Source organism: Trachypithecus francoisi, unplaced genomic scaffold (genome assembly GCF_009764315.1).
Source record: "Trachypithecus francoisi isolate TF-2019V2 unplaced genomic scaffold, Tfra_2.0 Lachesis_group8, whole genome shotgun sequence".
NCBI lineage: Eukaryota > Metazoa > Chordata > Mammalia > Primates > Cercopithecidae > Trachypithecus > Trachypithecus francoisi.
Genome location: NW_022681473.1, coordinates 77,911,391 through 78,055,569, shown reverse-complemented (window position 1 = coordinate 78,055,569; position 144,179 = coordinate 77,911,391). Strand labels below are relative to the sequence as shown.

The window sequence follows — 144,179 nt, the reverse complement described above, 5'->3', positions numbered from 1 at the left end:
TTTCAAGCCATAGTGTTATTTCATTCCTTGTGGCTATTTTAAATCCAGTTAATGACAAAATTGTGAGCAAGATTTAAGGGCATAAACACTTGCAGAAGGAAGCTTCCAATGAAGAATTCTGTAAACCATTTAGGTAGCATACAACTTTTTTTCTCTTTTCTTACTTTTGGTGGTGGTTCTGTATTATGTGTTTTAGACAAAATATTTATTCTCCTATGTATCAGAATAAATTTAACTAGCATATCAAACCTGTGATTTTATGGAGTATATTGCTAAACAGCATCTAACTTTAATCATTCAAAAAAGTAAGTCTGAATAATACTTAGTATTAACAATGATTATGGCTGTGATACATGAATATTTGGAAGCAATTACTGATCTCAAATTTCAAGAATAGGACTGACTCTTCCTGGATTTCTTAAGTTAATTCTAGTTAATTTTCTGTGAAGAGTTAAAGTTTATCATTTTATATTATTTTTAACCTCAGCCAATTGGGAAGAGTCTTTACCACTAGAATTTGGGTTTGTGCAGTCCTTGGACACTCCTCTCTATTCAGGACTCCACTCTACAAAGTACCTACTATGTATGTACAAGGAGCTTATATATACTGTAACATTAGATTATAATATTATAATATTTAGTTTTTATATTGGACCATTAAGAAATATACTAATATTCCTGTTTTGGAGATAAGGAAATTAAGGAGCAAAAATGTTGTATAAACTTCCAAAATCATGTAGCTAATAAATAATGAAGCCAAGATTTATATGAAAATCTAAATCAAATGTCCATATTCTTAGCACAGTATACTCTGCCTCCTCACCAACAAATCCTATGGAATTAACAGGTTTTAGAAATGAGCATGTTATAGCTGACATGAAAAAAAAAAAAATTCACCTGAGGATAAAATCAGGACTGGATACATAAGAAGAGAAACAACATTTAGTGATCACTCTTAAATTTGCATCACACTTTATTGTTCGCAAGCCTGTCATGTATCGCACCTTCATAATACCTCACATGGGGTGGACATATGGGCATGGGTTACTATTCCCATTTTAGATGAAGAAACAGAATTTTCTTAGGAAAATTACAGCAACTTGGCCAAGGTCACAGCCTAATTTAAGGCAGATTGAGAAGCAGAATCCAGGATCTGATGTTGTGAGGTCTTTCTATGCATAGAGCAACTTCTAACAGGCTTGTACTTTAGTAGCGCTGGAGACGCTGTTGGAGTAGCCACCCCAGACAGATTTCATAGTCAAGAAGATAAGACAGAGGATTTGCACACAAATTATACCAGGCCTCATAGTCGGGTTTTTGTTGGGGGAATTTCAAACATCTCACCTACTGCTTATGTATATCTTTTCATTTATTGATCTGTTTCATTGTTGATCCATTAATCTATCCATCCATCCATCCATTCTTCGTCATCGTTGTCATCATCATCATTGACATTATTATTACTACTATTGAATAGCTACTTTATGGAGGTACTATCCTAGGATATGAAGTTATAAAGTCAAACAAGACCAGATCTCTGCTTTTAAGGATCTCATAGACCAAGGGAATGGATAAATATGAACAAATATTTGTATTATAAAAAGGCAAATTTAAACGAAGGGCTGGAAGAGAGTACAGAGACTTAAGGATGGAATAAGCAACCCCTGGGGAGGGAGAGTGTAATGTAGGGAAGGCGCCAGGGTGCAGGACATACCCGAAAGGTAAATAGTTGGAGGTAACTACGTGGAAATGATTTTTCTGAGGCAAAGCTTGTACTATGGCAGAGAGCTACAGCAAATTTCGATTTGTTTTAAAAAATGCATGTGTTCCTTAATTACTGGTGTGACAAGAGTAAGAAAAGGAGGGTAGGTAGTAAGCAGGCAGGGATAGTCCAGAGCCAGAGCAAATCTCACAGCAGGAGGGACTCCGGGAACCAGGAGAACCAATTCCAGAGGTGCAAAGCTCAGTTTGAATGGGTATTATCAAAGAGAAAGTAGGAAATGTGGCAGTGTGTGTGTGTGTGTGTGTGTGTGTGTGTGTGTGTATGATGTCAGGGCTCTAGATACTGAGAATGGATAGGGAGGAGGAAACAGGTGTCAAAGGATGTCATCTCAGACTTATCAAGAGGTAGAAAGAAAAGTTGCTGGCTTTTTCAGAATTCTTAAATATTTTTATCTTAACTTCTCTCCAGTCTCTTTAATACTCTTCTTTAAGTTTTAAAGTAACGTCACTACATACAGAAAACAAGAGAAAGAAGGATATATACACACAGGTCTCCTATCATTTTGTTCTACAACGATCACTGTTTTAGCAACAATATTGTGTATTTTTCTGCTGTCTTGTTTTTGTATCTGTTGTTAGAAAATTAAAGGTAAAAGAAAATAGTTCTACATAATACATTACAATGATAAATTTTTGCCAGTTATTTCTTTAAAAGTAAAAAAGAGGTAGGATACAGGCCTAACAGTGATCCTAAGTGTGTAGTAGTTCAAATGACAGGCTTTGGAGCCAAAAAGATCAAATACAGAATTCCAGCTCTAACAATTATCCATTACACAATTTATTTTTTGTTGTTCTTAACTTTTTTTTCTGAAACATTGTAATAATATTACCCAACTCACAGATTTGGTTGCAATACATAGTAAGTTCTTTCTTATATCCTTTTCTGTAAATGTTGTAAGACTTTTTTTTCCTTTTTTTTTCCCTGAAACTGAGTTATTTTTTTACTTTGAATTTACAAATTTAGCAATGAAAATTCTAGAAGTCTAATTAATCTTTATATATGGAGCACCTCTAATTCTAGCTACTCTACCTTTTACATAAATATATTAACTGACACAAAAGCTTTCTATCAGAAGACCCGATTTTTTCAGCTGCGAGGATAAAGTCTCATTTAGTGTTCTTCTAAATGTAAATCTAGCTGGGAGGAATGAGATAGCATAGAAAAGGCGAATTTTTTAAACAATTTTTGGACAGCATTATTTTCAACAATACGACCACCCTTATTTGTTGTATTACTTCTATTTTTGAGATTGTTGTATGCAATTGTGATATTCCCTTCTAGGACAGTGGCATGGTAGCAGGTTGTCATTGTGTAAAGGGATTATGATAGAACTGAAGGGGCAGCAAAGCTATCAATGATAGTCTGTCATAATCAGGTTTTTGTTACAATCATCTCATCTCAAGACCCCATAACTCCACGCTCTGATTATGCCCATTAGGCACAGCAGATGGTACCATTTTACTCCGTGGAAGCAGTGGGCAGAAAACTTGCCTCCGACCACAAAATTTGTGAGTGGAAAAACTAGACACTGTTTTCCCCTCAGTATGCCCAAGCCGTGGCATTTAGGTGCAGTAGGCAAGTGATGTAAAAACCATTTGATGATCTATAAGAGGAAACCTAGATACTTTTATTGTAACGCACACTGTTGTGAGCCCTAACTATGAAGCACACTTCCTCTGGCTGAGAATGTGTGTTCACAAGCTAATTCATGTTTTCCAGCCCTGCTTTGTCTTGCCATAGAAAAGATGGATCAGATATTTCTCCTGATTTTATGTAAGCTGTACATCTTTTCTGTTTATAACCATGGAAGAAAAACAGTAAGTGTGGCAAATGCAAAGACCTATGGCAATACACATTCTGGGTGCTGATCTGGGGCATATTACTAAATCAATGTGTGACCTAGGCTATTCTCTTCCTTAGCTAGTTCTCAGATTTCTCCTCTGTGAGAATGAAGGGGTAGCATCACTGATTTCCTTCATCCTTTCCAGCATCAGCATCCAATGGACTAAAGTGATTAATACTGGGCCTGTGGCAAGCACAGATTTTATGGGGTTCCACCTAGTGACTTTGTTCCATATTACTGTTATAAGCGAGTATGGCATGGTTGTACAGAATACAGGCTTTTGAGGCTACAGACCTTGCTCTAAGTCCTGACTTTGTGCTCAATATCCAGGTAAACTTGGACAACTTCTTAGCTCTTTGTGATTTGTTTGCTTTTCTATAAAAATGGAAAATAATACCTATTATATATGGTGGTTATGAAGATTAAATGTTAGCACAAAACACAGGAATGAAAGTGAGGGCAGCATTATTAGATTCTAGGGAAATTAAAGTGATAGTTAAAAATAGTGAAAACTGGCTGGTAGATGCAGACCTGCTGTGGGTGCATGTCCATGAAACTCACTGTCTGTGCATCATATAAAGATGGCTAGCTAGACATAGGTAATATGTGCCTCCTCCTAGGAGAGAAACAAGGATAGTAAGTAGATATCAGAATAGTTGGTAGATACTCACATTTTAAACAGATCATATAGGAGACAATGCTAGGATTCCCCAGAGCAGTGACAAGAAGCACCCAAAGTAGGTAAAGAGAGAGGAAGACAGCTTGACCAGCAAGGAACCAGCTAAAATTCAGGAGAGCCTCCTGGACATGGGGAAATAGTAAGCGAGAAACCCCCAGGCTCCAAAATCAGATTTTACTATCTTGGCCACCAAAGAAACCCTTGACTCATTAGGGCCTTGGACTTGACATACAGAGCTGGCTAAAGATTGCACAGAGATGTTTTTCCAGAAAGAGAACCCGTACAAAATTTCACAGGTACCTGAGCTTGGAGTAGCCTCAGCTTGGAGCCATCTTGAGAGCCTAGATACTGGAGATCTACAAACATGGCTGCTGCTACTGCAGTACTCCAACAAGAGAAAGAAGAGACCGGGCACTCCCCTGCACTCCTAGGAGGGTGCCTGTTGCCCTGCTGTGAGACTGAGATGTAAGTGGACTACATTCCCCATAGCTTCTTGCCCATATTGCTAGACTGGAAGGTACTCTGCCCTCTCTGGTCCCAGGCCCAGGGCGGGTGTCATTTTGAGAGCTTAATGCTGAGCCATACCTCACCCTAGGCCTGAGTTCAGGCTGATGTGGTTGTAGCTGCCACCTGGACAAGGAGGAACAAGAAGACAAAGGTATCCTATGCATATCTAAGACAATATTTACTTCCCTGCAATAGGCTGCTGTGAGACTGAGACGCAACTGGACTATATTCACCACAGCTTCTTGCCAACACTGCCTGCATGGGAGGAGACCACCCTCCCTGACTAGAGACTCAAGGTGCCATTTTGAGAGTTTAATGCTTGGTTATGCCCTGCCCTTGAGCTGAGTTTGACTTGACATGGCTGCAGCTAATGCCCAGTTAAGGAGGTACAGGAAAACCAGGCTTCCCAATGCACATCTAGGTCAATACCCAGTGCCCTACTATGGGCTGCTGTAAGACCAAGACTCAAGTAAACTGCTCTCCCCATAGCTTTTTGCCCATGCTTCTTGCCTGAGGGAACCCTACACTCCCTGGTCACAGGCCCAGAGTGCCATTCTGAGAGCCTAACACTGGGCTGTGCCCTGACCTTGGGCCAAGTTTGAGGTGACATAGTTGCAGCTACCATCCAGCTGGGAGAGGGACAAGTGAGACAAAGCTCTCTTAAACATAGTTAGGACAATACTCACTGCCCTGCTACAGATGGCTGTGGGACTGGAGACTAGCCCACCTAACCCATCACAGCTTCCAGCAACAACATCATGCACTGGTTGGGTCCCAGTGGGTTGCGCCATCACTGCTGCTACCATCACCCGTACCACATTAGCTACCAAGGGGCCTGAGAACTCACCCACATACTGGGACCACTGCTCTTACTATTAATTTCTAAGCAAGCCACCTGAAGGCTCAAGAATCAGCCCTCCCAGACTCACAAACACTAAAGCCAGTGTAAGTTGCTGCTCTGGGGCCTGAAAGGACCCCACTGTTACCACCACCAGGACCTGAAGACTGACTTAGTTGGTGTCCAGGTCACTAGCTTAACTCCACTATAACCTCAACTTTTAGCTGTGCCCTAAGTCACTCAAGAAATCACAAAGACTACTGCCCTGTGTACTGCCAAAATATTCATACAAAGATCACACTACCATGAGTACCCGAAAGCAAAGCCACAGTATCTTAACTGAATCAACAACATATACATATCCTTAGGAAAAACATTCTCCCCTATGAAAGCAATTTCAAAAACTTGGAAAAAATGACTGCTATACAAGATGCATCAAAATCAATGGAGGGACACAGGAAACATGAAAAATCAGGGAAATATGACACCATCAAAGGACCAAAATTGTCCAATAACAGATCCCAATCAAAAAGAATTCCTCAAAAGTTCAGATAAAGAATTCAAAATACTGATTTTAAAGAATCTCAATGAAATGCAAGGTAAACCTGAAAATCAATACAAAGAAATCAGAAAATCAATCCAGGATATTAAGGAGAAATTTACCAAGGACATGAACATCTTAAAGACAAATAGAATAGAAATTCTGGAATTAAAAAATTCATTGAAAGAAATAAAAAATACATTCAAAAGTTTTAATAACAGACTAGACCAAGAAGAAGCATCTCAGAACTTGAAGACAAGACTTTCAAAATAATCCTGTCAGACAAAAATAAGAGAAACAGAATAAAAAATGAATGAACAAAGCTTTCAGCCATCTGGGACTAAAGTGACCAAACAGTGATCATTAATATTTGGTCTGTAAATGTCATTCTACCTAACAACTAGAGAATATGCGTTATTTCATCATCACATAGAATATTCTCTAAGACAGACCAAATATTAGGTGAAAAATAAGTATTAACAGATTTTTAAAAATCAAAATTGTATCAAGTACTTACTCAGACCACAGTGGAATAAAGTCAGAAATCAATGCCAAGGCAAAGTCTGGTAAATATACACATACATGGAAATTAAACAGCATGCCTTAATGATCACTGTGTCAATGAAGAGGTATAGCTGGAAATTGAAAAACTTTTTGAAATGAATGAAAATGGAAACACAACATACCAAAACCTGTGGGATACAGCAAAAGCAGTGCTAACAGGAAAGTTTATAGCTTTAAAAGCCTACATCAAAAAAGTAGAAAGATCACAAGTTAATAACTTAAAATTGCACCTCAAGAAACTAAAAAAGGAACAAATCAAACCCAAAGTTAGCAGAATAAAAGAAGTAACAAAGATCAGAGCAGAATTAAATGAAATAGAGATTTAAAAAATACAAAGAATCAATGAAATGAGCAGTTGAGTCTTTGAAAAGATAAAAAAGTTAATAAACTACCAGCTAAACTAACCAAGGAGAGAAGAGCCAAATAAATACAACCAGAAATGAAGAAGCAGACATTACAGCTGATATCACAAAAATACAAATGATCATCAGATACTATATGAACAACTATAGTCTCACAAACAACAAAACTTAGAGGAAATGGATAAATTCCTGGAAACACATAACTGCCTGAGATTGAACTAGGAAGAAATAGAACTCCTGAGTAAACCAGTAATACGTGATGAGTTGAACATCTCCCAACCAAAATAAAGCCCAATACCAGACGGATTTACTGCCAAATTCTACCAGACATACAATGAGTATCAGTCCTCCTGAAACTATTCTAAAAAATCAAGGAAAGTGAAATTCTCTCTCACTCATTGTACAACTCCAGTATCACCCAGATACCCAAACCAGACAAGGACACAACAAAGAAACAATACTACAGACAAATATCCCTAGTGAACATAGATACAAAAACCTTCAATAAAATACTAGCAGGTAAAATCCAACAGCACATCAAACAGATAATACATCATGATCAGGTGAGATTTATCCCAAGGATGCAAGGATGGTTCAACCATCCTTCAATAAATAAATCATCCATTCAATCAATAAATGTGATGCATCACATAGAATTAAGGACAAAAAACTTAGGATCATCTCAATAGAAATAGAAATAAGCTTTTAATATAATTCAGCATCCTTTCATGATAAAAATTCTCAACAACTTAGGCATACATGGAACATATCTCAGCATAATAAAGGTTGTTTAGGACAGACCAATGGCCACATCATACTTACAGGGAAAAGTTGAAAGCATTCCAAAAAGTGGAAAAAGACAAGGATGTCCAATTTCACCACGGTTATACAATACAGTACTGGAAGTCCTTGCTAGAGCAATAAAGAAAGAGAAAAAGATAAAAAGCATCCAGTTTGGAACAAAGCTAAATTATCTATTCTCATTGATGATATGATCTTGTGTCTAGAAAAGTCTAAAGACTCAACCAAAAAACTCAAAAAATTAAGAAATAAATTAAGTAAAGTTTCAGGATATAAAAATGTGCAGAAATTAGTAGCATTTCAATACAACAAATAATGATATAGCCAGGAGTCAAATCAAGAGGTTAACCCATTTACAATAGCTACAAAAAATACCTAAGAATATATTTAACCAAGGCAGTGAAAGGTTTGTATAAGGAGAGCTACAAAGCACTGATGAAAGTAATATCGCATTATGCAAACAAATGCAAAAACATTCCATGCTCATGGACTGGAAGAGGGAATAGTGTTATAATGACCATACTGCCTGAAGCAATCTACAGATTCAATGCAGTTCCTATCAAATTACCAAGGTCATTTCTCACAGAATCAGTAAGAACAATAGTAAAATTCATATGGAAATTTTTAAAAAGTCTAATAACCAAAACAATCTTAAGCAAAAAGAACGAAATTTGAGGCATCATATTACCTGACTTCAAATTATACTACAAGGATATTGTAAACAAAAAATCATGGTCCTGGTATAAAAATAGACACATACACAAATGGAACCATATAGAGAATGCAGAAATAAAGCCACATACCTACAGCACACTGATCTTCTACAAAGTCAACAAAAATATACACTGGGGAAAGGATGCCCTATTCAATAAGTGATGCTGGGAAAACTGGAAGCCATGTGCAGAAAATGAACTGGAGCCATATTTCTCACAATATACAAGAGTTAAGCCAAGATGGATTAAAGAGTTAAACGTATAACTTGAAAATATAAAATTATAGAAGAAAATCTAGGAAAAACACTTCTTGACATTGGCTTAGGAAAAGAATTTACGACTAAGTCCTCAAAAGCAAACACAACAAAACAAAAATAAACAAATGGGATTTAATTAAACAAAAACTTTCTCCAAAACAAAAAGAAAAAAAAAAAAGAATTAACAGAGTAAACAGACAAATGGGAAAGATATTTCCAAACTACGCATCTGACAAAGGGCTAATATCCAGAATCTGCGAGGATCTCAAACAATTCAACAAGAGATAAACAAAAAAACTCTATTAAAAAGTAAGCAAAAGACGTGAACATTTTTCAAAAGAAGACATATAAGCTGCCAAAAAACATACTGACAAATGCTTAACGTCACTAATCATCAGAGACCACAATGAGATACCATCTTATACTAGTCAGAAATGTTATTATTAAAAAGTCTAAAAACAAAAGATTTTGGCAAGGATGTGGAGAAAAGGGAACACTTATACACTACTGGTGGGAATGCAAATTAGTGCAACCTTTATGGAAAACAGTATGGAGATTTTTCAGATAATGAAAAAATAGAACTACCATTTGATCTAGCAATTTAACTTCTAGGTATATACCCAAAGAGACATAAATAATTATATTGAAAAGATACCTGCACCTTGTTTATCACAGCACTATTTATGATAGCAAAGCTATGGAATCAACTTAGGTGTCTATCAACAGAGGATTGGATAAAGAAAATGTGATGTGTGTATATATATAATGTATATATGTATATATATAATAAAGTGATATATACATGTGACCTAAATATATATGATATACACACACCATGGAATACTACTCAGCCATACAGAAGAATGAAATCATACTTTTAGCAGCAACATGGATGGGGAACTGGAGGTCATCATCCTCAGTGAAATAATTCAGAAAGTCAAATGTTCTCCCCTACAAGTGGGAGCAAAGCACTGGGTACACATGAACATACAGAGTGGATAATAGACATTGGAAACTACAAAAGGTGGGAGAGTGGGATGGGATGAGGATTGGAAAACTATCTGTTGGGGTGATGGGTACAATAAAAGCATACTTCACCACTACACAATGTATACATGTAAGATTCCTGCATTTGTATCCCTTAAACCCTGTGACAGTTACATCTTCAGTATGAAATGTTAAATATACTGTTCCTCAAAAAAAAAAAAAAGATATATTCTACTAATCAGATCATTGTAACTAAGCATTAATCTTTACTTAGAAAGGTGTTGAAATTCTGGTAAAATTTTCTAAACTGTCTATATAAGCAACACCAAACCTCTACACTTTGGAACACTGATTTTCATTCTTAGGAATCCATGCTTCCCATGTGGAACCATCTCAGCCTTTCCGCTTGGAATGAACTTTCTTTAGAAACTAGAAAATAATAAAAATGAAAGAAAAAAATGATGCCATTAAATTATAGATGTTAGACCCAGCATAGTGGCTTATATGTGTAATCCCAAAGCTCTGGAAGTCCCAGATAGGTGGGTCACTTAAGGCCAGGAATTTGAGACCAGCATGAGCATCACAGTGACACCCTATATCTGGAAAAAAATATAAATAAATAGATAAATTGTAAAATTTTGATAAAACAGGAAAGTTACTTTAAAATTAAATTTATAAACACATACACAAGAAGCATTATACAAATTGAATAGTCCTATGTCTAGTGAAGAAATATGCCTGAAAATGAAAACTTCTCCACATAGGAAATTCCAGGGGCAGATGAGTTTAGTAATAAATTATTCCAAACATTTAAGATAAAAATAACACCAACCTCACTTAAGATCTGTTGGATAATGGAAAAAAAGACATATTTTAAAATTTCCTAGGTAGTACAATCTTGACAACAAAATCTGACTAGGATGTTAGAAGAAACAAATATTACAGGTTAATACCTCTCATAAGTATAGATGCAAAAAATCCTAAATTATATTAGCTGATTACTGAATCAAGTTAGATAACAGTAATTCTATTTCAGGTTGTTTCAAAATTCAGAAATCAATATAATCCAGTATATTAAGGAAAGAAAGGAGAAATTATATAATTATCTCAACAGCTGCAGGAAAAAAAGCATTTGGCACCACTCAACATCCATTCACATTAAAGTGTTAGCATAGTAAAAATAGAAATAAACATATTTAATTTATTAAAGAACATCTACAAAACTCTCATTGTACACTTCCTGATTAATGGTGATATATTTGATATTTACACCATAAAATCAGGTGAAATACAGGATGCTCACTGTCATCCCTTCTATTTAACATTGTACTGAAGAGTCTAGCCAGCAAGAAATGGCCCAAGTTTTGGAAAGGAAGAAATAACTCATTATTTGTCATGGATAACATGATTATAGATGTGAAAAATCCAAAAGAATCTATTGATAAACTGTAAGAATTAGCAAATGAATTCAGAAAATTTAGCATTCAAATAACAATTTGCATTAAATTTAGCATATAAATATCAATTTGCATGTTGCACACCAGCAAAAAGCAACTGAAAAAAAAGTAAATCTCTGTCTAAGGACTGATATACAACATTTTTGAACATAGAGCACTACACAACATTTTTGAGAGATTGTAAACATATTCAGAAAGAATCCAGATCCAAAGCAAACATATTCAGGCATACTGATAAATGTTAGCAGTAATTATACAGAAGGCACAACCTATCAACTGCTCATCATAGGAGAGCTGTCAGGAAGTGTCTATAAAAACTTTTATTGACTTCAAAGCTTTGATTATGTTTGGCAGAAAAGGTCGTGGTGTGTCTTGTGAATGTTTAGGACATCAGAGTAGCTGAAGACAATACTAGTGGTCTTCAAACTACAGATGAGGGAGGTCAGGAAAATAGTGAGAAATAAATTAACTTACATACGTAAAGCTACCATGGGAATCCAAACAGAAGGTCAACTGACTTAGTCAGCTATAACCAAGGCAGTGTATTAATAATTTCTGTCTTTTGATTCAATGCCAATATGTCCCCAATGCTAGATTTTTGCATATGAAAAGTCATCCGTAGTCAGCTTTCTGACTAATTGAATTTGTTGGGGAAACTAGGGCCAGGTAGTGATAAACATCAGGACAATATTATTCAAAGCATGGATAAAATTTCCTTGCTACTTTTAGGTTTTGAATTTATTGAGGACGCTATTAAGTGTTATGTACTATACAAGAGGTTTTAGATTCATAGTGTTTGTTAGATATTATTGTCCCTCATTTAAAGATAAGAAGAGACTGAAAGAGGATATGCAACTTATTCAAGATACCCAGATAGTTAAGAGTCAAGTTTTGAATTCAAACTTTCATTACTATAAACATCAGATCTTTTTATTATATGAGGATGCCTACAAGTTTGAAGTATGAGATAAGCTGTTTAGCTCAATATCTTATACATCATTACTACTCAGTAAATTTCATTAGTATTATTTAAATATAACTGAATTAGGCCATTCTTGCACTGCTATAAAGAAATACCCAATGCTGGATAATTTACCAAGAAATGAGGTTTAATTGTCCAACAGTTCTTTAGGCTTTCCAGAAAGCATAGTGCCCACATCTGCTTCTGGTGAGAACTGAGGGAGCTTTTACTCATGGTGGAAGGTGAAGCTGGAACAGATGTGTCACATAATGTGGTGAGAGCAGGAGCCAAAGAGGAGGGAGGTGCCACACACTTCCCAACAGCCAGATCTTGTGAGAATTCAGGCAATGAGAGATCTACCCTCCATGATTTAAACACCCAAACACTTCTCATGAGGCCCACCTCCAACAATGGGGAGTACATTTCCTTTTTATTTTGTTCTATTTATTTATTTTTTTGAGATGGGGGTCTCACTCTGTCACCCAGGTTCGTGTGCAGTGGTGTTCACTGCAATCTCTCCCTCCCAGGCTCAAGTCTCAAGTGCTGCTCCCACCTCAGCCTCCTGAACAGCTGGAACCACAGGTGTGTGCCGCCACACCCAGCTAATCTTTTTCTGTTTTTGGTAGAGATGGGGTTTTGCCATGTTGCCCAGGTTGGTCTCAAACTCCTTAACTCAGGCGATCCACCTACCTTAGCCTCCCAAAGTATTGTGATTACAGGCGTGAGTCATCATGTCTGGCCTGGGATTACATTTCAACATGAAATTTAGAAGGGGCAAATATCTAAACCATGTTAATAATTGTCTCATGGTGAGTTTTTTTTCCTCTCTCTCTCTCTTTCTCTCCCTCTCTCTCTGCCTCATGAAGTAGAGCCTCAATCTCTTATCCAGTAAGAATTGCTTCTTCTTGGCAGCACGTTATAAAAAATTATAAGAATAATGTAAGGCATGGATGAAAATTACTGCTACTCTCAAGTAAGTTATAATAATAAGTTGATATTCCATACTGAAGCTTTTGCTAAAATATAGCAAATTATGCACAGTGAGCTATATCTACTTTCTGTAGTCCCTTGGTAACAAGTGCTAAAAAAAGTCTGTGACACTTTTGGAAGTTTTGCTCTAAAACTCTTTCATTGACTTCAAAGCTTTGATCATGTTTGGCAGAAGAGGTTGTGGTATGCTTTGTGAATATCTAGGACATCAGAAGAGCTGAAGACAACAATGTTGATAGTGACCTTCAGAATGCAGATGAGGGAAGTCAGAAAAATAGGGAGGGTTGAACTGGTTTATTCCTACAGGGTATTAGTCATCCAATAAAACCTTAAATTATTTAATTTATTTAACAGATAATTTTTGTAACAAATCCTGGAAGCATCATAAGTAAACTGCCAGTATATCAATTAGTTCTTTCATCTTATTTAGATTAGATTCATGTGTCAATGGATTTACAATAAAGGGATCCGTTCTGACCTTTTGAGAACGTGACAGATTAGGTTGATCACAAATAATTTATTCCTCATATTTTCATGAACTTTGGAATTTCACCTGAATAGGTATATTTGAAACAGTAGGATGATCATTGAAAATTACAACTAGTTTTAAAAGTTTTGCATAAGCCAGAGTGCTCAGTATGTCTAAATCAAAAATGTTTCAAATCAAAATAAGGAGAAATATAAATTCTACAATATTTGTTAAAGCAATACATCAAAATTATACATTAGCCTTGTGCAAACAAGGAAAATTAAATCTTAAAATTTAATTCATTATAATTACTCAGTTTTTCAGGCAAACATTTTTGCTTTCTCACTTCTCATTTCTACAGTCCAGATTCTAAATATTTTCACTGCTCAACTAAGCATCCTCAGCTCCTTTGAAGACTTTTTTTCACCTGGTATAAATATTAAATCTTGTTTTGTGGTGATTTGTATCCCCACAAAAACCTGGTTTCTGTATAAATACCTTTGTCATCACAGGAATATGTAGGCCTTAAAGACAGTGATAGTTTTAAAATTTATTTTTGTAATCCTCAGGGACTAACACAGTGCCTTCCATCTAGTAGGTGTTAAACTAATGTTGGGTTGTTAAATAGTCAGTAAGACTACTTTGAGAAAAATGCAATAGAAATTAGAAATCAAAAAGACAAGGTAGTCTTTTTCAATATTTTTATTTATTTTTATTTTTCATTTATTTCTAAAGCTTATTGGGGAACAGGTGGTGTTTGGTTACATGAGTAAGTTGTTAAGTGGTGGTGATTTGTGATCTTAAGCTCTCTGTGGGAAAGCATAATTTTCTCTTTATCTTTTCTGAAAAAGAGACACTAATGGATATGAAAAAGGCCATTTGAAATATACATATCCAACAGTATGTATGGAATAACAGGAATTATATCATGATATTTCTAATTTACAAATAATTTTCAGGAGAGGAAGGCAATTTTTAATTTAAAAATACAATTTAAAATAGTATCCACATGTGAATACACACATTGTGGATTGTCTGTGACAAATATATCATCTCTAGCTATCTTTTTTCCATGACATTTCATATTTAGGTAAGTCATAATTCTATTATTCAGCATATTTATTGACATGGCTTGGATCTGTGTCCTCACTCACATTTCATGTTGAATTATAATCCCCAATGTTGGCGGCAGGGCCTGGTAGGATATGATTGGGTCATGGGGGTGGATCTCCCTCTTGGTGCTGTTTTCATGATAGTGAGTTCTTGAGAGATATGGTTGTTTAAAAGTCTGTGGCACCTACCCACCTCTTCCTTCTGCTCCAGCCATGTAAGACATGCCTGCTTCCCCATTGCCTTCCACCATGATTGTAAATTTCCTGAGGCCTCCCCTGAAGCAGAAGTTGGTATACTTCATGTACAGTCTGCAGAACAGTGAGCCAATTAAACCTCTTTTCTTTATAAATTACCCAGTCTCAGGTGGTTCTTTATAGAAATGTGAGAAAAAGCTAATAAGGAAAATTGGTACAGAGGAGTGAGGCATTACTATAAAGATACCTGAAAATGTGAAAGCTGCTTTGGAACTGGGTAATGGTCAGAAGTTGGAAGAGTTTGAAGGGCTCAGAAGACAGGAATATGAGAGAAAATTTGGAACTTCCTAGGGCTTGGTTAAATAGTTGTGACTGAAATGCTTATAGTGATATGGACAATAAAGTCCAAGCTGATGAGGTCTCAGGGGGAGATCAGGAGCCTATTGGGACCCAGAGCAAACGTCACTTTTATTATGCATTAGCGAAGAATCTGGTGGTATTGTGCCACTGCCCTAAGGATCTGTGGAATTTTGAACTTGAGAGTGATGATTTAGAGTATCTGGAAGAAAAAATGTCTAAGCAGCAAAGCATTCAAGATGTTGCTTGGCTGCTTCTAAACAACCAGGTTTATATGTGTGAGCAAAGAAATTATGTACAACTGGAACTTATAATTAAAAGGAAAGCAGAGCATAAAAGTTTGAAAAATTTGCAATCTGACTATAAACAGTAGGCCATATGGTAGAAAAGAAAAGTCCATTTTCTAGGGAGGAATTCAAGCCAGCTGCAGAAATTCACATAAGTAAAGAGGAGCCAGATGCTCATAGCCAAAACAATGGGGAAAAGGCCATGAAGTCATTTCGAAGAACTTCCTGGCAGCCCCTCCTATCACAGACCAAGAAGCCCAGGAGGGAAGAATGGCTTTGTGGGCCACAGCCAGGGCCCTGCTGCACTGCAGAGCCTGGAGATACTGTATCCCAGCTGCGTCCCTCCATCCCAGCTGCTCCAGTTCCAGCTGTGGCTCAAAGAGGTCCAGGTACATCTCAGGAAGCTTCTTCAGAGGGTGCAAGTCATAAGCCCTGGGGTTTCCATATGGTCTTCAGCCTGCGGGTTTGCACAGTGCAAGAGTTGAGGCTTGGAAGCCTCCACCTAGATTTCAAAGGATTTATGGAAAAGCCTGTATGTCCAGGCAGAAGCCTGCTACAGGAGTGGAACCCTCATGGAGAACTTTTACTAGGGCAGTGCAGAGGGTAAATGTGGGGTTGGTGACCCCGTACAGAGTCCCCACTGAAGCATTGACTAATGGAGCTGTGAGAAGAGGCCCATCATCCTCCAGACCCTAGAATGGTAGCTTTACTGGCAGCTTGCACCCTCAGCCTGGAAAAGATGCAGGCACTCAGTGCCAGTCCATGAGAACAGCTTCAGGGGCTGAACCTGCAAAGCCACAGTGGTGGAGCTGCTCAAGGCCTTGGAAGCCCACCCATTGCATGAGTGACTGTGGGATATGGAGTCAAAATAGATCATTTTGGACCTTTAAGACTTAATGTCTGCCCTGCTGGGTTTTGGACTTGCATGAGGCCTGTAACCCCTTTCTTTGGTGCAATTTCTCCTTTTTGGAATGGGAGTATTTACCCAATGCCTGTACCCCCATTGTATCTTTGGAGTAATTAACTTGGTTGTGATTTTACAGGCTCATTAGTGAAAAGGACTATCCTTGTCTCAGATGAGACCCTGGAATTTAGACTTTTGAGTTAATGCTGGAGTGAATTAAGACTTCGGGGGACTGTTGTGAGGGATGATTGTATTTTTCAATGTGAAAACGACATGAGACTGGGAGGGACTGGGGCAGAATGATACAGTTTGGATCTGTGTCCCTGCTCACATTTTATTTCACATTGTAATCCCCAATGTTGGTGATGGGGCCTGGTGGAGGTGATAGGATCATGTGGGTGGATTTTCCCCTTGGTGCTGTTTTCATGATAGTGAGGGAGTTTTTCTGAGATCTGGTCATTTAAAAGTATGCAGCACCAGCCCCTCACCCTCCTCCTGCACCGCCCGTGTAAGATGTGTGTTGTAAGGACAGACTACTACATTTTTCCTAAGGAAATGCAATCTCTTTTTTAATTTAAGGTTAAGAAAACACAGTTATTATTTCTATGATTATTCTTTTCTGGACCCATTTCATTTCCCACAATCTAACAGGCACTAGTGCTATGTTCCCACTTTGTACCTCTTTCTCACAAATCTCGTCTACTTTTAATAATTCAATTAGCACAGTATATAGGTGGCCGCAGTTTCAACATTTATGTTTATCCTAAGCTCCCCCTATATCTGCAACTGTCATCAGCAGTGTCACTTGAATGCTCCACTATCATCACAAAATCAGAATCTGATTAAATAGACGTTAAGCACCAAGTATCTGCTAGGCACTTTCTAGCCATACCCAGTGCTGTAATCTAATTACACAAACAAAACAAAACTTAAACTTTAAACTTTTGATCTTTCCACCCTATAAACCATGTTTTAATGCTATAAGAGCTATGGTATATTGGGCATTGGGCCATCTACCGGGATCTATGTACTGTACCCAGGATCTCTTAAGTATATAAATACATACACACAGATATAAATTTTTAAAATGTAAGTATCATTATCCTCACTAAAATATGATATTTAGACTCAGAAAATTTCATTTGCCTAAGACTTCATATGATAGAGAAAGGATTCAAACCAAGATCCTTATGATTCCAAAGTTTAAGCTCTTTACACTATTCCTCACTTCCTCTAACCTCTACTCTTATTCTTAAATACACGGTAGTAATGAAGACCATTTACTGGAGTCAGACTACTTGAGTCTGAATTTTAGATGTCATAATTACTATGTTAGTAACCTGAGGTCATTTTACTTTATTTCCCTCTGCCTTGTTTTAAAAATCAATTTTAATTAAATTAATCATTATTTTTAATATAACGGGGCTAATAAATACACATACTTCACTAGATTATAAGAATTAAATTAAATATGAAGCATGTGAAATCGCAACTAATACATGATAACTCAATATATTATTCCTGGGAATCATCTAGTAGTCAGAATGTCTTATCAATTCTTTACTAAAATTCTTCGCTATGCATTTCCATCTTTTCAGGTTTAATGTTGATGGTCCAAATGGAGGAGTCTATCATGTCAAATGACTGGTCCATTTTCTATCCTAGGAACCACATTCATCCCTGGATCTGCAACCTGTTTTGTGCTATACTTCACTCCATGAATAGCCTGCCAGTTCTTCTCTATCTAATTTGACCTTTAGGCCAAGCTCAAGATTGCCTTAATCAAGTTCTTCTCTAATTAATCCAATCAGAAGTCATAATTTCCTCTCCCTACTGAGAAACCAGAAGTTGACCCTTGTTTTATGATTAGATAGGGTTTAAATTCTTGGGTAGTCTTATCCATGACTGTGACCTCAGATATATACTACTGTCTGCACAAAACAGCCTTATAACATAGCTCTGTCCCAATGTTCACTAAAGCACAGATTTCTGTGATCTTCAATTCTCCACAGGCCTTAAGGAAAGATCCTTGGATACTTGGAAATTATTCTCTACTTAATGTTATCAGTCAATGCTTCATAACAATCAGTTGTGAGTGTGATGCATATAATTGCTCGTATTTTCAGAATTTTGTTAAAGGAGAGTTAGGCTGTGTATTCATGAGGGCAATTAACTCTAGCTTCTGTGGGAAACAAATTCAAATTGCAGTGGATTAAAATAATAAAGGTTTATTTTTTGCTCATGTTATAATCCGCAGAGGTTCGGGTGATTTGCTATGGATTTTGGGTGTGCTAACTTCCAGATGATTCAAGCATATTGATTTACATTATACAGATCCAGAATCTCAGAATCATTCACTTCTAGCAATAAGGTCAGAACAAAATTAGATAAGGAATAATTGAGGCAGTTTAATAGGCAGGCCTACATAGTGGTACAACACCCTCCACATTTTATTGGCCAGATATCAGTCACATGACCCCAAACCGACTGCAAAAGAAGCTGAGAAATCACTTTTGCTGTCTTGCCCAGAGGGAGAAATGGGATTGATCTGCATCTTGCTAGTCTCTGACAGGGTACCAACGAAACAACCCTCTTTCCCACTGCCATCCATTCTTACAATTATGAAATTGTTTCATCCCTGTTCCTAAAAATTATATCAGATCTTATGACTATCCCATTCCAGGGACTCCCATTCCCATTCCAGATAATCAAACATTAGTTCCAAGAATAGTCTCAGTATAGTAATCAAAATGTCCATTTTGAAAAATAAAACTGTGAAAATCATTTGAAACTAAAGTTTTCCTCTTCTCCAACTTTCACCTAAGGGAAGCTTTAATTTTCCCTTATGCAATCTGTTGTGTAACTTCCAGGCTTTGTGAAGCCCCAGAATTAAAGAACTATCCCACGATGCCTCTTGAGGTCTCTCAAGTTCCCAATTTGTTTTAAACCAGTCTTGTTTGACTGCCACAAGCTTACTGGTTTCTGTTTCCCCAGTGGAGGTTCTAGGCCTGAACCAACTTCAGCTCTTAGGTTGGTCTCAGACTGGGCAAATGCCCTTCGAGGAAAAAATAACATAAGATTATCAGCTCCCTTTCCAAAGGCACTCCTTTCTCTAAAGTTTTAATCTAGTCTTTGTTGTTTTCATAGTCACTTGATGTGTTTAAAATTGGGATTGGTGTAATTTATTTAACTTTTTCAAGGCTTTTTTTTTCCCCCAGTGGGAGCATAGGTGTGATCTCTCCTACTATATTTAAAAGTGGAAATCCTGCTTTATTGATTTTTAAAAGTTAAACTACATTTATTAAATTAAATTTCCCCTAGTTCCATAAGTCATTTATTGAGTTTGGGAATTTCTTGTATTTAGAGATATAACCACGAAAAGCATTTTATCTAAAGACGTTATTCTCATTGTGAAATTAAAGTGATACCTTAAAGAATAGAATAGTGGCTCCTGGAGGCTGGGAAAAGTAAGAGGGAGAGATAGTCAAAGATTGGTTAATGAATACAAAATTTACAGTGAGATAAGATGAATAAGTTCTAGCATTCTTTAGCATTGTAGGGTGACTATAATTAACACAATTAATTATACACTTTCAAATAGCTAGCAGAGCAGATGTTGAATGTTCCCAGCACACACAAAAAAGAAAAATGCTTGAGGTAATGAATATTCCATTTACCCTGATTTGATCATTACATATTGTACCTATGAATTAAAATGTCACACTGTACCCCAAAATATGTACAATTATCATGAGTGAAAAATAGTAAAAGCAAAAAAAGGGTTTCTTTAAAATTAGGTATGTTTATCTGTAAACATGAATTAATATTTGTACAGTTGTAAAAAATAATATACATGAAAGGGCTTTGGATAGTGAAAAATAATATACAAATGTGAAGTTTTTTAAAAAATTACAACATGGAGTTACCTGAACAATCTGAAAAGTGGGATGACTTCCCCTTATACTAATTACTTTTGTAAAATCTATAGAAATATAGTATTTAAAGTAGGGTCATGAACAATTTCCCCTGAACAAAGTCTTCTTAGACATATATTCATTCAGTTCCTAAGATAGAGAAAGCAATGTCATTTATTAAAGATACATTTTAATCAATCTTTTTAGGTAAATTATCTGACTGAATTTTCACAGCGTCAAAGATATCCTCTACGTTATAAAACTAAGACAACTCAGGCTGTAATGGGTTGGTAACTTTACATTACAGTCACACAAGTAGAAGGTTGAAGGGCCAGTCTTTAAACCTCTGAAAGTAAGTATAAACCTAGGCTCTTTGAACTATACCAAAGATTCTTTTTGAAATCATGGTCTTACTGGAAAGAAAAGGAGATTATAACTTGAAGTTTCTCTGTAGTTTCTTCTGTTCCACTTGCAGCATAAAATGCATTTTAAAAGTTGGACAGCATCTCCTATAGTAATTACATGGCCAACAAAGCTCATTTGCCTGCAGGTTGAAGGAAATCATTCTGGAAGTTTCCTTTTGGAGTATTACTTTCTCTCAACTACCAACTATATAGTGAACTCACAATTGTACTGTTATGAGATCCATAGGGGAAGAAGGGTCTTAGCAAAAGTCAGTTTCCAGAAGGTGTAGAGACTGTTCAGAGACAATATTAAGAAAGTAGAGGACTAGACATAGGTTATTGAGGACAGAGTGGAAGGGTTTCAAAAGTTGAGGCCTAGGTGAGAAATGGGATCAGATGAGAGAATACAGCCCTATTAGAAGTTGAGAGTCCAGGAGAGAGCAAATGACCCAGAGGTCCTGAGCTTTGAGAGGTGACTAACAGGAACAGGAACGAAGACACAGTGGAATTCATTCTGAAAAGCTTCAAGGCAGATGGTGCTAAGGTGGCTATGAATGTTGAATGGAGGAAGAAGTGGGTAGTAGATGAGGACTGAAATTAACTAAAAACAGAGTGAGTCCCCTATGGGAAAGCAACCAGTGTTTGATGATACAACGAATCACAGAAGGAGGGGAAGACAGTCCCAATGAGACAGCAAGAAATTCCTGTTGACTCCTCTAAGAAATCTGAATTCAAAACCCCAATTCTTCTGCCACAAACATTTGACTATCACTTATAAGCCTTTACATTTAGCATAATGTTCCCTTTTCAGCTCATTGTTTCAGCTATTAGAGCTAAAGGAATATCACTGTCACCTGATTAATAAAACATAGTACTTCCCAGATATTACTTTTTAGTATGGCTCTCTTTTTCTTTATTAGAGGTCTATCAAAACATATTCATCTCAGTTTCGATATAGACAATTTAAAGCTTTGCTGAGTAATTTCAAGGACATGGTAAAAGATAAAATTATCTGAAAGTTAGCTTAACTGTATTCACTACTTGAATGCTTTAAGATCCATGTCTTTGCTTTACTTGCAGTGAGCCTATTTAACCACCACAATTTTATTGCAGGATATAAGGCAAACTATGATCAAACTCAATCAAGGTAACCAGATGAAGTGTAAAAACTTAATGTTAACTTAATATTAACTCTATAGTTCATATAAGAAGACTTTTTGATATAATTTTTCCTTCTTTGGTTTTAGGAAGATGATTCTAGTTAAATAAGTTTCATACATTAAACTAGGTACATTCAAATACAAATTTGGTCCCAGTAAGCATATTTTACTTTTCTAGGTAGCTTATTCTGTTACAAAATTTACAACCCATACAGTTAGATTTTCTTTTTAATCTGGTTCTTGTTTTCCTAAAGCATGTGCCATCCCTTCTGCCTAGAATAATCTCCCTACCTATTCTGTTAGAAAACTTTTTTCAGCATTTAAAACTGAATCCACTCATTTCCTTTGTAAAGTCTTCTTTGACCCTCCTATCTCCACTGCTACGTCTCTGAAGTTAGTCATTTCCTCCTCTGAACAATTTATAGATATATAAAAATATAACATATATAAATAAGTAAATATATATTTTTATCATATCATTTTACAATTCATATACATGTCTGTCTCTTAGTGATTATTCGTGGGGATAATATTATATTTTTTTCATTAGTATATCCCCAGAATAGTAAGTGTTCTAAGAACATGCTTAATAAATTTTGTTACATTGAACTATGTTTGGGCTTATGGACTAATTTGTCACTTCCTTAATTTTGGCTGATTTTGCAACGGTGTTTACCAAAATTAATATATATGGTTAAATAGAGTGCAAGATAGTGACTAATCAGATATGAAGACTTCCTTAAGGCCATTAGAGTCTAGGACAGAAAAAAAAAAAAAAGCATTACCACATCCGAAGTGTCTCCATTACTGGAGATTTTTATTGACCAAGAAATTTTTATTTGGTATATTTCCATCCTCCTTACCCCATTCTTCTTCTTTCTCCTTCTTCTGGTATTTTTCCCTTCAAAAGTTGGGCATTTCAAAAACTTCAAGGAACCCCTCTTGCCACACACTTAATTAAGAAAAAGATTCTATGTAAAGATTGTTTTTCAAACTTGAGTAAAATATAGACCTTTCTTAAAATGAAAAAAATTTCATCAATTACTAGTGTTGGCTTAACTTACATTTGTTATGTTACTAAGATATGTATAAGAATAACAGTAGGTATACATTCATGTATTATTTTAGAAATAAATTGAAACATATTTCTAAATTAAATACATAAATCTAGGACTTACTTAATTAAAATTAATATATTAATTAAATGTTATATAAATGTCACCGTTTGACATTTAAATGTCAATATTGAATTCAATAGTACAAGCATGCATTTTCTTGTCTTATGTTTTACTTTTTGTGTACTTAGTTTTGTTCCCTTGTACTGCTTAGGCTATTCTGTGTATATTTTCCATTATTACTATCATTTTAATTTCTTTTTTAACAGACACTTTTTTTAACTACGAAAACATTATTTTAGTGGACTAATTAAATTAATGATGCATAATAAAATATCCTAATGGAAAATTTAAAGGGCCATTTAACAAATATTTCTTCATTTTATATTTACTACTCTACATTTTGCCAGTGAGCTTGGACAAGTTTGTAGAAACAAAAAAATGGTTTGCCCAACATATTTGCTTGCAATCTGAACTGACTGTTTTGGCACAAGTCCGTTTGAATTCTGCATTCCTCTGTTAACATGGTGCCCTGATAACTTTTAACCATCATATAGCACCAAACTGATTATAAACCCAAAAGCAAACCAGAGCACACAAATCTGTTGGAAAATTAATTTTTAATTTGGTTCTGCAGATGACTCATTTACTCCTATGTTTTGTCTCTCAGATTTAATGGGACTTTACTGCTGTGTCTTGGAAGTGTCTAGGAAACCTCATTGGGTAGTGTCTCCATCAAGACATCTTCCCACTGTTGGTCATTGCTGTAAATAACACACTGTATGATCAAGAAGTCACTTTATTTCTTTTCTTGAGAAAAGTACAGGTAGCATAGTAGCATTCACCACCCAAGTATTTTCCTCTCGAAACATAAAGATTACTGGAACCCTTTTTTATTATGCCAGCTTTTTCTGTGTTGGCCAAAAGAATTCCCTATCTCTATTTGGTCCTCCAAAACATTTTTGTTTCACACAGTCATCCAATTCTTGCCTCTCTTTATGTTGTATTCCTAATTTGTTACACACATGCAATTAATTATAATTAAAGGTAGGGAGGTGTCAATGCTGTAAGAGTTTTATAACATAAAGTTGTAGAAGTCTTCAGATAAGTGAGAGATTCCTTTCATCCAGGATATCTGAAAGGGCACCTCGAAATACAGTAAATGAGCGACATCCATATCCACAATCATATGTTGTTGCTGTAGGAATTTTCTGGTTCCACTCAGCCCTAGCTTGCACTCAGTTTCCTTCTCTTTTCCAACAAATGTCTATCTGCTTAACCACCAGGATTGGAGCCTAAACAAAGATATATGGCAGCTCCATGCAAACTAGAGGAAGTTTCCCATTCTTTCCAGGTAAATGTAGCTCAGCACCAGATTGCATAGTTTGGTAAGTGGGGCACATGCTGATTTTAAGCCCTCATTTTTCCCCCATGGTTGAGTGCTCCATTTCAAAGCATGACCTACACAATTGCCTATGATGGCATTGACCATGATTAACTCAGACACTGTCACATAAACCAATTTAGATTAATAAAATACAAAAAGAACATTAATGGGGGCTTTGGAAAATTAAAAAAAAAAATTGTTCTATGGAATCCATGAAAAAGGCACTTTGTCCTACTGGACATTAATAAGAAAGCAGATAGTTTTAGTTCCTGCAAGTTGATATCATAGGGCCATAAAGTCTTGGGATTAGCTTTAATAGGAAGCTATATTAGTTAGGCTATAACAAACAAAAATGACTCAAAAACAATATGGTTTATTTCTAATTTAAATAAATTCCAAGTTTTTGATTGCTTTTTTTTTTTACTTTCAGGGATAGAAGAGCCTCACATTTTTAAAAACAGCTTTATGAAATTATAATTGATGTGCAAGAAACTGCATATATTTGAAATAGACAAATTAGAAAACTTTTGACGTATATATTTACATGTGAACATTCTAGTTCATTCTAGATTATTCTTTTTTTTCCAGCCACAGGTTGTCTCCTCACACACATTTGCTGATCAGTACTTTGCTGAACACTAAAGGTGTACCCTCTGCATATCTCCTTAGTTATCTCTCTGTGCAGCACTTTCTATTTGCTGTTTTGTGAACTCCATCTGCCTCGGTCCCTCCCAGACTTATATCTGATGCCTCATTTTAGAAAATGTGCTGGAATCTGCTTGGGTTCCTGCTCCCTGAGCTGCATCTTGCAAATTCTCTCAAGACAGTAAACTGGAAAAGTTGTAGGACCCACTCATTTGCTGTTTTTAAAGGATTACTAACTATCCTTCAATATCTGACTTATATGTCCAATACATAGAAAACCAGTGCTTCAAATATTTTATAAAATTTATTCATTGTTTCAGAAAGGAAGATATATCTAGGCCCTTTCTCTCATTCTAGTTAGAAGCAGAAGTGCCCAGTCTCCTAATATCTTGTGGCTCCTCCATTCTCAACATACAGCTTGCATGATCTCTATGCTCTTTTCTGTCAAGCCACGGAAAGAGAAAGAGCCACATGATTAACATGAAGAATCACATGTGAGTATTTTCTGTGAGTCAAGTCTGAAAGTGGTTGCTAACTTCTGTCACATTTCGCTGGCCAGATCTTAATCACATGGCTGCACCTGACTGAAAGGTCAATGGGAAATAATACTCAAACTGCAATTACAGGAAAAAATAGGAAATGCTTTTTAGTAAATGGCTAGCCAATCTCTAACACATTGTGCCTTTATAGGCATCAAACATATATTTTACTTCTCCTCCCACAAAGTACAAGATACTCATTTCATCTCATGGGAGACAACCTGTAGTCACATACAGTTATTTATGATCTTCCAGTACTATCCTCTTCTCTTCATCAAGTCTGATTATTATCTCTAATAATCCCACAGCATTTGAAGCAAAAATTACTTATTTTCTCCTCTATATCCACTCAATAAATAGTATTGGAGCAGGGATTGGATAATTAAAAAGAAAAAAATAAAGAGTAGGATTTCTACTATAGTCAGTAGTGCACAACAATGATGAAAATCCTGCCAGGCAGGAATTGTGAAGTCCCACTCTCCTAATACATGGAGAAAATTCATTGATTAGACTTTTATTTTGCCTTCTGAAAAGAACTTTTTCACTCTGTTTTCTTCAGGCTGACTTCTCTGTCTGAGTATCTCCTATTAATTTCTCCATCACCTTTCATGTTGACATCTTACATTTACAACAGCCTATTTTAAGCTAATAACAACTTAATAGTTGTGTATATATGTATAGCTTTCTGTGTATCAATTACACTTCAATAAAGTGAGCTTATTTTAAAAAAAAATTAGTATGTTTATAGGCAGATGAAACTATCTGGAAGCAAATAAGTTTACTATATTTTGAGGAAATTGAATTGCTAAAGAAGCCATTAACCAATACAAAAAAAAAAAAAAAAAAAAGAATACCTTGACCAGTCAAGGCTTTAAAATCTGGAAGACTACAAGATAAGAAAAGAGCAAAAGAACTACAAAACGAGACAGAAAACAATGAACAGAATGGTACTGGTAAGTCCTTATCTATCAATAATTACTTTAAATGGAAATGGATTAAACTCCCCAATCAAAAGACATAGAATGGCTTAATAGATAAAACCAGATCCAACTATATGCTCTCTACTAGAGATTCACCTTAGATTTAAGGACACACAGACTGACAGTGAAGGGATGGAAAAAGATATTTCATGTAAATAGTAACCAAAAGAGGACGGGGATGGCTCTTGCCCTCTTAGAGGGCAAAAAATAGATATAAAGTTAAAAACAGTCATAAAAGACAGAGAGGACCATTATATAATAAAAAAGGGTCAATTAATCAAGAAGATATAATAATTATAAATACACGTGGACCCAATATCATAGCACTTAAATATATAAAGCAAATATTTATTTACAGATCTAAAGGGAAAAATAGACAGCAATACAATAATAATAGGAGACTTCACCCCATTTTCAATAATAGATAGAACATCTAGACAGAAAACCAATAAGAAAACAGCAAACTCAACACTATAGACCAAATGGTCATGACAAACGTATACAGAACATTCCGCCAAACATCAGTAGATTATACATTGTTCTCAAGGGTACATGGAACATTCTCCAGAGTAAAGTTTATTTCTAGATATAATTCTAAAGCCTGATTCATTTTTATTTTTGATTTATCATCCCTATATCTACCATTCACAATAATGATAGTTAACTGGAAACCATTTGAAAAAGTTTGTAGCAATAATACACACTATTAAGCCATTGTTGCTGAAATCCTGTTTACAATCTTATCTTTTACTGTTTGAAGCCTAGAATTAATCATCTTTCCCCTTCCCTTTGGATCCTAAATTCCGGAATCTATATATTACCTTTTAATTCTGACTGAAAACTGACTTTTAAATAGGCTAATCTTTTTCTTCAAATGATTTGTCAGCAAAGCAACAAATAGTAGCAACACATACTCAACATTGTATATCTTTTCAACCACTTTTCCTAATGTTACAGGCTCATAGTCTAGCTTCTACATTACTGAAGCGTTTGCTTTATGAAATGTTTTCTTCTACTGTATAACATAGATCACTATTTTTTCAGCATGTTTTCTTTATTATTAAACCAACTACAACTAAACAACTAAAACAATCCTATAAAGTTTAGGTTGTTCTTGAGGCATCATTCCACTTCTGCTATCAATATTTTAATGTAAGTCAGTAAAGTAATGTAATGGCTCAAACAGCATAACAATTTATTTCCCTTTTACATAAAGTCTAAAATGGGTATTCATCATTGGCAGTGGCTTTCCTGCAACTGGCTTGAACCTGGGCTTGCCACATATGGTTTCTAAGATTGTGATGCTTTTCTTCATCAGCTTGTGGAAGGAGATAGCACAAAGAAACACACATAGGCTCAAAATAGAAGTAGACAAAATTTTGCCAACTGTCACCCGGCCAGACTTTAGAGACATGCACAAATTTACCTATAAGGAAGCCTAGGAAATACATACAATCCAGTGGTATCATCAGGAGAAAGAGCTAAAAATTTTAGGGTATAGCTAACCATTTTATACACAGAAGCCAGTACTATGGAAGATAGAGTAGGAAGATAGAAAAACCTGGATCTTTCGTGACTTCTTTGAGCTACTGGATCATGTTTCATCATATTGCTAGACTGAATGTTTGCTAACATTCCTTTTATTGTTGAAGGTGATTTTAGTTGGAATTCTGCTACTTGCTATGCCAAATCTTATGATTAATGCAATTGCCAAATAAATTTCCCATTAATATCAACTGACAAACCAAACACTGCCTGCTGCCTCCCTGCTATCTATTTGTATGATGCACAGTACAACTGTCTGATGCTTCAGTTGCCAATGATTACCTGATAAAATATCAGGTCTGCATCCTGAGAAATTCAACTGGGTCCAAGAGATGAGGCCCATAGCCTCAAAATAATAGTGGTAGACTTCAACACTCCACTGACAGTATTAGACTGCTCATTGAGGCACAAAACAAAGATATTCAGGACCTGAACACAATATTTGACTAAACGGACCTAACAAACATCTCCACCCCAAAACAATAGAATATATATTCTAAATAAAACTATCAACCCAAAAACAATATAATATGTATCCTTCTCATCAGCATATGGCACATAGTGTAATATTGACCACACAATCAATCATAAAGCAATTCTCAGCAAATGCAAAAGCTAAATAACCTCAAAATCATACAGACCACAGTGCAATAAAAATAGAAATCAATATTAAGAAGATGGCTCAAAACCATACAATTACATGGAAATTAAACAACCTGCTCCTGAATTACTTTTGGGTAAACAATAATATTAAGGCAGAAACCAAGAAATTCTTTGAAACTAATGAGGACAAAGATACAACATACCAGGATCTCTGGGACACAGCCAAAACAGCACTAAGGGGAAAGTTTATATCACAACCACCAGCATCAAAAAGTTAAACAGATCTCAAACTGACAACCTAACATCAGAGGAACTAAAGCAAACAAGCAAACCAACCCCAAAGCTAGCAGAAGACAAAAAATAACAAAATCAGAGCTGAACTGAATGACATGGAGATGCAAAAAACCACACAAGATCTCTGAATCTAGGAGTTTATTCTTTAAGAGAATAAATAAGATTGATAGATTATCAGTTAGACAAATAAAAAAAGAGAAGATTGAAATAAACACAATTAGATATGATAATGGAGGCATTAGCACTGACCCCCTAGAAATACAAAACAAAACACCCAGAGACTACAAGGAACACTTCAACACACACAAACTAGAAAACTTAGAAGAAATTGATAATTTCCTGAATACATACAAACTCCTAAATTGAACCAGAAGAAACTGAATCCCTGAATAGATCAATAACAAGTTCCAAAATCGAATCAGTAATAAAAAGTCCACCAATGGGAAAAAGCCAAGGACCAGTTGAAACCACAGGCAATTCTTCCAGATATATAAATAAGAGCTTGTATCATTCTGCTGCAACTATTCTAAAAAAAAAATGGGTGTTTTAGACATGAAGTCCTTGCCCATGCCTATGTCCTGAATGGTACTACCTAGGTTTTCTTCTAGGGTTTTTATGTTATTAGGTCTAACATTTAAGTCTCTAATCCATCTTGAATTAATTTTCGTATAAGGAGTAAGGAAAGGATCCAGTTTCAGCTTTCTACTTATGGCTAGCCAATTTTCCCAGCACCATTTATTAAATAGGGAATCCTTTCCCCATTTCTTGTTTCTCTCAGGTTTGTCAAAGATCAGATGGCTGTAGATGTGTGGTATTATTTCTGAGGACTCTGTTCTGTTCCATTGGTCTATATCTCTGTTTTGGTACCAGTACCATGCTGTTTTGGTTACTGTAGCCAGTTGATGGGTGCAGCACACCAACATGGCACAAGTATACATATGTAACAAACCTGCACATTATGCACATGTACCCTAGAACTTAAGGTATAATAATAATAATAATAATAATAATAATAATAATAAATGGGGTTCAGGGACTGCTCCCCACCTCATTTTATGAGACCAGCATCATTCTGATACCAAAATCTGACTGAGACACTGCAGAAAGAAAACTGCAGGTTGCAGACTGTAGACTGCAGGCTGCAGACTGTAGGCTGCAGGCTGATATCCCTGATGAACAAAGATGCAAAAATCCACAACAAAATACTAGCAAACCAAATCCAGCAGCACATCAAAAAGGTAATCCATCATTATCAAGCAGGCTTTACCCCTGGGTTGCAAGTTTGATAAACACATGTAAACGAATAAATGTGAGTCATTACAGAAACAGAACTAAAAATAAATCCACATGATTATCTCAATAGATGCAGAAAGGCTTTTGATAAAACTCAACATCCTTTCATGTTAAAAACCCTCAAAGATCTAGGCATTGAAGGTACATCTATGACAGAACCTCAGCCAATATCGTACTGAATGGAAAAAAGCTGGAAGCATTCTTCTTGAGAAAGAATGCATTCTCACTACTGCTATTCAATATGATATGGGAAGTTGAACAGCCAGCTTGCTCATAAAAGAGACAGAAATAAAATATTTCCAAGGAGGAAGAAAGGAAGTCAAACCATCTCTGTTTGCAGATGATATGATTCTTCAAATAGAAAACCCCATAGTAAATGCCCAAAAGCTCCTAGATCTGGTAAACAACTTCAGCAAAATTTCAAAATCAATTGCATCTCTATATATCAACAATGTGTAAGCTGAGAACCAAATCGAGAACACAATTCCATTCTTGATAGCCACAAAAGAATAAGATACCTAGTAATACAGCTAACCAGGGAAGCCAAAGATCTCTGTAAGAATTATAAAACACTGCTGAAAGAAATCAGAGAGGGCAAAACAAATGGAAGAACATTCCATGCTCATGGATAGGAAGAATCAATATGGTTAAAATGACCATACTGCCCAAAGCAATGTACAGATTTAATGCTATTCTTATCAAACTAACTATTGACATTCCTCACAGAATTAGAAAAAAAAAAAACTATTTTAAAATTTGTACAACGCCTAAAAAGAGTCTGAATAGCTAAAGTCGTCCTAAGCAAAAAGAACAATGCTGGAAGCATCATGTTAGCTGACGTCAAACTATACTACAAGGCTTCAGTAACCAAAAAAGCATAACACTGGTGCAAACACAGACACATAGATCTGACAGAATAGAGAGCCCAGAAATAAAGCCACACACTTATATCATCTAATCATCTACAAAGTTCACCAAAATAAGCAATGGGGGAAATGAATCTTTGTTCAATAAATGATGCGGGAATAACTGGCTAGTCATATGCAGAAGATTAAAACGGGACCTTTTCCTTACAATATATAAAAAAATCAACTCAAGATGGATTAAAGATACAAATGTAAAACCTAAAAGTATAAAAACCCTGGAAGGTAACCTAGAAAACAGTATTCTGGACACAGGTCTTGGCAAAGATTTCATGCTGAAGATGCCAAAAGCAATTGTAACAAAAACAAAAGTTGACAAATGGGACCTAATTAAACTAAAGAGCTTCTGCACAGCAAAAGAAATTATCAACAGAGCAAACAGACAACCTAGAGAATGGAAGGAAAAATTGGCAAATTATGTATCCCACAAAGGTCTAATAACCAGAATCTATAAGGAACATAAACAAATTAACAAGCAAAACACAAACAATCTCATTAAAACGTTGGTAAAGGACATGAACAGACACATTTCAAAAGACAACATACATATGGACAACAAGCATATGCGAAGATGCTCCACATCACTGATCATTAGAGAAAGGAAAATCAAAACCACAGTGAGATACTAAGTCACACCTGTCAGAATAGCTATTCATCAAAAGTCAAAAAATAACAGATGCTTTTGAGGTTGTGGAGAAAAGGACACACATAACACTGCTGGTGGGAATGTAAATTAGTTTAGCCATTGTGGAAAGAAGTTTGGCAATTTCTCAAATAACTTAAAATAGAACCCTCATTTGACCCAGCAATCCCATTATTTCGTACATACACAAAGGAGTATAAATTGTCCTACCATAAACACACATGCAGGTGTATGCTCATAACAGTACTATTGACAAAAACAAAGACATAGAATAAATCTAAATGCTCATTAACAGAAGAGTGGATAAAGAAGATGTGGTACATATACACCATGGAATACTATGCAGTTATAGAAAATAATAAAATCATGTCTTTTGCAGCAACAGGAATGTAGCTAGAGGCTATAATCCTAAGTGATTTAATGCAGGAACAGAAAACTAAGTAGCGTGTGTTCTCACTTTTAAGTGGGTGATAGACATTGAGTACACAGGGATACAAATAAGGGAACAGTAGACACTGAGGCTTACATGAGGTTTGGGGGAAGGATGAAGATTGGAAAACTACCTATCAGGTACTATGCTTATTACCTGGGTGACAAAATAATCTGCACATCAAACCTTCATGACATACAATGTATCTACATAACAAACTTGCACATGCACTAGAATTAAGTTAGAAACCTAGAATTAGAGTTAGAATTAAGAATTAATTAAGTTAGAAACAAACTGTCTCTCAGACCACAGTGCAATCAAACTAGAATTCAGGATTAAGAAACTCACTCAAAACCACTCAACTACATGGAAACTGAACAATCTGCTCCTGAATGACTACTGGGTACATAACAAAATGAAGGCAGAAGTAAAGATGTTCTTTGAAACCATTAAGAACAAAGACACAACATACCAGAATCTCTGGGACACATTTAAAGCAGTGTGTAGAGGGATATTTATAGCACTAAATGCTCACAAGAGAAAGCACGAAAGTTCTAAAATTGACACCCTAACATCACAATTAAAAGAACTAGAGAAGCAAGAGCAAACACACTCAAAAGCTAGCAGATGGCAAGAAATAACTAAGATCAGAGCAGAACTGCAGGAGAAAGAGACACAAAAAACCCTTCAAAAAATCAATGAATCCAGGAGTGGTTTTTTGAAAAGAACAACAAAATTGACAGACCGCTAGCAAGACTAATAAAGAAGAAAAGAGAGAGGAATCAAATAGACACAATAAAAAATGATAATGGAGATATCACCACTGATCCCACAGAAATACAAACTACCATCAGAGAATACTATAAACACCTCTACACAAATAAACTGGAAAATCTAGAAGAAATGGATAAATTCCTGGACATATACACCTTCCCAAGACTAAACCAGGAAGAAGTTGAAACCCTGAATAGACCAATAACAGGTTCTGAAATTGAGGCAATAATTAATAGCCTACCAACCAAAAAAAGTCCAGGACCAGATGGATTCATAGCCAAATTCTACCAGAGGTACAAAGAGGAGTTGGTACCATTCCTTCTGAAACTATTCCAATCAATAAAAAAGAGGGAATCCTCCCTAATTCATTTTATGAGGCCAACATCATCCTGATACCAAAGCCTGGCAGAGACACAACAAAAAAAGAGAATTTTAGACCAATATCCCTGGTGAACATTGATACAAAAATCCTCAATAAAACTGGTAAACTGAATCCAGCAGCACATCAAAAAGCTTATCCACCATGATCAAGTTGGCTTCATCCCTGGTATGCAAGGCTGGTTCAACATATGAAAATCAATCAACATAATCCATCATATAAACAGAATCAAAGACAAAAACCACATGATTATCTCAATAGATGTAGAAAAGACCTTTGACAAAATTCAACAGTCCTTCCTGCTAAAAACTCTCAATAAACTCGGTATTGATGGGACGTATTTCAAAATAATAAGAGCTATTTATAACAAACCCACAGCCAATATCATAGTGAATGGGCAAAAATTGGAAGCATTCCCTCTGAAAACTGGCACAAGACAGGGATGCCCTCACTCACCACTCCTGTTCAACATAGTGTTGGAAGTTCTGGCCAGGGCAATCAGGCAAGAGAAAGAAATAAAGGGTATTGAATTAGGAAAAGAGGAAGTCAAATTGTCCTGGTTTGCAGATGGTATGAATGTATATTTAGAAAACCCCATCATCTTAGCCCAAAATCTCCTTCAGGTGATGAGCAACATCAGTAAAGTCTCTTGATACAAAATCAATGTGCAAAAATCACAAGCATGCCTATTCACCAATAACAGACAAATAGAGAGCCAAATCATGAGTGAACTCCCATTCACAATTGCTTCAAAAAGAATAAAATACCTAGGAATCCAACTTACAAGGGATGTGAAGGACTTCTTCAAGGAAAACTACAAACCACTGCTCAACGAAATAAAAGAGGACACAAACAACTGGAAGAACATTCCATGCTCATGGATAAGAAGATTCAATATTGTGAAAATGGCCATACTGCCCAAGGTAATTTATAGATTCAATGCCAACCCCATCAAGCTGTCAATGACTTTCTTCATAGAATTAGAAAAAACTACTTTAAAGTTCATATGGAACCAAAAAAGAGCCCATGTTGCCAAAACAATCCTAAGCCAAAAGAACAAAGCTGGAGGCATCACGCTACTGACTTCAAACTATACTACAAGGCTACAGTATCCAAAACAGCTTGGTACTGGTGCCAACATAGAGATATAGACCAATGGAACAGAATAGAGCTCTCAGAAATAATACCACACATCTACAGCATCTGATCTTTGACAAACCTGACAAAAACAAGAAATGGGGAAAGGATTCCCTATTTAATAAACGGTGCTAGGAAAACTGGCTAGTCATAAGTAGAAAGCTGAAATTGGATCCCTTCCTTATACCTTATACAAAAATTAATTCAAGATGGATTAAAGACTTAAATGTTAGACCTAAAACCATAAAAACCCTAGAAGAAAACCTAGGCAATACCATTCAGGCCATAGGCATGAGCAAGGACTTCATGACTAAAACACCAAAAGCAATGGCAACAAAAGCCAAAATTGACAAATGGGATCTAATTAAACTAAAGAGCTTCTGCACAGCAAAAGAAACTGCCATCAGAGTGACCAGGCAACCTACAGAATGGGAGAAAGTTTTTACAATCTACCCATCTAACAAAGGGCTAATATACAGAATCTACAAAGAAGTTAAGCAAATTTACAAGACAAAATCAAACAACCCCATCAAAAAGTGGGCAAAGGATATGAACAGACACTTCTCAAAAGAAGACATTTCTGTGAAACCCCGTCTCTACTAAAAAATACAAAAAACTAGCCGGGCGAGGTGGCGGGTGCCTGTAGTCCCAGCTACTCGGAGGCTGAGGCAGGAGAATGGCGGTAAACCCGGGAGGCGGAGCTTGCAGTGAGCTGAGATCGGCCACTGCACTCCAGCCCGGGCGACAGAGCGAGACTCCGTCTCAAAAAAAAAAAAAAAAAAAAAAAAAAAAAAGAAGACATTTATGCAGCCAACAGTCACATGAAAAAATGCTCATCATCACTGGCCATTGGAAAAATGCAAATCAAAACCACAATGAGATACCATCTCCCATCAGTTAGAATGGCAATCATTAAAACGTCAGGAAACAACAGGTGCTGGAGAGGATGTAGAGAAATGGGAACGTTTTTACACTGTTGTTGGGACTGTAAACTAGTTCAACCATTGTGGAAGACAGTGTGGCGATTCCTCAAGGAGCTAGAACTAGAAATACCATTCGACCTAGCCATCCCATTACTGGGCATATACCCAAAAGATTATAAATCATGCTGCTATAAAGACACATGCACATGCATGTTTATTGTGGCACTATTCCCAATAGCGAAAACTTAGAACCAACCCAAATGTCCATCAATGACAGACTGGATTAAGAAAATGTGGCACATATACACCATGGAATACTATGCAGCCATAGAGAAGGATGAGTTCATGTCCTTTGCAGGGATATAGATGAAGTTGGAAACCATCATTCTGAGCAAACTATCACTAAGGACAGAAAACTAAACACTGCATGTTCTCACTTACAGGTGGGAATTGAACAATGAGAACACTTGGACACAGGTTGGGGAACATCACACACTGAGGCCTGTGGTGGGGTTGAGGGAGAGGGCAGGGATAGCATTAGAAGATATACCTAATGTAAATGACGAGTTGGGTGCAGCACACCAACATGGCACATGTATATGTATGTAACAAACCTGTACATTGTGCACATGTACCCTAGAACTTAAAGTATAATAATAATAAAAATGTTAAATAAATAAATGTCAATGGAACACACACAGAGAATTGAAATAAAAATTGAGTCTATAATTATATATTATCATATGTATTAAGTTGGTGCAACAGTAATTACAGTTTTTTGCCATTACTTTCAATGGCAAAAACAGCAACTACTGTTGCACCAACCTAATAGTATCTTATAAAGAATTTGGCCAGGCACAGTGGCTCATGCCTTTAATCCCAGCACTTTGGGAAGTCGAGGCTGGAGAATTCCTTGAGCTCAGGATTTGGAGGGCAACATAGTGAGACCCTGTACCTACAAAAAGTTAAAAAAATTAGCCGAGTTTTGGCATCCCTATAGTTCCAAGCATGAGATTTTGTTCTTATTTTTTAACACATTACATATGAAATGCATGAGTAGCTGAGGTGGGAGGATTACTTGATCCCGGATCAAGGTTGAGGCTGCAATGAGCAGTGATTGCACCACTGCACTCTAGCCTGGGTAACAGAATGAGATCCTGTTTCAAAAAAAAAAAAAAAGATTTGTGGGGGTAGAATTTTTTTTTTTTTAGACACAGTCTCACTTTCTCCCAGGTTGGAGTGCAGTGGCACGATCTTGGCTCACTGCGAGCTCTGCCTCCCAGGTTCACGCCATTCTTCTGCCTTAACCTCCGGAGTAGCTGGGACTACAGGCACCCGCCACCACGCCCAGCTAATTTTTGCATTTTTAGTAGAGACGGGGTTTCACCATGTTAGCCAGGATGGTCTCCATCTCCTGACCTCGTGATCCACCCGCCTTGGCCTCCCAAAGTGCTGGGATTACAAGCGTCAGCCATGTGCCTGGCCCCTTGTGGGGGTAGAATATTTTGTTGTTGCTGAATATCACCTCAAATTAAATGTTTAATTTAAAAAACCTAAATTTTTATTAAGTTATGTGAATTGCTTTGACACACTCCAGATGAAAAGTGCTAAGTATAATTAGATGCAGATAATTTGCATATGCTAAAAATTATGTTCAAAGACCATGATGGTTTTTTTCTAAAATTTGCACTTTGGAGAAACTCCCAAGATATATAAAACAATGTATACAGCTTAAGAAGATTATTTTTATTACTTTCTATTTCATTTTGGAAAACAGTGAATGTTTTAATATCATTTGAGAAAGGAAATGATATTTTCTTAAAATGCTGTTTCCTGTGATATATCACTTCATATGTAATGTGTTAAAAATAAGAACAAACTCTCATTAAGAAACTAGTGCTGTTATATTTAAAGAGCTCTATTTGGGATCAAAAACAATAATTTGCTGAATTTTATCTTAAACGTACTTTTAAGGGACAATGGACCATGACTGAATTAACTGCATTTCATAATGTTTGAAGCCAAAGAAATCCTCGTTATATAAACAAGTAGAACTAAGAAATCTACCTACATATGTAATATTGTTTTAACTGTACTTACATATCTACATATACATTACAAGAGAAATAAATAATAGAATGAAATGCAAAAAATATTGGCTGCGATTGTGCTGGATGACGAAACTATGAGATCTTTTTTTTCTACTTTTCATATTTGCCAAACTTCTTGAAAATGCATCTGCATGAATAATAAAATGAAAAATATCCCCTATTTTGTCTGAGTGGTAAATGAAAACTCAGAATTTTATATATGCATTGGCAAAAGCACTTATGATTTACTAATAACTCTAAAAATAAGTTATTTTCTTTTTTGTGACTATATCTTACTTCTTCATAAAGTGGACAGTAACATACTCACAGATTGGCGAAGAGAAGTTCAGAAAATTGTTGCTGTTTAGCAATAATAATTCATGTTTGTTAAGCACTTACACTAGTAGTCTATATGTAATAACTCAATACTCAGAACAACCCTATAAGGTAGTACTACTTTTATGTCCATGCTATAGGGGCAGAAGCTGAGGCACAGAGAGGTTAAGAATCATGCTAATGGTCACACAACTAACAAATGGCAAAGCAAGAATGAATCCAGGCACTTAGACTACAGGACCAACTGGCTTATTATGCCTGTGCTTACCAAATGTCTACTATGTGCTTTGCACTTTTGATTACGCATCATTGCTTAATGGAAAGGATGATGACCTCAGATCTAGATGGTTCTGGGTTTAAATTCCAATTCAAATAAGTTCAAGAGATCTATTGTACAATATGGTAACTATGGTGAATAACAATGTATTATATTCTTGATAATTGCTAAAAGAGCAGGTTTTTAAGTGTTCTTATCATAGAAAATGATAAACATGTGAAGTAATGCATATGTTAATTAGCTCAATTTAGCCATTCCACAGTGTAGACATATTTCAAAACAATGTGTTGTACATGATAAATATAATTTTTGTCAATTAAAAATAATACATGCACCATAAAAATCAAATTTCAACTTACGTATTCACATGTTATATGTCTTTAGAAAAGAAACCTAGCCTCTCAACCTGTTTCTTCAAAAATAAACGGCAATAATGGTACTATTTGACAATAAAAAAGAATAGATTTGAATTACATATTAGGTATGTACACACACAAGAAAACTCTGAGGAACATTAAGTAACTTCCCCAAAGATCATACCGGTAGTGAGTAGCAGAGCCACAGTTCAAACTCAGGTCTGCTTAATGCAAGGCAGCATGTGCTACAGAGTTTCAGAGAAGCTGGGGAATCACTTCTAGTTGATAATGTTCACTGATACTTTCATAGAGAAGATTGAGTTATTTTAATCTTTTAATTTTATAGCATGGGTAATAGAGTTCTTTTAGTCTTACAGTGTAAATCTTATGTTTAGGCTTAGAATATTAGCGTCAAGTCTTACTGAAGAGTTTTTAAAATCTTATAGCATGGGAAAAGAGGCATAGTGAGAAATTGTAACTTAACTTTTCTATAGTGATCTTTTCAATGTCCTAACAATTGCTCAGTTACTTATCTGATGTAATTTTCACCACTATGAAGGGTGGATAATATTCATCAAATTTTACGGCTAAAGAGCCTGGAGCTCAGAGAGAACCAATGACTGGTCAAGATCACGCTCCAAATAAGTTGTAGAACTAGTACTAGACCCAATAATTTGTATTTTTCAGTAAGATTTGAAAAGCCGTGAATGCAAAGTTTGCCTCCTAGCATACAGTGTCCCAGGGATCTGCTACAAGTGTTTCCTACTTTCTGCAAATATGACCATCATTTTCTTTGCTGAGACCTATAATTATAGCTTTTTTAGTCATGCTTGTCAGCCCAGTGTTCTAAATCTTGTTTTTTCCTAGTTCTGCTAACTTTTCTGTATAATAAATGCCAGGCAGCACTAGCTAATTAACAAACAGCAGACAATGCATGTTGATAAATAACTCTTACTCTTCCAAGTCCATATTTACTTCCAGTGACTTGTGACCTCACTGTGAACCCACGTGGTAATAAAGCTACCACTGTGATTAGGGTTAGAATAAATGTAATCTGCTTAGCCTTAGTTGAAACTGTGAAAATTTCTTTCATCTTCAATTATTATTTATTTGGCCCATTTCTCTGGGGGGCAAGGGGCTGTCTAATCTCTCAGGGGGAGCCTCAGGAGTCTGTAACAACAGGAAAGAATGCCAGACCTGCATACCAAGAACTGGGAGTCTGGGCCATAAATATAAGAGGCCATGACCCCAATGTGGGTGGAAATAAGGAAGTTTCAGGAGCATGTTTATTTGACAGTTATTCTCCAAAGGAGCTACTTTCAAAATGGATCAAGAAAAGTTCCTAGCATTGTACAATTTTTCTAAGTAGAGGAGAATAAATAAACTGTACTACCTTTAGAAACAATACATAATGTAGAGTAAACCGAGACACTGCAGAGTGACTCAGGAGTGACCCAGCTAATTGATCTATTGCACTCCCAAGGGTTCTCATGTCAGCAAGGCAAAGATGTGCTTCTTGGAGACTCACAGGAATTATTCCAGAACTGCCAAGAGTGTTGAAAATGTGTTTAAGAAGACCATATACCCAGATTAGATTACCTTGGAGGGACTCAGCTTTAAACAGTAAGCAGTAAAGTTTTGGCCAAAGTATCCTTTCCTCAAATGGCGAAAGCATCTGGGCAAGGAGACTCATGCTTACAATCCCAGCTATTTGGGAGGGCAAGGCAGAATGATCAGTTGAGGCCAGGAGTTCAAGACCAGCCTGGGCAATACAGCAGGACCCTGTCTCTACAAAAAAGAAAAAAAAATTGCTGGGCAAGATGGAGCATAACTATAGTCCCACTTATTCAAGAGGCTGGGGTGGGAGGACCAGTTGAACCCAGGAGGTCAGGGCTGCAGTGAGCTATGATTACACCACTGCATTCCAGTCTGGCTGATAGAGTGAAACACTGTTTTCAAAAAATAAAAGGAGAAATCAGCAGCAAACACTAGTTCCATGGGTCTTGGAGTTTGTGACGCCTACAACCCTGATATTCCTGAGGCTTCTAGTACCAAGCAAGTTGGAAGAATTGGTGCCTCTTTTTGGATTTGTCATGGGATTATCAAGCTCAAGCAGCCCAATAGCCATGTCTCAGGGTCCTCAGGTTTTTCTTGTCTCTATTCCCTCTAACATATACCAATTTGTGCAACAATACACCTTACTTGGGAAAGATGATTGATTCTAGCAGTCTTTATCTCTTTTCCAAGGTGAACTGGCAGAATGAGGAGGCACCAATCATCTGTATGGTTTTGCAAAGATCTGGGAAACAAACTCTGATCAACATAAAAACATTGCCAAACACCTTTAACCAGTAGACATGAGTCTAATAGATCAGAACTAAGAGATTTTTCTTTCATAAAAACAAAAACAATCAAACAACAGCAACAACTAAACCTCGCATCTTTTCTCTTTGCCCTCATTTTCTATCTTTGTTTTGAGTTCTTCCTAAAGTTCTAAATATAGGGTGGTTATTAGGTGACTTGGGGGAAAATGGTAGAAACCAGCCAGTTTTCCTTTCCTCCAAGGTTGCCCCTAGTTGAGCTTAGCTCACTGAAAGGATCTTCAATATTAACACAATTTAAGAATTCCTGCTCCCCACAGGTTATCTATTATTTATTTCACTAAATACCTGGTTATTGTTGAGGTTAAGATATGTCAGAGCTTGGAAATCTCATAAAATTTCAGTGCTATTTAAATACTTCTCATATAGGTGGGTGAAGGCCTGTATTCGTGTTTTTACACTACTAACACAGACAAATCTGAGACTGGGCCATTTATAAAAGAAAGAGGTTTATTGAACTCACAGTTCCACATGGCTGAGGAGGCCTCACAATCATGGCAGAAAGTGAAAGGCACATCACACCTTGGTGGCAGATAAGAGAAGGCCTCTGGGCCTGTGATAGAGGGGGCTGCCATGAAGACCTCTGACATGCCCTGGAGACATTTTCCCCACTGTCTTGGGGATTAACATTCATCTCCTCATTACTTATGCAAATTTCTGCAGTCAGCTTGAATTTCTCCTCAGAAAATGGGTTTTTCTTTTCTATCACATTGTTAGGCTGCAAATTTTCCAAACTTTTATGCTCTGCTTCTCTTATAAAACCTAATGCCTTTAACTGCATCTAAGTCACCTCTTCAATGCTTTGCTGCTTAGAAATTTCTTTTGCCAGATATCCTAAATCATCTCTCTCAAGTTCAAAGTTCCACAAATCTCTAGGGAAGGGGCGAGATGCTACTAGTCTCTTTGCTAAAACATAAGAGTCACCTTTACTTCAGTTCCCAGCAAGTTCCTCATCTCCATTTGAGACCACCTGAGCCTGAACCTTATTGTCCATATCACTATCAGGCTTTTGGTTAAAGCCATTCAACTGTCTCTAGGACGCTCTAAACTTTCCCACATTTTCCTGTCTTCTTCTGAGCCCTCCAAACTGTTCCAACCTTTGCCCCTTACTCAGTTCCAAAGTCATCTCCAAATTTTCAGGTATCTTTTCAGCAGCACCCCACTCTACTAGTACCAATTTACTGTGTTAGTCTGTTTTCACACTGCTAATAAAGATATACCTTAGACTGGGCCATTTACAAAAGAAAGTTTACTGGAGTCACAGTTGCATATGGCGGGGGAGGTCTCACAATCACGTTGGAAGGTGAAAAGCACATCTCACATGGCAGCAGACAAGACAAGAGAGCTTGTGTAAGGAAACTTTCCTTTTAATACCATCAGATCTCGTGAGACTAATCGCTATCACAAGAATGGTACAAGAAAGATCTGCTCCCATGATTCAATTACCTCTGACTAGCTCCCTCCAACAACATGGGGGAATTTAAGATGAGATTTGTTTGGGGACACAGCTAAATACATCAGGGCCCTGGGGGCATACATTTTCCAATAGCTTTTTTAAGAAGTTGCTATGGCATTATTATCAAAAACTGATAAAGAAAGGTTAATTGATTAAGCTGTATATTTATATTTTGGGAACCTAGCACTTTTAAAAAACTAGATAAATAGATCTAAGTATCTCTTCAAAATCAAGTTGCTAATTAAAAGTTTTCTTTTTTTTTTTTTTTTTTGAGACGGAGTCTTGCTCTGTTGCCCAGGCTGGAGTGCAATGGCCGGATCTCAGCTCACTGCAAGCTCCGCCTCCCAGGTTCACGCCATTCTCCTGCCTCAGCCTCCCGAGCAGCTGGGATTACAGGCGCCCACCACCATGCCCGGCTATTTTTTTTTTTTTTGCATTTTTTTAGTAGAGACGGGGTTTCACGGTGTTAGCTAGGATGGTCTCGATCTCCTGACCTCGTGATCCGCCCGTCTCGGCCAATGAAAGACTTTGTAAACCAAGTTCAGCAAGTCTTCCAGAAAGTAGAATATAGAGACAAAAAGAATGAAACATTGTTTAAAAAGTCTTAATGGTGTTCTAGAGTTAGATTTTAAAATTTTTGAGAGATTGAGAACAAATAAAAAGAGAGAAAAAATTATCAAAGAAATAATGCAAGAATGCTTTTGATAAACGAAAGCCATCTGTGTCCAGATGAAAGAGACCACTTGGTAACTTAAACCAAGATGTGTTAACTGTAAAATTTCAAAATATCAAGAATAAATAAAAATAAATAATAAATCCTTAAAGATTTTCAAGATAATTACATATTAATTTCATTAATTTTAAAACCAATCCATATATATCCTAGATAACTTAGAAAAGTATAAAGAAGAAAAATGTTTGTTCTAGTTATATGTATAATCATGTACATATATTTATAAAATCTGGATAATTTATGCATGTATGCACATATATATGTAATTTTATATTTTCTTTTCCAAGTAATAGCTTGAATATTCATTCTATTAATATTCTTCATAAACATGATGTTTAATGGCTATAAAATATTAAATTTTATGGATATGACACTGTCTAACCAGTTTCTATTGATAAATATTTAGGTTGCTACTAAAAATAATGCTACATTAAATATCTTGTGCATAAATCTTGGAAAGACTGCCTGATTATTTATTTGGGACAGATTCTTAAAAGAGGAACAACTATTTAAAGGGTACTTACTAGTTGTTGGATAATTATGCCTGTCTTTAAGATCCTTCATGCATATGACCTGGTTGTTTTTGAGAAGGTGCTATCAATTTACAGAAGATACTCAAAGGAGGTTAAAAGGGTGTGTGAAATGAAGGGATCAGGCTGACTCTGAAATTAGTGGCAGAGTCACTAAGGGAATGCAGCCCGGTAACTTCCACGCTAGCAGTCTTTGTGCACTCATCTTCCCATTGCTTTCTATGGATGCCAGTAGCAACATTCGTGCCTCTAAAAATAAAAGAAATAAAACAAAATGCCAGGTATCTTACTGCATTTCAGGCTCAAAATTGTTGGCAATAACATAAGACATGGTCTTGCATGATTCATACTTTTCATTGTCATTAAAAGACTTAAGGAGTGCCTGTACAAGTCAAGACATTAATACAGCCTGGCATAAACAAGTATGGACCATTTCTTGAGCATGCCAGTATCATGGAGCAGGCTGCACCTTGTGCTGGTAGGGTATATTCTTCTGATTTTATGGGGTAGAGTCAAAGAGGAGGGCAACAAAATCTACAAAAAGAATGCTGGGGAGAGGTAGAATGGTGAAATGGCATACATATAAACTGCTATTATACAGGCATGCTAAACAGAGACATGCCTTCTTTTAGACTCAGGGAGATTTATCATTTAAGATTTGGTTTGGCTGCATAAACAGAAAACCCAACTCATCAAAAGGTTAAACAAAACAAGGTATTCTGCTCACACATAAGTTCAGAGGTTATAGTAAGAGGAGTAAGTGTCCTATTGCAGTAGTATCTTTATTTTATTTTACTTTTTAAAGGCAGGGTCTTATTATATTGCCCAGTCTGGACTTTGAACTCCTAAGCTAAAGCGAACCTCCCACTTCAGCCTCCCAGTAGTTGGGACTACAGGCAGATGCCAACATGGCCAGCTTGTAGTAATTTATTTTTGAAGATTGATCTAGGGTTGGTGACAGATAGGACAAAGCAGAGGAAACTGAATCAGGAAGATGTCCTTAGGGAACAACTACTTGATGAGATATTAAGAGGGACTGAAATGATAGCATGAATGAAAGAGATACTGGAGAGAAGAATTTGCAAGTTGGTGTCAAAGTGGAAAAGTAGGGCACAAGCAGGAAAGAAGTGAAGATGATATCAAGGTTTGGATATTGGTGACCCTGGTGGGAATTTCAATCCAAACTGGGGAGAGACAGTCAATTCCCTTTCAGGCACATGGAGCTTGTCCTCATGAGCTAAGCCAGGGCTACCGTGGCAGAGTCACTCCAGGGCAGCATGAGTACCTTGTCTAACTGGTTTTGGAGTGTCAGCCTGATTGTGCCACCCATGAAATAGTGCGTTGGTTCCCTTAGGAGGGCACACCTCTCAGCACTGATAAGATTAGGGTGATCAGAATGAGAAAGGTTGACTAGAAAAATACTAAAACCTAAAACACTGATACCCAGCACTTGGTGGTCAGACAGGAAACTTCATTGTCTCTACACACTGAATGCTGAAACCTGAAACAGGAGTGACTGGAAATCCTCATCCAAGACCTATTCAGTACACATTTGATTTTAACTTTTGTTTTCTTCTTTTGATATCAATTATGTTTCCATAAAAATGAAATATAGAAAAGCAGGAAAATATATAAAAAAGAAGCAATGATTTCACCATCCAGAGACAAACTCTAATATGTGGGTACATAAATTTCTGTACCTTTTTTCCATCAACAATGTGTGTGTTTGTGTAAAAAGGAAATTATGTATTTTATGCTAAATTGGAGACGATAACTTTTTGTGATTTGTTGACCTCCCATTTAAAAATGTTACGAAAAATACTGTGAACATTTTTCAGACTGTAATATTTTCTTTAACATTGTTTATAAAGGCGGTATAATGTGCCTGCACATATGTATACCATTACAATATTTAACCTCATGTGTATTTAGGGAATTCTGGTTTTTTGTTTTTATAAGCAACACTGCAATTAGAATTCTTAAAACAAAATTGTCACATACACCTTTAATGATTTCCTTACCATAAATTCCTAAAAATGGAATTGTTAACAAAGGGCACATGCATTTTAAGGTTTTTGATATATATAACCACATTTCCTTTTAACAACTTTTTATTGTTAGTTCCACCACAGGATCATATGATAATATCCATTTTTTTACATTCTCATCAAAATTGGATATTTTTAGTACTAAAATATATTTGTCCATTTAAAAAGTAAAAAATGGTATTACATTATTGCTTAATTTTCATACTTTTATTACTATCCTAGTGAAAAATGTACTTTTCACATTATTGGCTTTTTGCTTGTCTTATGTGGTCAATTGCTTATTTATATCTTTCTCTATCTGATTTAGTGTCTAAAAAAGTTATTAGAACAATTTAATATAAGGTATATTTCCTTTTGCCTGTCTTAAATGTTGTAAAATTTTTCTCATTCTGCAAGTATCATTTGTCTTGCTTCTGGTGATTGTTAATATCTACACATTTAGGTTTTCTTTCTTTTATTATTTCTGCCTTTCATGTAATATTTAAAGGTCCTTTCTCCACAATAATAATGCATAGATATTCACCTTTTTGTTATAATAGTAATTTTGTGGAGTAGTGGAAATGCCATCAGGAATTCGTTTGAGATGGGTAACAAAGAGAGAGGAATCAAGAGTGACCGAGTTTTTGAGCTTGGTAGACTTTGGTGAGGGAGGAACCACTGACCAAAAACCAGGAATACAGGAAAGGGAACAAGTCTGTTAGGGTAGATAATGAGTTCAGTTTTGCACATGTTGCATTTAAACTGTCTGCCAGAAAGCCTGGTAGAAATGCCCAACAGGCAGTTGGAACAAGGGTATGGAATGCAGGAGTAAGGTTGTGTTTTAAATACAGATATAGAAATCATCAGCAGACATCTGATAGTTTAACAACATGTTCTTTTCAGTGCATATCCTGGGCCAAGCACTATGCTAAGCACTTCACATAATTTTATTTGGTCTTCTCAAAAAAATATGAGGTTAAAATTATTACCCTCATTTTATACCTGAAGGGATGGGTTTGCAGAAGTTAAACTACTTTACAAAGTTCTTACGACTGGGTAGTGGTAGAACTTGAATGTGAAATCAGGTAAGTTCACCTGATTCCAGAGTTCCTAACCCCATTTGCTCTATTGTCACAGGAGTGGATGAGCTCAAGCAGGGAAAGTCAGAGTCTCAAGGATGAAGAATAGCAAACTTTAGTGGATGGGCAGAAAAGAAGGGAAGTTGTGAAGGAGTCTGAGAAGGTTAGAGTGGAAGGCAGAAGGCCATGTGTATACATGCTGCTGCTTTAACCAGAATGGAAGCATTTTGATGGTAGGAGCTTATATCTTATACACTCTTTGAGATAAACATGAGACCTTTCTTCTAACCCTGATCCTCAAAAAAGTCTGTTACAATGCTTTGTACATAAATATTTCTTTGTTTATGCTGTGATGGTCTGTCAGTAATTTTCTTGCTTTAACTTTCTGAGCTAGACCTTACCAGTCCCTTTGTCCTCACGCATTATGGACTAGGGGTTCATTCACGGGAGAGCCTCAGTGCTATCCTATCACCTTCTCTGAAAGCAACAGGAGTAGGCTCCTTGGTATATGCTCTCTATGTGCCCTGGGTCAGGCCTCTTCCCACAAATGCACAGCATGCCACTTTTACTTGTGTTGACTTTTTGCCTGAGTTGGTGAGAGATCATGGAATATATCCTTTTATCTTTGAATCATAGATTTTCCTTTTCTTCCTTTATTGGCTGTTTCCCTGCAATAGTTAGGACTTTATCAAATGGAAAGAGAATCAACCTCTTTTCTTCATAGCCTGAATAGTTAGTAGCATAGCAGAAACAAAGCTATAGTAGAAGCCTGGACCTGAAATTTATCACATACTAAAGGAGTGTGGTATAGCAGAAAAAGCACAGATTTAGGAATTAGGTGTTACGATTCTCATGCTGTCACTCCATATCTGTGACTTTGGAAAAATTATTTAAATGATTTGAGCCCTATTTCCCTCATTATAAAGTGAAGATACTTGCTACCGAGTGATCGTGAAGATCAAATAAACTTACCAAGACAAAGGGCTTAGCTCGTTGTAGGTTCCCAGGATGAGGAAGTTGAAATTCTAGCACATACAGAATCATTTTGCTCCATGTTCTCAGATGCTTGCCTTTTGGCCATTCCATAGCTTATTTCCACTTGGCCATGTTAGGTGTGTTAGTAGAAAAATAAGCCCCAATTCAGCCATGCCTGTCTGGCACAGCTAAGGCACATAATTTTAGTTGATGATAAATACACTGCTGAAAATGGTTTAGGTCATATCTGGTTTTCTTGATTCATACTATTGGTGGGTTAAAAAATGCACTTGCAATCAGTTTCTCATGATAACCCATAAATATCCTATTGTAGTCTTTCCTTCTGGAAAAAAATCTAGACACAAATTTCTCATAGACTGGAGAGAATTTATTTTAAGCACATCCCATACAGAATCCATCTTGGCCTCTCTCCAAATAACCCAAAAGTTGCTTCCTACTTCTAGACACCTGCTGTAATCCTGGATCAATACTAGATGACTCCAACTGCAAGTTAGCACAGGTTTCAGACAAGCCTAGTGGGTAAAGAGAACTTTTTGAAGACAACAAAGAAATAAGCTGCAACTTTAAGTTGGCAGACCTATGTATTAAAATTGTGGTTTAGGAGAATTTTCCAAAGCCCCTATAGCTGTAGATCTCATTTGAAAGCCCCAACTTTTCCCTTTTCTTCAGGAATGAATATTCTTTTTTTTATTATTTATTTATTTTTTGAGACAGAGTCTCACTCTGTCGCCCAGGTTGGAGTGCAGTGGCGCGATCTCGGCTCACTGCAAGTTCCGCCTCCCGGGTTCACACCAGGGAATGAATATTCTTTAGGAAAGCCCTGGCTTCTTCCTGTTGTTTGGTGTAATTATTCATAGTGCCCCCTTTCACTCTCAAGAGTCATAGTTGGAATGATAAAATATATGGTCATTTCTTCCAGGCCTTTTGCAGAGTAAAGTTCATCTGTTTTAAGACATATTTCTTGTATTAATCTAAGAAAAATTAGATTACCTTTTCTATAACAGAGCCCTTGGGACCCCATCTTGCAGTCATTTACATATTTCTTCAGGGTAATAATTAAGAGCTCACATAAGCTAATGAATAACTCCCCATGGCTCTCTTAATGGCAAAAGCAAATAATGTGACTTCACAGGGGCTCACCAAATACAGTATCTCTAGGAGGAAAACAGGAGGGTTTGCCCCTTCAAGTTTACATTTGCAAAGCAATTTGCAATCACTGTAATTAGTTTTTCCATTTCATAAGAATAGGTACCCGTATTGGACAGAAAGGGAATGGAGATTCAGAGAAATCTAATGCTGTGTCTTCTGGGATATCATTCTTGGCTTGAATTCTGAGCACTTTGTGGTCTCACACACCTTTTACAAACATGAGTCATCGGCCTTCCCAACCTTGGTGAGAAGATGTGCTATGGTTTAGCAATTTGAGGGTAGTAAGCTTGTCAAAACATCACCAGAGATGTTTTGAGAATTACTGTGGAGAACAGGTTTCCATGGTGCAGTGTGGCAGCTAGGAGGGGGCCAATGGCACAGCTGTTCTCTCCAGAGGGAGGAAGCACTGGCTCTTTTGTGTCAGAAAAAGCTGAGATCCTCCTGATAATCCTAAACCATCTTGACAGGTATATGTTCAGGTTGGGGAAAGTAGGTTCTCGAGAAGCATTATAATTGCAGGGGACAGGTTGATTGAAAGAAGAGGTAAGAATAGTCTAGCTGCTTGATAATATCCTTTCCATCTATTCACTGTCTGGCTTGATCCAGTTTATAGTTTGTCCCTGACTACCTGACTCCCTGTCTGCAGCCTAGTTCCGAGAGTAGAAAATAAATTCAAAGCAAAGAAGGGGAGTACAGGAAGGTTTGCCCTCCACAAAAAATGTTCTTGGATTGCCTTTGTCTTATGGGAAAATGTACTTCAGCAGAGGAAAGAATAGCACCATGAAACCAGAAGAGAACTATGGTATCATGTTTGCTTTGAGATGGCCTTTCTTCCAAACCTAAAAAGAGGAGAGAAAACATCACCTCTTGGGCAGTGGTGCTCTTGTGGGGTGACTAGAATCAGCTAGGGTGTAAGTCTTACCAGACGATGACTAGAATATCCAGAATTCTGATATTTTAGAGTCCAAAAGACTTTCCAGAGATCTTGCAACCTAACTCCCTCATTTTACCCAGGGGACTTTCAGGTTAAGAGACCTAGGCAACTTTTACAAAGATTTTACTGAACTGCTAGGCCGGGGTGCTTACCAAGCTACTTTAATCTAAAAGTCTTAAAAATATAAACCGAGAGTAATTTCTTCCCACTGTGAAGAATGATCATGAGACCTAAATGAGTACTGCTGGAAACAAACTGCACATACTTCCTGCCTGGCAAAGGAGCTTGCTCACCATGGTTGGCTGCTGTCCCTGAGAGAGGAATCTCCTACCCCCAGAGAGGCAATAAAACTGAAGCTTCAGGATCCCTTTCAAGGCCCTAGACCTAATTATATATTTTTGATTTTGCATTCTTTTGCTTAAAAAGCTCCTTCCTCCAATGTTATCAGCTTCAGGACCCAGAAATCCTGAACTTTGCCCTGTCTGTCCTACCTCATAAATCAAAATGTCTGATGTTCCAATATGCTCTTGCTCAAAAGAGGAGAACAGACAACGGTGAGGATGACTCTGCCTGGACCAGGCTTGGGAAAACAGTCTGGGGCTGGTGAGAAAGTTGGGTTGGGTATAATTCTGAGGTCTGGCCCACAAGATGTCTCAAACTCCTACCTCGTTTCTACCCTAGGAGCTCGTTGGGCAGACAAAGTCTGTCTCTCAGATTTACAGACCCAGGATTTTAGAGCTGGCAAAGGTCTCATTTTGTCATCCTTCCTAATTTTGCAGGCATTTAGAATGGCTTTAGCATCTTGTGCTCCTGAATTCCCCTCTCTGGGAAGTGAGGTGACATGGTTGGCTAATTCTTTAAGCAGGTAGAATATCTATCTCATTTATTAGATATAATCTTCTTGGTGTGTCCCTGCGTGGGTGGAAACCAGTGAATGAGGCCTACCCAGCTAAGCACTTCAATAAAACACAAATGAGTGCAATTCTACACACTGTCACTTAGTGTCCATTCCGAGCAAAGCTTCTGAGTTACTCTTTGAGGAAATATAAAACTGCACAGGACAGTGCCTGCGGACAATATTTAAAGCTTGTCCCTCATTTTATATTAATAGTTACCATTTATTTACCACCTACTGTGGACCCAGCATTTTCTCAACAACTTTATTTCTATTTATTTATTTATTTAATTTATTTTGAGACCGAGTCTTGCTCAGGTCGCCCAGGCTGGAGAGCAAAGGTGCGATCTTGGCTTACTGTATCCTCTGCATCCCGGGTTCAAGTTATTCTCCTGTCTCAGTCTCCCAAGTAGCTGGGATTACAGGCACCCGCCATCATGCCCGGCTAATTTTCGTATTTTTAGTAGAGACAGGTTTCACCATGTTGGCCAGGCTGGTCTTGAACTCCTGACCTCAAATGATTCACCTGCCTCGGCCTCCCAAAGTGCTTGGATTACAGCCATGAACCTGTGGCCACAGGTATTACCATTCTCCTTTTGTTGATGTAGAAACCAAGGCTGAGAGAGGTTATGTGACTTGTCCCAGTTACACATCTAGGGCATCCCTCTGCTTGTTTGGGGCAAGTGGAGGCTAAAGTTTAGGGTGTGTCAGGCCAGAGGAGGAAGGCAGAAAGACAATGGCCTTGCCAAACCTCCTTTCTCCCTTTCACACAGGACTCTGTTTAAGTCCCAGTTCTAAAACATACTAGTTATGTGTGCCTTGAGAAAGTTGCTCTTAATCTTGGTTTCTTTATTTATAAATCGAAGAAAATAACCCACTTCATAAAGCAATTGAGAAGATGAAACTACAGAATGTGAGCAGCGCTCCATTCACAGCACATTCAGGTACAAAATAGCTCATTTTGGTATAAACTGCTCACCCTCTAGACCTGAATGCCCAATTTCTCATTTTCTTTATGTCTTTACTAAATTGTCTGCTTCTTACTGAAAACTTCCCTGGCCACCCTATCTAAGAGGCAAACCCCATATAATCTCCTCACATCCCCTTTCCTGCCTTATTTTATTACCAATTAATATATGACAAATTGTACTTACTTTGTCTTGTTTGTCTCCACCCACAAGAAGGTAAATTTTTTTGAGGCCAGTAGTCATTGTCTGCGTTAGGATTTCTGTATCATCCCAAGTACACAGAACTGTGCATGGTGAATGGTAGTACTCAATGTATATTGGTCAAATGAATGAAAACAAAAAACAACAACAACAACAACAAAAACGTTAGGAACCTCAAGACCTGTGTTTGAATTTGGCTTTTTTCCTTACTCTTTGACTCTGGGTCCATTACTTAAAATGTCTAGTCCTTAGCTTCCTCATTTGTAAAATAGGAAGAAAAATAGTATCTACTATTAAGACAGCTGGGAAGATTAAAAGACATGATTTATAAACCCTCTGGCATATAACGAGTGCTCAATAAATGTTTGCCGTTACTATTATTTGTAATAATCTGACCAATTGTTAAAACTGTCTTTCTGGGCAGCTCAAACTTTTCAGAATATGAGAAGAGGCTAAAAGTCACGAGTGCCCTTGGCATTTTCGGCCCAGTTGTCCTCCTTAACTGATTACCAGTTGAATGGGTGTGAAAGTGCTCAGTGTTCACACTTTCAAGCTGCTGAAAGTCATTTCAGCATTGCCATTCATTGCGAAAAAACAGGCTGGGGGAGCTCAAATGACTTACTTATGGTCCCTCAAAAACCAGGACACGCAGGAACCAAGTCTGGCCAGTCTCCGGCTTCCTAATACTGTACTTTCTCTCTACAGTGTGGGGTGGTTCGTAGCCCTGTGACTTCAGACCTGTGTTCAGCGGAGCCTTTCACGGGCCATCTCCCGCAGAGTACTTGTTCACAATCAGTTTTCTCGCAAGCAAAACGTGGAAAATAAGATCCACACCTCATAAGTTTGTGGCCAGGGTCACAGGCGAAAACAGCTCTTCGGAAACTCTAAAGCGCCGGATAAATAAGCACTGCAACATGCAACCACACGCGAAATCCTTTCAGCTGCCAGTCCCGGGACTAACTCCTGTCTCCTCCCCTCTCCAAGACCGCGGAGTAGGAAGGAGGATTAACCCCTAGGGGAGGAGTTCCGCCCCCGGCCCCCGCCCCGCCGCCCACGCCTCTCCTTTGCACCTACACTTGAGCTCCCCAAGTCTCTCTCCTGCGCAGAGCCCTGGCTGCGCTTCCCTGGTCTGGCACTGCACGGCGGGCCGGCCGCCAGGATGCAGGCGCCGCACAAGGAGCACCTGTACAAATTGCTGGTGATTGGCGACCTGGGCGTGGGGAAGACCAGCATCATCAAGCGCTACGTGCACCAGAACTTCTCCTCGCACTACCGGGCCACAATCGGCGTGGACTTCGCGCTCAAGGTGCTCCACTGGGACCCGGAGACTGTGGTGCGCCTGCAGCTCTGGGATATCGCCGGTGAGGGCCAGGGGAGGGGGTCAGGGGGCTAGAGTGCCTCGCGGCCAGTTTCCAGTCTTGAGGCAGCGGCTTGCGGCCAAGCGTGAGATTAAAATCACTAGGTCGCGAGACAGTTTTTCCTGGTGGGCTGGAAACTTAGTTTCAAAGAAAAGAAAAACGTTTGAAACTTCAAGTGCATTCCCTGGAGCTTTTGGGCTATTGCTTTAGCTCCTTCCCGCACAGTCCCCTGGGATCTCTCTGCCCAGAGCAGGCCTCCCCAGGGAACCAGAGGAAGATTGGCTGCAATTGCATTCTGTTCTCCACTCCAGCTAGTTTTCTGGGCGTGGGTAGTTCTGCACATGACGCAGCCCAGTGTCAGGCACGTCCTTCGGTGCAGGGGCCGACCGAGGGGAAGCCCCTAGGCTGGTTCACAGCGGAAACCGGGATAGTTCCAGGCTAGCTGGAGTTTGCCCATTCCTGTCTTCAGTCGCTCACTTTATGTCAAATTTTGTCACCTTTCTCTCTGCCCTTAAGACAAAGGAGTTTGAGATTTTTTTTTTTTTTTTTTTTTCTTTGAGGAAGCCAAGTACTTTTGTGTGTGTATGTCAGGGGCAAAGTATTCTTTCTCCCTCTCTTTCTATATTTCTATCTCTCTGGCTCTCAGTCTTCTATGAAAAGGAGATTGTGTATATATTTTAAGACCATTTTTATGTAAGGGACTATGATAGCCTTATGATTTCTTGATTTGGCCCTAAAGTTTTCATTGAGAGATCTGGAAAATGAGAGTTTTTTTGTTTGTTTTTGTTTTTTACAATATTGAAAATCAGATTTTGACTCCACAGGTTTGTACCAGAAGTTAGGCCTAGTCAAAGGTAAGGGTGCAAAGTATCTACTCCAAGTATGAATCCTTGGACAAGGCTGTTTGCAACCTGGGCATGACCAACTCCTCATTACAGATTTTAGCCCTGCCACTAACTAACCTGCTCAGTGGCTTTGGACAAGTCTTTTCAGCTTAGTTGCATCATTGTTAAGTGGAAAGGAGTTGGGCAAGGGTCAGGGATCTTCCTGCTCAGAAGTTTTAAGGTCTTCTGGGATTCTCCATGGAAACAACTTCAAACAGTCTAATTTCATGGTCTGTGACACCAGGAACCTTTCTTTATAAGTGCTGGACCCAAACTAGCCACTGCTGTTTCAGAAAATGGGTTCATTTTAGCTGATGCATTTGATTGGAAACACTTTATCATGGCTTGAAGCCAGAACAAATGTGGAAAATTTTTGAAAGGGCATTTGTGATCTGGGGACTTTCATGCCTCTTTAATCATAAACTGCCAGGACTTACTCTTTTAGCATGTGAACAGATGAACAGATTCATGCATTTGGAGTCATCTTCAGCTGCTCTAGTAGCAAGGGGGTTATCAGAGAACGGAAGATGTTATCAGCCACTGTTGGATGGGGCTTTTCATCTAAAAAAATTCTGTGTACTTTATTGCTGAGTGTTGTAATGTCTGAAAACCCTTCTGGCTTCATGAAAGTCCTCAGGATTCAGATTTAGAAATAGCTTACTGTTTAAACGGGGATGTAGCTGTAATTTGGACTTTTATGTACCATCCAGGTAACCGCATGACAGCAGACAAGTTCTATGTCTGTAGATTTCAGTCTCCTCACATAAACAGAGGAGATGGAAGGGTATAGTGATTAATAGCTCAAATTTCAAAGTGGAACTGCCTCCATCTAGATCCTTACTTTACTCTGCATGTAGTAGGCAATCTTAGGTAACTTCTCTAACCTCCTTGTTTTAGTTTTCTTACTTGTAAACAGGGAGAATGCTTTCTCCCAATAAATGACAGGTGAGCCACCAACAGTGCTAGTTGAAGGTGATCATGCCTGTTCTCTAGGAGATCTGCAAGGATTATTATCACACTAGCTAGCATGTTTTGAGCCTGTATAAATGCTAGGGAAGAAGGATATGATATACAAGTGCTTATTAATTCCTAACAAATTGTGATCCCAATATTACATATATATTTTGTCCCCAGGTTATCACCATTTTCAGCTTTGCTATTTTACAACATACTGTCAGGAGCAATTTAACTCCTAAGCTCGAAAGCACTTCGTTAGCCATGTTTGTAGACTGAAGTTGCAGTGGAGGTTATAGTCACAGAAGGCTGTATAAATAAGAAATCTGGAGTCTTGGAAATTTCTTTCTACAGATACTGTGGTGTTGTTTGTTCAGCATCTCAGTAGAGGAGCTCGTTTTTCCCAGAGCTCTAATGCTCAGTGGTAATCTGTCTTCAGCAGCCTCAAGCCCAAAAGCCCTGTTAGCTGAATTAGAGATTGGACAGCAGGCACAGTGAATTGGGTGGAAGCTAGGCCACTGTGGGAAATGGTTGGAGCATGCATGTGCTCCACGTTTCACGGATTAAGCTGTATAGGGGGCCATGTGGGTAATGAGTTCATGTGAAATCCAGCCTCAACCGCCCACCCAGACTCCAGTCAGCCAGGTGTACCTTGTAGTACTTTCAAATCACAGCCTGTCTATCCAAGATAAGAATGCATCTCTCCCTCCCTAGTGTTCAACTCTGGTGTGTGCCTGGAGAGAACAGGTAGTGGAGGTTAGTGGGCCTAGCTTTGAGAAGGTTGTGGGTGGTGAATGAGATAGAGAAGACCTGCACTGTTCTGATAGGATATCATATACACTTGTTATTAAGGGAATCTTGGCTCAGCTAGACTCTTGATATTCACTTGGTTCATTGCCAAATAGGGCCCTTTTTATCTACTAAATTCCCATGATGTATCTCTTGTAGCTGTGTAGATTGGCCAGTTTGATCTTGAAAGACTCCAAAAAGTATCTCTAGGGTCTTGTGAGTAGGCCTTGAAACAAGGTTATAAATCCCACCAAACCCCATAGGGGACAGCAGTTGGCCTCTTCCAGTGATTCCATGCTAGAGGGTCAGCTGGGTCAGCTGTGTGTTGAGAGGCTCTTGATAGAGTCAGAGAAATGAAGTAACTTTGCCTGAGGCCACCCAGCTAGTAGAGGAAGAGCCAGATTTGACCTGGTTCCATTTGACTCGGAGTGAAGCCATGCTGTTTGCACTTGCTGGCCTGTGAGTGCCTGGCACACAGCTGGCCCACAGGGATTATGCCTCCTTCCTTTTTAAAAGTGTTGTTTCATTAGTAGGTGGGTTAACCTTACCTTTTCCTTTCTAATTGGATTTTTGATATTATTAAGTACCCCTGTGCATTCAGTGAAAAGAAATGAATTAAAATCTATTTCTAAAAGTTTTATCTTGATTAGGGTGTGAATTTATAAGGTTTTTTTTTTTTTTTTTTTAATAGATCAGTTAGGGAAAAGGAAAACAAAAAGTTCACACTTGAGACTCCACTTTTTTATTACTCTCCAAATCCAGAGACTATAATTGCTTATTCACACTTTCAAAAAGAACTATACTATTTTGTCTAGAACTCTTGATGTGCTTTGGGACTCTGATGCAGGCATTGGGACATTTATAGGGATAGTAGCTAATATTTCTTGAGCCCTTATTGTTATACATGTCCAGGCATATTTAATCTATAATTTCCCAGTATAATAGCTGGTTAGGCCACTAGAATTTAAAATTGCGTTGAATCTGTTTTCAGAAGATTTGCTCTACTTCCCTTAATTTAAAAACAGAGCACTTCAGACTAGTTTAAATATATTCTAAATTATATATACTCTGAAAATATAATTAGGCAAACTGTGAAACCTTGCTGAACCTCAATTGTCTCATCTATAAAATGATGATTATTTAATTTTCCTGTGATACTTATTTTATCTTTTGCAGTCACTGAAGGTAAAATGTTATATTATCACTGTACTCAGGGTATAGGTAGCACATGGTCATTTATTCCAGCTTCTTTACTTAGTAGCTTTGTGACTTGTGCAAGTTACTTAACCTTTGTGCCTTGGTTTTCTGTCTGTAAAATGGGAATAATAACAATACCTGCATCTTAGAATTTTTATAAGGATTAAATGAGTTACTTCATGCAAAGCTGTGCCTGACACATAATAAATGCTGAATGAGTGTTAGCTATTATTCCTGTTGTCATAATTGTTATTATTACAGACTATTTTCACATGCATGTTCCCACTTGATCCCCCAGCATTGCTGAGGGTGTAGACAAGCAGATGGTCCTAAACCCACTTTTTATTAAAAAAGGTAAAAAATGAGAGAGGTAAGAGACTTGCCTGACATCATAAGTGGCAGAGGAGAACAGGAACAGTCAGTCTGTTTAGCTTCAGCTTACTTGTATGAGTGAGATAACCAAGTCTGTTGGTAATCAGAAAACCGAACTCTAGTTTTATATTGCTATAGTAGAAAATAAATAGGCCGGGCGCGGTGGCTCAAGCCTGTAATCCCAGCACTTTGGGAGGCCGAGACGGGCGGATCACGAGGTCAGGAGATCGAGACCATCCTGGCTAATACGGTGAAACCCTGTCTCTACTTAAAAATACAAAAAAAAAACTAGCCGGGCGACGAGGCGGGCGCCTGTAGTCCCAGCTACTCGGGAGGCTGAGGCAGGAGAATGGCGTAAACCCGGGAGGCGGAGCTTGCAGTGAGCTGAGATCCGGCCACTGCACTCCAGCCTGGGTGGCAGAGCGAGACTCCGTCTCAAATAAATAAATAATAAATAAATAAATAAATAAATAAATAAATTAAGTGGGCAGACAATTTAGAGAGTGTTTCGAGTGTTTCTTTACCATGTAAAAGTTTGACTGCAGAGCTCTGCTAAATAACAAATGCCTCTAAATACTTAAAATAAGATCTACCCTATAAGAAAAATATTTCCACTCAAGGCACATCTGTACCAACTTCCTCCACCTAAGCCATATGACATGACAGCAGAAGAATACATTAACCGTCACGTAGACAAAGTAACAGGATGAAAGCAGCCCGGTCCCAGTGTCAGGAGTCCTTGGACTAACTAACTCTTCACACCAGCAACTCTGACACTTATTTGGGTCACAGTGGTATGTTGTTTTAGGGTTTGTAAAATGCGTTCAGGTTGTGAAATTCAACTAAAGATAGGGTTCAGACTTAACTATCTCTTTAGTATCTATTTCTAAAAGACTATTTCTTTAAGCAGTTTTACAAGATGGGTCTTAAATGTCAAGGTAATAGGTCTAGGAATGTAGAAAGAGCTAAATTTGGCGATGAGTGTGTCAAATAAACCCCCCGCCCAAATTTATACTGAGGCTGAGCCATGCTCCACTGGACAGTTTATTGCCTTGTTTCTAGCCTAGCTAATTACAGATTTTCTAAATACCACGTAAAATAACATGCTATGTGCTTATGGGTAAATAATGTGTACAGTGAGCAAAAATGGTGAACTTTCAAAGTAGGAATGAGGGATATATGGAGAAAGTGCCTCAAGGCAGGACAAGGTGTGTCATCTGGGTTTTAGAAGACCGATTCTGATAGAAAAGCAAGTAGCAGCATGATCAAGGAAAGCTACGGCATTTGAAAGTGGGAGAGGATTGGAAAAAGTAGCTCTATATGTGTGATTGGTTTCTGCAGCAAATATATATACATATATATAAAGTGGCTGGTATGTGAAAGTGCTTAGGTGAGGGGAAAACAAAGAAAGATAATAATTGAGTAAGATTTAATTCTTCATCCCAGCTTCATCAGCATGACACAAAAACAAATCACTGTAACAATAAGTAAAAAGCATTGATAGATGTAACTTCAAAACACTCTCATGGTGCAGAGAGGTTGTCCACACCACATCCTCCTACTCTCGGAGACTAAATCTGAGGAAATTGCACAAAACCTCAGGGCTAGTATGATGTTTCCTGTGCTCTTACCTAGCACCAGTCATTCCCTGTCAGTGTGTCAGGGCTGCACAACTTGAGACAGAATTTCATTGTCTGGCCCTCTAATTTGGTCTCCTTCGCTTGAGGATCTCATGCATTCCCAGGGCTTTAACTCTATGCAGATGACTTTAAAACTATGCCTATATCCTTGACTACTCATGAGCTCAGGCTTACAATTCCATCTTCCTGCTGAACATCTCTACAGTATCTCACCTACACTGCCAGTGAACATGTGCATAACAAAGTTTGCATGAAAACAGGTTTGTTTTTTCTATTAATAAAGTGATATGTGCTCAGTGTAGCAAAGCTGGAAAACAGAAAAGTAAAACAAGAAAGAAATACAAACAATGTATCCACATTTACCCCACTTAATGATAAGTAGTAAATGATGCTATTTGTAAGTCTAAACTAGATATTTGTCTACATTCACTGGACTTTCTAGTTTGTGTTAGCCAAAATACCTTACCCCCAGTCACTTAGACTTGAAACTTCTTCCATCTTTTCTCTTTTGACCCTCATATGTCACCTGTCTCCAAGTCAGATAGTAAATATGCCTCTCTTTTCCCACTTCCATAGACCAGAGACAGCACTTTTTTACATACCTGTTCTGGTATCATAGCCTCTTAGCTAGCTCTAATCTCTGCCTCCTCCAGTTCTCAGGTGTATCAAAGCCAAGTTTATCTTCCCAGAACATCTCTCTTTTGTATTGGCTATAGATTACACACGCTGTGATGAGAACAATGGAGGGGATGAGAATAAAGTATTAAGGGGGCTGATAATTAGAAAATTAGAAATATGATAGATCCAAGTCATAGAGAAATTGAGGAATGGGTTTGTGAAGTCCTTGAATGTAAGAAGTGACTGGAATGCTTGAGGCCTGGTGAAGTCAAAAGGAAACCCAGGAAATCTCTCCTATTGTGATCTTGTGAGGAACACAGAAACTGTCATTAAGGGCTCAAGTGCTACTTATTTTTTTATTTGTTTTAAAATGCAGTTTTAAAACTTGAAGATTTGAGAAATATAAGATCTTGCCTGAGAAAATTTATTAATTCACTTGATAAGCAGAGAGATTCAGGAGTGATTGAAATAGGTTGATCTTTGCTCTTACAGACTTTTAGAGTCTGGTGTGGCATAAAGATATTTATTTCAAAATAATTATTTAGTCACTGATAAGTGATCTGATGGGAAAGTGTCAGGCGCTAAAAGAAAGTCAACCAGGGGACTTATCCTAGCCATGACATGGAGATGAGATGACATCATGCAGGCTTCAGTAATCTGACCTAGCTGAAGATTACAATGTGTGAGGCAGGTGGTGTTAAGAGGGATGTGGCAGACAAAGTAGGAAAGTTCATATATGTCAAATTAAATGTTAAGAGTAGTGAAAGTGAAAATTCCTTGTATTTATCAATTTATCAAAGCGATATTTGCAATTTAAATACCGCAGTAATTCTAACAAGTCCTCTTACTTCCAGTTTCATAGATGAGGAAGCTGGGCCAAGCATAAGTAGAACATGACACTTAGTACATAATTGTTGCTCAGTAAAAGTGGTTTGGTGTTAAGCAGTCACTGAGGTTCATACTGTCATCACTCATCTGGTAAATTTTTGAGAATAGATGTTTTGAGTTATACTTAGAATCCTTTCTCTTCCTCTTCTGATGATTCACTTTGGAGAGTCCTTGAAAGCTTTCAAACCATTGAGAGGCTTTATTTATGTTACTTTCTTAGATTCTGAGATGCATATTTCCAGAAGGATACAGTGGACATATTGCTCCTGGAGTGGGAATCAGGTTTATTCCAGCAAGGGAAGATCCTTATCTTCTAGGATGGTGAACTAGACTGATGTCCTTCAACTTGGCAAGGTCAAGTCTGAGACTTTAGCCTGGGGTTCTGAATAATTGAGTTTTACTCATTTTTTCAGCTGTTCAGGAATTTAACTAAGAAGTTATGTGATCTTAAATTACTCTTTGAAAATAATTTGGGTTTTAACTTCTACCATTCTCTCCTTCCTTTCATTGCCCACTCTTAAGTACGAAATTCTGTCTTTTCTACCTTATAAAATAACTATCTCTTCTGTTTTTTAATAGCCACATCTTCTTCACAACTCCCCGGAACTGTTGCAGCAGTTGCCTCCTGCCCATGCCCTCCTCCAGCTTCCCTGCCCATCAGTTTGTAATCGACAGTGGTGATACCCCTCATCATGGTGTTGTTCTCCAGTTGATATTCTCATTTGGGACCCATCAGTGGAGCCATAGCATTTTTAGAATTAAAGGCTGAACTTTTTAGCATGACAGTCAGGACCATCATAACTGTCAATCATTTGCCATTCATTCCAGTCTTCTCTCTCACATCTATGATTTTTACATTCCAGGTCTTACAGTGGCCTCATTATACCTACCTTCCCCTTTATGCTGTGGCTCACATGGTTGTCTTTGGCTGAAAAAAGCACATTCCTCTTGTTAACATAGATAACTCCTGTGGATCCTTTTCACTCTATCAATGTCACCTCCTCCAGAATGTCTGTTGAAACCATGAGACTCAGGGAAATACTTTCTCTGCTCCCATAAAGTGCCATGATTATTCTAGATAGGAATATTTTACTTTTGCATTGGAATGTCTTTTTCCTCCAAAGTGTATCCCTGGGTCCTAACATAGTATTTGGACATGTGGTAGGGACTCAAGGAGTATTTGTTCAATAAAAAGTTTTTCAGTCAACTATTGCATCAGTGCCTTAATTCTAGACACATCATTGATCTAAACATTTCTTCAATAAAAAATAGACTTCTGTTCATGATTGAAAAACTTCATAACTTCATAAACATTAATATATAAAAGTATAATTTAGAATTGGGAAATATGGCAACCACTTTTTTTTTCAGGTTCTATTTTATTTTATTTTATTGTTTTATTTATTTATTTATTTTTGTTATTATACTTTAAGTTCTAGGGTACATGTGCACAACGTGCAGTTTTGTTACATATATATACTTGTGCCATGTTGGTGTGCTGCACCCATCAACTCGTCAGCACCCATCAACTCGTCATTTACATCAGGTATAACTCCCAATGCCATTCTTCCCCCCTCCCCCTCCCCATAATAGGCCCCGGTGTGTGATGTTCCCCTTCCCAAGTCCAGGTGATCTCATTGTTCAATTCCCACCTATGAGTGAGAACATGCGGTGTTTGGTTTTCTGTTCTTGCGATAGTTTGCTGAGAATGATGGTTTCCAGCTGCATCCATATCCCTACAAAGGACACAAACTCATCCCTTTCTATGGCTGCATAGTATTCCATGGTGTATATGTGCCACATTTTCTTAATCCAGTCTGTCACTAATGGACATTTGGGTTGATTCCAAGTCTTTGCTATTGTGAATAGCGCCGCAATAAACATACGTGTACATGTGTCTTTATAGCAGCATGATTTATAATCCTTTGGGTATATACCCAGTAATAGGATGGCTGAGTCATATGGTATTTCTAGTTCTAGATCCTTGAGGAATCGCCATACTGTTTTCCACAATGGTTGAACTAGTTTACAATCCCACCAACAGTGTAAAAGTGTTCCTATTTCTCCACATCCTCTCCAGCACCTGTTGTTTCCTGACTTTTTAACGATTGCCATTCTAACTGGTGTGAGATGGTATCTCATTGTGGTTTTGATTTGCATTTCTCTGATGGCCAGTGATGATGAGCATTTTTTCATGTGTCTATTGGCTGTATGAATGTCTTCTTTTGAGAAATGTCTGTTCATATCCTTTGCCCACTTTTTGATGGAGTTGTTTGTTTTTTTCTTGTAAATTTGTTTGAGTTCTTTGTAGGTTCTGGGTATTAGCCCTTTGTCAGATGAGTAGATTGCAAAAATTTTCTCCCATTCTGTAGGTTGCCTGTTTACTCTGATGGTAGTTTCTTTTGCTGTGCAGAAGCTCTTTAGTTTAATTAGATCCCATTTGTCAATTTTGGCTTTTGTTGCCATTGCTTTTGGTGTTTTAGTCATGAAGTCCTTGCCCTTGCCTATGTCCTGAATGGTACTACCTAGGTTTTCTTCTAGGGTTTTTATGGTATTAGGTCTAACATTTAATTCTCTCATCCATCTTGAATTAATTTTCGTATAAGGAGTAAGGAAGGGATCCAATTTCAGCTTTCTACTTATGGCTAGCCAATTTTCCCAGCACCATTTATTAAATAGGGAATCTTTTCCCCACTTTTCCCCACTCTTGTTTTTCTCAGGTCTGTCAAAGATTAGAGGGCTGTAGATGTGTGGTATTATTTCTGAGGACTCTGTTCTGTTCCATTGGTTTATATCTCTGTGTTGGTACCAGTACCATGCTGTTTTGGTTGCTGTAGCCCTGTAATATAGTTTGAAGTCAGGTAGCATGATGCCTCCAGCTTTGTTCTTTTGACTTAGGATTGTCTTGGCAATGCAGGCTCTTTTTTGGTTCCATGCAACCACTTTTGTTAAAGAGACATTGTTTTTTTTTGTTTGTTTGTTTGTTTTTCCCAACTGTAAAAACTGGGAAGTGTCCTTAAATACCATTCTTAAAAGCTGTGTTTTTTCATTTAACAGTCTCCATAAATTAAAGTGAAATGTCATTCATTTGGATGTCAAATGGCAAAACTATTTCTTTTTTATGATTTTAGGGTATACTATATAAAGTAATAACTTTTTGAAAGGTAATTTTACAGAGTTAAAACCCTGAGTACTCATGAAAACCATATCAGTCATTTTATGGATGAGCAAGCTTGATCTGGAAGGGAGGCAACATTAGTCTCTCAGGCCCGCAGAGCTTGTTAATGGTAGAATTAGTAACAGAACACAAGATTACCTGGCTGATTACCAAGGAAACTTGAGTAATTAAAAATGTATTTTTTTAACACTAAGTGTTTGGGTGCTGTCTTCAGCATTGAGGTATAATGATAATCAAATTGGGAAGGCACCCAGCCCTGTGGAAGTTTGTGCAGTGGAGGAGAGGAGATAATGGTATAGCACTGGGGACACCGGAAGTCATCCACAGTTTGTCTTTAAATAGCATTTCTAATACCATTTTCTCCCTCCCTCCATGATGAGGTCTAAATTTCAACCATTTGAACTCCTTGCCACTCCTGGTTCATTTTCATGCTTCTTGTCTCTGAGCCTTTGCTCCTGCTTGCCTTGCTGGTTCATGTGTCCTTCCCTTTGGAAGCACATCCAAATCCCACCTGATGTCTAAGACCCATCTGAAAGGGCAACTCCTCTACAGAGACTTTCCTAGTTCTCTCTGTCAGTAGTAACTTCTTCCTCCCTCGAGTCCAATGCGACTTTTATTTCCTTTGTTTGTAGCATTTCTCCAGTTAAGCTTTGTATTACAGTTATTTTCTACCTATCCAGATTTGCTTCATGATTTTTAGTAAATCCTGCCATGAGTTATTTGCTGAATAATTTAATGAAATTTACTGTAGAGTCAGCAAAGAAGTAGAGAAGAAGAAAGCACCAAGAATGAGGAGAACCTAGCAAGGGCAGGTGTTTGGAAGCAAGAGGTAGATAATTTAAGAAAAGGATAATTAATAGTTTCAAATGTTTTATTACTTTTTGCACTGAGTCTCTACTTTTTGTAGTTTGTGTTATTCTGATGTATTATTTAACCTTTGTTCCTTATCACTTTTATTTAAATATAAATTTCAATTAGTTTATCAGCCTTGCATAAAACTGCTCTTTTAAGAAGAGTGATGAAAACTTACTGATTTAAATTATTCTTGATTAGACTGTTTTCCCATAACATGCTATAAATAGCCACTAATTATTAAGTGTCAGGCATAGTTCTGTGCAATCATATGCATTATTTTATTTACAGCTCATAATGAGATTATCTGATGGACACTGTTGTTAACCCTACTATAGAGATGAGAGAACTATAAACAGGCCAGAAAACAGATAAACAAGCTAACAAGCACAGAAAACTTTTCAGAAGTCTTACCAACAGTAAGAGATCATGCTGCGATATGCACCGAGATTTCGTCTAACTACAAATCCTATTTTCTAGCCACGCTATTCTGCTGTTTCCTAATGCATGATAAACAGCATAATAGTTTTCACATCTCATGGTTTGTTATACATTGCATTTAGAAGGTGCTCATTATATATTTTAAAATAGTAATTTATTAATTTTAAGCTGTATACTTTTGGATAGATCTAATAATTGAATGAGTTGAATTTTTTGCATGCATTATTGCTGACACCATATGGTTGGTTTGACTTATTAACAGTCATCTTCATATACTACTTTTAGGCAGGAAAACCACTGTGCCTGAGGGACACAAGTCTCTAGTTTAAAAATTAAAGCTAAGAATAGCTGTGGTGCTTGTTGGTATCAGAATAAAAAGATTTATAGGGTCATACAAGGACCTGTATGCATGTATTGTGTGGTGTGTGTGTCTTAAAAAAAAAATACACTAGACTCTGGAGGCTACAGCACAAGTTCTCAAACTTTCTCAGTTAACCGCATCCAAATCCTTAGTGTTAATTTTTTCATTGTGCCTCTAGGCCAAAAGCACTACCTAACAATCCTGTTCATTAAATAGCAACAAACAACTTAATAAGTGTTATGGTCTAACAACTTAATAGCCATAAGAAAAAAAAGAGAACATATAATTTAAAAGAAAATTATTTTTGTTTCATTTTTAATCACTGCAGTTTACTATAGGCAAGTGTATGACTTTGGCCGTTAAACACCCTCTCAAACCTTTGAGCCGGAGTGGATGCCACTACCATACCACCCTAATTTCCTGTTTCACATTGATTTTCACATGATTTTTGCTTTTCATCACAGCAACTTCCAAACCCCAGTTTCAAACAGATATAATGACATCAAAAGGAATGTATGTAGTGTTAACACTGTGAACTGCCTCAAGCTAGTAGTTCCTGGGGTGTCTAATGAATCTTGAGTACTACTGTATTTGCATTGAAATTTTAAAATATCCTGTTTCACCCATGTGAGTTCACCATGGCACCCCCTAGAGCACCTTGGCATATATTTTGGGAGTTATAACTCTAAAGGAAAATGGAAATTCCTTAAGAATGAAACCTGTAGAGTTCAGGATCTCTTGGAGGTTATTTATAAAAATGTATTTAATGGCTACTGACTGGTATTGTCTCAAATGACAAGTAATTCGAAAATAGGTTTTTAGTGTAATACATTTGAGCTTACAGTTCAGAGGTATTTTAGGTTGTTTATTTATTTAATTATAAACATGAGATGCCGGTCCTTCTGTCTTGATTCATTCTAACCTCTCATCCATGACTTGGTTTCATTCCTTCCCCTGTTTATCCACTGTTGGACCTTACATTGGTAAATGATCTTTTTATCTCCATCCACATGAGTTATTTGCTTAAGCTGGCAGCACTGGACTCCAGTCTAAAATTATTCTGACAAAAAATCTGTTGAGCTACTGTATTAGTACTCATTTTCACATACACACATATATATCACATGCACTGCCTTAAATTTAAATATACATTCACAATTTAATGAGAATACTTTTGAAAATGTATTTTAAAAATAGATCACTATAATCCATCTACCTTTTGTTCTGTAAGGTAATTATGAACAACAATAAAGCCAATATTTACTTCTTCTGCTATCTTATTCTCTTGTTAACTTTAGCTTACTTAATTCAATATCCTTCATCTAGCTTTTATCTTCTTGTTGAGTAGAGACAAATTTTGCCTGTAAGAGATGGTAACTAACAGTAGGGTGAAATGAGAGTCATTGATTATGGGGGAACCAAGGAAATTGCTAAAAGAGTTTGGGTGGTTCTGAATTGTGAACAGATATTTTTTCAGATGGGATCTTAAAAATGACAGAAGTTCAGTAGGCATAAAAGTAAATGAGTTAGATCAAAGATCTTCTTTTATTCAGCCTACTCCTTTTCCTGCTGGGGTTCCCTCTTGCAAATAAGAAATAAATATTGTTATTTCATTGTGTAAAGAGTACTTGTATTACTAGTTCTATTCTATTCTGGAAGTGCATTGTGAGCATAAACTAACAGCCTCTCAGGGTACCTGTGTTATGGAGACACAGAGTATAGTAACTGAGTAATTCTACAGTGGACTCAAGGAGTCTACAGTGTTACTGGGGACAGAGGCTGCACAGGTTTGCAGCACATAAAAAGAAGTACAAGGCAGGGCCTGATGAAATGGTTGAGCGAGTGAGCTAGTTAGTCAGTACTGTGGGAATATGGAAGAGTTAAGAGAATGAGTGTGAGTCCAGGCAGTCATAAAAGTCTCCAAGAAGGTGGGGCTTGGGTACAACCTTAAAGAATGGGTAGAATCTGGTTAGGTGAAGGATGAGGGAGAGAGGGTACCTTTCAGTGGTAGTAGATTTGCCATGGTATGGGATTAAGTGGAAGCAAGAAGCAGGACTTAGCAGAGGCTAGCAAGGCATAAGTTGGGACAAACCTTGACCTCAGTCTGAAAATTAGCCTTTAACTTGTAGATCTAAGAGGGCAACTTTAAAAATGCAACAGGAGGTCAGAGGGTAGAATGGAATCATCATGAAGGCAAGGATTTTTTTTTCTAGTTATTAGAACATAACTAGCTAACCAGCTGTATGTTCTAGTTATATGTTCCTAGTTATAATTCTGGAAAACTATAGGGATTAAATTTTTTTGTTAAATGAATGAATGAGATTAGATGAGAAGAAATTAGACAGTCATAACTAAAGTGATTTCAGTGGGAGTGGAAAGAAAGTGATGAATGCAACAGACCAGACATGAGAGAAAACTCTTAAATACCTAATAAACCTGCAAGTATCCACTGGGAGAGGAGTAAGGAATTAAGAATTATTCCTTCACTCAGCATGGGGACCATACTGAATGCTTACTATATAGAGTGCTGTGCTTGTCACAGGGGCTGCAGAAATTTGGTTCTGTCTATGGGGTGGCTTGTTATTTTGTAGGGGAAGATTGTACCAGGTGAGTTCTAGGATATACACCTAGGTGACTTGGAAAAATGGTGATTAATTTATGTGTTTCTGTCATTGGTTTGATGGGGCAAAGTCACGAAAACAGATGAAAGAGTTTCTGAACCACCACCAGACTGTCAAATAGGCTTTTGTCAAAGACTGGAAATAACCACCATCACTGGGATGTCAGCCTGACTCTGATTTCAGTATGTGGGTTTCCCCTGAGCTTTCAAAAACAGCATAAGCCATTGTGATGTCAGTGTCCTTTAGATCATTGCAGCAATTATAGTTTGATTATTTTTCTTCTAGATTATTGTGCAAGGTCCATATTTCCTGTTGATTATATATTTATGTTTTCCACGCTGTTACTCCCTAGAAATATAGAGAACATCTTGGTGTCACTCTTAGGTCTACTGATTGTTCTATGACCTCAACACATGTATCATTTGGAATAGAGTAAATTGATTCCAAGGTAGTATTTCTTATGATTATGAAAGCATAATAATCCAGGCTGAAACTTGTTACAACAGATATGCACATAACTCTGTTGGAATAATGTTAATTTTCTCCTCCAATAACCATCTATTGATTATTTACTGGAATTTGGAGTTGAGTATAGAGTAAGTTCATCAGTATGCAGCACTAATTCACAAATACACGATAAGGCATTTTAGAGGAAGGAGGAACCTTAATTTGAATTTATTTCCACCATACAATTTTGAGCTCTTATTGTATCCTAAAGGTGGAGAAATAAGCCTTGGGTTTTGCAATATCAAAACGTGGTCAATCTGCTCTCCAAGATTTTCAGTGCCATGGTTAGAGATCCAAGCATGAATGCACAGCATAATAAGTGTCAGCGGTGTAGAATTTTTAAAATTCTGTGGGTTCATAAAGAAGAGATTCAGTGATTCCAGCTGTCAGGACAGGGAAGTATGCACAAATGTGGTGAGATTTAAGGGCACATTTGAAGCATGCATAGGATTTTATTGAACAGAGTGGGAGTAGAGATGAGGAGGGAATTCAGGCTTTGGGCACAAAGATATAAAAAGGCAAGAGAATCTGGAAAGTAATTTAGGATATGTTTTAAAAAGAACAAGTAGTGCAATGGGACTTGGCCGTGGATCACTTTGAAGGAAATGACAAGGGTTTGAAAAAGTGGTCGGAACCAAAAATGTACTACATTAAATGACATATCAATGAAGGTGTATTTTTCTTAGGCATATAAGAGTCACTGAATAGCCAAAACAGCAGAGAGTAATGGTAAGACTTACCTTTTGATAGTGGATTCTAATGGAGATAGAGGTTTTCTTGTCTTTTTTCTAAACTTTTATTATAGATTCAGGGGGATACATATGCAGGTTTGTAACACAGACATGGGTATATTGCATGATGTTGAGCTTTGGGGTACAAATGACCCCCTTATTCAGGTAGTGAACATAGTATCCAATAGTTTTTCAACCCTTGTCCCTTCTTCTCTTCTCACTCTAGTAGTGCCTAGTTTCTGTTGTTATTATCTTTGTGTCCATGATTACCTGATGTATAAGCTCCCACTTAGAAGTGAGGACATGCAGTATTTAGTTTTCTGTTCCTGCATTAATTCACTTAGGATAATGGCCTCCAGCTACATCTATGTTGCTGCAAAGGATATGATTTTACTCTTTTTTTTTTTTGGCTGCATTATATTCCATGATGAATATGTACCATGTTGTCTTTAACAAGTCCACCATTGATGGGCACCTAGGTTGATTCCATGTCTTTGCTATTGTCAGTAGTACTGCAATGAACATGTGAGTGCACATGTCTTTTTGGTAGAATGATTTGCTTTCTTTTGGATATATAGAAAAGAATGGGATTGCTGGGTTGACTAGTAAGTAGTTCCGTTTCTGAACTAATTTTCCTTCCCACCAAAAGTGTATAATGCATTCCCTTTTCTCTGCAGCCTTGCCAATATTTGTTGTTTTTTGACTATTTAGTCAATGGTAAAACCATTCTGATTGGTGTGAGATGGTATCTAATAGTAGTTTTGATTTGCATTTCTCTGGTGTTTAGTGATGTGGGATATTTTTTCACATTTTTTGGCTGCTCATATATCTTCTTTTGAGAACTGTCCATGTTTTTGCCCATTTTTTAATGGGGTTGTTTTCCGCTTGTTCAGTTATTTAAATTGCTTATACAGTCTGGAAAATAGACACTTGTTGGATGTGTATTTGGTGAATATTTTCTCCCATTCTGTAGATTGTCTGTTTGCTCTGTTGATAGTTCCTTTTGCTGTGCAGAAGCTGTCTAGTTTAATTGGTTCCACTTGTCAATTTTTGTTTTTGTTGCAATTGCTTTTGAGGAATTAGTCATAAATTATTTCCCAAGACTGATATCCAGAATGGTGTTTCCTAGGTTTTCTTCTAGGTTTCTTCTAGCTTCAGATCTTACATTTAAATCTTTATTCCATCTTGAGTTAATGTTTCTATATGGTGAAAGGTAGGAGTCCAGTATCATTCTTCTGCATATGGCTAGACAGCTATCCTGGCACCATTTATTGAATAGGGTGTCCTTTCCCTACTGTTCAGTTTTGTCATCTTTGTTAAAGATGAGATGGCTGTACTTGTGAAGCTTTATTTCTGGTTTCTCTATTCTGTTTCATTGGTCTATGTGTCTGTTTTTGTAATAGTACCATGCTGTTTTGGTTACGGTAGCCTTATAGTTTGAAGTTGAGTAATGTGATGCCTCTGGTTTTCTTCTTTTTGCTTAGTATTACTTTGGCTATTGGGCTTTTTCTGATTCCATATGAATTTTAGGATAGTTTTTTTCTAGTTCTGTGAAAAATGATGTTGGTAGATTGATAGGAATGGCATTGAATGTGCAGATTTTTGGGGGGCACTGTGACCATTTTAACAATATTGACTCTTCCAACCTATGAGCCTGGAATTTTTTTTCTTTGTTTGTATCACCTATGGTTGTTTTTAGTAGTGTTTCATAGTTCCCTTGTAGAGATCTTTTACCTTCTTCCTTGGTTAGATGTATTCCTAGGTATTTTATATATATATATATATATATTTTTTTTTTTTTTTTTTTGCTGCTATTGTAAATGGGATTGTTTTCTTGATTTGGCTCTTAGCTTTAATATTATTGGTGGATAGAAATGCTATTGATTTTTATACATTGATTTTTGTATCCCGAAATTTTACTGAAGTCATTTATCAGTTCTAGAAGCCTGAAATTTTACTGAAGTCATTTATAGTTCTCGGAGTCATTAGGGCTTTCTAGGTATAGAGTCATATTGGCCATAAAGAGAGATAGGTTGACTTTTTCTTTTCCTATTTGGATTTTTTTTCTTTCTCTTGCCGGATTGCTCTGGCTAGCACTTCCAGTATTATGTTGAGTAGGCACAATGAGAATGGGCATCCTTGTCTTGTTCCAGTTCTCAAGGAGATTGCTTCTACTTTTTGCCTGTTCGGTATCATGTTGACTGTGGGTTTGTCATAGATCACTCTTACTATGTTGAGGCATGTTCCTTTGATACCTATTTTCTTGAGAGTTTTTATTATGAAGGGATGTTGGATTTTATCAAAAGCTTTTTCTGAATCTATTGAGGTGATCATATGTCTTTTGTTTTTAATTCTGTTTATGTAGTGAATCACATTTATTGATTTATATATGTTGAACCAACCTTGCATCCAGGAATGAAGCCTATTTGATCATAGTGAATTGACTTTTTCATGTGCTGTTGGATTTGGTTTGCTAGTGTTTTGGTGAGGAATTTTGTGTCTATGTTCATCATGGATATTGGCCTGTAGTTTTCTTTTTTCATTGTGTCATTGTCAGATTTTGGTATCAGGGTGATGCTGGCTTTCTAAAATGAGTTAGGGAGGAGACACTTCTTGATTTTTTGAAAATAGTTTTAGTAGGATTGATACCAAGTCTTTTTTATATGTCTGGTAGAATTTAGCTGTGAATCAGTCTGACCTGCGACATTTTTTGGTTGGTAGGCTTTTTATTACTCATTCAATTTTGGAAGTCATTATTGGTCTATTCAGGGTTTTAATTCCTTCCTGATTCAATGTTGGCAGATTGTGTGTTTCCAGGAATTTATTCATTTCCTCTAAATTCTCTAGTTTGTTTGCAAAGAAGAGTTAATAATAGTCTCTGATAATCTTTTTTATTTCCGTGGGATCAGTTGTAATGTCACCTTTGTCATTTCTGATTGGGCTTATTTGGATCTTCTCCCTTTTTTTCTTTGTTAATTTAGCTTGTTGTCTATTGATATTGTTCATCCTTTCAAATAACCAACATTTGCTTTCATTGATACTTTGTATGTATTTTTGGATCTCAATTTCATTCTGTTATGCTCTGATTTTAGTGTTTTTTTTTTTTTCTGATGTTACATTGTCAATTTAAGATCTTTCTAACTTTTTTAAATTAGCCATTTAACACCATAAGCTTTCCTGTTAACACTACCTTTGCTGCATCCCAGAGATTTTAGTATGCTGTGTCCCTTTTTTTAAATTTATTTAAAAGATTTTTTTAGAAAATCTCCTTTATTTTATTGTTTATCCAAAAGTCATTCAAGAGCAAGTTGTTTTCATTTCTATGTAATTGTGTGGTTTTGAGAGATTTTGATACTGATTTCTATTTTTATTCCACTGTGGTTCAAGAGTATGATTGTATGTTTTCAATTTTTTCAAATGTACTGAGACTTGCTTCATGTCTGGGCATGTGTTCAATCTTCATATGTTCTGTGCAAATGAGAAGCATGTTTATTCTGTGGTTGGCGGGTAGAGTATTCCATAGATGTCTGTTAGGTCCAATCGGTAAATGTCAAATTCAAGTTAAGAATTTCTTTGTTAGTTTTCTGCCTTGATCATTTGTCTGATACTGACAGTGGGTTGTCGAAGTCCCCCACTATTATTATGTGGTTGTCTCTGTCTTTTCAGAGGTCTAGAAGTACTTGTTTTATGAATCTGACTACTCCAATGTTGTATGCGTAATATATTTAGGACGTTAAGTCTTATTGTCGAATTCAGCCCATTATTATTATGTATTGCCCTTTTTGGTCCCATTTGACTGTTGCCAGTTTAAAGTGTGATTTATCTGACATAAGCATGACAACCTGGGCTCTTTTCTGTTTTCTGTTTATGTGCTGGATCTTTCTCTAATCCTTTACTTTGAGCCTATGGGTGTCATTACATGTGAGATGGATCTCTTGAAGATAGCATATGAATGGGTTTCGTTTGTTTCTGACTTGCCATTCTGTGTCTTTTAAGTGAGGAGCTTAGACCATTTACATTCAAGGTAATATTTATGTGTGAGGTCTTGAGCTTATCATGAAGTTATTAGCTGGTTTGCTTTGAAATATAAGTTTCTGTTGTGTGGTTGCTTTATAGGGCCTGTGGGTCATGTACTTAAGTGTAGTTTTGTGGTAGCCAGTATAGTTTTTTCATTCCCATATTTAGAACTCCCATAAAGATTTCTTGTAAGGCTGGTCTAGTGATAACAGATGCCCTTAGGACTTACTTGTTTTGAAAGGTTTTTAAAATCTCCTTCACTTACGAGCTTAGTTTGGTGGGATATAAATTTTTTTTTTCCCCCTTGAGACAAAGTCTCGCTCAGTTGCCCAGGCTGGAGTGCAGTGGCACGATCTCGGCTCACTGCAACCTCCACCTCCCAGGTTCAAGCGTTTCTCCTACCTCAACCTCCCAAGTGGCTGGGACTACAGGTGTGTGTCACCACACTCAGCTAATTTTTGTATTTTTATTAGAGACGGGATTTCATTATGTTGGCCAGACTAGTCTTGAACTCCTGACCTCATGATCTGCCTGCCTCAGCCTGCCAAAGTGCTGGGGTTATAGGCATGAGCCACTGTGCCCAGCTGGGATACGACATTTTTGATTGGAATTTATTTTCTTTGAGAATGCTGAAAATAGTCCTTCAATCTCTCTGGCTTGTAAGGTTTCTGCTGAGGGGTCCACTCTTAGCCATAGGGTTCCCTTTTTATGCAATTTGACATTTTTGTTTAGCTGGCTTTAAGATTTTTTTCTTTAGCATTGATCTTGGACAATGTGGTGACTATATGCCTTGGTGATGTTCATTTTGTATAGTATCTGGCAGGTGTTTTCTGGATTTTTTGTATCTAAATGTCTACCTCTCTAGCAAGGTTAGGGAAATTTTCTTGAATTATCTCCCCAAATACATATTCCAGGTTTTTAAATTTTTCTTCTCTCTCAGGAATGCCAATAATTTGTAGGTTTGATCTTTTTACATAATAGCACATTTCTCAAAGACTTTCTTCATTTAAAAAATATTCTCTTTTTTTTATGTATGTGTGTCTGCGTTAGTTCAAAAGACCAGTTCTCAAGCTCTGAAATGGTTTCTTCTGCTTGGTTTAGTCTAGTGATAACGCTTGCAATTGTATTTTGAAGTTCCTTAAGTGAGTTGTCCAATTCTAGAAGCTGTGACTAATTACGTTTTAAGATTCATCTCCTCTTTCATTTTCTGGACTGCTTTAGAAGTTTCTTTTCAATCTTGTGTTGGATCTCATTGAGCTTCCTTGCAATCCATGATTTGAATTCTTTATCTGTCACTTCTGAGTTTCTGTTTTCATTAGGGACCTTTGCTGGAAAGCTAGTGCAATCCTTTAATGGTGTCACTGCATTCATATTTTTCATAGTGTCAGGATTTTTGTGCTTGTTCCTTTTCATTTGGAAATTTTGGCACTTCTAATTTTTATAATTATTTTCACGTTTGTAGGATTTTTTTTCTTTTTCTTTATCTCCCTATCATACCATTGCTATTTTTTTCTTTCTCTTTTCCTTTTCCTTTCTCCCGCTCCATTGGGTCTTTTGGTTTTGCTTCTGTAGCCTTATGTACTTCTTTCTGTAGGTTTTATATTGGGCCGTGCAGTTTGACCTATACGCCAGTAGACAGTGCTTATGCGTCATAGCAGGCTGTGGCCAATGTGACTAGGTATATACTTGATCCTTGTTTACTGGCAGAAGCTCTCTGTTGCCTCAGGCAATGGGCTGATTCTTGGAACGCACAGTTGTCTGAGCTCCCTGCTCAGCCCAGGGGACTGGGGGCCGCAATGGGTGGGGCCAGACCAGGTAGGTTCATCTACAGGTCCCCTAATGACAGGGGCAAGCACCTGTGCTGAGGGAGAATCTGGGGAGCAGCCACCAAGTGCCCAGTTGTGTACCTCAGCATCAAGCTGGGAAATCTCCTTAGCCCCAAGTGCACTGCATGGGAAGGGTAGCAGCCTATAAACCCCTAATCCAAGAGAATAAGTGCTTCAAATGCCTAGAGATCTGCCTGGATGTAGAGCAGAGAGGCTATCCTTGCACCACAATCTCTGCACAGGAGGGGTGGGATGGCTCAGGCTGCCAGTTCCAGTGAGCTGGTGCTCCTAATGGCTGGAGATTTGCCTGGGCATGGAGCACAGAGTGCCTCATTGCCTCATGGTCTATGTTCAGAATAGGTGTGGTGGCTCAGGCTGCTGAGCCAGATGAGCAGGTGCTTTGAATGCCCAGAGATCTGCCCTGGTGTGAAACAGAGTTTGCTTCCCTGCACCAGGATCACTGCACAGGATGAGTGGTGCAGGTCAGACTATTGCTCCAGGTGAACAGGTCGTCTGAATGCCTGGAGATCTGCCTAGCTATGGAGTGGAGAGGGACTTGCTGTACCATGATCTATGTCTGTCGTGGGTGGGGCAACTCAGGCTACTGGTCTAGACAAGTGGGTGCTCTGAATGCCAGGATTTCTGCCTAGGAGTAGAGCAGAGAGGGCCCTGCTGCACCACAATCTCAGGCGAGCAGGCTGGATACCTGCAGATTGGTTCCAGATTGCCAAGCTGGCCCTGCATACAAGTATTACTGCCCAGTAGAAACTGCAGCTTTATCAGCTCTCCTCCTGTCCCAAGGTTGTGACAGAGGAGAACACAATTCCAGCACTTACTACTGAGGGACTTTCCACAGTTCTGGCTGTGGAGACTCCTACGCTGCTCTAGAGTGAGTGCCCTGGTCTCTGGCTAGAGATTAAAATGAATGGCTGCCTTTCTATGCACTTGGATTAAAAATGGCATCCTGATCTTGGTCCTGGGTATGGGAAAATGTCTGCAGCTTTTCCTCAAGTCTTTCCCTCACAATGTCTCCAAGAAACTCTGCAAGTTAGCTCCAGGGCTTGGGAGATACAAAGTGCTTTACCTTATCATGCTTTGCTGGGATCCTCAGTGGAAAGGCAGGTCACAGAAGGAGGCTCTTTGCCTCTCTCATGTACCTGAGCTTCTCTCACTTTTATTAGCTGGATGCCATCAAAGGGGATGTTTGCCCATGTTCTCCTCCCTGGGATTTGGGGTGTCCTTCAATTTGGGTTGTCCTGGTGGATTCCCATTTTCCTTCTTGAAATAAAGCTCACACAGTTGGCCTTTATGCACTATCTTGCTATTTCCACGTGGCTGAGGCATGCTAAAAGGCTCTAATCTACTATCTTGGAAGAAAGAAAAGAAATAGCAGTTTTAAGACTAGGTCACACACTAACATCACCTAGAGATAGCTTAAAAATACAGATTCCTGATCTCTACACAAAAACAACACAATAAAGAATCTCTGAGAAGTGCAACCCAACTAAGGATGGGTATTTCTTAGGCGCCAGAGTGATTTCTTATGCTGCCAGAATGGCAACTGCCTGAAGACTTGTGCTTACATTTATGTTTATATTTGGGGAGAGAGACATTGTTGACAGCCTAGATACTGAGATCCCCATTTAGGGAGCTGCCAGGGGTCCAGGTGAGGAGCAATGAGGGGCTGAGCTGGAGCAGGAGCAGTGCTGGGGGAGAGGATGGGCAGGTACACATTACAGCTGTGATGCTTGTGTGTATTTTTAGCTAAGTCTGTGACACCAAATGGACCATTTCAGGCTGTTGGGACAGAGGGCCAAAGTTTGATTGAATCTAAGGCATGAGGAAGGGGCCATTGAGATCAGCCACACCAAGTTCATTTTATAGATAAGAAAACTGAGTCTCAGTGAGAGAAATATATGTGTGTGAGCCTGTTCTGGTAACCAGTGAGTAAAATTAAGACCACATCTTCTGACTTTTCAAGTTGGTATCTTCTGCTGTGAGATTATGTAAATACTATTGTTCCTGTAGCAATTATATTAACTTTTGTGATTTGGTTGATTGCTCTCCCATTTAACACCCTTCATAGCTGAAAGCTGAATCATGAGCCACATCTACACTGCTATGAAGTGTGTATTTAAGAGCATTGGGGACTTACGTGGTGAAGTGGATTATTTTCAGTGCAGTAATCCAGTGTGACAAAACTTAGTTTAGAAATTCCTCCTGGGCAAAAACTGTATATTTCCAGCACAAAGTATAGAGCTTTAGCCACATTAGCTATTCCATAAGTGTGTGTTGAATAAATGATCTAAAATCAAGGGAAGTTTTTGAATTATAGTCATTTTTTAAACAGTAAATTGAACTATGGTGAATTCATCAGGTCTCTACTTTGCCCAAAAGTAGGCACTCACTCTGAGTCACATGGTTCTCATTTTTTGAATAAGAAACAGCAAAGAGGACTATCAGCTGAAAAAGGAAGGAAACAGTGTGAGTGCTGGGAATGCTCTGATCTAAATGTGACCTCTTGCTGGAATGCCAAAAATATAAACTCTCCAAGTGGGCTGGCTCAGTGACCTCAACATATAAACATCTTTTCTTTCTAGAAACAAGCTGTCTTCTTCTTTCTGATCTAATATACATACATTCACACATACACATGCACACACACACACAAACACACATTTTCCTTTTTGATTCTCTATGAAGGTATATATAGCCTATGTATTGCTTTTTGTATGGTCTTAAAATAACTCTATCATATATTTAAAATGCAAAATCTTTATTCTTCAGGACCGCCTTATTCTACTATGAAAACCTCTGGACAAGCAGATTATTGACTAACCCCTGACTTTGCTCTTCATCTGATTAGATCCTTGAAAGAGATCATAAGACATCCTTTAAAAGCCTAAAGGCCTTGGAAGTTCTGAGTAATCACAGAAGGCTTTTTTACCCTATTTTTCTGAAATGTCATGGCCACCCTGGGCAGTATCAAAGGAGATCACTGTTTGCGCCAGGAATTTAAAAAGAAAAAAAGAAGTTTAAAACTTATTTGGGAAAACTAAAAGTTCATCTGTGAGTTATGTGTCATGTGGAGAATATTTTGCCCCTTTCTTTCATTGACTAGACAACTGTGGGATAAAAAACGCATCTCTGGTATAACAAAATACTGGTATAACAAAAACGCATCTCTGGTATAACAAAAAACGCATCTCTGGCTATGACAAAATACTCTTTTTTCCAGCGGTACTTGCTTGTGCACACAGGCTCACACACTGGGACCAGAGCCCTCAACCTTCATTCATTTTCACTAAGTGCTTAGGGAGCCTTCTCTTACAACTTCAGTGCTACTACCAATGTAAATATAACCATCTACAAAACAGCTTGCTAACTTGAATTAAAACTTACCATCATAAAGTTTTGAGCTCAAAATTAAGGGTAAAGTGTTCTTCTTAGAGATACGTTAACCTGTATTTTCTTAGATACATCCCAGTTTTAGCATTTTACTTTTCCAATAAAAGTTGACTTGTTAAATACACGCTAACTTTGTTTTAATTTATATAACTTTATAAGACTGTTAACATTAATAAATTCCCAAATCAGAATAAAAAGGCTTCGTCTGGTCACATACTTCTATGATTTTGAGTTCAGAAAATACAAGTCTTCATTAGCTCCTGTCTTCAGCAACCATTAGTACACAGAGGTAGAAGTAATAGAATTTTGTTCATTTTTGTTATTCAGCTGAAATATTTATAATTTTTTTTGTCATAAACTCTGATCTGAAACTCTGATTTCAGAACTTGTGCCATATTGTCTTTCATATTTTTTAACATACTGCCAAAAGAGAAGGAAAACTCTAGTATTGACTAGTTTTAAGGTACTATGCTGGGTGCTTTGCATATATTAATTCACTTCATCCACGTGGCAACACTGTGCAGTACATATTATTATTGCCAATTTGCAGATAAGGAAAAATAAACTTAGAATGCTTAAGAAACTTGACAGTATTCAATCAGAAGATTAAGCATCAGAGCAAAATTGATTCCAACTAATTCTAAAACCAATCTTTATCCTAAAAAACAAAACAAAACAAAACAAAAACAAAACTTACTTAGTGTTTTGCTCTAGGAGGGCTTTTCTTATCCAATAGGTTGTAGAGTATTCAAGGGTAGAGACCATCTAGTTCACTGCTGCATTCTGAGCGAGTAGTCCAGAAACTGGCATCAATACAATAGATGTCCAATAAATATCTGTTCAGTCAAATTCAGTGGGATGGTCCTGTATGTGGTCCTGGTATATAAGCCTGCAGAAGAGAGAGTACAAGCCTATACTTTAGTAGTTGAGAGTATTTAATGTTGGTAAAAGACTGTGAGCTCTAGATTCAAACAGCTCAGGTTTGAATTACGATTTCTTAAGCTTACTATCTGTATGATTTGAGAATGTTACTTAGACTAAGTCTCAATTTTCTCACTTTAAAATGGGGGTAATAATTGCACCTTAATGATCACTTATGTAAATCACATTTCTCATGGTTAGTAAACATGAATGAATGGTAGCTAATATATAACCTTTAACTGGACTAGATTGTGGATCCCTTTTAAGCATACTCCATAATTTTGTTATTTATTATGTTTATTGTTTAGAATCTGTCTTGCCATTAAAATGTAATCTCCGTGGTGACAGGAATTTTTATGTTTTAATCAGAGTATCCCAAATATTTTGAACAGTGTTGCCCAATCAAGTGTTCTATACTTATGGAAATGTTTTATTATTGGCATAGTCAATAGGCACTAGCAACATGCAGTTACTGGTCATTTGAAATGTAGCTAGCTAGGGTGACAGAGTACTTGAATTTAAAATTTTGTTTTTTTTTTTTGTTGTTCATTTAATTTAAATCGCCACATGTGGCTACTGGAATACTATATTTGCATAGGTCTAGAATATTACATGGTACACAGAAATTTCTCAGTACGTATTTGTTAAATGAATGAATTCCCTTCTGAAATCAAAAATCAAGAATAAAGCTGCATGATTGCACATTTAGTTCACTCTTTAAAGATAATCAATAAAGATGAAGCATTTTACTGATTGACTTGCTCATCTTGGAGGCTTCATGAAGTTCTAATATGATTCAGTTTGCAATTGTAATACGTTTTTATTTTTATTTCTTTTTGGTGTCAGGTCAAGAAAGATTTGGAAATATGACGAGGGTCTATTACCGAGAAGCTATGGGTGCATTTATTGTCTTCGATGTCACCAGGCCAGCCACATTCGAAGCAGTGGCAAAGTGGAAAAATGATTTGGACTCCAAGTTAACTCTCCCTAATGGCAAACCGGTTTCAGTGGTTTTGTTGGCCAACAAATGTGACCAGGGTAAGGATGTGCTCATGAACAATGGCCTCAAGATGGACCAGTTCTGCAAGGAGCATGGTTTCGTAGGATGGTTTGAAACATCAGCAAAGGTAATATGACTTTAAATAATAAGCTTAATATAAGCAAGGTTCACAAAGAAAATGGCATATAATCATCACTATCTCATAATGATAATCATATGTTTGTTTAGTGATTTGTGATTTCCAGATTGCTCTAAGCTCTTTCTCATGTCAATGCAATGAGTAGGCAAAGCAGGAATTATTGTCTACAATTTATCATTGTGGCAAGAGGAGCAAAGCAACTTATACAAGGTTACAATAGTAATAGTGGATAACTGTGTTTGCTTTTTGAGGTCTTACTATGAGCCAGGCATATTTGGCATGCATTTTCCTATTTAGTCCTCATAACAACTTTATTATGTGAGTATGGTTTTATAGTAAAAGCCTTATTCATGTGTTAGTTAACTTACACAATCGATATTTAATATATTCACCTGTACATCAGGAAATGTGCTTGCTCCTAGGAAAGAAAAGATGGCAAACACTACATTGGGCATACCGGAATGGTGGGGTAACAGAGAATAGACAGCAAGCACAAATGTGAAGAACACAGCATAACTTGGCCATACTGATTTCCCTGGGTAGCAGAAAAGTGGCAGGAGGTGAAGCTGAGGCAGGGCTGGAAGATGAAGGATCCTGTATGGTGTGATGAGGATAATATACATCCCATTGTTCCCTAATGTTGCCATCTGATATGTCAGGTGTCTAGCTTTTGTTCTACTTTCTTTTTGTTTGTGCCTGTATTTCAAAAAATCTCAGTATCACAGGAGAAAAAAAAAAAAAAAACTTTCATAGCAAAATTTGAAAATCAATAAAAAACCATAACTAAAATTTAAAAAGAGTAACTATTTTTGCTGTATTTTCTGACTTTTGTGTGTCTGCATATAATTACATTATTAGGATTGCATTTTACATGGTTTTATATCATGATTTTTCCACTTTTATTCAAATATTAAATGTTTGTGGAGCACTGGCACTTCGTTAGTTTTTGGGATTCGTCTGTGAATAAGATAGCCATGGGCTCTGTACTTATGGAGTTCACACATGGGCCTTATAGTGAACATTTGTGCACCTCATTAGCAAATGGTTTGAAAATATTACTGGAATGGTCATCATTCCAAAAGGCTGAGGAGGAATCTGTAATGGGTTTTCTACTGGAGAGTAGAATGGTCCAATTTGCCTTGGAGAAACTATTGGAAGATGGATTGGAGGGCAGTGAACCAGGAGATAGAGTGGCATGGTAGTTACCATGTTCTGTGGGAACATAATGAGATCTTAAACTGGAGTAGTGGCTATAGATAGGAAAGAAAACCTGGATTTGAGAACACCACCACATTACAAAGACCAGCACAATTAAGCAAGCACTTGTATTGGAGATGATGGAGAGGAAGAAAAGGGCAGTGGTGCCACTTTTTCTGTCACAGCGGGATTTTTTTTGTTTGAACCACTCCTGGAGAGCCTTGAAGCCTGTCTCCTTGCTCTTCTGTCACTAGCTTTTATGTTTGGAAAGTTGTTATTGCTCAGTTGTAAGAGTTGTTGTCTTCCTTTTGAGGCCTGAGTGTGCCAGTGTGCTTTTCCCTTTCATTCTATTTAAAATTTTGATTTCCTCCGTTTCTTGGGATTCTTCCTTTGGTTCAGGATACATTCCCCATCATTTTATATTTCTTGACTCTCATTGAACCTTTTTAGTTTGAAGGATTTCTTGCTGTAAGGGGGGACAGAGCACAACTGAAAGGTATGATTAAGTTACAGAAATTTAACAAGCATGGTTTCTTTTTGTAGTCTATTTTCTTTTTTGAATGTTAGCCTGTTTTTTTTTTTTTTTTAAATTCCAAAATGTGGGTGAATTCACTTATTTTCATTTCCTTTTAGCACCACACTCAATTTCACTCCAAAGTTCCTGCATATTCCTTCAAATTGCTTTCTTTCAAAAAATGTCACTGTCAGCTCAGAAGCCTCCAGGCACAGGGGAGAAATAGTAGGACTTTGGAGAACTCCTTTTCTCAGTTGATTACATTACATTGTAAGTGCTAACTAGATTGAATGACCCATACTTACATGGGGAGAGGAGTCTTCTGTTATTCATTCATTCATTCATTCATTCATTAATAAATATTATCAAATACCTGCTATATGCCAGACAAATGTTCTGGGCACTGAGAATGTAGAAACTTATGAAACAGATAAAACCTTGTCTTCATGGATAAAAACAACAACAAAACATAAATAAAATATACAGTGTGTGATAGTTATTAAGTGCTAATAAGAAAAAGGGAAAAAAGAAAGGAAGAGGCCTATGAATCTGTAGGGAGGCTTGAAATTACATGTGGGTCAGAAGACCTTCTGAAGACATTTTTCACCTCACTCTGACATTCCTTGCTCAACCACTATAATGTTAAACAGCCTGCTTAAGGACACAATGTTTAGTACCTTTAGGACTGGCTGACCCACCTTTCTTAGGTACTGGATTTCTAATCCTCCAAATCCCTGTAAGTGTGAACTTTGAAGAGAAGCTTTGTACAGTGTTGGGGAGGGGGGACATGAGATTTCACAAGCTAATATAATCAAGAAAGTACAAGGCCTTATTGTAAAATATAGAAGGCATGTTCAGCGTCTTTTTTCCTTCCATGCGTAATGCTATTGAGGTTGTCCTTCTGAATGTCTTAGCGAGAATGTCTTGCCTGTGCCAGATTAGTATTCAGAGTCAACACTTAGAAGCTCAGGAACAATCCTGCAGCATTGACAAACTGGAGTGTCAAACTTTTTTAAAATTCTTTTTAAAGATCTCTGATAAAGCTCTGCTAACTTTCTGACTATAGTATTACAACATTTACAAAACTGAGGCCTGGATTTAACTGTCTGCCTGAAGCAGAGATGGTAGATTTTGGGGATAGCTATGAATTCCTTCCTTCATTTTGAGATCAGAGAACATTTCCCGTAGGTATCCTTCTCTTAGACAGTCAATCTACTAAAAATTAGAGTCCTTTTGAGTGACGACATAATGTCTGGTGATAAATACCTGATTTCCTTTCTTTGCATCGCTGAAACTTCTGAGTCAAACTTCTGGCTTTGTCCCCATGGGCACATCCAGCAGAAATCCTTCAGGTATCATCAACTTGGACATCTCTGCAGTTGAAACTTTCAGGGTTTTAGATGAGTTAGTCATTGAAACCAGCCTCCATCTTACCACGGACCCTACTACTGAGGGAAATTTACCCTCTTGCTCTTCAGTCCTATGGAGTAAGTTTCCATGAGAGTTTTCATGACTAATGCTGTTGCTGGAGCAATCATGGTAGCCCCTGGCTGGCAAGTGAATTAAGAGAGAAAAAATAAAAATTAAATACATGTTGGTGTCTCTGGTTTTTCACATTATCTCTCCCAATATTAAAACCAAAGGAAAGAAAATAGTCTTTTCTGAGTCATATTCTTTGATTTTTAACATTTGCATTATTTTGCTTTCTTGGCTGTATTTCATTGAATTCCCCCGTGGATTCTCTAGGTGATGTATAATTGGGGTACTTGTGTGTCCCATTTTGCCCCCCAAATTCCTGGTTTATACCTACTGTTCCAGCATAATTATTAATAATACCTTCATTTTTAATTTGTAATTTAAATTTCCATGGTCACCCCGTAGATCATGAGCTCAACTTATTTTACTCTCTACATCATACTTTAGCTCTAATAATGGATATTTTAATATTCCTGTGCCCATATCCCATTTTTATAATCTGCTTTGGCAGATCTGTTTCTTTAGGATAAGGGCCCTGCCCTTCTCTTGTTAGTACATCTTCAGGGCCTATTTCAGAGGCTGACTGGGTTCTGCTACCTGCTGACCAAATTACCTGGTACATTCTTGGTGCCCATTGCCTGAATCTCCATCAGTTGCTGTTTTTGAATTCACTCTCTAATCACACCCACTCACCTAGAGCTACCGTGAGCATTAAGACATAATAGCATAAGAGATAATGTGACTGGGCGCGGTGGCTCACACCTGTAATCCCAGCACTTTGGGAGGCCGAGGCAAGCGGATCACGAAGTCAGGAGTTCAAGACCAGCCTGGCCAACATAGTGAAACCCCATCTCTACTAAAAATACAAAAATTAGCCAGGCATGGCGTTGGGCACCTGTTAATCCCAGCTACTCAGGAGGCTGAGGCAGGAGAATCCCTTGACCTGGGAGGCAGAGATTGCAGTGACCCAATATCATGCCATTGCTCTCCAGCCTGGGCGACAAGAGCAAAACTCCATCCCCCACCCCCCAAAAAAAGAGAGAGAAATAATGTATGTGGGGCCCAGATGCATAGTATCTGATCCCACCACACACAGACACACACTTTACATACTCTACACCATTCCTACTGTCTCTACCCACAGCCTATAAGCTGCTCTACCTGTGATGCACACAACAGCCACACTCTGGTGGAAAAGTCTGTTTCTGTATCTTAGCCCTTTCCAGCCTGCTCCATTCTGCTCACATAACGGAGTGGATCAGGTGTGGCTATGCTCACAAATACACCACCACAAACACTAGTGTAGGTGGGAAAGAATGGAGCAAGTTGTACCTATGCAATATCGGGGACAAAAGTCAAATTCACAGAAAGAACCTCCAGTGCCTCCAGTTCTTGCTTTCCCTACACCAGTCCTACTCCTAACAGATATCTTTGGTTCTTTCTATGTTATTTATAGTGACTTTTTGGACCCACCCTCTCTCCCAAAATGTTCTAAGAGCAACAGGTGCACTGGGAAGAAGCTTATGTTAAATTATACTCAATTTTTGCCTCTTATTTTGAAGCTAAAAATAAAAATGTTAATGTGTATTCTTCTGCTGAGAAAAAGAATATATCTAATACTGTTTTCTATAAGATGGTATTAGTTTCTCTTAGGGAGAGGAATGGATGTTTCACAGTGTAGTGGATTTTTCTCATGTTGTTTGGCTTTCTAACAACTGTTAAATACATTTGCTATCTTTGGGGAATTTCCAGCTGCAGGAAGCTCACCTCGCCAAGAAGAACTCATAAAACTTTCTTCTTTTGCTTCCTTTGCAGCTAGGCACAGGCAGATGACCTAGATTCCACCAATTGTAGGTTGTAGGCATCCATCTCCAAATAATTTAGATGAAGTTATAAGGTATACCTCCACTGACTTAATTTATCACAGCACATTTAACCCTGTATTTTTAGCTGAACTGATTTGAGCTGGTTATACTTAGGGACATAAAAGGAAGGGCCTGATTTAAAATCTAAAACCGGAGCAAACTTAGAATCACTTAGAATCATAATATACAGGAAAGATGGCTGTGTTTAATAGTGATTTCACATAATGTCCACCAGTCTGTAGTACAACTATTTGAGTCATCACTTCTGACAGATTATTAATGTGGTACATGAAGAATGAAAATTGTTTTCTGAAGTTGGGAATAGTTGAAGTGTATATGAGTCTCAAATTGAAGCTAGTTAGCTATTTAAGGATCAATGTAAATTAATAATAATATTTTATCTTTAGCTAATCAATTCTCTAGAGGTTCCCTATATCAATGCTTGTAATTTACTAGACAGTCTGAGGTCCAACTGTGACTGAGATACTGTATAATAGGAGAATAGAAATGAACAATCAGAGGCTATAACCATAGTTTGGTTTGTATAAGGCAAGGTGTTGCATATGTCATTCTATCCTACATGGTTCATATTTTCATTACTTAGAGCTCAGATCTTTCCTGTTTCATGTTTGGACAATCATAATAACTTGACTCCAGACTTTGCTCACTGTAGTGTTTTGCATGCTATTAAAAACTTAACCTGCTCAAGGGATGACTTTGTTTTTGTCACTGCCTAGTTAAAGAATCTTCTGTAGGTTCTACTTCTTAATGATTTAAATTTAGACACCTTAGAACATGCATTAGCAAGCTATGGCCTGTGGGCCAAATATGGCCTGCCCTGTATTGTAAATAAAGTTTTGTTGGAACTCAGCTGTGCTCATTGGTTTACATGTTATTAATGGCTGCGTTTATGTTACAACTACAAAGTTAAACTGTTGTAACAGAGACCTTATAGCCTGCAAAGCTTCAATTATTTACCATCTGACCCTTTATGCTTCAAAGTTTACCACCGATGCCTCAAAATAAGAATAGCTTCTCTTTAGCCAAGCACTGTGCTAGTGACTTTACATGCATTTTAGCTTATCCTTGAAATAATCTTGTATGGTAAGTACTGTTACTTTTTCTGTTCACAGAGGAAGCAATTAAAGTTTAAATTAGAGAGTGACTAGCGAAAGATCTCATAGTGGTGTGTGGAAGAGTCAGGATTTCAAGCTAGATATGCTGACAGAACAGCTTAACCACCCAACCTCCACACTGCACTGTACTACCTTACAACTTTTTCTAGTCTGATCTTGTATAATAACTATTTATTGAGCAATTGATACATGGTAGACCAGGGACTGGGATAGATAAATGAGTAAAATGTGGTCCTAATCTCTAGGAGTTTAAAGTCTAATGACAGATATACAGATGTGTAAGTACATCTTCCAAGAAATGTGACACAATGGAGCAATTCACATGGAATTGTTGGGTGAGTTGGATAAGGAAGGGTCTTTTCTCACATGTACTTTTATTCTAGTTGTTGTCAGAAACGTATCTTTTTCTCATCTTTCTGCTTTTGTTCATGATGTTCACACTGTATGGGATTATAATGCAGTGGACATTCTTTTTCTGTGTTTCATTTTGCCCAACAAAGTCCAGCTCTGGATGTGAGAGAAGAAACATAGAAAAATACCCTGGCTTTAGTAGTAAGGAGTCTTCAGAACTCCAATTAGAATCCCTGATTCTGATACCCTGCCCCAACAAATAATTCTTGCTCTGGCTAACTATTAACTCTTTCTTCAGGAATTGCCTGACTCCAACATATTTTTTCTACAGATACCTATGGAAAGGGACTTAAGCAATTCATGACACCATGGGCTGACTGTAAAAGAGGATCCATGCTTCAGTGCACAGGATGCACCAAGAATCTCTTGAAATTATGTATGCAACTTTTTCGTGCCCATGTATTATTTGTAGAGAGGGCAATCATTTATTGCATACTAAGAACCTTCCAGGCATTTCACAGCTATTATCACTAATTCTTACAATAATGAGGCATTATCCCTATTTTCCATGGAGAGAAGGAGTCGTGGCATGATTAAGGGACTTGCTCAAAGCCATGCATGCAGCCTTGTGTCGTGATTCTGACCCCTAGCTATCTGGTCAAAGCCCACATTTTCCATGATCTGCGAAAGTGTTTCAATGCTTCTCAGCAATCTTTCTCAGATTCAGAATTCCTTGTGATCCTAGAGCTGAGTCTAGTTGAGGAAAGGCCTGTTTATCTGAGGTCAGAAGGATGCAGCCACTCCAAGAGCTATCTCCACTGTGGTTTCATCTCTCTAGGCAAGGACATACATCAGAAGAGAGGGCTGAACTGCACTATATGAGCTGGCCTAGCATATATCTATCTCCTAGGTAGTACCAGCCATATCGGTTGGAGAGAGGACACCTCTTGAGGAAACCTGTAGAGGCCATATGATGTATGAGGGTAGGAAGGTAGGAAGGGAACACAGACTTGTAAAATCTTCAGAATTTTCAAAGGCAGAGATGGAAGGAGAAAGGTATTCTAGGCAGAGGAAACAGCATGTGGAAGGCATGGAATTGAGAAATAACAGAAAGTGCTGACAATGCTGAAGTTCAATGAGGCTGAAGTATAACGTGGAGGGGAAACAGAGAGCAAAGCTTTGCAGTGTGTCAGACCATGTCCATTAACATAAACACTTCTGGCTGAGAATTCTAATGGACTGTAGAAGTCTGAACTCAAAGATTCAACAGTTTCTTAGTAATGTCCAAAAATCAAAGGACGACCATACTTGGTTTTTATTAAAAAAAATGCCAACTAAATAACAATTCTTATTCAATTAGTGCCTTTTCCTTAGAAAATTTGGCAAATCCTAATATAAGGTATAGCGCTTTTCAGCCTCAGCACTATTGCATTTTGGGCCAAATAATTCATAGCTGGGACTAGGAGGGAAGTGTGTGTGTGCTGTGCAAGACAGGATATTTAGAAACATTCCTTGTCTCTACCCACTTAAGATCAGTAGCACCCAACACCCCAATCAGTTGTGATCATCAAACATATCTCCAGACATTGCCAAATGTCCTCTGGTTGGAGGGGCAAAATCACTCCCCACTGAAATCACAATTAAACAGTCATCAAAAAATATGTCTTGTGCCCAGTTGGTTCTGCTGTTTTCTAGGGGGTGGGGACAGAGTCAGGTCCGCCTTGATTCTGCCTGAAAAAGAGAATCCTTGTAGGCCTGTTCCCATGAGTCTGTGGGAGGAAGAAAACATCTAGAAAGTAAGGTGTGTTATCTTTGAGCTTGGATCTTTCCTCCTGGATCTCTATCTCTAGCCATGGACTTGTTTCTAAAACTTCAGACTTCCATATTCGTCTGGATCTCTACTTGGATATCTCTCAGAGAACTCCTCAAACCCAACATATCTGAAACGGAATTCATCAGCTTTTCTGCAAACATAATTATCCAGTTTGGAGACCCCACATCCACACAGGCACTCAGGCTGGACACGATATAACCAGGTCCCACATTCTTTAGAAACCCCTCATTCTTGAGCATAGAAGACCCCAATAGTGAGATTTTTTTTCTGCTTCTCCAAGCCTATCTCTACTCTTTCCATTTATTCCATGGTTATGCTAAACTGCATCAAGTCCCCCATCACGGCTTGGTATTTCCCCAGGCTTCCTAGCTGTATGCACCTGTCTCTCACTCTTCCTTCAGGACTTGGCTCTAGTGTCAGCTGTTACAGTGTCTCCTATACCTTAACATGCTATGTTAAGATGATTTCCTTATGGGGCTGGCCCCTGCACTGCGTTGTGAATCCTCCTGGTCATTACCCAGCACAATGGCATGCACGCAGAGTGATCACTTGGTCAGCATTTATTGGATGGAAAAGAATATTTTGATGCACTGCCTTTTAAGGAATCTTTCAAAAAGATTGTTTTACTCTATTATTCTTGGCCCTGCCCATGTGGGGTACTTATGTCCTTAGATAACTGTGTAGAAACAGAAAAATTAATTTACTGCTGTAATTCCCAGGAGGAGTCCACATTATGTAACTCCTTTCATCCAGAAAGCTCTTCAGAAACTGCACAGCAAGGATATTGTAGTGCCCTGCAGTGTGGATGGGGACATAAACAAGAAAAATGAAGGTGAGGGAAGCTGTACCCTCCCCGGCTCCGCCCCTCCTCCCCCAATGCCTTGCCTTGGGCCCTCAACTGAGATCTGCAGATTCTTTGCTTGGCAATGCCACATAACATTCCATAAGAATCTAACATGAGCTTGTGCACCGAATTATACAGGTCATTCCTACTTCACACTCCAGGACCAGAATATAGCAATTTTCTTCACTGAAATTCTTACAATCCTGTTTTACATGTATCTCTCATTTGTGTTTTAGCTACTGTCAGTTGAGCCGCCTGCAATGGCTGTCAAATTTGTCTTTTTTAAAGAAAGAAACAGAATTATGGGGAGGATTTTCAATGATTTTCATTGATGAGACCAGGTCTAGACTTCAGATCCAGTCAAGCACTCTATCTATTCCATGACAGTGATTCTTGTAAAAGTGGTGCATCAGGGTCACGTAAGGAGCTTGCTAAGATTGCAGATGCCTTGGACCTATTCTCAGAGAAGTCTGGAGGGGCTTAGAATGTATGTTTTGGAAAACACTGCTTTGGTGATTTCGACTTGCACCCTGGTTAAGATGCATTGTGTTGGAATTTAACTCATTTATTCATTCATTTATTCATTCTCGAAGTATTCTTTGAATACCTACTATACACTCAAGTAGGTACTTTGCTAAGCACTGGGACACTGATAATAGAGGGCACAGTTTCTTATTAGGTTCAACTCCTGGAAGACACCCAAATAAAAAAATAATTACAATATAGTATGAAGTTCCAGATAATTTGATGGCTTTTACAAGAGCAGTAAGAGCAGCTGAAGAAAAAGTTGTTACCTGCACCTGTGAGTCATGCAGCTTCTTTGATGTTTAATCTAGGTTGCCAAGAGTAAGAGAGGCCTCAAAGGAAGACTGAAGAGAAGCACTGAGAACTCCTTTTTAATGGATACTGTGTAGTGTGGCATTAGGAACCCACCTTTAGGAACTCCTGGATATTTCATTTTTAGAAAGCAAAAATAAGCTTCTCATCATTTTTCTGAGATATCTAATCAAGAACGTGTTGTTCATTTTTAGAAAGCAAAAATAAGCTTCTCTTCATTTTTCTAAGATATCTAATCAAGAACGTGTTGTTATTGCAGAGTTAACCTATCATTATCAGTCATCAAAAAATTGTCAAAACAAGACCACAAAGAATCTTATTAAGAATAATAATAAAAATTGTATTTATAAAATACATGTTTAACAGGTCTTGTGATAAGTGCTTTATTTCATTTAGTTCTCACAAACCTTTATGAAATAGGTGCTATTACTATGCCCGTATTATATAATAAGGAACTGAGACTTAAAAAAGTTAAACAATTTACCCAATATCCCATGGTTAGCAGGTGGCAGAGTCAAAATTAGAACCCAACTGTCTCTATTCAAATCCCTCCTTCCCTATTTTTTTGTTTTTACTTCTCTGTGTCTAAGTGATAGTCTTATATTGCTATTTCTTGATTTACTAGATTTCTACATACTCATTAATAATTTGCTTTTCCAGATGACAATTTAATTTTCTTACCTACTTCCCCCACTCTCCCATCTTTTCAGTAAAATTCTATCACTGCTTTTGGTTGAATCATGACAAAAATCGTGGTTTATATCATTAAAAATGAAAATATTATTCACTCACATAATTGGCTGTCTGTGCTTATTTTCAATGAATCTTAATTCCTTAATGTTTAAAAAAATGTCCATTATATTATTTATTCTGTTGAGACTGGTTTTGTTTTGGAGATCTCCATCTCAGAATCCTCTCCTTTCCTCATGCAATTTATTTTGAATGCCCTATAGAGCCAGCACACGGCTGTAATCCTGAGACTTTGCTTTGACATTCTTGTGTGTGGGAGTGCCTGCTCCCTGGATTCCAATTATTTGTCCTGTTTTGCTGGAACATAGCCTCCTGCTACTGCTTAGGAAAAGCTGCATGACATTTCTGGGTAGTTGATGTCTTCAAATATGTGTTTTCTAACCCTCACACAATTTTAACTCTCTAGATGGGTGTAGATTCCTCGGTTTAAAATGATTTCCCCTTAAACTTGAAGGCACTGCTTCATTGTAATATAACATTTAGCATAACTCTTCAGAAGTCTCATGCCATTCTCATTCTTAAAGCTTTGTGCATAAGCTATTTTCTTTTGTCTGATAGTTATTAGAATCGTGTCTTTACCCCTGGTAATCTGAAAGTCCACAATCCTGTGCTCTATATAAACCTTTGTTCATTTATTGTTCTGGGCCCTTTGTAAGCTGTTTCAACTTACAAACTCATGTTCTGAAAACTGTTATTTCTTTGATAATATTTTTCCCTTTTTTTCTGTGTTCTTTACTTATGAAACTCCTAGTTTGGTGTAACCTGAACTAATACGTCTATGAGCCTATGATTTTTTCACATATTTTCAGCACTTTAGCTATTTTTGTTTTATTCTGTTTACTAGTTTGCTGCAATTTTCCAGTCTTTTATTATACTTTTTAATTTCAGCAATCATAATTTTAATTTTGAATAACTCAATCTTATCCTGATTATTCTTTTTCAAAAATTCTATCTTAAGAGTGTAATAGTTTATTATATTTGTGAAGATACTGATTTTTCTGAAGTTTTTTTCTGATTTTTGCATTATCTATTTCATTAGAATTATTTTTTCAGTTCCACTGTTGTTTTTCTATTTTATGTTGATGGTCCCCTTTAAAAATTTCGAGAGCAAGACCATCAGAAGCAGATACTGAGCTCTGTGTGTCTAGGAAGGCTTGTTGAATAGTGGCTATGGTGATTGTTGATTTGTGGGTTTTGCTTTAGGTTGGTTTTCAGTGGGGACTGCATGTCAGTTGTTGAAGGTCTTTTCTCTATAGAAAAACTCTTCTTTCGCACTAAGGGTGAAGATGTCAGAGTTCTTAATAGAGGGAAGAAGTAGCCCAGCTGCCATATTTGCATACTTTTAGTTGATTATTTTTTCCATCTCCATACCACCTACAGGGGCATGCTAGTTGGTATCTCTTGAGTCTCAAGTCTCCTTTCTTTAGTTTATTCAGAAGATAAACCAGAATTTGACTTGCAGTGTAAATGTCTGACTGCTGGTATCCTATATGGAAAAATGGAGAAGGGACAGGGTTGATGTCCCCATTTGGACTTTCAACCAGTCTCCCTGATTTCAACTACAATTACTATGTAAGTGTTGAGGTTCTTGGATTTTGAGGTAATTAATTAGTCCTACTATTTTCAATATCTGCCTCTACACACCCTTTAGACCATGCTATCTACACCCTGTTAAACCTATTATTACTTCTCTATTACTTTTAGATTTCTAAAAATGTGCAAATCTTTTGAATGCTGATGCTCATGTTCTCATTCTTTCTAGCTTTCTACTTCTAAAAGAAAACCAGTAGACAAAGGCATTGTCTCTTCTGTCAGAACCAATATTAACTTTCTTGATCTTCAACCCTGGGCAGAGTGGCTTCCTTGTTTTAGAAAGGGTTATGTTACTAAGACATGTTTGCCCTCTCCTTCTCTGTTACTTTACTTTTTAGTATTGATTTTGTCTGACCTTTGTTTTGTGGTCCTTTGCCGCCTTTGTTGTGTCTTGTTTGCCACATTTGAAGCACCTTTAGATTTGTGGATGACAGTCCTACCCTCCCAAGGCCTTCTGTTTTATCTCCATCTACTTCACTGCTACCGAGGTATTGATTTCTTGAGAAAGCCTGGTGAGATTGGGGGAAAATCAATATCCCATTAAACAAAAGTGAGGAGCAGCAGCAACTCCTCTGTAGCCTGTCTGTGGACCTAACATGCTAGGGGAATGCTCAAAGGCTGGGTTAGCCTGTGGTGTCCAGAGATATCCTACAGTGATGGAATAGCCCTAGGGATAATGTAGAAAAGCCAACGACAAATGCTTAAGATTTGTAAATCCATTTCCTTGAACTAAATGAAGTGGTGTCGCTTTTTGAGAATAATTTTGCTTGTCAAAGCTTGCTCCAGAGGAAAGAAGTTCTCTCTTGAGAACTTTCATAATTCCCGGTCACTTTGAATTTTCTAGTGTAAGAAAAATTGTTGATTAGCTATAAGGCAAATTATTTAACTTTCATTTCTCCTGGGGTTTTCAAAATGAAAGAGGAATGACAGCATTGAGATGCCAGGATACTATATGTTTCTGAAATATTATGTTGTAAATCCCATTTTTAAATACCACCCCAAAAGGCTCGTTCTGGTTGTTCTTCCTGCATGAGTCTCTTTAAAAAGGAAGAGTTTCTTTGGAAGACTGTTATCGCCTTCTATGTCATCTGGTTATAAGTTTAGTTTCTGTGTTTCAGATTTTTGTAAAGAAGCACAGTCATGAGCAGTAAATGCAAACTATCAGAGTCAAAAGAGATCTCGCATTACCATAGTAGTTGAAACCCATATTTAACCCCCAAAGTAGCATTATATATCTTCTTCTACCATTTGCATGGAAACACAAGAATATTAGATTTGGCGAACACTTTAAATTAACCTGTGGTCTAAGTACTTATTTTATGGTTTTATTTATTCATTTATTTTTCAAATAATCATTGAGCACCTCTATGTTACAGGTACTATTTTAGGCATTAGGGCTATACCAGTGGACAAAATAGATAAAATCCCTCTCACCTTGGAACTTGCACTATAGTGAGTAAAGACAGGTTATAAAATGGAAATAAGCATTAAATATAGTTTGTCAAGTGGAGATAAGTGCTAAGCAGAACATGAACGCAGGGGAGCTTGTGTGGCATATGTAAAATGTAGGATATAGGGAGGAGTACAAAGAGAAGAAAGCAGTTTTAGACAGGCGACCAGGGAAAGATGAAACCTTCCCTGGTCACAAGAGGGAAAAACAAAAACACACAAGAGGGTGGTGTTGTTGTTGCTGTTGTTTTTTAAGTTAAATATTTGAAAGATTAGCACTATTGAGCCATATAAATTCACGGAAAGAAAATGATCGAGGAAGTGGATATAGCATGAGCAGAGGCACTCTGGCAGGAACTGACAGCGGTATTTTTGGAACAGCAAGGCAGCCAGTGAAGATGGAGCAGAGTGAGCAATAGCAGAGTGATAGAGATGAGGTCAGAGAGGTGATGTCGTTCTGTTGAGTTTTTAGATAATTGTAAGAACTTTGGATTTTTCTGTGAGAGAGAATTTTCTGTGCAAGAAGCCATTGGGTTTAATCAGAGATGTGATATGATTTGATCTAAAGGATCATTGCAGTGGTTTTGTTGAACCTGAATTATAGTGAGAAAGGCTGGAAGCAGGAGATCAGCTGGGATGCTATTGCAATATCTAAGAAAGAATAGTGAGAAATACTAAAATTCTATGTTGTGTTTATGAATGTTTATCAAACACAGGATTTCCTTGCAATTTAAGTAAAGGTAATGACAGAAAGGGAGGATTTAAGGATGTCTAAACAGTTTTTGGCCTAAGCAACTGTAAAAATAGAATTGGCGGCCAGGTGAGGTGGCTCACACTTGTAATCCCAGCACTTTGGAAAGCCGAGGTGAGGGGATCACTTAAGGTCAGGAGTTTGCAACCAGCCTGACCAACATGGAGAAACCCCATATCTACTAAAAGTAGAAAAAATTAACCAGGCATGGTGGCAGACACCTGTAATCCCTGCTACTCAGGAGGCTGAGTCACAAGAATCGCTTGAACCCAGGAGGGGGAGGTTGCGGTGAGCCTAGATTGTGCCACTGTACTTCAGCCTAGGTGACAGAGCAAGACTCTATCTCAAAAATAAATAATAATAATAGAGTTGGCAGTTTTTGAATGGGGTCATGAGATACAGAGGGATCAATGGGGAAGAGATATCAAGATTCATTTTTTGTATGTTAAAGTCTAAAAGATTACTATACATGTAAGAGCAGATGTAAAGTAAGTAGTTATGTATGATTCTGCAGTTCAGGATAAAAGTCCAGGCTGCAGATATGTTTGGTTGTTTTGAATATATAGGTAATATATAAAGATCCCTTGGGAATGAGATTACCTTGGGAATGAGTATAGATAGAAAAGAGAAAAGGACTAAGGACTAATATCTTGGCATTCCTACATTTAGATGAAGAAATGAGGCCCCAGAGAGGGGAAGTAATAGAGGTAGCATAGGCGTTTTTCAGAATAGCCAAGACTAGAACTCAGTGGACTCTCCTCAGTAGACAGCCCTAATACGATTACTTTTGAGTAGCCGGACTTTTCACTTTTTTTCTCTATGCTATTCTTCTGAGTAGTAAACTGGGAAGATTTTGGACAAGAAAAAAGTCAGATTATACATCATTGGTTCTCTCTTTAAATAATCAAAACTTACATTCACTTACAGTGTTTCTGCTAGTTGGTGGGTCTAAAAATTAAAGTAGGAAAATAAAGTTATTAAATGATTATCCCCCTCTATTCTGTCAACAGTGCATTTTCTTTTAAGTCACTGGGAGGTCTAGCATGGGTCAGAGGTGTCTAGGGTGTAATAGGAGCAAACTTTGACCAGATTTTATAGTAGTTAGAGATTTTAAAATCTGACTTAAAGAGCATAGTAGCAAGCCTAAATTTTAGATCTACAAAAGGGCCAAAATATTCAGAAACTTTGTAAATGAGTTCATCATCTAGATTGAAAGTCAGCTTTTGTTACTTGCCAAGAATGTTCAAAATGTTAATATATAACATTCACATAAAACTTTCAAATTTTCAAAGTTTCCAACATTTATTTTCTTATTTGGCTTTCACAAATTCCCGGCACAGAATGACTTTTCACTCTTTGGTAAGACTTGTTTATTAAGAAGTCCTGCTGTTGTTCAAGTGGATTGGCTTTGGGAACCCTTACCATTCTGGTTGTCTTACTTGGACACTGTGATCTGTCCGTATGCCAGTTTAAGTGGAGTGGCCAGATCTGTTGACAATATACTAGATATCGACTGAACAGAGCACGGGATAATGGGACTCTAACCTACCTTTCCTGGGCCACAATATTTCTATTGTATGCAGTAGTTCACTACATTAATTTATTTTCAACAGCTGTATCAAACTGTTAGAGACATGTTGTACGTATGGTCAACTAAAAATCCCTTATTTTTCTAAATAATATGCTGTCAAATGAAATCTTGTGCATTTAAACTATTAACTTGAACTCACATGTAGAATTTTATTATTAATATCTGTTAAATATTATTCTGTGGTTTCAATCTACAATTCCAATTTCACTTTTAATCTGTTATTTTTACCCTTAAAAGTAAAACATCTAGCCTGGGTGTGGTGGTGCATGCCTGTAATCCCAGCACTTTGGGAGGCAATGCAGGCGGATCACCTGAGGTTGGGAGTTCAAGACCAGTCTGACCAATATGGAGAAACCCTATCTCTAGTAAAAATACAAAAAGTTTGCCAGGCATGGTGGTGCATGCCTGTAATCCCAGCTACTTGTAAGGCTGAGGCAGAAGAATCGCTTGAACCTGGGATGCAGAGGTTGTGGTGAGCCGAGATTGCGCCATTGCACTCCAGCCTGGCCAACGAAAGTGAAACTCTGTCTCAAAAATAAAAAATAAAAAAGTAAAACATCTTTTTCAGTTAGAGTTGTGTTCATCTACGTTTGAAAGAGACCCTAAAAAGAGTGACTTAACCAAAGAAGAGCTCATTTATAACATGAAACAAGTCTTGAGGTATGTACCCAGGGCTGGAGCTGCAGTTCAAGGACATCATAAAGGGCTCAACTTCCTGGATCACCAGCCTCAGCACATGACTTTCTCCCTCATGGTTATAAGATGAGGGTATTTGTTCCTGTTTTCTTTTCCTGTTTAATACATTTCCATAAACTTGGCAGCTTAAAATAACACACATTTATGATTTCACAGTTTCCATGGGTCAGTAGTCCTAGCACAGGTTGGTTGGGTCCTCTACTCAGATTCTCATCATGCTAAAACCAAGATGCTGGCCATAGCTGTGTTCTCATCTAAACCTTGGGATCCTCTTCCATGCTCATTCAGGTTGGTGGCAGAACTCAGTTCCTTGTGGTTGTAGGACTGAGGTTTCTGTTTTCTTGCTGGCTGTTGCCTGGGGGTTGCTCTCAGCTCCTAGAGGCTGATCTGAGTTCTTAACCATGTGGCCTTTTTACAGCATGGCAGCTTACCTCTTCAAGGTTAGAAAGAGAATCTGTCTCTAGTTTGCTACAATGAAATCTTATGGAAGGTAGCCTAATCAAGGGACTGACTATGCCGTCCTATTCATAGGTTCCACCTGCACTCAATGGGCATGACCCTAGGAGGTGGGCATCTTGGGAACATTAGAATTAGAATTCTGCCTGTCGTATTAGTTTCTAGGCAGGATTAAGTAACCTGGAAAGGTTAAGGGTAAAAGGCATGTAACAACTAACTCTGCTTGCCCCTCTTTTTAAGTTTAGAAATCAGATGAGATCAAGCACATTCAAAGTGGTATGGCCATAGATTAAAGTTCAGAAATTGATAGTTTTATCGGAAACCCCACTTAGTAGACTTTGTTTACATTTCATTAGTCATAACTGCAATTAGCACAAGGAAGCCAGGGAAATAAAATTTTAGCTACCTATGCAAAAATCAGCATTCTGTTAAAAAGGAAAAGGAGATATTGCATGTTGATAGCCAGGGTAAAAATTGAAATGCCGAAGTAGAGAAAATAAATTTGTTTTGTTTAGGAAAAATGGAAATTAATAATGGAAAAAAAATCACACAGAAATTCCTACACAGGATTAATCACTGCTAACATTGTCATACGTGACAATGAATATCATATTGCACACAACATGATATAATTAAGTACATTAAAAATGTACTATAAGGATTTCTATGGAACTATTTGTAAATATGATTTTTAATAACTGAACAATACCATATTATAAGGATATTCATAATATCCCCTATCATTAACCCTCCTTTTCTTATAATACATTTTTAGTTTTTACTATTTTAAATAATGTAATGATCGGTATTTTTGTATGCAAATTTTTTTATATATTTAAGGTTATTTTATTAAGGCTTATTCTTAGATTTGCTAGATCAAAGGGAATGGACATTTTTATGTTCTTGTCACATATTTTCATAGATTTTCAAAAATGATGAACTAATTTATACTTACCAACAATGAAGTGAAGTAGTCATCACTCTGAGAACATTCTAAAATTCTAATTTCATCCCTCATGTCAGTTTTACTTCTTGCCTTTGGGTCTAACAAAAATTTGATAAGTATGCCTTTTATGACTTCATCCAATCTTCTGATAAAAATGAGGATACTTCTGGACAGGGGTTTGAGCCCTATACTACCACCTGAGAAGCTATTCTTGTTTAATGTAATTAATAGTCTTCAGGCACAGTTTGAGCCCATACATATCTAGCCATTTTACTTTGGAACCAACCCATAGTCACCAAGGACATTAAGAGGGGCGTTATACTAAAGATCAGATGTGTAAAGCAGTCTCCTGATTGCTCAGTCTGAAATCCTTACTATGGAAGAAAATGAAGTTAGTTTATTGTGTTTAGGTCTCCATTCTCTGTGTCGTCTTCCAGACTTGTAGTGCTAGTCCATCTCTTCAGTGATAATACTTTTGCTCTGAATAAACTCCAAACGGTCTTTTTCTGCGTTTAGTATTTTCTTCAAGTTTGTCCTTAAACTTCATTTTAGCTTCCTGAGCCCATGTGGATAGTTCAGGCACTGCTCGAATCTGTTCTGCATTCACTTCCCTTCTCCTTCTGTCTTTTGTACATGTTATTTTTAAACTTGATTTTACCTGAGATGTTCCTGTAGTCAAACTAGCTTCTTTTAGATGTATTTCCTTTTTCTTCTTCCTTGGATTACTCATGATTGTATAGTTAGAATTTCCGTTTCTGAGCTTCCTGTCCTTATTTATTTTCCACATTCAATTTTATGGACTGTTTCCCATCTGTGAGAATAACCTACATAGTTTTCCATTCATTGTTAGATATTTCTGTTTCCAGTTTTTGGAATATTTCCAAATGTGCTGCTCCTTTCCTATTTGCTGGGCTTCAAAGGCAAAATAAAGATATTAGAACTTCGTACGCTATCCTTGGTTCAAAATTTATTGCTGTTATTTGTTCCACACCTTTGAATATGAATATTAGAATTGCATATACACTTTATAGAGAACTTAGAAAAAGATCACAATTATAAAATATAAGATTAAAATTATTTGTAATCAAACCACTAATTCATTTAGCTGTTAACATTTTTGTTCTGTTTCATTCTATAAGAAATATGTATGTATGTGTTTATGAAAAATAACTCCATCTTATTCATTTTAAGCCATATTTGTCCTTAAAATGTCAGCCTATAGAATTGGCTCATTAGTTATAGACCTATAATTACATATACATAATAACAACTAGAGGCAAAAGAGAAAAAAATAAAAGGTACCCAGGATGTGTAAGAAGAGCTATATTGTCTTCTGAATAATGTTTTATAATGCAAGAAAGCATGTAATATATCATAAGTGGTTCTCAGCAACAAAATTAACATTTTTAAAGTTCACAGTTGAAGCAAAAACATCTTTACTCTGGCAAAGATATTGCCCTTTTGAATCTATTTGCATCAGTGGATTCTATAAAAACAACTACAAAATCAGAACTGGGGTTAGTTCTTTTTTGTTTTTGTTTTTGTTTTTTTGAGATTGAGTCTCACTCTGTCACCCAGACTGGAGTTTAGTGGTGTGATCTCGGCTCACTGCAATTCCTCCACCTCCTGGGTTCAAGCAATTCTCATGCCTTGGCCTCCTGAATAGCTGGGATTACACGTGCATGCCACCATGCTCAGCTAATTTTTGTATTTTTAGTAGAGACAGAGTTTCACCATGTTGGCCAGGCTGATCTCAAACTCTTGACCTCAAGTGGTCCATCCACCTCAGTCTCCCAAAGTGTTGGGATTATAGGTGTGAGCCACCACGCCCAGCCAGTTCTTAAACTATAAGAAATTTCCTTTATTTCTTTTTCCTTTTCTTTTCTCTCAAATTTATTGAGCAACTACTTTATACCTTTCTGATGAGAGGTGCCTTTCTTCAGGTCATTTATGTTTCAACTCTACTTTCCTTATCTTGCTTTTTTGCATGTCCAATATAATGGCCTCAATTGTCTACTTATTCTGTATATGTTAAGGCACTCAGGTGCCACTAGATTTGATCTGTTTGATAATGTGTAAGTTTATGGAAAAATATTTTCTATTCCTTTTTAAAATTATGCATTGCTTATGTTTATCTAAAATATAAATGCATACATCTACATTGTATAGATATACAACTGTCCATATAGTGATATAGTAAATACAACTGAGGGTTTCCAGATTCAAAATCATTGAGCCATGCCAGGTTTGAGCTCCTCCTCCCAACCATTCCTCTTCTCTCCTGCTACAAGTTGTCCCAGTAGAAGTTGCCACTTCTGCATACTGTGTCTCTCAAGTCACTGTAACTGACCAATAGTGTCCACATGATCCAAGTGAGTCCACTTGTGGTACCACTGTCTCTGGGACTTGGAATTGTTCTAGTCTTGAGTATGAACATGTGCCTGAAGCTAAAGTCATCAGAGTCCTTCCTCAAGATTTCTCTAACTGATGTTGAGGGTAGGAAGACTTTTCTCTTTAGTGGCAAAACTATGAGCATGTGAACCCAGAAGCTCTGAACTTCTTTATTTGTAAAAACCTGAGGGCAGATAGGAAAAATTAAGGTAATCTGATGGTGTTTGAGATATTAATTTTATTTTCTAAAGTTCCTGGAGTAGCCAGAGTCTTTCAGCAATTCTGTTATTCCTGGGAACTACCCTCCAGATGGCCTAGGTGACAATCAGTTTCTGATTTTTGCAACCAATAACTTATGGCTAATCAAGTTGATAGAGTGCACTTGCTCTAGATAATGATTGCTTAACAAATACCTTATATTTAAACTCTCAATTTGAGAAATCTTTCCCATTAAGGGAGCATTATTCTCAGCTCTCCCACAAGTTTAACCACATTAGTCAAGAGCTTGAGATAGTCTCAGGAGTCACCTTCAATTCTGTTTGGAAAAAGGGAGAATATAAATTATCTCCCTTCACAGCTGGTGAAACGGATGCCAGAGAGAGGACTTGACCTGCCCATAGTGACCAAGATAGTTTGTAGCAACATCAGGCCTAAGACTCACGTCTCCTAATTCCCTGTCCTAAGCTGTCCTGAGTATAAAGAGATTCAATGTAATGGATATCAGCATAGAGAAATCACAATTTCTTTTGTGCTTTTTAAATTTGAATCAGCTCATTTTTCTTTCCCTTTTACAGAACAGTTCATTCATAAATTACATTGTCAGCACTACATGCCAACAGGCTCTATGATAGCTGCTGTCAAGAGAGACACTCCAAGTGTGTGTCACTTCTGCTCTCAAGAAGTTTATTATCTAGAGAGAAGGTAAATTTTAAAAAGTAATTGTACATGTATGTGACCATAGATACTATAGGGGACTATTAGGAGCCACCTAGGAGATGCAACTAACCCTGCCTTGCTGGGGTTCTGGATTGGGGAGCATTGGTCTGTCAGAGAGGATAATACCTTATCATAACCAATCAGATCCATTGTTTCCAACTGTGCGTTATATCATCTACTCTGTTAAAATCATATTTTAAAAAACACATGTATTTCATTTTGGACTAGTCTCAGGAAAAATAGAGAAAGGTAAAAATTGGGGTAGCACTACTTAGGTGAGGGTATAAAAAATACACAGGGTAATACAAAATCGGTTAATGAATGTCTCTATCCACAAACCCCTCTACCCTCAACCACTCCCACATATACCACCACTATTTCCAGATCAGTAGTTGTCAAACTGTGTGAAGAGGAAGGCTAGCCCTCTGAGATATACTATTAGATAAGAGTTCTGTAGTAAGGTAACTTTATGACTACTGCACAATCGTTCCCTTCTTTGAGATGGAAGAGAGAAACAGAAAGTCTATTCTCCCATCCCAACTTGAATCTGCCTTATTTCCATTCACACATAATTCATATACACCTTTCCCCTCTGCTCCCAGTTCATTATGGTGCTTTAGTTCCCCTCATGCCTTCCAACTCAGAATGAGAAACTGCTTTTCTTTTTAATATAAAATAATTGAACACATGGCACATTCCATGATCTTCTAAAAGACTCTGAGAAATCCTATGATTAAGAAACACTTTTGTATTATTTTTAACTTAACATCTGAAATCATTTAACCATAAGATGACTTTTTCCCCAAAGCATCCTATGAAACATCAGAACCCACTTTGAAATACTTTACTCTAATGAAGAAGTTTGTTTGCCCCTCCAGTCTCATATATGACTTAACAGTAATACTTGGGCAGTGTTGTATTGTTTTCCAGGTGTTTCATTTTCAGTGCCTGTTGCATGCCAGCACTATTGCTAAGATCTTTCATATATCTCCTGTCACTTTATACACATCCTCAATAACCTCATGAAGTTGGCATTATTTTCATCATAGATTATAGATAAAGAAACAGGCTGAGAGAGAGATTATGGTGACATCCTGGAGGTTACAGGAGTGGCAATTGGCAGAGCTGAGATAGTTCTGAGTCTTTCTATGGCACCTTTTCCCTTCACATTAAATAAATAGAGACAAATAATAAAAATTCAAGATACCAGACAATTCTGAAGCTAGAGGATGTAATGAACTTCATCCAGAAATTCAAAGCAGAATGTCAGTTAGATGTTGGCAGCTAAATACTTCCAAAAAAGTTATGTTTGTTCTGGAGGGGCAGGAGATCTACAGATAGAGATGGGAATAAGACTAACTCAAGCAAAGAACACATTGAGGGAAGGGTTTATGATCTAGTTCAGTTGCAATCTAGTAGAGATGAAACAGGGGAGTTCAGTTGTAGCTGTGTTGGTTGGGCATCAGTTTTGTGGTCTGAACTTATTCTGAGTAGGTAATGTGAGCCCACAAGGTATTTTTTGGATGAAGTATGAATGTAATTACACTTACACTTTAATAGGAGTAGTTAAGAGACAATCTGGAAGGAATATGGAGGATGATTGCAATAAGAGAGAAGAAACTAAAGGCATGTGATCAGAGAGAAGACTACACAGGACATGAACTGGGGTAAAATGTTACAGTGACTGTGTGAAGAGAGCATGTCATGTCCATCATCATCTCTAAGCAGAAGTTGAAGAGCCCTGGACTAACAAGACAATCACATAACTGACTGCATAGCAAATTAAGACATGGAGTGTAAAGCCTTTGATGAATAGTGCCTGGTCCATGAAAAATGCTCAATGATCATTTGCTGAATAATAAATTATTTCATCTAGTTACATGATATTTCAACTATTACATAAGAGCTTCAAATTGATGTATCTTCTCTTTTTAATTTTCAATTGCAAGTTTGTGGAATGAAGAAAAATAATGTTTTATTCCATATCTGAAAGTAGAAAATTATATAACATATTCTAAGTGCTGCCTCAGGGAGGTTACCCAGGCTAAGAGTGAGTTGTTATCTGACTATGGAATTTAGGAGTTAGACGTCAGGAATTTGTGAGGGTTGGGTCAACAGGTTCTATGGTTGAGGCCAGCAGTTTGGTAGTTAGCTGGTATCACTGACACTCCAAATACAAAAAGTGATTAAAATATTAATTTCTTTAGCTTTACCAACACATCCATTTTTATACATAGTTATTCTGCCTGTTTGTTTTCACCCAAGGTAACATTATTCTAACAATGCTGGCAGAAATAGTTTCATTTATGCTATCTGGAGAAGTAAGAGCTTCAAACTCTCTACTAAAGAGTTAAGGACTAGGGCATAAGAATCATATATAAGAAAAAAATTAACTCTCTAGTTTGAGAGAGAAATGAATTTTTTAAGCTAGAATTGGCTCTTATCCATAAAAGTTCTTAAGAGAGGAAGATGATGTTAAAATAATTATATGTACTATGTAGTCACAAAAATACATAATATTACTCAACTTCTACCTTTGCCCCTAGTAAAATATTCCTAATTCTCATAATTCTTCCATATGGGTATTATCTCTGCCTTATAGGTAAGGCCAAAGAAAATTAAATATTTTGCCTAAGTACATTTAGTTATTAAATAGCACTGAAATCACTTGTGGAGCAACAGAATATAAAGAACATTTTTAAAAGAACAAAATTAAGACTCCAACCTATGTCTGCTTTCCTGCAAAGCCTACAGTAGTTCAGCTCAACTTTTATAAACTGGTTTATTCAGTCTTCCTTCCATTTCACCTAAAAGAATGGTATCAAATAATAAGTAGAAAGCAAAATAAGGACAGGCAGCTGGACCTGTAAAGTAAATTTTCCTGTGAACATGTTTTCTTTTTTACTTTCTGCAGAAATCACCCACATCTAAAATTATTTTCAGTGAAAGTTGAACTTGTCACTCTTCCAAAGTCCTTGTTCATTCATTTATTCATCAGTCATTCACTTAGTCTGTATGTCTTCTGAGTGCCTACTGTTTGCAGGCACTGTGCTAGACACCAGGATGGGGCAATGAAACTCCTGGAAGCTCCCAGTCCAGTAGAGGATACACAAACAAAGCATTACATAAGTGCCAGAATAGAGAGATTCCTGCTCAGCCTGGGGGAGTCAGGGGAGATTTCCCATGGGAAGTGATCACTGAAGAATGACCTGAAGGAAGAAGAGGAGACAGGAGAATGTATTCACTGGAGGACCAACTATGTAATGTTTAGGTATTTCATCTGTGTGTATCATATAACTCTAACAAGAATCTCATGAAATATAGTGATGATTGGCCTCATTTTTAAATTAAAGAGTAGAGGCTCAGGCTTTTCACTTGTCCTTTGTTTAACAGTAAGTGGTAAAACCAAGTTTTAAAGCTTGACTCCAACATGCTTTCTCTTTCCATTTTATTCTACTGTTTCTTAGGACAACGATGTTTCAGTCTCATTCCTCAGTCTTGGCACACAGAGGTACCAGAATAAAAGCATTTACTTGTCATAAAAGTAAATTGTGAAACACATAATTTCTGTCATTTCTACCATAGATAGTACTCAATAAATAACACTTTGAATTGAATAAGTCTAGGAAGTACTGTGGCTAAGTAGTTTATCCTATATGTGTCTCAGTCTCCTCATCTGTAAAACAGAGTTAATAGTTTATCCCCCTCTCAGGGTGTAGTAAGGGTTAAATGAGATTATGTATGTAACATACATGGCATGGTGCCTAAGTGTTCAATAATAAAGTGTTTGATAATTGTTAGCAATTATTACAATTAATATTTTGTATCTGGTTGACCATTTATCGTTTCAAGCTGATTAATGAGAAAGTATTTGAACTAAAGGCTGCTGTTTTTCATGAATAGGATTTGTTAAGTCTGGCTAAACAATAATCTTCATACTTATCTTTATTCTTTCTTTTCAAGACTGATTATTGGGTACCCCAGCACTGTTTCAGTAAAAGACTCACAGTGAGAACAATTGAAAACTCACTGAATTAAAAACAAAATATTAATAGAGGCAATATCTATGAATATCCTGGTTCTTAATGGCAATTAGTGGTAAGTCATACATTATATATTGAATTTGGAAAATGTGTCTCAGGAATAATAAACTGTCAAAAAGACTCAAGAACTGTATCTGCCTAGTATTAAGGTTTTGGGGTCTAGTGCAGAAAAGGCAAGGATGTTGAACTCAGATTATTTTCAGGGGCCAGGAACTTAAGACAAATGCACATTTACAGACATTTATGCATAAAAATAAATAAATAAATGGATAAATTAATAACTGTGGGCCACATGTAACACATTGTGGACGGTTTGTTCATAACTTTTGCGATTTAGAAAGAAGCAGTAGTCAAAAACTTAGAAAACTTGGGTCCTCATTCCTTCAACAAACATTTGTAGGGAGCAGTGGGTTAAGAGCAGGGGCTCTGTTCTTGAGTCTGGCTTTGTTATTTGACAGTTGTGGAACTTTCAGGGATTGAATTATGAGTGTCTGAACATGGGCTGCAAAATCCAGTGCCAAAAGTTTGACTTGCTGGCTGTGTGACCCCGGGAAAGTTATTTAATTTCTCCATACCTCTGTTTCCTCACCTGGTTTTGTGGTACAAAACTTAGTAATAAGTTATCCATGGGCATCAGTTATTTTTGGTAATATTATTGTTTAGATACCTCACATGCATTAGGCACTGTGCTTGAGTCTAGGAATACAAATATAATAAAATATAATCCTTGTTTTCAAGGACACAGGCAACAGGCAGTTAGGATATAGTGGTGTCAATGGAGGTGGGTACGAAGTACCAGGGAATGCTAAAGATAACGTTTTGCAGTGCTAAGAAAAGGCTATTCAGTAGAGATATTTCCAGAAACAAGGAGGTATGCAGGCAGCCAGAGCTAAGAGGTGAGGCGCATTCTATAATAGCATGTTCCCTGTGAGGTTCAGCTGCCTGTGTGATGCTAGGCAGATCACTTTCCTTCTCTTTGCCTTAATTTCCTGATGTGTCAGAGAAAGCAGGACGAATTAGTGATACCTAAGTTCCCCTCCTCTTTAACATTTGGTGATTCTCTGTGAGCTTGGGGATGTTTCACGGCTGAAACAGAGCAACAGAGGTGGCTAGGATGATGGGAAGGAGATCTCTTGGTATGTAAGCGGGGAAACCTAGAAGGTATAAGGCCCTAGAGCTACAGAAAGAAGGCATGAAAAATTTGAAATACACTTTGGTACCTAAAGAATAAAGGACAGAGGCTGAAGTAAGGCCATGGTGGGGATGAGGGACACATTGTCAGAGGGACACAATCTTTGGAGCTGCCTTTGTAAACTTTTCTCTATACCCCATTTCTCCATGCTGACAATATGACTCTGTCCTGTGTTAAAATAAGTGATAATATGGCTCAGTCTGTCCTTCCCAATGCCTGTTAGACCAAACTCTGGTAACTTTCGTACAACAGGGCATCATTGAGGCCTGGCTTCTCTGTGTCACACTGACCATGTATGCCTTCTCTTCATGGAGATACCATGGCAAAGTGCAAAACTGTGGGTTTTGGATTCAAATAAACATTGGCTTGGGCACTAAGAAAATGTAGGCCATAGACTCTAAGAAGATAGCAAGGAGAAGATAAAGAGAAAATACAGGCAGAAGCACAGTTCTGACCTTTCCTATCCCTGAGACCTTGCACACATCATTTAGCTTCTCTGGACTTCACTTTTGTCATCTGTTAAAGGAGAGCGGAGCTCCCACCTCAGAGTTATTGTGGTGATTAAGTGAAATGCTGTATTCTGAAAATAGTGTCTGAAACATAAGGTCAGTTTAGGGGAGCCCCAGTAGAAGCTCATGATTGCAGTGGGGGAAAGCAGGTACCTAAAGGAAATGGGAGGTTGATATGAGGGACGAGGGAGGACAGAAGTGCTTAACAGACAAAAATACAGGTGTCCACTATACTAGCACCCATGTTAGGTATTAATGATGATTAATAGAAAGCTAGCAAAATCTTTGCCACTTATGTGCTCAATAAACAAGTGCTATATCTTCTCAGAGAAAGGATTTTTAAACCCCTGTTTTGTGTAATACTTTTTACAGTGGTGTTATTATCCAGCAGGCCATCTGCTCTAATTAAAATTTCACAGGGCTGAGGAATTTAGTGTGCTAACCTTGGAGTCTTGGGTGCAATTGGTGTTTTGTTTGAGGTTGATGTATTTGGAAAGATTATGGGAGGATGAATTCTTTGCCAGCTTCTAACTAGGCAGATGTGAAAATTTTCTGCTAGGGTTTTATTTTTGTTTTTGGCTCTCTGGTGCTGGGGGCCAAATATTAAATACTTTGCCACAAGACAGATGTTCTGAAGAGCTAATTAAAAAACTGACAAGTACCCAGGACCTCTGATGGTTAGTTTATGTGCCTTCCTCCATTGAAAGATCAAAATCACTGTGGCTTAGAGTGATTATATTAAATTATATTTCCAGAAAGTTTACAATTGGAATAAAAAGGACAGTGTCTTTAAAGATATTCTTAATTATATGAGTGTGTCTCAAAATTGGCTGCACATTTTTAAGTGGAGAATCTTTTTAAAAAATTATGAACAACTGTATTTTTTAAATTAAATGTGTTTAAATTTCAACTTTTAGATACAGGGGTACATGTGCAGATTTGTTATATGAGAATATTGTGTGAGGCAGAGGTTAGGAGTATGGATCCCATCACAGTGCCTAACTGGGAATTTTTTTTTTTTTTTTTTTTAATGCTCATGCTGGGGCTCCATGTCGGAATAATTAGATCAATGTCTGGAACGAGGGCCCTAGTAACGTATTTGTTTTAACTCTACAAGGGATATGAATATACAGCCAAGATTGAGAAGTTATAATTTATACATAATATTCTAGGATCTATTTCATTCCTAGGCTACACTGTAATGTATGTATAGAGAGTAGGATGGGAACTGGAATTGGGATAGTCTTGATTGAAATGACAGATTGGCTAAGATAATGTTCTGCTCTGGATAAGTTACTTAAGCTTTTTTCTAGATCCCTTACCTTTAAAATATGACCATTAACTCTCCAATAGATGTTTGTGAATATTGGGTGTGAGCATTATTTAATAAACAAGGCACCTGCTTAATTAACTCCATTTGTTTTTAGTAAAATTCTTTGTTAGGAATTTTACCCTGTTTCTGAGACTTGCTTATCAGTATAAATGAAAGATTCTGAGCAGTGGCACAAAGAAGAACACGCATTACCTTAAAACAGCACAGCAGACCGTCTTGTCATACTGCAGATATAGAAATAAATCACAGGGCGGGGCGCGGTGGCTCAAGCCTGTAATCCCAGCACTTTGGGAGGCCGAGACGGGCGGATCACGAGGTCAGAAGACCGAGACCATCCTGGCTAATATGGTGAAACCCCGTCTCTACTAAAAAATACAAAAAAACTAGCCGGGTGAGGTGGCGGGTGCCTGTAGTCACAGCTACTCGGGAGGCTGAGGCAGGAGAATGGCGTAAACCCGGGAGGTGGAGCTTGTAGTGAGCTGAGATCTGGCCACTGCACTCCAGCCTGGGCGGCAGAGCCAGACTCCATCTCAAAAAAAAAAAAAAAAAGAAAAAAAAAAAAGAGAAATAAATCACAGTGAGATCCATTCCAATTTTACATGTCCTGGAAGTCAGAGTATACACATTTCCTTTCTAGCAAAAGATACCCCTGGAAATGTTGTGACTATTCCCTATAATAAATGCAAATAAAAAATTCCATGTAGTGTTTTTCACTAATGCCGGCAACTCTGTTTCCATACAATTACCCAGAAAATGTGGACTTGACTGTGTCTGTTTGGATGCCAAGTAGCTCAATCAATTATATTGCAATCTAATTGCCCAAAGGGTCTGAACCTGCAATTCTATCAGGCAGGGTCTGATTATCCATGCTGACCTTGGGTTAAAGAGGAGAGGGAGGTTTGTTCTATATTGTTATTTCTTCTCCTAGCCTAGGCCCTTTGGCTGTGACCTCACTGGTATATAGAAAGTCAGAAAGACCAGAAATGGTTCGAAGTGTGCCAGTAATACAAATCAGTCTTGCCTGATTCCTGGTTGCATGCTCCTACCTTGCATGCCGGAACCAGGTGCCCTGCCCATTCTGTTCCTTTATTTTGGGAAATATTTGGGGGGAGCTGAGATAAGGATTTGGCTTCAAGCTAGTGCTTTAAACAGTATACATCTTGCCTTTTGTAGTAAACATGTGGTAAATATTAGTATTTATTCTTCTCCCTGAGCTCACAGCTGGCCATCCCAATTACTAGTGTGTGACTTGGGGCCAATCACTTTCCCTTTCTGAAGCTCAGTATCCTCACCTGCAAAATGAAGGAATGGGAAACACACACACATTGTGTTCTTCTGTTGGTTAACTTGTATGAGGAGAATATATAGATAACATTTATTGAATGTGTACTGTATGCCTTTCACTGTTCTAAGTATTTCATGTTTCAAGTATTAATATATATTAACTTGCAAACATTTGTGAGGTAAATTTTTAATTCCCTCTTTTACAGATGAGGAAACTGAGGCATCAAGTGGTTAAAGTAACTTTCCTGAGGTCGTGCAACCAGGAAGTAGGGGAACTAAGATAAGAGTTTGTCCCCAGGCCTGTACTCTAAACACTATACCCCCTGCCTTTTTGTAGTGTGCCTGTGGTAAATAAAGTTGAAAGCGTTTGTGGTTCTTCCTGGCTTTCTCTTAAAATTTCTAATCTCAAATAGGTATGCCATGACAGCCAGCACCTAGGTACATGTGTATTAGGTATTCACTAAATAGTTACTGATAGGTTAGCTGTTAAAGTGCTAAGGATCGGTACAGGCTTGCCTAGTAATGGACTTTTATAGTATTGTGGTTACTGACGTTTCACCTGCAAAAAACCTCAGTGGCTCTACTTTGCAAATTTAGTATTCAAGGCTCTCCAGTGATCTGGCACCCTGATGCCCTTTCCAGCCTTTTTATACTTTTGCTATTTACACAAACCCTGCTAGTGGGTAAGCTCCATCCAGAATGAGATGTATAATCTGTATATTTATATGTCTAGTACTTAGTGGAAATCTAAATACTATTAATTGGATGAATGAACTTGACTCAGTCACCATGAACTGCTGCTCTTTGTACATGCAGTCTGTAAGCAGACACTACTTGGCTCTGCCTGTTTCCTTTCTCTAGAGCCCATCCTTCATGGTCCACTCTCCTGGGCCTAATAGCATCTAGACTTTACTCAGTGTATTAAAAGTCACACACAATTTAAACAGCGTTATCTTATATTTTCACTAAAATGACCCTGCTAAGTTGCCACTAATTTGAGCTTAGATTTTAGTTCTTTTTCTCATAATGATAATGGATTTTCATTGATTGTCCCACACTAGCATTGACTTATCTTCATTAGATTTTGTCAATTTGCACATTAATGAAAGAAAACCTATTTAACTGGCATGTTAATATATGAGTGGAGGTTTAAAAAATACTACTGGCAAATCTAACTTTCATCATATATGAAGAAGGGCCCTTTCTGATGTTTAAAATTGTTTTCCTGTCATATAAACATGTTTTTATTATAACATATGGAAGAGAAGCATTATTTAACACTTACTGGGTGTAACACTAAAGAACTAACTTTTATTTGTGATTGTTCCTGGTTTCCTGAACAATCTGGAAAAGGAATGCAGCTTAGCAAAAGCTGGGCTTTGATGTCAGAAAGACCCAGTGTAAGCTCTGGCCTCCCAGCCCACTTGCTGTGTGATCCTGGGGAAGCCTCTTAACCCCTTACAGATAAGCTTTCTTGTTTGTAAATGTTTACCTGAGATATGGTAATATCTCATGTTTGGTATTTGGGGTATAATTTTGTTGCCTCATTCTCCAACACACAAGCAATAGCCAAATGGGAATCAAAGTATTGGCTTATGAGTGGCCAGGCAAGTATGTTAAAGCCATCCAAATAGGGCTTCTTTAATGAGATGTGGTGGCCCTTAAACCCAAGGCCTGGAAGACTGGGTGAGGAGACCTTTTTACCTTCCTGAATGGGAGACAATAAAGGACCACTGGACAGGCTTCCACTCAGTCACATAGCAAGTGGCAGGGCTCCAGAGCAAAGTGTTGAGCTGGATCCATTCCAAAGAGCAAGGCCCTGCCTAGGTCAGTTGGTTGCCTGGGAACAGGGAGTTCAGGTGTGACCCTTGGACATGACACTAGGAAGAGGAAGAGTGGCAGAAGACATGCTAAGCACAGGATATGAGTTTAAGGCACAGGAAGTTGTCCAACAGGGGATGGGGCAGAAGCATTGCCATTCTCTAAGGACTGGATTTCACAGAGTGAGGAAGATACTTGAGCTGAAGGAAGAAATGCCATCCCCACCACTACCCCAAGAATAATAACAAAATCCATGCAGACAAAAAAACCTAATCTTTATTGATCTTTATCGTAAAGGATTTTAAATGGGATTAAATAAGATTACTTATTTACTGTTGGAGTCCCTAGCAAGTTCACATTGTGAAAGCAATAATGTCTGCTACAGTCTGTCAAGGGAAGCAAATTTTTATTAGGTAAGTGATATCATCAAGACCATTTTATAGTTGGGAAAAGGGAGGCTTAGAGAAAGGAAGACTGGTCTGGTAAAAAGCAACAACAATAATATAATAAGCAAAAAAGCAACCATGCCTTTACCTTGTGTTTTGGATTTAGAAACCCTGGGAAACATTTTTTTAAGGCTCTCTAGAGGTGAGATAAATAATCAGGCTATTTGTCTGGAACTCCAAAGTTACCTTAAACTTTCATAGCTGGTGAACTCAGTTTTGGGCTTGAAGGATGGGGAACCTGCTAATGAACATTTACAGCTAAGGTCATTAGTCGTGGATGTCATATGAAAAGCCAACACATCTTCTTATATTTTCCAAGTAATATGACTTCATTCAATGATCTCAAAATATATCAACAACTTTGACATACATGCAAAAATCAGGGATAAGTACTTCCACTTCAGACTGGACAACAAGGTTCTGTAGTAAAACATTTTAACAATGAGAAAGCCTTGTCTCTTTACATTAAATATGAAGAAATACATCAGAGAAGTTCTACAAATTATGATTAAAAACAATCAAATTTAACTTTACTGGAGATCTTTAACTACTTTTTACCTAAGCAGAGATATTTATTTTAGCACACTGGTAGTATATATTCTGTATTTCTCAGGTTTCTGACCAGGAGGAAAAAAAAGCAGTTTAACTTATACTACTGACATATTTTAGATTCAAATGTTTGCTCCATATTTTTTCCAAATTCAGGTTTATTCCATTTTTGAACCTAAACTTGTATTTCCAATTTTACTTTTTTCTTTGAAGAGTTATATCCATCTGCAATGTCTAGATAATGCCATGGTTTATGTGGGGTAATAACCCCAAATCTCAGTAGGTTAAAATAGCAAGATCATCATTCTCGTGCATACTACACAGCATGGACTGATTGGGATACTTGCCTCTACTTGATCTCACTCACAGACCTTATCCAAAAGAGTTTCCATTGCTGTGCTTCCACAGGAAGAAAGAGAGAGAAAAAACATAGGAAATTGAGCACTGGCTCTTATTGCTCCTATATGAAAGTGACACACGTTACTTCTCACATTTTGATGCCCAACAAGTCACATGTCCATGGCTAAGTTCAAAGAGGTCAGAACAGTGTACTTTCCCCATTTAACTAGAGGATAGAGACCCAGAAATATCTGTTGAACCATTAATGAATACTATAAAATATGTCTTACCATTCTTATTTTATATCAAGGTCACAAAAATAGTATGTGGCAGAGGGCAATTGTAAAGGTTTATGTTTCTTCCACAATAATTCAGATTAAAGGTTTATGTTTCTTCCACAATATTATTATAGTTTGAGTGTGTGAAAATATGAAAATATGAAAATTGCCCTCTAACTGAAATTTAACCTACTAAGTAAATTCACCAAACACCATTCCTCCTATATGACACAGGAAAATAAATACTTCTTTTGTGAGGAACTGAACAGTAAAGTTCTTTGAAGGAACAAATAAGAGTGAGGGGAACAGGAGGGGGATGCATATGTAGCATCTAGGAAAGAATATTTAAATGAATTGTCACATATAAGTCTCTGTTCTAGCATTATTTCAGAGTATTGAATAAGAAACGCTGTTTTATTTTTTCCCTCATAGGAAAATATCAACATTGATGAAGCCTCCAGATGCCTGGTGAAACACATACTTGCAAATGAGTGTGACCTAATGGAGTCTATTGAGCCGGACGTCGTGAAGCCCCATCTCACATCAACCAAGGTTGCCAGCTGCTCTGGCTGTGCTAAATCCTAGTAGGCACCTTTGCTGGTGTCTGATAGGAATGACCTCATCATTCCACGAATTGTGCCTCTATTTTTGCCATTTTGGGTAAATGTCAGGATAGAGATACCACATGTGGCAAGCCAAAGATCTATGCCTCTATTTTTTCAATGAGAGAGAAATAGCAAATGTTCTTTCTATGCTTTCCTCACCATCATCACAGTGTTTACAAGCTTTTGAAAATATTTAGTCTGTTACAAACTTCTGTTGTGTAGCTGACCAAAATTCTGCAGGGCCACGGTCAGCCCTGTTATTTGCTTCTTTTAATCAGCAAAAGCCTCAGGTCTTAAAATAAAAGGGGAGAAGAATAAACTAGCTGTCAAGTTAAGCATTGGCTTAACTTGCCCTGGTGTCTCTGTCCAGATTTCAATATATTCTCTGAAGGTCTGACAGGCCTATTAAGTAGATGTGATATTTTCTCCCAAGATGACTTCCATTCTCGGCAGACCTGAGAGTTGCCTCTGAATTAGCTCTTTGAGTCATGAACACAGGCGTGCTATATTTTCCTTGTCCTAATTGTCTCTTGCCATGGCCTCAATGTTGGCTTAACTGAATATTGTATGAAAAGACTTGCTTTCATATGTGCCTTTCTGTTAGCTTTCTCTGACTCAAGCTGTGGGGCTCCTCTATACATGTAATATGTATTATATATATTTTCGCAGGTGAACAATAAAACGTTAAAAGATGCTGTTTCCCTATTTATGAAAGTGCTTTAAGTTTCTTAGTATTGTGAAGGGATTTTTTTGACAAAGTAAACAGGGTTCTCAAGATCCATTTCTAAAATTTTATTTCAAGAAGGAGATGAGAAATGTATGCTTAAAGAAACTGCTGGGCACTATTAAAACTGGGATGAGTCTATGCCATCTATGCCATCTGCATTTACTGTTCATATTGACATTTAGGCCAGAGAGTATACAGTGCATATACATATTTTTAGTTTATCAGAGGAATATGTCCTCATAGATTCTGATTAAGAAAGGTACCAGATCAATAAACATAAAAAGAAACAATAAAACATGGATTATGACACCTTGCTTTACACAGTGGCTGTGGTGCTGATATGTGCAGGTAGCTATTATTTTTTAATGTCTTATTTTATATCAATATTTGTAATACACTCACAGGAATCATTTCTTTTTGTTTTTGAGACGGAGTCTTGCTGTGTCACCAGGTTGGAGTGCAGTGGCACGATCTCAGCTCACTGCAACTTCCACCTCCTGGGTTCAAGCGCTTCTCCTACCTCAGCCTCCTGAGTAGCTGGGACTACAGGCGTGTGCCACCACACCCAGCTAATTTTTGTAGTTTTAGTAAAGACGAGGTTTCTCAGGATCCTGCTATTTTCCTATAAGGGTCTTGACTTTAGTGGAGGAAATGTGGTAGCCCTGTCAGCTTGGCCTCTTTTACAACTCTGCAGGATTCTGAGATAGAGGATGAGATATGTGGGTACATATCCTTAAGAGTCTTGAACCCCAAATTCTTTGGAAACTCTGGCCTAGAAAAAGAGACCTTTTACTCTTTCCAGTGGGAGAAGAATTAATTGCTACATAAAAGCCCTGCCTCAGTAGGAAGTTTTAAGGTGAGGCTTGCCCATATTAAATTCTGCCCCCATTTCCCCTCACTACTTCTAGACAGATAACTAGGGCCAAGTCTCAACATGATCTGAGTGGAAAAGGATGATCTGTGTTGAGGGATGAAATGGATTGTTCATCAAATGAACTACAGAATCTGGCTAGTAAATATTAGTAGTAATCTAGAGAACATTCCAAAGAACTGGTCTTGAGATACTGAAATATTGGATCATAGAGATAAATTCAGATAATAGATACTCTACTTACACGAGGGCACACTTTCATGAGTTAATTTTTAACATTCTGGCAAGTCTACCTGGTGGTGATTCTAATAGGCTATTGGAATGGCTTGGCTCCTTGAAGCTTATAAATGATGCTGGCCTGAAATGAATTTTGTGGACATGCCAGAACTACATTGGCAAAATACTGGAGAAGAGGTCCAGGGTCTTATAGAAGTGGGAATGTTAGAATGTACTTATTTTGAAAGGCCGGAGAACCTGCCAGCTCATTATGTTCTCCAGGAGAGCCTAGAAGATAATCACTTTACTAAAGCAAGAAGTGTTCCCAAAAGAGGGATGCCAGCATCAATGAGAAACTCAGTAGTGACTGTTCTCTATTGACCAGGCTTGAGATTATAGAGATGTTGCTGTGTTTTTATGGGAATGGCTTCCTTCATATTTAAGGGTCATTATGTGATAGACTGTTAAATGGTGCTAGTATATCTGGTTCTGTGTCTTAGACAGCTAGGACCAAAATATCAAAATAACAGTATAGTCTCTCACTGTTATTTTTAATAATCTACTTAAGAAAATGAATTTCTCCTTGCCACAACTTCAGGTTGTTCATAATTGGAGGTCTTAATACTTCCACCAGAAGACACAGTAAGGGTTCCAGTAAATCTTCAGCTTCAGCTGCTGTCTGATTATTTTTGGCTCCTCAGGCCTATAGACCGACAGTTAGAGAAGGTAGTTACTATACAGACAAGGGTCCCTCACCATAATGATCAAAAGGAAATGGGGTTGCTACTAGATACTGGAGCAGAAAGTAGTGTGTCTGGAACTCATGGGATTCACTGGGGTGCCTCTTGATGCCTCTATCACTGGTGATATCTGAAAGGGTAGTTGCAGCAGCAACATCTTGATAAGGACGTGAAGTCAGGGACTCATACTCTAAGGGATAAATGTCTGAGTTATTGCACTATGCAATGAACCTTGATTAGAAGCAGTTAGAAGCAGTTTGGTCAAGGGAATGAAAATGTTAGGGGAGGGAAATGATGAATATTAATTATGGCATCACTTATGGTCTCAGGATTAACTATAACAGTGGAGAACACTTATCTTACCAACCTTCCTGTTAATATTCTGACTCTCTCTGTCTTTCGGTCTCAGTGGAATTATGGCCAGTGACTTCCTTGGAAAACCAGTGAAAGGACAGAGTGGACTCAACATGCGGCAGGGATGAACCTGAGTGGGCAAAGTGTGGATAGTAGCAGAGAAAATGTCCATATCCCCTCAGCATATGGCCTCCTATTACAATCTCTGCAACTTTGCCTAGAAGTTTTCTCTGAATATGTGCAGCATATTTGCCTTCCATACTGGACAGGCTAGAGTGCTACAGAGTTAGCACCTCTCGGAGCAGCCTCCTCCAGGCTGGCATAAATTGGTAGATGAATACTCCAGCGTCCTCACCCATCAGGTGGGACAAACCTGAGGCTTACTTACTCTGTACTCTCCCTAAGAGGTCACCAATGTGACTGAGGCAAAGTTTCATACAGTGGTAACCTCATAATCACAACCTTTTTGGTCTCCCTCTCTTCTCTATCTCATATCTATTCCCCTACCAGTGCTCCCAAGGATGACCTCCCACTTAAGGTATTTTTGTTTTTTATTGAGCTTCAACTACTCAATAAAAAAGAAAATACCTTAAGTAGGAGGTCATCCTTGGGAGCACTGGTAGGTGACTCTTAACATATCACAGTATCCAGGCAGTAACTTTTATTACCATGGAATCTCTAATCTACTGCTTTTATCTCTAAAATCCACTGAAATGAGAAATATATAGTGAGATCAGAAATGAGTATCTTCTAACCCTTTTCCACCATAGAAAAGTATTGCATATATAGTCTTCAAAATGAATATATATTGATTCATTAGTCCCCTCACCCTCACAACAAAAATTTATTGAACAATTACTATATTCCCAATACTTGGGATGGGCAGTGTTGTGGAGATACAAATGACTAAGTCACGATCCCAGATTTTAAGTTGTTATGATACGGTAGGAGACTCAAACATGTAAACAGTTCACCATGTTTTAAGAGAGAAGTCAGATGTCCAAACCATGATATCTCTTCTGAACATGTAATTTACTTTTAAATGGAGGGACTTCAGCTTCAATCATGCTTAAGGAAATAGAATATATATTCCTACCATTCTCTTCCTTGAACACTGGGAAAAAGACACACTAGACTATTTTGTTCTGCTAACTCTTTCTGCAGTTTGGAATATTCTTTTTCTTTATTGCCTGGAAATTTTACCCATCATAAAGGATCAACACAATGTCACAGCCTTATAGCTTTGCCCAGCTCTGTAGGCAATTTACATTTTTTCCAGGTTCACATAGCTCTTGATTGATTCAATCATCAAGCTCTCACATGCTTCATTAAAGTAGTGCATCAACTTCAATTTATCAAACACATCCTATGTGACAGGCACTGATACATAACTTTATCTTTATTATGTATTTAACGCCTACAACATATATATAAATTCACTAATCTCCTATTTTATATATAAAAAAAAAGGTAGAGGGACATTAAGCAAATTGCCAAACCTCACACAGCTACTAACTGGCAAAGCAAGGATTCAAACCAAGGCAGCCTAATTCCAATGCCCAAGTTCCTAACCATTATTATAAGCTATCTCCTCTTAGATTTCTGGAGGTGACGATATTCTGAATGCAGAGCACAACACTCAGCCCAGGAAATATTAGAGCTTACTCTGTGCTAGACACTGCTCAACACTTTCTTTTTTTTGGAGAGTCTCACTCTGTTGCCCAGGCTGGAGTACAGTGGCGTTATCTTGGCTCACTGCAATCTCCACCTTGCAGATTCAAATGATTCATGTGCCTCAGACTCCCCAGTAGCTGGGATTACAGATGTGTGCCACCAGGCCGGGATTTTTTTTTTTTTTTTTTTTTTTCATTTTTAGTAGAGACAGAGTTTTACACATTAACCATCCTGGTCTCAAACGTCTAGCCTCAAGTGATCCACCTGCCTTGGACTCCCAAAGTGCTGGGTTTACAGGCACGAGCAACCGCACCCGGCCTAAACATTTTTCTTTTCTTTCTTTTTCCTTTTTTTTTTTGAGATGGAGTCTTACTCTGTTGCCCAGGCTGGAGTGCAGTGGCGCAGTCTTAGCTCACTGCAACCTCCACCTCCCAGGTTCAAGTGATTCTTCTGTCTCAGCCTCCCAGGTAGCTGGGACTACAGGCATGTGCCATCACACCTTGGTAATTTTTGTATTTTTAGTAGAGATGGGGTTTCACCAAATTGGCCAGGCTGGTCTCGAACTCCTGACCTCATAATCTGCCCACCTTGGCCTCCCAACATGCTGGGATTACAGACGTGAGCCACCATGCCTGGTCTTTTATTATTATTATTATTATTATTATTATTATTACATTTAGGTTCTGGGACACATGTGCAGAATGTGCAGGTTTGTTATATAGGTATACACATGCCATGGTGGTTTGCTACACCCATCAACCCATCATCTACATTAGGTATTTCTCCTAATGCTATCCCTTCCCTAACCCCCCACCCCCCAACAGGCCCTGGTGTGTGATGTTCCCCTCCCTGTGTCCATGTGTTCTCATTGTTCAACTCCCACTTATGAGTGAGAACATGCAGTGTTTGGTTTTCTGTTCCTGTGTTAGTTTGCTGAGAATGATGGTTTCCAGCTTCATCCATATCCCTGCAAAGGACATGAACTCATTCTTTTTTTATGGCTTCATAGTATTCCATGGTGTGTATATGCCACATTTTCTTTAGTCTATTATTGATGGGTGTTTGGGTTGGTTCCAAGTTTTTGCTATTGTGAATAGTGCTGCAATAAACATACGTGTGGATATGTCTTTATAGTAGATTGATTTATAATCCTTTGGGTATATACCCAGTAATGGGATTGCTGGGTCAAATGGTATTTCCGGTTTTAGATCTCTGAGGAATCACCACACTGTTGTCCACAATGGTTGAACTAATTTACATTCCCATCAGCAGTGTAAAAGTGTTCCTATTTCTCCACATCCTCTCCAGCATCTGTTGTTTCCTGAATTTTTAATGATCACCATTCTAACTGGCATGAGATGGTATCTCATTGTGGTTTTGATTTGCATTTTTCTAATGACCAGTGATGATGAGCTTTTTTTCATGTTTGTTGGTCTCATAAATGTCTTATTTTGAGAAGTGTCTGTTCATATCCTTGTTACACTTTTTGATGGTGTTTTTTTTTTCTTGTAAATTTGTTCACGTTGTTTGTAGATTCTGAATATTAACCCTTTGTCGGATGGTTAAATTGCAAACATTTTCTTCCATTCTGTAGGTCGCCTGTTCACTCTGATGGTAGTTTCTTTTGCTGTGCCGAATCTCTTTAGTTTAATTACATCCCATTTGTCAATTTTGGCTTTTGCTGCCATTGCTTTTGGTGATTTGGCTTTTGTTGCCGTTGCTTTTGGTGTTTTAGACATGAAGTCTTTGCCCATGCCTATATGTCCTGAATGGTATTGCCTAGGTTTTCTTCTAAGGTTTTTATGGTTTTAGGTCTTACATTTAAGTCATTAATCCATGTTGGGTTAATTTTTGTATAAGATGTAAGGAAGGGGTCCAATTTCAGTTTTCTGCATATGGCTAGCCAGTTTTCCCAACACCATTTATTAAATAGGGAATCCTTTCTGCATGACTTATTTTTGTCAGGTTTGTTAAAGAGCTGATGGTTGTAGATGTGTGATGTTTTTCCTAAGGCCTCTGTTCTATTTATCTGTTTTGGTACCAGTACCATGCTGTTTTGGTTACTGTAGCCTTGTAGTATCATTTGAAGAGCAACCCTAGGACACATAATAATCAGATTGACCAAGGTTGAAATTAATGAAAGAATGTTAAGGGCAGCCAGAGAGAAAGTTCTGGTTACCCACAAAGGGAAGCCCATCAGACTAACAGTGCATCTCCCTGCAGAAACCCTACAAGCTAGAAGAGAGTGGGGGCCAATACTCAACATTCTTAAAGAAACAAATTTTCAACACAGAATTTCGTTTCCAGCCAACTTAAGCTTCATAAGCAAAGGAGAAATAAAACCCTTTACAGACAAGCAAATGCTAAGAGATTTTTGTCACCACGAGGCCTTCCTTACAAGAGCTGCTGAAGAAAGCACTAAATATGGAAAGGAAAAACCGGTACCAGCAAAAACATACCAAATTGTAAGGAACATCAACACTATGAAGAAACTGCATCAACTAATAGGCAAAATCACCAGCTAGCATCATAATGACAGGATCAAATTCACACATAACAATATTTACCTTAAATGTAAATGGACTAAATGCCCCAATTAAAAATCACAGACTGACAAATTGGATAAAGAGTAAAGACCCATCAGTGTGCTGTATTCAGGAGACCCATCTCATGTGCAAAGACACACACAGGCTCAAAATAAAGGGATGGAGGAGGAATATTTACCAAGCAAATGGAAAGCAAAAACAAAACAAAAAAGCAAACACAAAAACAAAAAAACAGGGGTTGCAATCCTAGTATCTGATAAAACAGATTTTAAACCAACAAATATCAAAAAAGACAAGGGTATTACATAATGGTAAAGGGATCAATGCAACAAGAAGAGCTAACTATCCTAAATATATATGTACCCAATACAGGAGCACCCAGATTTATAAAGCAAGTTCTTAGAGACCTACAAAGAGACTTGGGGTCCCACATAATAATAGGATACTTTAACACCCACTGTCAATATTAGATCAATGAGACAGAAAATTAACAAGGATATTCAGGACTTGAACTCAGCTTTGGACCAAGTGCACCTAATAGACATCTACAGAACTCTCCATCCCAAATCAGTAGAATATACATTCTTCTTAGCACCACATCACACTTATTCTAAAACTGATCACATAATTGGAAGGAAAAAACCACTCAGCAAATGCAAAAGACTGGGAATTGTAACAAACAAGTCTCTCAGACCACAGTGCAATCAAATTAGAACTCAGGATTAAGAAACTCACTCAAAATCACACAACTACATGAAAACTGAACAACCTGTTCCTGAATGACTACTGGATAAAAAACGAAATTAAGGTAGAAATAAATAAGTTATTTGAAACCAATGAGAACAAAGACACAATGGACCAGAATCTCTGGGACATGGCTAAAGCAGTATTTAGAGGGGAATTTATAGTACTAAATGCCCACAGGAGAAGGTGGGAAAGATTTAAAATTGACACCCAGACATCACAATTAAAATAACTAGAGAAGCAAGAGCAAACAAATTCAAAAGCTAGCAGAAGACAAAAAATAACTAAGATCAGAGCAGAACTGAAGGAGATAGAGACACAAAACCCCTTCACAAAAATTAATGAATCCAGAAGGTTTTTTTTTTTTGGAAAAGATTAACATTTTTCTTAACAACAGTAAGAGGTAGTGTTGTCATGAAAGAATACATGTAAATCACGTAGTATTTGCTAAACATAGTAGTATTTGCTAAAACATAGCAAGTAATCAATGCATGTGGCTATTATGATACTACTCTGTCTGCTTATTTTTAAAATTGAAGAAGTAGTATAAGCAAAGCTATTAGGTAAAAATGATAGATATTTTAGGATGTGTCAAATATGGGACCCTAGTGTAAATCAATAGAAACACAAAGTTGATTGGTAGTCACCTGGGCTTCAGAAGTTTTCATGGATGACAGATAAAACGTATGGGTTTTATTTGGGGGATGAGGAAAATATTCTCAAATTCATTGTGGTGATAGTTACACAACATATGCTAAAATCCACTGAATTCTATACTTTAAGTGGGTAAAATCTATGGTATGCAAATAAAAAATAAAGCTGTGATAAGAAAAAAAGTGGAACCACAGGAAAAAGCAGTATAAAACTATTGTTTCCCCTGATGCATCACTTTAACTTAACCTTGGTGTGTAGTCCTGGTGTTTGTTATTCCAAGGGAGGGAATTTTAGAGCGTGCCTCTTTATCACTGCTCTTCTCTGCCTAGTACTTCATCACTTCTGAATTCATGACTTGCTCTCAGATGTTCAAACTAGCATTTTGTATGAATTTAAATTTGGCTGCATCTGAGCTGTTTCTGTCTTAAAACATCATTGGCTTCCTGGAATTCCCAAGCACCAGAAAATTTCCCAATATTGGAAAAGAAAAGATCATGAAAAATCCTAATAAAAACGGTCAGAAATGCTGATAAACTAAACAAAGTAAGTCTTGAAGACAAGGATAAAATGCCTCTGGGAAGTGTGTCCAAAACTGTTTCACTGCATTGATGACTCTGAAATTTTCCATATCATCAAGCTAACTTATTTTCTTCAATTTGATTGACTTTTAGAGTATGAGCCTCCAGGCACAGGCAGTATATACCTAAATGCAATGTACTCACTGAAATTGTAATGGTAGACATAAGACTCTGGAATTTAAAATTCCAGATGACCCAGGTCATGCTTTCTGTTAGAACAAAATTGTCTTTCAAAGAGCTCAAAGAAACTTTATGAAAGTGGTTTTTTTGTAAATATCAAATATGAGAAAGTTGCTATTACTTGTAATAAAATACAACATTTTCTGTTTTGTCTTGAACTAAACTTTGAAGAAGTTGCCTTATGCCAGACGTGTAACATCAATGTGTATTCATTGGACTCCTTAATCAAATAGCTATCAATTGTCTGCTCTGAGCAAGTTGCTGTGTTTGGTGCATTAAATAAGTCACTTGTCAAGATCTCTAACAAAATGCATACTGCTTAATATATGTTAGTTTCTTTTTTTCTCTCTGTGGTAGCTGTTGTCATGGAAACCAGAAATAAAAAAGTCATGATTCTCTGCTCTTTAAGTCTACAGTTTCATTGGGGGAAGGGAGAGTAGGTTAATAAGAGGCAAAAGATACAGTTGAGGATCAAGAAAAGAAGACTGTTTCTGTTTCCACTACATGATATTCTGCTTTTTTTTATCATTATAATAAATGTTAGAAGCTATAATTCATTGTTCAGATCAGATATTGTATCTTTTCCAAACATAATATCATTTAATCATCATTACTACCTCCATTGGGAGGTGTGATTAGACATTTTATAGATAAGAAAACAGATTGTTAGAAAAAAGAAAAAGATCTACATGTATCATGTGATTCTGGCAGGATTTCTTGTCAGTGCATCTGCTCTTCTGGCCACAATGGGCTAATCAGAGTACTTCATTCTTCCTGGTTCAAGTGACAGGTCTAGAGGTGTGCTTGTGACCCAAGCTGAACTATGCAGGGTCTTCGACTGTGCCTTTTCTCCAGTTCTTTAGAAAAGGGGCCTGTAGGAAATGGCCATGATTTTCTCACCCCATGTGACAGCTGGGTGAACACATAACCAACACACAGAACATGAAGAATCAAGCAGTTAAGAAAAAGAAAGGCAGGGAGAAATGAAGATCCCATCTGAGTCTCTTAGTTTAACTTGTATGAGTCCTGATTTAACCTTTAACTTCCCAGTTACAAGAGGCAATAAACTCCTCTTTGGTTTTGTTGTTGTTCATTTGTTCAGAACAGATTGCATTGATTTTTCCATAACTCAAACATTCCTGACTAATATAGCCATAGATTTGTACAGGTATTAGCAGCTTTACTTCAAATATTCTGGTAGTAGAAAGTATATAAAGACATGGCCGATGGAGGAAAAGATGCTAATCCAAGTGAAACAGTCAGCAGCCCAGAAATAAAAAGTTAAATAGTGACAAGTGGCTTATAGAATAAAACTAAAGCACATGAATACTTTTTTGGAATAAATAATGTTAAATTACTACAGAGGAAGGTGTAATAGATACAACATTGCATGTATATAAATTAATATTTAAAATTAATATGAAAATGCTTTAATCAGAATGTGTTTGCATACAAGAATCAGGAGGTAGATATTATTAAAAATCTATAAAGTAAGGTCTGGAAATTTCTAGGGAAGAGAGAATATTGAGAGTAATCAAAGAAGGATGGAAAATAAAAATTTTGTGAACGTGCAAGAAGCAGCATGAGAAGGGATTTGATAAATGCCTTAAATACTGATTAATTTCGAGAAGAGTGATATTCAGCTATTCTCTTTGGCAAAGGAAACAAAAATTGAGAGGACAAAGGATAAGCAAGGTTCACAAATGCTTTGTTTGGCCCTAACCACAAGAAGAATTAGAGTGAGTTTATAGAGAGACATAATCATTTGAATATGACAAGTAAATGAAATAGTGCTCAATCACAGGCACTGAAAAATCATCATAGTGAATTGGTATTTAAATACTGTTTATTTAGTGCCCACTTTGTGCCAACTACTCTACACATGCTGCTTAGTTTTCACAGCAACACCACAAGATAATCATTAACCTGATTTGAGAGATGAAGAAATTATAAAGCTCAGAGCTCTTTAGCAACTATTTCAAGGTTCATATACCTAGAAAGTGACTGAGCCAGTACTCAAACCCAAGACTGGCTGGCTCAAAAGATTTTGTTTTACCATGACTTAAATGACACATTTTCAATCTGCTTCTATATGATCACACTTTCATATGACCATAATTTAGATGGCACCACTTTTCAAGATTACTTACTTATTTTGTGTAAGCATCAGTTAAGTTTCAGTAAGGTACAGACATTATACAGTAAATTGAATAGGGGACATTTAACATAAGAAAATAACTAGTAAAGGAGATCAATTGAGAAGGATTGGTTAAAGAGAACTCTAAAGAATCCAGGAATAGCAAATGCCGGGAAAAGCTGCCGCTTCTATGGCTGAGGGAGCGCATCCAAAGAGGGAAAAAACTTGGCAGATCCTCCCCCACTTCCCACCCCTTGCTTCGAGTTGAGATTCAGACGTTGTGGGAGAAAGTGTTGCCAAAGCCCACCAGATAGGGGAAAAGTTCAGTTAGATTCCTCATGCCAGGGCAGATGATCAGGAAACCACTCTCTGGGAAGTCACTGAAACTCACTGGGGGTTGTGGATCTCTAGGTCTCCCACCCTCACTGCCAACGCCTTCCGGCAAGCAAGCTGGCTGCTGGTAAGGAAGGTGTCTTCTGGCAACACACCATAGAAGCCAGGAAAGGAGCACTGAATCTGGGAAGACAATCACCTCCTTCCTGCAGGATCTCACTAGCACCCTCTACTGACAAGTCCTTACATTGTGCCTGCTGGCAAAGGAGAAATGTTTGCAGGGTTCCCCTTTGGAATTTAAAACTAGGGAAAGAGGGTGTATTTGGAGCAGAGAAGCAATGACTTGAAAACTGGCACAGTGTATTAATTAGAGTAAGCCATGATAACTGCAGGAACACCTGCAAAGTTTCAATGGCTTCACATAATAAAGGATTCCTTCTCGCTTAAAACGTGATCTGGTTCTAGTCAGGTGACGCTATAAAGCTGCTGTTGTATGAATAGAAACTCAACTATTTAGACGCTTTGTCTTGTGTGGCTCCACTGCCTTAGAGCGCTTTGTTTCTGCATACAAACGAGAGAGAGAGAGAGAATATATAATATTAGAGGCATGGTTTAAAGCCAATCCTATAAGGTGTATATATATTTTGCCCACATTGTGCTAACCAGAACATAGTCAGAAGACTCTACTTTTATGAGAAGCTGGGACATGTACTAGAGAAAAATGAAATAGACAGTAACATATAGCCTTATCTCTGGCACACTAGATGTCAAATGCTCGTCTGTTAGTAAGCTTAAGTTATATATGTCTCAGAGTGTTAATTCTTAATTCATCTATAATATAAAAACAAGATGTCTACTTGAAATAACACTATGGTATTTAGAACAATATTATGTAAAGAATTAAACCACAGGGTCATTACATACTTAGACATTCAGTAAATATTAAATTTCCTAAATCAGTAATTATCAAGGGTGAAAAAAGAAATGGGCTATATATCAAAATCTCAAAGAAATGGTGATAATAGGGAGAATATTCAGTCTTACTTTTAGTTTTATATTTGGAAAACCAGGATATCTAATATTTTGGTAACAGACATCTTAGAAGATTTAAAAATCTTCTGTATTGAGGTATTTAGAGGTTAAATTTACAGCATGCATTTAAAAAGGGAAAGACATGGCAGATGGGATTATATATAGGAGGAAGTGGAAAGGGCATATGTCTCTGTGGAATGACATATCAGAATCTAGTGTTTGTGAAACCAATGAGGGAAGGGAGGAGACGGGAGTAACAATGTAACATTTATTAGAAGAGAGTGGGTTAAGAAAGGTTGAGAAACTGCTGTAAATGCTTGTTAGGTTCTTGCTTGAAATGTGTGCAAGCCTGTATCATCATGCCTATTTGACTTAACTCACAGGCTGGAGAGGAAGTTTCAGAGCAAGGGAGTTTGTCTGAAATGATACTGTCTACATTCAAATCCTAGGATTATTACTTAATATTCATGTGTTCTTGAGCAATCTACTTAACATCTCTGTGGCAGAGACTGCTGGTTGCCACCTAATATCTTTTTCTCCTTCTTACATGAATATATACTTTTTAGCTGGTATTTGAACTCTCAGCTAAATAGTACACTTCAGTCTCCCTTGCAGATGAGTATAGCCATGTGATTAAATTGTGATCAATGTGAAATCAACAGAAATTGTGTGCAATTCCTGAGCTTTTTCCTTCAATGAAAAGGAAGTATTGCCCACATTCCTTTGGAATGTGTACATGAAGCTGAGAGCTAGAGCAGTCATCTGTAACTACAAAGTGGAAGCCTCACTGAGAATGAAAGAGTAAAAAAGACAGAAGGGTTCAGGTCCCAGATAATGGTGAGTTGCCCTGCCAACAGTGGACTACCTGCTTGAATATTTTAGGATAGAGGAAAAAACATTATAACCTATTGAAGCTATGGTATTGGAGGTGTCTGATATAGCCTAGCACGTATCCTGGGTAAAACACACTAATTCTCTGGTTTTATAATCTGCAAAATTGGTATGTTAATAATAGTGTCATATGTCCTGGTTCTTATGCAGATTGACAACAAGGATAACAATAGCAATATCAGATGCTTATGTAGCCCTCACTCTGTGCCTGGCACAGTTCTAAGAGCTTTACTTGTACGTACTATACAGATGTTTTCTATCGTCGTTTTTCTACTTTCTCCATGATCCCCAAGGTGAACATTCCAATTCATCTTTCACTCTTTCTTCACTAAATGCCATTAAAATTACAATTAATATTCAGAGTGTCTGTTTCTATACGGAAAGCAGTATACATTTGTTAATAGTATGTAAATATAATGTAATTATAAATAGAGATTATATAATTTGAATAACATAGTTATGCATATTATTACTTTTATGTGTTGGTTACTTAAAAAACAGCTGTTGATAATATTATCAACCTTGTGGTCATGAAAATCAAAGACATTTTTTATAGTGTGAAACAGAAACCATGTCTTTATAACATATTTCCTCTTACAACAAATATAAAATATGCATATTAAATAAAATACGTAAAATGAATACAAAATTCATGAGTGATACACTATTCAAATTAACCTGCCTTTTTGTCTGCCTAAATGAAATTGTATTTAACATGATGTTTTGGGACCTAATTTTTTTCTCTTTATAATGAACATCTTTCTAATTCTTCAAATATTTTTATATGTGTAAATTATGAAGGTGAATATAAATAATATTATATTAATATGTACTGTGGTTTATTTAACCAAACCATTAATGCTGCATATCATTATTGTTAAAAATAAATAATTTGCCTTTAAGTGATGTTTCACAGATAAATGTTTGTTTACTCAATTAATTCCTTGTAACAGATTCTTAGAAGTTAAATTGCTGAATCAAAGATTATGAAAAAATGTTAAACCATCTGAAAATTATTTTCAGAAAGCTTGTATCAATTTCCACTTCCATCAGTGATGTTTAAAAATACCCAAAGAGCACATCAATTTATGACCATCTCTCCTACACATGCTTGTAACCATTGCAGATACCCAGCAGAAGGCTTTTCCATGTGTGTATTGGGGAGGGAGTGATAAATACATGAGGAGAATGAAAACATTTGCAGACACCAAAAACCTGATGTCAGATTACAGCAATGTCACTTTCTTTTTTTAAAAAATTTTTTAATTTTTTTATTATACTTTAAGTTCTACGGTACATGTGCATAACATGCAGGTTTGTTACATATGTATACTTGTGCCATGTTGGTGTGCTGCACCCATCAACTCGTCAGCACCCATCAATTCATTATTTATATCATGTATAACTCCCAATGCAATCCCTCCCCGCTCCGCCCTCCCCATGATAGGCCCCAGTGTGTGATGTTCCCCTTCCCGAGTCCAAGTGATCTCTTTGTTCAATTCCCACCTATGAGTGAGAACATGCGGTGTTTGGTTTTCAGTTCTTGTGACAGTTTGCTAAGAATGATGGTTTCCAGCTGCATCCATGTCCCTACAAAGGATGCAAACTCATCCTTTTTTATGGCTGCATAGTATTCCATGGTGTATATGTGCCACATTTTCTTGATCCAGTCTGTCACAGATGGACATTTGGATTGATTCCAAGTCTTTGCTATTGTGAATAGTGCCGCAATAAACATACGTGTGCATGTGTCTTTTAGTAGAATAATTTATAATCCTTTGGTATATACCCAGTAGTGGGATGGCTGGGTCATATGGTACGTCTAGTTCTAGATCCTTGAGGAATCGCCATACTGTTTTCCATAATGGTTGAACTAGTTTACAATCCCACCAACAGTGTAAAAGTGTTCCTATTTCTCCACATCCTCTCCAACATCTGTTGTTTCCTGACTTTTTAATGATTGCTGTTCTAACTGGTGTGAGATGGTATCTCATTGTGGTTTTGATTTGCATTTCTCTGATGGCGAGTGATGATGAGTATTTTTTCATGTGTCTGTTGGCTGTATGAATGCCTTCTTTTGAGAAATGTCTGTTCATATCCTTTGCCCACATTTGGATGGGGTTGTTTGTTTTTTTTTCTTGTATATTTGTTTGAGTTCTTTGTAGATTCTGGATATTAGCCCTTTGTCAGATGAGTAGATTGCAAAAATTTTCTCCCATTCTGTAGGTTGTCTGTTCACTCTGATGGTAGTTTCTTTTGCTGTGCAGAAGCTCTTTAGTTTAATTAGATCCCATTTGTCAATTTTGACTTTTGCTGCTGTTGCTTTTGGTGTTTTAGACATGAAGTCCTTGCCCATGCCTATTTCCTGAATGGTACTACCTAGGTTTTCTTCTAGGGTTTTTATGGTATTAGGTCTAACATTTAAGTCTCTAATCCATCTTGAATTAATCTTTGTATAAGGGGTAAGGAAAGGATCCAGTTTCAGCTTTCTACTTATGGCTAGCCAATTTTCCCAGCACCATTTATTAAATAGTGAATCCTTTCCCCATTTCTTCTTGTTTCTCTCAGGTTTGTCAAAGATCAGATGGCTGTAGATGTGTGGTATTATTTCCGAGGACTCTGTTCTGTTCCATTGGTCTATATCTCTGTTTTGGTACCAGTACCATGCTGTTTTGGTTACTGTAGCCTTGTAGTATAGTTTGAAGTCAGGTAGCGTGACGCCTCTAGCTTTGTCCTTTTGACTTAGGATTGTCTTGGCAATGTGGGCTCTTTTTTGGTTCCATATGAACTTTAAAGCAGTTTTTTCCAATTCTGTGAAGAAACTCATTGGTAGCTTGATGGGGATGGCATTGAATCTATAAATGACCTTGGGCAGTATGGCCATTTTCACAATATTGATTCTTCCTATCCATGAGCATGGTATGTTCTTCCATTTGTTTGTGTCCTCTTTGATTTCACTGAGCAGTGGTTTGTAGTTCTCCTTGAAGAGGTCCTTTACATCCCTTGTAAGTTGGATGCCTAGGTATTTTATTCTCTTTGAAGCAATTGTGAATGGAAGTTCATTCATGATTTGGCTCTCTGTTTGTCTGTTACTGGTGTATAAGAATGCTTGTGATTTTTGCACATTAATTTTGTATCCTGAGACTTTGCTGAAGTTGCTTATCAGCTTAAGGAGATTTTGGGCTGAGACAATGGGGTTTTCTAAATATACAATCATGTCATCTGCAAACAGGGACAATTACTTCTTCTTTTCCTAACTGAATACCCTTGATTTCTTTCTCTTGCCTGATTGCCCTAGCCAGAACTTCCAAGACTATGTTGAATAGGAGCAGTGAGAGAGGGCATCCCTGTCTTGTGCCAGTTTTCAAAGGGAATTTTTCCAGTTTTTGCCCATTCAGTATGATATTGGCTGTGGGTCTGTCATAAATAGCTCTTATTATTTTGATGTACGTTCCATCAATACCGAATTTATTGAGCGTTTTTAGCATGAAGGGCTGTTGAATTTTGTCAAAAGCCTTTTCTGCATCTATTGAGATAATCATGTGGTTCTTGTCTTTGGTTCTGTTTATATGCTGGATTACGTTTATTGATTTGCGAATGTTGAACCAGCCTTGCATCCCAGGGATGAAGCCCACTTGATCATGGTGGATAAGCTTTTTGATGTGCTGCTGAATCGTTTTGCCAGTATTTTACTGAGGATTTTTGCATCGATGTTCATCAAGGATATTGTTCTAAAATTCTCTTTTTTTGTTTTGTCTCTTCCAGGCTTTGGTATCAGGATGATGTTGGCCTCATAAAATGAGTTAGGGAGAATTCCCTCTTTTTCTATTGATTGGAATAGTTTCAGAAGGAATGGTACCAGCTCCTCCTTGTACCTCTGGTAGAATTCAGCTGTGAATCCATCTGGTCCTGGACTTTTTTGGTTGGTAGGCTATTAATTATTGCCTCAATTTCAGAGCCTGCTATTCATCTATTCCGGGATTCAACTTCTTCCTGGTTTAGTCTTGGGAGAGTGTAAGTGTGCAGGAAATTATCCATTTCTTCTAGATTTTGTAGTTGATTTGCGTAGAGGTGTTTATAGTATTCTCTGATGGTAGTTTGTATTTCTGTGGGGTCAGTGGTGATATCCCCTTTATCAGTTTTTATTGCGTCTATTTGATTCCTCTCTCTTTTCTTCTTTATTAGTCTTGCTAGTGGTCTGTCAATTGTGTTGATCTTTTCAAAAAACCAACTCCTGGATTCATTGATTTTTTGGAGGGTTTTTGTGTCTCTATCTCCTTCTGTTCTGCTCTGATCTTAGTTATTTCTTGCCATCTGCTAGCTTTTGAATGTGTTTGCTCTTGCCTCTCTAGTTCTTTTAATTGTGATGTTAGAGTGTCAATTTTAGATCTTTCTTGCTTTCTCTTGTGGGCATTTAGTGCTATAAATTTCCCTCTACACACTGCCTTAAATGTGTCCCAGAGATTCTGGTATGTTGTATCTTTGTTCCCATTGGTTTCAAAGAACATCTTTATTTCTGCTTTCATTTTGTTATGTACACAGTATTCATTCAGGAGCAGGTTGTTCAGTTTCCATGTAGTTGAGCGGTTTTGATTGAGTTTCTTAGTCCTGAGTTCTACTTTGATTGCACTGTGGTCTGAGAGACAGTTTGTTATAATTCCTGTTCTTTCACATTTGCTGAGGAGTGCTTTACTTCCAATTATGTGGTCAATTTTGGAATAAGTGTGATGTGGTGCTGAGAAGAATGTATATTCTGTTGATTTGGGGTGGAGAGTTCTATAGATGTCTACTAGGTCCGCTTGGTGCAGAGATGAGTTCAATTCCTGGATATCTTTGTTAACTTTCTGTCTCGTTGATCTGTCTAATGTTGACAGTGGAGTGTTGAAGTCTCCCATTATTAGGAGTCTAAGTCTCTTTGTAAGTCTCTAAGGACTTGCTTTATGAATCTGGGTGCTCCTGTATTGGGTGCATATATATTTAGGATAGTTAGCTCTTCCTGTTGAATTGATCCCTTTACCATTATGTAATGGCCTTCTTTGTCTCTTTTGATCTTTGATGGTTTAAAGTCTGTTTTATCAGAGACTAGGATTGCAACCCCTGCTTTTTTTGTTCTCCATTTGCTTGGTAGATCTTCCTCCATCCCTTATTTTGAGCCTATGTAATTCTCTGCATGTGAGATGGGTCTCCTGAATACAGCAGACTGATGGGTCTTGACTCTTTATCCAGTTTGCCAGTCTGTGTCTTTTAATTGGACCATTTAGTCCATTTACATTTAAGGTTAATATTGTTATGTGTGAACTTGATCCTGCCATTAAATATTAACTGGTTATTTTGCTCGTTAGTTGATGTAGTTTCTTCCTAGCCTCGATGGTCTTTACATTTTGGCATATTTTTGCAATGGCTGGTACCGGTTGTTCCTTTCCATGTTTAGTGGCTTCCTTCAGGTCTCTTGTAAGGCAGGCCTGGTGGTGACAAAATCTCTAAGCATTTGCTTATCTGTAAAGGATTTTATTTCTCCTTCACTGATGAAACTTAGTTTGGCTGGATATGAAATTCTGGGTTGAAAATTCTTTTCTTTAAGAACGTTGAATATTGGTCCCCACTCTCTTCTGGCTTGTAGAGTTTCTGCCGAGAGGTCTGCTGTTAGTCTGATGGGCTTCCCTTTGTGGGTAACCCGACCTTTCTCTCTGGCTGCCCTTAAGATTTTTCCTTCATTTCAACTTTGGTGAATCTGGCAATTATGTGTCTTGGAGTTGCTCTTCTCGAGGAGTATCTTTGTGGCATTCTCTGTATTTCCTGAATTTGAATGTTGGCCTGCCCTACTAGGTTGGGGAAGTTCTCCTGGATGATATCCTGAAGAGTGTTTTCCAACTTGGTTCCATTTTCCCCCTCACTTTCAGGCACCCCAATCAGACGTAGATTTGGTCTTTTTACATAATCCCATACTTCTTGCAGGCTTTGTTCATTTCTTTTTCTTCTTTTTTCTTTGGTTCTCTTCTCGCTTCATTTCATTCATTTGATCCTCAATCGCTGATACTCTTTCTTCCAGTGATCGAGTCGGTTACTGAAGCTTGTGCATTTGTCACATATTTCTCGTGTCATGGTTTTCATCTCTGTCATTTCGTTTATGACCTTCTCTGCATTAATTAGTCTAGCTGTCAATTCTTCCACTCTTTTTTCAAGATTTTTAGTTTCTTTGCGCTGGGTACGTAATTTCTCCTTTAGCTCTGAGAAGTTTGATGGACTGAAGCCTTCTTCTCTCATCTCGTCAAAGTCATTCTCTGACCAGCTTTGATCCATTGCTGGCGAAGGGCTGCGCTCCTTTGCAGGGGGAGATGCGCTCTTATTTTTTGAATTTCCAGCTTTTCTGCCCTGCTTTTTCCCCATCTTTGTGGTTTTATCTGTCTCTGGTCTTTGATGATGGTGACGTAATGATGGGGTTTTGTTATTGGTGTCCTTCCTGTTTGATAGTTTTCCTTCTGACAGTCAGGACCCTCAGCTGTAGGTCTGTTGGAGATTGCTTGAGGTCCACTCCAGACCCTGTTTGCCTGGGTATCAGCAGCAGAGGTTGTGGAAGATAGAACATTTCTCAACAGTGAGTGTACCTGTCTGATTCTTACTTTGGAAGCTTCCTCTCAGGGTTGTACTCCACCCTGTGAGGTGTGGGGTGTCAGACTGCCCCTGGTGGGGGATGTCTCCCAGTTAGGCTACTCAGGGGTCAGGGACCCGCTTGAGCAGGCAGTCTGTCCCTTCTCAGTTCTCAACCTCCATGTTGGGAGATCCACTGCTCTCTTCAAAGCTGTCAGACAGAGTCGTTTGCGTCTGCAGAGGTTCTGCTGCTTTTTTGTTGTTGTTTTCTATCTGTGCCCTGTCCCCAGAGGTGGAGTCTGCAGAGACAAGCAGGTTTCCTTGAGCTGCTGTGAGCTCCACCCAGTTCAAGCTTCCCAGCAGCTTTGTTTACCTACTTAAGCCTCAGCAATGGTGGGCGCCCCTCCCCCAGCCTCGCTGCTGCCTGGCGGTTAGATCGCAGACTGCTGTGTTAGCAATGAGGGAGGCTCCGTGGGCATGGGACCCTCCCGGCCAGTTGTGGGATATATTCTCCTGGTGTGCCCGTTTGCTTAAAGCGCAGTATTGGGGTGGGAGTTACCCGATTTTCCAGGTGTTGTGTGTCTCAGTTCCCCTGGCTAGGAAAAGGGATTCCCTTCCCCCTTGCGCTTCCCAGGTGAGGCGATGCCTTGCCCTGCTTCAGCTCTCGCTGGTCGGGCTGCAGCAGCTGACCAGCACCGATTGCCCAGCACTCCCTAGTGAGATGACCCCAGTACCTCAGTTGAAAATGCAGAAATCACCGGTCTTCTGTGTCACTCCTGTTGGGAGTTGGAGACTGGAGCTGTTCCTATTCGGCCATCTTGCTCCGCCCCCCCAATGTCACTTTCAATAGGAGAACAGATTAAATTTATATTTTAGTCTCCTCTTTCCTCCTTTTGTCCAGTACCCTTGAGAAAGATCATCTTATTCTCTAGCAGTTGGGGAGCAGTACTATGACAGTAAAGATAAAAGGTAAAGTAAAAAGTAAGTAAATGATAGGGTTTCCTTTTTTTTTTTTTTTTTTTACAAGCTCCGCCTCCCGGTAAATGATAGGGTTTCCTAAGAACTATTTTGTCTACTTGAAATTATAACCTACAGGCTCCTACAAAACCTGCTTGCCCATAATATTTCTAAAATTAATGTCAAGTCTTTGTGTCTTACGCTTTTAAAAAGACATTTATTCTACCAAAGTATTATTACAAGTTTCAACAACTCATAGGATCACCTTAGTTTGTTTTAAATCCATGGCAATAAAGTGTACTTTCCAAAATGCTATTGAGGTTTACACCTTAACTTTGCATAAACTATAATTCTAATAAGAGAATAAATATAACCTTGAAAATTTCCCCCAGAAATGTTTATTAATCAGCAGGGAGCCAGATTATTTGATATATTGGATTAGTGGAATATAAAATATGAAATATCAAGGACAATTGGACTATGAATTATAATTTTAACATACCATCATAAAGACTTTCTTACATGATTTTCTTCCAGTTTTACAGCTCCACACAATCTCACCACTGCCTTGTCTTTTCTGGCACTCTTCAGGAATGCTAGCTAGGCTCCCATAAAAGGGCCATTCTACAGATGTTTTTGATTTATGTTGGCTGACCTTGAATCAGAATTTAGAGCATCTGTCAGTATTGTACGATTCTTTTTCGTTGGATTTGAGTTAACAGGCAGGGTGACTTTTTACCTTTACATGTTTTTAAAAATGTTTGTTTATTGTTTGTCTTTGTGTGTGTGTTTCATTGCTATCATGGAAAATAATCAAAAATCACTCATTTTTAAACACTTTTTTTAAGATGAGTTAAGTGCAGTAGTGAGGAGAGTAAAAGAAGAGGTTTGATCTGTAACTGACTGTGAACAATCAGTTAAGATAACTAATTACCTTCAGATCAGCCTAAACACTTTCTGATAAAACTGGAAGAATGAAGTTCCTAATCATGGAATTGCTAAATGGGTTAAATGAGACAACCTATTGGAAGTATTTAGAAGAATCCTTGACATCTTGAACCTCTTGAACTATTAATACAATAAATTATTATATTATTAAAATATTATTTTAATATAAATTGAAATTTAAATATCACCAAGCAAAAGGCATGCCTTGACCCTATGTACTAAGAGTGTGCCCTGTAACAATCATATATTTAGATTTAGAAAGATTTGACCCAATACTCTTGTCCTAGGAGTATATCAAACATTACTGGTGTTGGAGGTGGCTTAGCTGGGACACCTTAACACATTCTCCTACACGCTAGACTCCCATGAGCAGGGCTTTGTGTTTGGGTGAGGAAGTGTGCACGTGACCACAAGTGCCCCCGTGTTGTGCTTTAATTCAACTATGCTTATATTTTGGATTGATTTACTCCCCTTAGGAGATTCTAATTGAAAACAATGGAATGTTAATGTGACTTAAAAATAATTTCCACTTGTATCTATTTGAAGTTCTCTTTCTGTCCTCTCCGTTTGATTTTTGGAGTATCACACCAAGAAAACCTGTGAGACTTAAGAGGAAGTGATGAATTCTGTGAAAATCAAAAAAACAAAATAACATAACAAGGAAAGAGATTTCCTTGAGCTCTAGGGCATAAAAGTCCTTAAATATTTAGTAATAAGCCAGGCTTCATTTAAATCCCAAGAGTTCATTTTCACCATTTTATTGCATTTTTTACATATTATATATAATTAGTAAGATGAAACTGCATAAATAAATTCTCATTATATTTCAATTATGTTTGATTTTAAGGATCAAATATAGTTCTATTGGTTTTTAATAATTTTTAAAACAAAAAATGATTAAAGAGCTTTGTTTGAAACAAAGCAAACATATAAGAACACATTTTTATTTCCTTTGGTCCACTCTATGTCCAATTAAAAATATACAAGATTTAGGACTTAATTAGCTTTCATAAAAAGAATCTACTTTTCTTACCAAAAAACAATAGCAACAAAAAGAAAACAAAAAAAAATTATTTTTCAGTGTCATGCCTGGTATGAAGACTCAAAAAGAAGATGGACTATTTTTAAACAATGTAGGGTTTGTTTGGTTTTTCTGTACCTGGGGATGTCACAAGCATAAACCTATTTTACACATTCTTTCAAAAGTTAAGTTGCATTAAAAACAGAGAATGGAAAGATCTTCAGGTTATTATCCCAGCCACTCATTATACGAATGAAACTGAAGTCCAAGAATTTTCAGTGGTGTTTATGAGGTCATGCAACTAGCTAAGATACAGAATATTGGCTAAAAGCCGTATCTCCACTATTCCACTAATATGTCCTGCTACAGAGAGAATGTTGGCTACTGGGCATTCTACTTACATTGCTTTATTTAGTTGGCATAGCAAACCTGCAATGTAGACTTAAGTTTTTACTTAACAAATAAACAGAGACTTAGAGAGGCTGAGTTACTTTCACAAGGTCACACAGAGTAAGGATGAATTCAAATCCTGTTCGGACCTCAGCATTTGTCTTTCTGGTACCCTGCCCCACCTCATTCATAGCAGGCTCTCTATTTCATTGTCCTCTCTAGTGTTGAAACATGTGTCCCTTTCCTGTTTGCTGTGTACCAAATTCCTGACAAGAACCAAGAAGCCAACACCAAATAAGACTCTATTTATTTATTTATGTATTACTGCATCTCTACCCCAGCTGTGCTACAGAAGAGGCTCAGAAGAGGTTCTGAAACAATTCCGATGTTTAACCATTCTCCCTGATAAGTCAAATCACAAGGACAGGTAATGGCTTCCTAGAGGGGCTGACTTTGGAAAGAAGAGAAGCATGAACAGTGAAGTATTGATAAAGTGATACTCTTGTAAATTGGTAAGTATGTATTTGTACTCAATTCTGAAATCCATCCATTTTACTGATAAGAAAACTGTGGTTCTGCAATAGTAATGAATTAAGACCACTGTTTTCCAGAGACACAATCAGAAGATATTGTCCTTTTTCAGAAGCCCTATCCTGTCCTTTTCTAGATTTTTAGGACTTCTAATTGTGTAGGAATTTCATTATACGTAGAGAAAGTACAGGTTGAGTATGAAAATGTAAAGCTAACAGAGGAAATTAAGGGATGAAGGAACTCAAATTCTTTCTGCAGTAGTGAATGGATTTGGTCCTGGTGTCCTCAACATGTCCCTACTATAGCTCCTTTGTGAGGGCACCACATGGTACACAAAGCTGAGGGCACCACATGGTACACAATACTGTAAGGAGATCAAAGCATCTTTGAAGCATCCTGGCTGTGTTTTGGGAGGGTTCCACTCTTTCTTCTTGGTTACTCTTTCCTCTGTGTTTCTGCGGAAGTAGGTACAGGTATTACTCACAATCAAAGATTGTTTCAGGCTCCAAATGTAGACTCAGGAATTTCTTCCCGACAGTTTATAAACTCTTTGGTGCACAGATGGAGTGCTTTGTTTCCTCTGTACTTAGCTCACAATCAGGTAGATGCTAAATGCTTGTTGGTTATCTGATTTAATTTGCCCAAGCTGTGTATCTGGAGTTGGATTTGAAACATTCCATTCTCTATAAAGTAATAGGCACTTCATGGGGTATTTTGGAATATCCTAGAAAGCCCTGGTAAATAGGAATGGAAAGGAAAGTCTCTTGTCTATGTATAAAACAAGGCCTGTTTTAATTTAGACAGTCCAGTATTTGAGTTTTCTGTGTAGAAAACAAAAACATATGGGGATATAGATCCCTTTTTTTCTTGTATAATTTCTCTTACAAAATTTTTTCTATTTAAAAATGTTCACAGGTAGAAGTCTCCATCAACAGATGAATGGATAAAGAAATGTGTTTTTTTTATTTTACAAAATAAAACAGATATGTAAAAAAGAGTCCCCCCTCGCCCCTGCCATGACCACACCACTGAAATATTTACTCTGTTGACATTTTGACATGTTTCTAGAATATTTTGTTTTTTCTTTTATTTTTAAAATTTAAAAATATGGTGTGAAATTATATATGCATTTTTACCCCAAATAGAATATTTTCTACATACAGAACATTTTAATTAAAACACACACCAGCCGCTTTCTTTCATGCTTTATTTCCTTCCATCATTCTTGCTTCCTTTCTTTTTTCTTTATTTTTGTTGTTAAAGAATTGTTTCTTCAAATACAACTCATTTATCAACAACTTCTTAGCACTGTTGAGATTGCTGCAGATAAAGCAGTGTATAAACAAAGGCCCTGCTGTCATGTAGGTTTCACTGGAGATATATATATATATATATTTACACACACACACACACACATACATATATAATGTTAGGTGTTAGTTTTCCAGAGAAAGATAAAGTCACGTAAGAGGGAGAGACAGTGATTGTTGGGGTGCTATTTTATGCAGATAGCCAAAGGAGTCTTCTATGTGGAGATGACAATTGAGCAGAGAACAGGGGGAATTGAGTAACCAAGCCATGAAAATATCTGAGAGAAAAAAATTTATAGACAGAACAGGAAATGTTAAGATCCTGAGGGAAGAACCTGCTTGAAGTTTCCAAGGAACTGCAAAGAGGCCAATGTGACCTGAAGACACTGAGCCAGGGAGAATAAAGTAAATGAAATAAGAAAGGTATTGGGGAGGGTAAAGACGATGTAGAACTTCTTATTTTGACCTTTAATTGGAATAAAATGGAGAAGCATTAGAAGACACTGAGAAGAGGAATGGAATTATATAACTGAAATTTTAAGAGGGCCACTGTGGATGCTGTGTGAAGAAGAGTTTACAGGGGTCAGAGGTAGAAGCAGAAATGCCATATAGGAGACTACTGCAATAATCCAAGCAAACGATGATGCTGCCTTGAACCAGGGTGGCAGTGGATGAGGTGCTGAAAGTCCATGAGTGTTGACTTGAAAGTAGAACCAAAGGGATTTCCTGATAGATTGGATGTGAAGTGTGAGAGGAATTAAGGGCGATTCAAAGTTTTTGTCTTGAGTAACTGCAAAAGCTGTGAATAGAGTAGGAGGTGTAGTTGTGATGGTAGGGAGATCAGGAGTCAAATTTGGGGCTTGTTAAATTTGAGATACCAGTTGGAGATAGGTAGTTGGACATAGGATATACAATACTAGAGTTGAGAAGAGACATCAGGTTTAGTTAAAACTTTGGAACTCATCAGCTTATAGATAGTATTTAAAGTTATGGATAATGCAGAAAGTAAATATAAAGAGAAGAAAGAATTCAAGGATTGACTTCTGAGGTACTCAACCTTTAAAGTTTGAAAAATAAGAAGGAATAGCATAGAAGAGTGAAAGGAGCAGCCAGTCAGTAGGAGGAAAACAGAGTGACTTCCTAGAAGTCAAATGAGAATGTTTCAAGAATACAGGAGCAACTACATCAAAGGCTGCTGATAGGCTGGGAGAATGAGGACTGAGAAGATATCAGTGGGTCTATCAGTAGGTAATTACTGTAATGATGACAGAGGAGTTTCAGTAGAGAATAAGAGAGTGAAGAGAGGAGGTACAAATGTGTAAATATAAACAATTCCCTTGCTTTGAAATGAAGCAGAGAAATGGGATTACATCAGGAATGGTACTGAGATGAATACAGAGCTTTAATTTTGTTTTGTATTTTTGCCGATATCTTGTGTGTTTTAGGATGGGAAATGTGTAGCATGTTTGCACAGTGAAAGAAATAGTCCAATAGACTGGGGAGGTGAGGTGAAAATTAATGGTGCAAGAAAAAGAAAGGTGATTATTGGAGTGATGTCTTTGAGTGAGAAGAGATATGATCTAGGGCATGGGTGGAAGAATTGGCCATAGGTGAAATAATGTTTCTCCATAGTAACTGATGGGAAGGCAGTGTGTTGCTTTTGCTTTCTCAGTGAAATAAGAAGATGAGAGTGAGAGGAGAAAAGCAGATATTGAAAGTTCTAGAATAAATTCAGTCAGTATAGGCTGTCCAAAAGTCTTTGAAGTTGCCTAGTGTGAAAACTCTGGCCATACGAATGCATGAGGACTCACCAATCTGTATGCTTTCTCAATAAGCCAATCAGATTTTCTCTGAAGGAGTTTAATAATCTTGAGAAATATATAGAGAAAGATGGTTAATTAGTTGTGCTTGGAACAAGGGAAACAAAATTATGTGGTCAACCATCGCGACAATGAAGCCCTAGAGCAGGCATCACCAGATGCCTTATACCTTGTATGATCATCTTGTTACAGAATTTTTCCACTCTTTATGAGGTCTGGCTGTAAGAAAGAAAGCCTTGTCTTCTTGTGTGATCTTACGTATCTTAGAATGAGCTCTCATGACTCTAGGCATCTTTTCCCAAACTTTAATCCTTTTTATACTACCTCTGAAGTAGGCTTCTGAATAGAGTATTTGAAATGTTAACTATTTTCTTTTGAAGGGTGTATCATGATTAGGGTACTTATACTAATTTACCATATCTAAGGTGAATATATATATATAAAAAACAGAAAATATATGTAATATAATATATATACACATATACATATATATATACTAGTTAAATCCATATACATAACATACTCTTTGACATGGTTTAGATGTTTTGTACCCTTTAAATCTCATATTGAAATGTGACCTCAAATGCTGGAGATGGGTCTAGTGGAAGATGTTTGGGTCATTGAAATGGATCTCTCATGAATGACTTGGTGCTGTGCTCATAGTGGGAATGAGTGAGTTCTTACTCTGTGAATTCATATGAGATCCAGTTGTTTAAAAGAGCTTGACATCTATATCCTCTTTCTCTCTCTCAGCCTCCCTCTTGCCATGTGATACACTGGCTCCCCCTTCCCCTTCTTCCATAATTGTAAGCTCCCTGAGGCCTACCACAAGTTGAGCAGATTCTGATGCTGAGGTAAGAGACTAGCAGGACTTATTTTTTAGTCACAACTCCGCTGCCTAAAACAGGATATAGTCCAGACAAAATAAAGAAACTCAGTAGGAACCAGAAGATGGCAACAAAAGTAATCTCTACCTCCCCTCATTGCTCACTGGCATATGATGTTCCCAACAGCACCATGACAGCTTACAAATGTCATTACAATGACTTGGAATCTACCACTGCTTTCCATGGCAATGACCCAAAAATATTGCCTTTTTCTTGAAAGTTCTAAATAACTTACCCCTCAATTTGCATTGACCTGCCTCTTAATTTGCATGTAATTGAAAGTGAGTTTACCAACAGCCTATACAGTTGCCAAGAGCTCATAAATTGGCTCTGGGTACACTACCTGTGAGTTAGCTGACCATAAAGAGCAGTGCTGTTCAAAAAAGATTCCTGTCTAACACTACCAGTTCTCACTTGAAATTTTTCCCAGCTAAAACCAAGAACCCTCCCAGGCTAGCCCCAGTGCTGGGGCTTGCCTGTCCTGCAACATTTGGTGGCCACAAAGGAATGAAGATAGCAAATGAAAGGCCGTAACTGATGTGGTGGTGAGACAGCAAAATGGCAGTGATCCGCAAAGAGGCAAGACAATGAGAGACAGTGAGAAACAGTCAGATGGCAATCAGAGAGTAGGCAAGAGGTGGCAATCAGCGGTCTGTGGGATGGCAAGACAGCAAGAGGTGATGATTGGCGAGACGGAGAGGTGGCAAGAGGTGGCAATTGGTGAGAGATGGCGAGAAGGTGATTAGTGCTACCAAGCTGTAACATTAGCCAAAGTCTCTTTCAAGAGCCATCATCTGTTCTGGCAGAGCTGAGGGAATGGGCATGTGGCCATAGTGCCATCGCCTCATGTGGGACCTGTCAATCCAGCCAGTTGGCTATCAGGTCACTGGTCCCTGCATTGCAGTGAAGCCCACCTGGGCTGAGGGAAACTAGAGAGACCTTCAACCAGGTCCCACATGGAAGATGGATTGGCACCATTTTGACTCCTGTGGATGGGTGAATATGCCTCCATTACTTGCTCCCAATATTGGGTGAACTAGGGAATAAAGCTTCTGGCTAGGTGGTCAGTTTAAATTCTTACATCATTTGGATAACCCGAATCCTGTCCTTGTCACCCCTTCCCCTGGTCCCTTTCCTTGGACTTCATTTTATTGCTCTAGCAGCCATTTTATTTTCAGTTCTAAAATGTATGTTTTGTTTGCAGTTTTGTTTCTCCTATTTGACTTTCTGTTA

At 37.6% G+C, this 144,179-nt stretch overlaps 1 protein-coding gene across 1 annotated transcript; it reads left to right on the top strand.

The window, feature by feature from the left end:
• Window positions 1-53,140: 53,140 nt before the first annotated feature.
• RAB38 (RAB38, member RAS oncogene family) lies at window positions 53,141-115,526 on the top strand. The gene is made up of 3 exons (XM_033206017.1): window positions 53,141-53,464; window positions 80,513-80,793; window positions 114,645-115,526. Exons 1-3 carry the CDS (start codon window positions 53,263-53,265, stop codon window positions 114,795-114,797), a joined length of 636 nt encoding a protein of 211 aa, XP_033061908.1. The 5' UTR covers window positions 53,141-53,262; the 3' UTR covers window positions 114,798-115,526.
• The last annotated feature ends 28,653 nt before the right edge of the window (window positions 115,527-144,179 follow it).

Coding starts and splice junctions, on each gene's coding strand:
- RAB38 (XM_033206017.1), top strand. CDS start 53,263: ATGCAGGCGCCGCACAAGGAGCACCTGTACAAATTGCTGGTGATTGGC. Junction 53,465..80,512: donor GCAGCTCTGGGATATCGCCG/GTGAGGGCCAGG, acceptor TTTTGGTGTCAG/GTCAAGAAAGATTTGGAAAT. Junction 80,794..114,644: donor GGTTTGAAACATCAGCAAAG/GTAATATGACTT, acceptor TTTCCCTCATAG/GAAAATATCAACATTGATGA.